The sequence below is a fragment of the Myxocyprinus asiaticus genome, chromosome 6, assembly GCF_019703515.2.
Source record: "Myxocyprinus asiaticus isolate MX2 ecotype Aquarium Trade chromosome 6, UBuf_Myxa_2, whole genome shotgun sequence".
In the NCBI taxonomy this organism is placed as follows: domain Eukaryota; kingdom Metazoa; phylum Chordata; class Actinopteri; order Cypriniformes; family Catostomidae; genus Myxocyprinus; species Myxocyprinus asiaticus.
Window position 1 is genome coordinate 9,282,471 of NC_059349.1, and position 105,948 is coordinate 9,388,418.

A 105,948-nucleotide genomic window follows, 5' to 3' on the forward strand; every position below is an offset into this window, starting at 1 on the left:
ATTATCTATTGATCCATTCTGTTCTCTTTGAGGTGAAGTGACTCATTTACGAGAAATAAAGACGTCAATTTCTCATCTTTATTTTAGCAAATCCTTGAAAAGCCTTTGGAGTTTTTTCGTTTATTCTACACTTAAAAGATACTTAGCAAAACACATTACATGATGTGATATTGTTAACATTTTGCACTAGTCCTCTTATAGCTCTACATAAACTCTTTTTTCCTGTAGGTTTTACTGCAATATATTGCACTGCAATGTCTGTGTCAAAAACAAAATGCAAGCAAAAATATGTGTTATGCCATGCATAAACACATCGATGGGTGTGCAAAGTAACTGCAGTGTATGAAAGTGTTTTCTGTTGTCAGAGATGAGGGGAGGGGTTGTTGGGTAGGTTAGAGGTTTAAGGTCTGTTACTGACTTTTCTATTCTAGTCAGCCTAGCTTTCCTTGATGTTACAATGCCTTGTTTTTCAACAGCAAATTTAGCTTACAGCACATCAACACTTTGTTTAGCCATTATATGGTATGTATGAATTTATTTTACTTTGAGTGTAAATGTATGATATTTTTTCCAGTGTTTTGGGTTCACTTTACCGTCAAGCATTGATTGTATCTGTTAGTCTATAAAATTTCAAGTTTAACATTTGCTGTTAGAGAACAATGTATTTATTTTTCTTAATGTTTTAGTTGTAAATAGTATATTTGTTGTAAATAGTAGGTTCTGAATTTGTGTTATCTATCTATCTATCTAAAAAAAAAATTTAAAAAATTTTTTTTTACTTCCGCCAGTGCTGTAATAGTTTGTAGTTCAGAAGACAGGAACACACTACAACCCTCTCTAGGCCCTGTGGACTGTTTAATGTCAGAATGGTCTTCATGGACGCGTTGTGACCCCTGCAACAAGAAGAGGGTGAGAAATGTGTCTCATGTATTATAAATCACATATTTAGCTAAACTATTTGCAGCATTAGGTAATTCATTTCCAGTGTTGGGAGTAATACATTACTAAGTAATTAATAACTGTAATTAAACTGCTTTTAAGTAAAGTAAGGGATTTCTCTTAATTTTTCAGTAATTTAATTACTGTTACTTCTGATGTAATTGCATTAAATATTGTATAGACAATAGAATAATTCTATATAAAACAACAATTTAAAATCGAAATTAAAGTCTAATGTTAAAATATATGTTTTTGAATTTAACACAGCCTCCTTAAATTCTTCGGCCAGTTCAAGAATAATTTATGTGATTTAACTGAATGATTTATTGATTTATTACCAACACAAAGAGGCACCAAAACACTTTCCCGGACTTTCAGCTTCATCACACCACGATGGTGGAATGACCTTCCCAACTCCATCCGTGAAGCTGACTCACTCTCTGTCTTCAAAAAACGACTAAAAACACATCTTTTCCATGAGCACTTAACCAGTCATAAAAAATAAAAAAAAATTATTGTTGCACTTTAATCTGTTTTGAATACTACTCTGATTCTAGTGAAACTTTGTAATATGGCACTTTTCATACCAATGTCTCCTTAAGATGATTCACTTTTGTTTTCCTCTTTTGTAAGTCGCTTTGGATAAAATCGTCTGCCAAATGAATAAATGTAAATGTAAATGTGAAAGAATTAAAAAAACCAGTTTCATGTCTATCCTTGTATTTTTCATCTGGTCGAGGTTGATTTGGGTTTTAAAAAGTAATTAATTGGTAATGCAATTACTTTTCAGACAGAGTACAGTAACTCTGGTACAGTAATTTGGTACAGTAATCTAATTACACTGTAAAATATGTAATTAATAGTTAGTAATTAATTACTTTTTTAGAGTAGCTTACCCAACACTGTTCATTACTTGTTGACACTGGGAGAGAAATCTGGTCATTACCTGCCTGTTTGGTCTTCCATTTTATGGAGTTATATTTGTGCCACAATCTGCATGTGCAGGATGATACTGAGCGCACAAAAATGTTCTGCGCATGCAAGATGATATTTTGAGATGGTTGCTGTAGCTACCTCAACTGTCCAATCGCAGAGCACTTGTAAGCGGTTCCTAATAACCAGTCCTGACGTAGGAGGCGGGACTTGTCGGAATTCGGGGCTGTGTTCCACTTCACTTTTAACATCCACTCGCTAACTCCCCTAAGCACTTCCCCTCAGGGGAATCCCCACCGCCATTTTGGAAGTCCATTCCACTTCGTTAAGTGAGTGAGGGAAGTTTCTGTTGACAGGGATGTTGCATGTCTTCCACCAGTAGTGGACACTCGCACAACGTAAGCAGTGACGTACATCTGAGTCCATGAGAGGGAGTGAAGTTTGCGAGGGAAGGGGATACAAATTTAAAATGGAACGGGTGGAAAAGCAAGCGAGCAGTCTAAAGTTCTGAGCGCACGCAGAGCACGTACGGGGAAAGACAGCCAGTGTTGGGCAAGCTACTCAAAAAATATAGCAAGCTAAGCTACAAACTACTCAACAGAAAAATGTGTTAAGCTAAGCTAAAAGCTACATTTCAGAGAAAGTAGCAAGTTTCACTACAAGCTACACGCCAAAAGTAGCTTGCTACATTTAAGCTACTTCATGTTTTTTTCAACCAGATGCACAGAGCATACTGCCATAGACAAAGCATTTCAAATACTTACTCACATAATGTTTATCAAAGCCATGGATAGTATAGTACAGTATAATATAGAGCAATACAGGTTATTTATATATTTATAAATGCTACCTATACAAACCCATGTGATCAAAATGAAAAATCACTATTTTTAAATTGTATTATTCATATTGATACTACTCCCTCTACAATACCTATTTGAACATAATTTCCTTTGCATAAAAACTCTGTACATATATTATTCATCTTATCCTGTAATTCTTTGTCTTGCTGTTGTATATTTCTGTATGTCCTGGACGCTTCTGATCAGAAGTAATTTGATATATGATTACCACATTCATTTACAATTGAATGTACATGGTGCTTCAAGGTCATTCAAAGAATACCATGGTACTACTATGGTACTTCACTATATGACTACCTTATTTGTATACCTCTGTATTAACATGGTGCTCCCAGGTAATGGTGCATGTCCAAAAAACATGGTAATGCCATGGTACTTCTTTGATGTGTTTTCGAGTAGGCTACTAAGTCTTTTGATACTGTTTTGGTGGTAAAATCTTTACCTGCATTGCCATTCAAGCTGTAAACGTGTTAAACTTAATAAAGACCTTCTTTATCACTGGCAAATAATGATAGGACGCATTTGCAGGTTTGGTTTCCATTGATTGTAGATCCACTGCAACAAGTGTTATCTTTATTTTCCATATTTAAAAATATTCCTTGAGCGTGTTGGCAAGTGAGAGCGCACACCAAATGATTCAGCAGCCTGCGCATGAGCTTTGTGAGTCATTCAGATTGAATCACAAACCGATTCAGACCGTTTTGCTAGAACGTGTGACCGATTCAATGTAAAGAACCGACTCAGATGAGTGATTCATTTGTGAGTCGGACATCTTTAGTTCTGATTCAAAACTGGCGATAGTAAACAGCGGTGTGATGTATGATGTAGTGGTTTAGCATTTGAAAAAGCTACGCGCTACCTAATCAAAAATATAGCTTTGTTACTGAAAAGCTACTGAAAAGAAATGGGATGAGGTCAGGCAGTTCCAGGACAGGGATAAGGTCATGCAGCCTCAGGATAGGGATGTAGACAGGGTTAGCGGTGGCTGCAGGGGAGGTATTGGGTTGGTGGTGGCTGCTGGGGACAGGACTGGGTCAGACTCACCAGCGTGCTATAGGGACAGGACCGGGTCAGACTCCGCAGCGGCCACTGGGAACAGGATCAGGTCAGACTCAGAGGTGACCGCTGGGGACAGGACCGGGACAGGCTTGGGCTTGGCAGACGCCTCCTGGCAGCGGTAAGGCACTGGCTCGGCAGACACCTCCTGGCAGGGGTCAGGCATGAGCTAGGTGTCGGCGGCTGGGCAGGGGTCAAGAACGGCTGCTGTCTAAGGGTCAGACCTAGCCACATGGACCGATCTCTTCCTCCTCCTGCTCCTCTTGAGGGTGGAGGAAATGACAGCAGTGGGTTTGGCTGCCTCCTGCCGGTCAGCAGCAGTTGCCTCCATGGGGGCTGCAGTGGTTCGCCTTCTTCCGTGCCACTTCACCCGTACTGTACCAGCGAGCTAGACCAATGAAGCCTGGGAGGTCGGACAATCAGAGATGGGGTCCCAAAATGGAGCTCCATCTGTCATGGCATCCGTGGTCAACCATTTCCCAGCAGGTTACATTTTTCTGATCGCCCAGCAGATCCCAATCAAAGGGCTTATTGAGTCTGGCAAGAAAAATTTGGATAAGGACGGCCTCACCAAAGCCTAGCCCCTGGACCGCTTCAAGGAGCGACTGAGCGTACACCCCAAAGGGGCGATAGCCCTGCCAGCAATATTGCAGCCTTGAGGACAGGGGTATGTCTTTGGGGGCCAACTCTTTCCGGACCCTAGTTTGAAAACCCCTGGACTTAATTTACTTGACAAATTAGGTTATAAAACCGGAAGTAATTTTAATGTGTTAGATCTAGTAGAAAATTATCCTTGAGGTAATAATTGTATGTTACTATTTTTCGCAGTGTGGTCTCCCCTATACATTTTGTATCAATTCTACTTACATTTAAGACGTCACTAACATTACATTTTTACAGAAAATATAGCATATCATATATAGGTCATGTTACTACAGGTATCTGTTCATAAACAACATATTTATGTACATGTTCAAGATCAAACAAAATAATTTGAGAGTTTTAACTTGCTTGCTTTTTGTGTCTCTGCATGTCTCCCAATGACTTTTATCTCTTCAGTATCGCTATGCCACAGTGATCCAGCCATCTGAGTTTGGCGGAGAACCGTGTCATGATCACGGCAGAGAGGAGGAGCCCTGCACTCCTCCATCTCGATACTCCTGTCGGACTCGCACTCCTTTATGCCAGGGCTTCCGCTGTACCATCACAGGTGACCCTTCATCAACACTGAACAATTCAAATAACTGCAAGATGAAGACAAATAAAACATATATGAAATATAATAATTAATTGTTTATTTAGGGTCCAAATACAGTGACCCCAAAAATATGGACACTTAAATTTCGAATTGTATGGATATACATTAGGTATGATAGACCAAGTGTTATTATTTTAAAGAAAGATAGCACAAGCACCCTTTTCAAGCCAAACATTTCACATAAATAGGTTTGTTAGGTTTTAAATGATAATACACTAGATATGAATGAAGACACAATGTATTTGGACACTTTGTGGTTGTCAAATGTTCAACATGATAATACGTGAGATTGATATGTTGCTACCAAATGTTCCGGTATTCTGACATTGATCAGATTCTGCTGAGTTACTGACAAGCACTTCTCCCATTAGGCATTTTTGTATTTATTCAAGTGAATTTATCTTTTCCTGCATATTTATGTTTTCACCACTAGCACGTTGTACTGGGGGGGGGAGTGGAATTTGCATGCCACTCCCCCGGACATATGGGTATAAAAAGAGCTGGTATGCAACCACTCATTCAGGTATTGTGCTGAGGAGCTGAGACAAGGTCCCAGCCATTTTAGCGGGTAGTTCAGCATTGTGGCAAGAGCGACACATTGTCTCGTTCCCTCCATCAGGGAACGGAGTTTACGAAAGTAACCAGGACGTTCCCTATCTGTCACTCACTCGATGTTGTGTTGATGTAGTGACACTAGGGGTCCCTATACAAAATGCCACGACTACTGAATTGTGTTACGTGGACTAGCGGTGCGAGATGGGCAGACCTCTGTGTGCCACGTAGCCAGTGCACCAGGCCATCACGTAACCTCCACCAACGCTCTTATGAGCATCGAACAGTCCTTCGGGAACAATCGACTGCCCAACAAATAGGGACAGGCTAGCCCAGCCATGGCCTCTTTTCCTCTTTTTTCTCCCCAACTGGGGGCCATAATTGTCTATGTCGGGGGGTGTCACTCCCAAGGGGAAGACACCGCGTTGACCAAACCCCACCCAGAGAAGAGGGGGGGAGGGGGGTATTTTGAGTGGAAATACATCACATGGTCTTACCGAGTCTTGTCGGAAGTATGTCATGTGGAGAAGTCACCTGGTAGGTCCTACCTGATGGGGGAGGAGTTTCTACAAGCATGGTGACCGGGGGCAGAGGGGCCTCTGCCCAAGGAAGATGCAGTTTACCAGTTTACCAGTTTTACCGGAAGATATGTCACATGGGGTCAGCTATGGGGAACCAGTGCATGTGGAGCACCTACCACAGTACAGGGCTTAGTTAGCACATGTACTGGGCTGGCAGCAAGTTTCTCCGCAAACCCCTTTGCCACAGGGCTAAGGAGGAAAATCATCCAGGGATTACAACTTGTGAACACTACTGGGAGTCAAAGGCGCATGTCTTCACCTCATGGGAAGGGAAAGGTGCTATACGCAAGCGATACACCCGGCCAGCTGTCCCAGAACTTACCTGTTCAGACCTGACAACACATGGGACGAAACCGGTTCAACCCAGAGATTATAGAACCTCGCAAAGGTGTTGGGTGTCGCCCAGCCCGCTGCTCTGCAGATGTCTGCCAAAGAGGCGCCACTGGTCAGGGCCCAGGAGGCTGCTACACTCCTAGTAGAGTGGGCTCATAGTGCCACGGGGGGCGGCACGTCCTGAGCATGATATGCCATCATGGTGGTGTCAATAACCCAGTGGGCGATCCTATGTTTGGAGACAGCGCTTCCTTTCCGCTGTCCACCAAAGCAGACAAAGAGCTGCTCGGAGACTCTAAAGCTCTGTGTGTGATCCAAATAGGTGTGTAAAGCATGCACCGGACACAGCAACGCCAAAGCTGGGTCTGCCTGCTCCTGGGGCAGCGCTTGCAGGTTCACCACCTGATCCCTAAATGGAGTCGTGGGAACCCTGGCACATAGCCGAGTCGGGGTCTCAGGATCACGTGAGAGTAGACCAGACCGAACTCCAGGCACGTTTCGCTGACGGGGAACGCTTGTAGGTCCCCTACCCTCTTGATGGAAGTGAGCGCAGTCAGGAGGGCAGTCTTCAAAGAGAGTGCCTTAAGCTCAGCTGACTCCAGGGGCTTGAAGGGGGCTCCCCGTAGACCCCGAAGGACTACAGAGTGGTCCCATGAGGGGATGAAATGCGGTCTGGAGGGAACCTCCTAGCACCTCTCAGGAACCTGATGATCAGGTCGTTCCAGATCAGATGGACCGCCTGGGGGTGGAGTCTCCACTCTCCCCTGAGCATAACCTGTCGTGACAGCGCATCTGCTGCAGTGTTGAGGTCGCCCAGGGATGTGAGTGGCTCGTATTGACTTGAGGCGCTGCTGACTCCAGAGGAGGAGACGGCGGGCGAATTGTGACATGCAACGGGAGCGTAGACTACCTTGACGGTTGATGTACGCTACTATCGCTGTGTTGTCCATCCGGACCAAAACGTGCTTGTCCTGGATCAACGGCCGGAACCTCCGCAGGGTGAGCAGTACTGCCAGCAACTCGAGGCAGTTGATGTGCCAACGCAGCCGCGGGCCAGTCCAGGAGCCAGCAGCTGTGTGCCTGTTGCATACCATGCCCCAGCCCATCTTGGAGGCGTCTGTCATAATCACGACGCGCCTGGAGACCTGCTCTAGGGGAACCCCTGCCCATAGAAATGCTAGGTCGTTCCAAGGGCTGAAGAGGCGGTGACAGATTGGTGTGACAACTACGTGATGTGTCCCGTGGCGCCATGCCCATCTCGGGACTCGAGTCTGCAGTGCTGAAACGGTCTCATATGCATCAACCCGAGCAGTGTGGCAACCGCAGAGGATGCCATATGCCCCAGGAGCCTCTTAAATGTTTCAGTGGAACCGCTGTCTTCTGTCTGAACGCCTTCAGACAGTTCAGCACCAACTGTGAGTGCTCGTTTGTGAGGTGCGCCGTCATCGAGACTGAGTCCAACTCCAAGCCGAGAAAAGAGATGCTCTGAACCGGGGAGAGCTTGCTCTTTTCCCAGTTGACCCGAAGCCCTAGACGCCTGGGCACCAGGTCCCTGTGTGCGCACAGTAACTCTCGAGAGTGAGCTTGGATCAGCCAGTCATCAAGGTAGTTGAGTATGCGGATGCCCACTTCCCTTAGCGGGGCAAGGGCTGCCTCTGTGACCTTTGTGAAGATGCGAGGGGACAAGGACAGGCCGAAGGGGAGGATCTTGTACTGGTATGCCCGGCCCTCGAAAGCAAACCGCAGGAAGGGCCTGTGTCGAGGTAAAACCAAGACGTGGAAGTACGCGTCCTTCAGGTCTACTGCCGCGAACCAATCTTGATGCCGGACGCACGCTAAAATGCGTTTTTGCATCAGCATCTTGAACAGGAGTCTGTGCAAGGCCCGGTTCAGCACTTGCAGGTCCAAGATTGGCCACAACCCACCACCTTTCTTTGGTATGATGAAGTAAGGGCTTCAGGATGTGTTGAATGGCCTCCGTCTGCTGCTTCACCGCCAAGAACTGCTGGGCAAAGTCCTCAACGGTGTATCCAAATAGGCCAACCTGGGAGATGGGGGCATCAAGGAACCGTGCCTTGTCGGCCTCTGTCATCTCAACCAGGTTGAGCCAAAGGTGGCGCTCCTGGACCATCAGGGTGGACATCGCCTGCCTGAGAGACCGCGCCCTGTGACCTTCATCGCCCGGAGAGCAAGGTCGGTCGCCGAGCGCAGTTCCTGCATCAATCCTGGATCAGAAATAACCTCGTGCAGCTCTTTTAGCACCTTGGCTTGGTGAACTTGCAGGAGAGCCATGGCGTGCAGGGCAGAGGTGGCTTGTCCAGCGGCACTGTAGGCCTTAGCCGTCAGGGATGATGTAAACCTACAGGGAGCTTCAGGCACGCACGCCAGATGGTGGTGCTCTGTGGGCACAAGTGCACCGTGAGCACCTTATCCACCTGGGGTATCACTGATTACCCCTTGGCCGCCCCACCATCGAGGGTAGTGAGAGTGGGGGAGCTGAAAGATCAGGATCGGGCAGTAAAAGGTGCCCCCCACGATCTTGTCAGCTCCTCGTGCACTTCCAGGAAGAAAGGGACCGGGGCGGGGCGCGGCCGTGAGTGGCGCTCTGGGCCCAGGAACCAATCATCGAGCCATGAGGGTTCAGGGGAGAGTGGAGGGTTCCACTCTAGCCAGACGCTCGCGGCTGCCCGGGAAAGCATGTCCGTCATCTCCGCATCAGCCTGAAACTGGGTGACCACACCTGAAGAACCCGACATCCGAGAGCCCGACCAGGGCAAGCAAGCGTGCTGGGGAATGGGAGGTCCGTGGGGGTTTACCCGGTGGAGGTGCTCCCATTGAGGTCCCCAAATCACCCCCAGTGCTAACCGGCACAGCCTCATACCTGTAGGTAGAAGGACCCAGGCGGGGAGCCGCTGGGGTGGCTTGCTTTCTTATGAATGCAAGCCACGACCGCAACATTGCCATGGTCATGTTCTCGCAATGAGGACAAGACCCATCCACAAACGATGTCTCCACGTGGACAGCGCCCAGACACATAAGACAGCGATCGTGGCCATCAGAAGCAGAGAGATAACGACCGCAACCAGGAATAACACACAAACGGAAAGGCATATTTAAAAAGACGTTCCGTGTGTGCCGCTCTTTTAGAATGAAAATATACTCTTTTTAGAATATACTCTTTTTGTTATTCTGCCAAAGCACCCAGGGGCGTTCTCTGCACTCACAGGTGCAGAGGGGGAGAAGCCGCTGAAATGCGCCGTAAAATCCAGCAGATGAGGTGAATGAACTCGCAGATGAATTCAGCTTCAATGAATAGAACCGCTCGGCTCCGAAGAGAACATCTGAATGAGTGGTTGCATACCAGCTCCTTTTATACCCGTATGTTCAGGGGAGTGGCATGCAAATTCCACTCGCCAATTCCCACTGGCATTTTTTCAAAGATCAGAGGTGTTTAGGGCTCCCAAGAGTGACCCCTAGTGTCACTACATCGACACAACGTCAAGTGAGTGACAGATAGGGAACTATTGTCAACATACAAGAATTAATTTGTTTTTTATGTTATCCCAATTTAATAATTATAATAAAAAAACATTTTAATCCATGAATTACATGATTTTATTTATTTAAAAAACATTTATTGAAAAATATAATTATGACATGAAGACATTTTCTGTGCACATGTGCATGGCAAATGATTAAGTTGCCCCCAGCCACTGATCTAGAGTCAGCCAGCTGAGCTAGGTTTTCTCTACATTTGGATTTGGGAAGAGAAAACTGATCTTAGACCAGCAGTTATGGGCAGCTTTAGCAGTAGGCGATCAGAAGCAGTAGCAGGCAGTGGATTGAGTGAGAATTCCACTGTGAATCGTCTAACGCTAAGACTAAGGCTAAGCTTTCCCCAGCCTTACACACGCTTCGCCTATGTTTTGGAGGTTGTATTTTCTCTTAGGGAATACATTTTTACTTCACTGTTGGTTAGGTGCAGGGTTGGGGTTTGGGTTAGGCCATTTGGTTGATAAAACATGCATATCTATTGACTGTATTACATCATTTACAACTAAAAAGCTTACATGTGGTGCCACTCTGGCACTCTCACATTTCACCTAGAAACTGGAGCTCACACATGCCCATACTTTCAAAACACTTCTAGCTCTGGCCACTGGGGGCAGTGGTTTCAATTTCAGTAAGCACAGACCAATTTACATTGCCATATTCACAGTGAGATCATTCTGAATTGTTAGTGGACCATGTCAATATTTAACGTGATGAACTTCACCTCTGGTTACCCTACTACGCGGGGCTAGACTTATGCACAGGCTAACCTTGGCTGTTGCCCTTGGGCTGTAGGTTGAAAAATAAAAATGCTCCAAGCAGTGTATGTGAGAGGTGCGGGAGTGGGAACGTGATTTTTCCTGGAGTGATGAGCGTATCGCTCCATCACTAGAAAAACATATGACAACCTACCTGAAAGGTTATGCATTGGATATATATTAAGACATTATAACAAATAATTTATTTGTAAAATTGTAGCTTTTTATTAAACCACTTGTGCTGAAGGGTGAGATTTTGAAATGATGCCACAGTATGCTACAGTCAAACCTGACCATAGTGTGCTGCTCCCACACCCAAGCGTAAACTTTGTCACAGTGGGGTCAGACTAAGTGTGTGTGTGTGCGTGCGTGCATGCGTGCGTTTTACATAGTGGCTGATTTATTTTTATTTGACAAAATTCTCTGTTATAGTCTCACCCTTTCATTTGTGCGTGTATGTGTGTGTGTGTGTGTGTGTGTGTGTGTGTGCGTGTATGTCTGTTTTGCATTGTGGAAGTTTTATAGTCTCACCTCTTCATGTGTGTGTGTTTTATTTTGTGTTGGATTTATTGATTTTTATTTGACAATTTAAAAAAAATTGCTTTGTGTATAGTCCTACCCATTCATTTCCTATGGCGAGTCAAATTTGACCTGAACAGGAGGATCATGGGACTGTTTAATAAAACCACCTAGACCAGGGGTCTCAAACCACTGGCCCGCGAGATTGCTTCATGCGGCCCATGTGAGTGTTAATAGTTTATCCTCAAACCCGGACCACAAATTAAGTTTTACTTTCTGCATTTTGTTTTTAATATCCCCGTTGTTCTCTTAAAACAGTGGTTCTCCACCCTGTTCTCCACCCCCCGCCACAAATGTGTAGTTTTATCCAAGTGATATCCAAAATGTGTAGTTTTGAGGGGCCTCCAGGAACAGGGTTGAGAACCACTGTCTTAAAAGTTTATTAAACAATAGCCTAATATATTCCACATGGCTTATTCACACTTAACAAAACTAGATTGCTTCCATCATAATCTACTGAACAGTCTGTACTGGAAGCATCCATTAATGTGACGTGCATTCAGGTGACGGCCGCTCCGTTTCTATTTTTAATGCGTATATTTGCTGATGTCACAGCTACTCAAGTCACTTATTTTGCCCGTCCAACTGAACTAAAATTATTTCATTTACAAACTGTGTAAACTGATTGCTATGCAAGTTATGTCCTTATATATTTAAATAACTTCTCACCATTACATCAAAGCAGCTCGTGATTTTTCCCAACTCTAAAAGGGACTGCTACTCCTGGTGGGTCTGCTGTTCTCATGAAATACAATATCAGGCATCATTACCCTACTAAACATGTAGAGCAGTCTGCTAGGTATGAGGGAGTCACTCAACTCCGAAAACATCTGTCCATGCATCAATAACTGTAACTGCAAATAACTAAAACTTTTAACTGAGCGCTATTCACTGGCACGCTCCACCTCTGCTCAGCACCATGGGAAAATAAATAATATTTTGTAGTGAAATGCAGGGTGACCAAGCGTCCTCTTTATCACAGACATGTCTTCTTGATAAAAGTGTCCGGCCACCATCTGGCTAGTGAACCCCGGGTAATTTGAGTTTGAGACCCCTGACCTAGACTCATGTAATCTAGTCCAAATTTTTATTGTGTGTTCAGGTGGCAAGTTTAGGAAAAGTCATCAAGCCTTGTAACGCTCAGATTAAGGAAACTAAAAACTAAAATGACTCGGGTCAAAAATTACCCAAACAGTAATTGTTTATTTTTCTTTCTGAAACTGTAGCACAATGTTTTATGGTGTAGGTAAACTTCAGCCCAAGGGTCACCACCCTCCTAATTTCGGCCCTGCTGCTAGAACACCTGTGTGAAATTGAGGGGAACTCACTTCACACATTTACAGTACTACAAACCAGCTTGACACTAGTAGGTTGGAAGTTATTGACAAAATGGGTTTAGAAAAGTGAAGTTAGGACTGAAAAAAGCTTTAGCAGCATTTGTTTGCCGATGTCACTTGCTTTGAAATTTTGAATCCAATGCAATGACACTGACTCTCTTCTCAAATATAAGTATAAAGACAAGATATCTTTGACATGTAGTTAATTTGGCTGTATTATTTAATCAGAGGCCATATTTTTTTAAGCTGTGTCTCTAATAACAGGTCGCTGTGTGTTGGAGGGTCTTCGCTGTAACGGTGATGATGACTGTGGTGATGGATCTGATGAAAAGGAATGTGATAAAGTGTACAAAGCATGTAATCAGCCAACTAAAGAGTATTATGGAATAGAAAATCTGGCTAAAGGGTGAGTGTGTTGATACACTTTTATAATCACATATTGCACTATTCCATAGGCCAAAGGCCTTGGGTCCAATCATACTCTACACTCTTTTGGCAAATTAATGTGAATTTTGGCAACATTATCTGTCACTTGGTAGTACCTAGCCAAATTAGACAGATGCAAACGTAGTTGTATGATATTTCTCATACTCAGCAGCCTAATATTTGTTTTATGTGTTCGACTGATAAATCACACGTGCTGTTTATACTTTTGCAAAATTGATTTTGCAATACTTTGTTTATACTTTTATAAAATTAAAGAAAAACTGTTTATAGCTTTACATGTTAATATTTGTTTTATATTGGTGGGCATATGCAGTGGGTAATATTATTAATATATTGGTGGTTATATTATGGTGCACGCAGTAATTTTTTCCTCATTAAAAAAGTTTAACTCCTAAAGACATGAATTGTAATTTTGCAATATATGTAAGAAATCATGACCACTCACATTAAAATGAAGACTGCAGTCACATCAGTAATATTTTAAAAGCTGTTTTATTCTACATGGAGAGGGTCCACACATGGGGGCTGCCATGTTTGAATCACATGACCAGCTGAATACTACTCGCTTAATCTCAGTAACCATCCTGATATTTGACACTTTCACTCATTGATTAAAGTCATCATATCTGACTGTGAATACTACATTTCTACAATGGCATCTGAAACGTCCTGGTTACTTGCGTAACGTCCGTTCCCTGATGGAGGGAACGAGATGTTTTGTCGATGTAGTGACACTAGGGGTCACTCTTGGGAGCCCGAAACACCTCTGGTCTTTGATAAAAGGCCAATGAAAATTGCCAAGTGGTATTTGTGTACCACTCCCCCGGACATACGGGTATAAAAGGAGCTGGTATGCAACCACTCATTCAGATTTTGTGCTGAGGAGCTGAGACAAGGCCCCGGCCATTTCAGCGGGTAGTTCAGCGTTGTGGCAGGAGGGACACAACGTCTCGTTCCCTCCATCAAGGAATGGAGGTTACGTAAGTAACCAGGACGTTCCCTATCTGTCACTCACTTGATGTTGTGTCGATGTAGTGACACTAGGGGTGCCTATACGAAATGCCGCAACTGGCTAAACTGTGTTATGTGAACTGGTGGTGTGTGACGGGCAGACCACTGTGTGCCTCATAGCCAGTGCACCAGGCCGACACGTAACCTCCCCCAATGCTGTTATGAGTGTCGAATGGCCCTTTGGGGACAAGTCGACTGCCCAAAAGATAGAGACAGGCTAGCCCAGTCATGGCCTCTTATCCTCTTTTTTTTCCTCTCCCCAAAAAAAAGGAATTAACCAACTGGGGCCACCAGGTCTACGTCGAATTAGCGGAAGATATACATCGCATGGGGTTACCTACGGGGAACCACCACATGCGGAGTACAGGGCCCCAGTACAGGACTTAGTTAGCACATGTACTGAGCTGGCAGCGAGTTTCTCCGCAAACTCGTCTGCCACAGGGCTCGGAGGAAATCATCCAGGGAACACAGTTTGTGAACACTACTGGGAGTCAACAGCGCACGTCTTCAGCTCAGGGGAGGTGAAAGGCGCTATGCGCAAGCGATACACCCGGCCAGCTGTCCCAGACTTACCTGCTTGTGCGTGCCCTACACGGGACGAAACCGGTTCCATCCGGAGATTGTAGAACCTCGCAAAGGTGTTTGGTGTTGCCCAGCCCGCTACTCTGCAAATGTCTTTTAGAGAGGCGCCACTGGTCAAGGCCCAGGAGGCCGCTACACCCCTGGTAGAATGGGCTCGTAGCTCTGCCGGGGTTGGCACGTCCTGGGCGTGATATGCCATTCTTATGGCATCAATGAGCCAGTGGGTGATCCCCTGCTTGGTGACAGTGCTTCCTTTCCACTGTTCACCAATGCAGACAAAGAGCTGCTCAGAGACTCTAAAGCTCTGCGTGCAATCCAAATAGATGCATAAAGCGTGCACCGGACACAACAACGTCAGGGCTGGGTCTGCCTCCTCCTGGGGCAGTGCGTGCAGGTTCACCACCTGGTCCCTAAAAGGGGTCGTGGGAACCTTGGGCACATAGCCCGGTCGTGGTCTCATAATCACGTAAGGGTAGCCCCGACCGAACTCCAGGCACGTTTTGCTGACAGAGAACGCTTGCAGTTCTCCTACCCTCTTGATGGAAGTGAGCGCAGTCAGGAGGGCAGTCTTCAAAGAGAGTGCCTTAAGCTCAGCTGACTGCAAGGGCTCAAAGGGCGCTCGCCGAAGACCTTGAAGAACTACAGAGAGGTCCCATGAGGGAACGAGGCAGGGTCTGAAGGGATTCAACCTCCTGGTGCCTCTCAGGAACCTGATGACCAGGTTGAGTCAAATCTAAGTGAAACAAGAGGTCGAACTCGCCGTGAGACAAGCCAGCAGACTCGTCCGGAAGCCTGATCAGGGCAGACAAGCATGCTGGGGAATGGGAGGTCCATGAGGGGATACCCGGCGGAGGTTGTCCCATTGGGGTCCCCAAATCACCCCCAGTGCTAGCCGCACTGGCCTCATACCCATAGGTAGAAGGACCGAGGCGAGGAGCCGCTGGGGTGGCATACTTTCTTACAAAGGCAAGCCGCAACCGCAATGTTGCCATGGTCATGTTCTCGCAATGAGTACATGATCCATCCACGAACGCTGTCTCCGCGTGGGTCGCGCCCAGACACGAAAGACAGCGATCGTGACCATCAGAAGTTGAGAGATAACGACCGCAACCAGGAATAACACACAAACGGAAAGGCATCTTTAAAAAGACGCATCTTTAAAAAGACGTTCCGTGTGTGCCGCTCTTTTAGAGAAATATACTCTTTTATTTCTGCCGAAGCGCCCAGGGGTGTTCTCTTCAGTGCACCAGTGCAGAGGAGGGAGAAGCCGCTGAAATGCACCATCAGATCCAGCAGAGGTGAATGAACAGTCAGCTCAATGAACATCGACCGTTCGGCTCCGAAGAGAAAATCTGAATGAGTGGTTGCATACCAGCTCCTTTTATACCCGTATGTCAGGGGGAGTGGTATGCAAATACCACTCTGCAATTTTCATTGGCCTTTTATCAAAGACTAGAGGTGTTTCGGGCTCACAAGAGTGACCCCTAGTGTCACTACATCGACACAACGTCGAGTGAGTGACAGATAGGGAACTGAAAACTATTGATTTTAAATGATGCTGCATCCAAGCCGCTAAGTGTCAGTGTAATCCAAGATAACATAAAGACAAGTTACCAAGTTCACCTTTAATATATTGCCAATGATTGATTTTATAGGCATTTTTTATTTCAATAGAGTGCTGGGTCACCACTTGATGTCCAGTGTACAGTTAATAACCACTGACCACTTATATTTGGATCAAATGTAAAGAGATTGTGTCTTTTACATTTGTAGAATTAACATCTTGAATGGGAATCTGGAGGCAGTGGTGCTTGACAACCGCTACTATGCTGGTGGCTGCTTGCCTAATTTTATTCAGGATGTTCGCTTCAGGAAGCCATATAATCTACAACAGTACACAATAGAGGCATGTCTCTCCTCAATTACCACACAATATTGCACATTACATGCTACAAAAACTAGTTATATTTGTTAAAAAATAAGTACTTCTTTGGTGAAAGTGTAACATCTAGCTATACTAGTTAAGAACTAGCTAATAAATAGCTATTTTGGAGTCTGTATTTAAAGTATGTGGGATATAATTCTCTTTTATTATTTCCAGACAAAAGGCTCCTATGATTTCAAGCTGGATGCCTTTGAGTCATACAGTGACTTCTCTACAAGTGAAAGCAAGGCAACTCTGTCCAAGACCAGTGTCTCTATTGGAATTGCTATTCCTAATGTTTTTGAATTCAGTGTTAATTATAATGACCACAAGTACAAGAAGTCAGTGAAGAAGATGCGCAGCTTTACAGGGACGGTAAGATGCTTTTCTACAACTACTTCATTAGTTTATTGAGATATGAAGTAGGGCATAACAGCAGATAAAATCAGAAAATGGTGACTGTGAGGACTATCTAAGTGAAACTAGATTTTTATATTTTCTGAAGAAAATTTGAATGTGTTTGCCCATACAAAACCCACAACCACAATGTTGGGGTGTTGTGGGGGGATACCAGGGCATTGCTACTGTATGTGGTTGCTATACAGTTGCTGTAGTGCTCCATATTAAGTGCCAGTCTACGGGATTTTTTGCCCAATTTATCATCATCTGGGGGAAACTCTGTTTATAGTATGAGCAATGACATTTGCCTCAGCAAACACCACAAACTAGAAATTATATAAAATATAAAGAAGAAACAGATGTCATTTTGTCTAAGAAAATATAAAACCCATGCCCAAACTGTGACATCTTACACTGTAGACATTCATGACTTTATTTGTTGTCCTCAGAAAAATAAATTTATCCGTGCCCGTGCTGAGCTTGAGGTAGCACGATATGCTTTAAAGACAGAAAATCTGATGTTACACCCTGAGTTCCTGTCCCGCCTGCACTCCCTGCCATTGGAGTACACATACGGCGAGTACCGGCAGCTGTACAGCGACTATGGGACACATTTTATAAAAGAGGCAATGCTTGGTGGAAACTTTGAGTATATTATTGTGCTCAATGAGGAGAAATTTGAAAAATCCGGTAAGAAAAAACTTGTTGGAAAGCAAAATACTGTAGGGTGTTGAACTGGTAACCTGTGAACCAAAAGCTGAATTTTACAATGATTGCACATGCATTCATATTACATTTATGCATTTGACAGATACTTTTATTTCAAATTGACTCATGTTGCTTTAAGGTATGCTGTACATTTAAATGAATTTAGGCATACCTTAGGAATAGAACCCACAACTTGGCCATTACAAGTACCATGCTCTACCAGTTGAGCTACAGGAACATGCACAGCTCATGCTGATTTTGCACAATCGTTCCAGCATTATTTATTTTAAAGCATGTTCTTTTCTTATCTAAACTAATTTCAGTCAGGAACACTTCCGTCAAATGAATACTACTTGAAAACTTGAACGAATACCTTATTCACTTATAGACAATTGAAGTTGTCTGTTGAATCTGTTGGTGTTGGCAGTATGGTTCTATTCTGGGCAAACTCTGTACAGGGAATGCAGAGAATTAACTCCCTCTCCCTAGAGGTAACAAAACAGACCCAGCAGATATACAGTGGCAAGAAAATGTATGTGAACCCTTTGGAATTAGCTGTTTTTCTGCATTCATTTGGTCATAAAATGTGATCTCATCTTCATTAAAGTCATAAGTATGGACAAACAAAATGTTCTTAAGCTAACAACACACAAACAATTATAATCTTTCGTTTCTTTATTGAACACATCCCTTTAAACATTCACAGTGTACCCTTGGATTTAATAACTGGTTGATCCTCCTTTGGCAGCAATAACCTCAACCAAGTGTTTCCGGTAGCTGCGGATTAGACCTGCACAATGTTCAGAAGGAATTTTGGACCATTCTTCCTTACAGAACTGCTTATGCTCAGCTATATTTTTAGGATTGCTGGTGTGAATGGCTCTCGAAGTCATTCCACAGCAACTCTACTGGGTTAAGGTCTGGGCTCTGACTGGGCAACTCCAAAAGGTGGATTTTCTTTTTTTGAAGCCATTCTGTAATGGATTTACTTAGATTTTTAGGGTCACTGTCCTGCTCCATCACCCAACTTCTTCTGAGCTTCAGCTGGTGCACAGCCACCCTGACATTATCCTGTAGGATATATTAATTAACTTGGGAATTAATTTTTTCCACAATGATGGCAAGCAGTCCAGGCCCCGAAGCAGCAAAGCAGCCCCAAATCATGATGCTCCCTCCACTGTACTTCACCATTGGGATGATGTTTTCATGTTGGTATGCGGTACCCTTTTTATGCCATATATTGCGCTGCATGTTCTTTCCAAACAATTCAACCTTAGTTTCATCAGTCCACAAAACATTTTACCAGTAGTGTTGTGGAGTGTCAAGGTGGGCTTTGGCAAACATCAGGCACGCAAGCAATGTTTTGTTTTGGAAAGCAGAGGTTTCCTTCATGGTGTCCTGCCATGGACACCATGCCTGTTTAATGTTTTCCATATATGAGTAGCCACAGTACAAAATCATCTTCATTTATAGACAGTTTGTCTTACTGTGAACAGATGAATATATAAGCTCTTCAAGATAAAATTGTAACCCTTTCCAGCTTTATGCAAGGGAACAATTCTTGATTGTAGGTCTTCTGAAATCTCTTTTTTGCAAGGCATGGTCCACATCAGCAGATGTTTCTTGTAAATAGCAAACTCAAAATGTTTGAGTGCTTTTTATGAGTCAAAGTAGCTCTAACCCACACCTCCAGTCTCGTTTCATTAATTGGATAACAGGTTTGCCAGCTCCTGACTCTAATTAGCTTTTGTTGACGTCATTAGCCTAGAAGTTCACATACTTTATCCAACCTACACTGTGAATGTTTGAATGATGTATTCAACGTGTACAAGAACAATACAATAATTTGTGTGTTATAAGTTAAAACAGTTTGTTCATTATTGTAACTTAGATGAAGATCAATCCAGATTTTAAACAAATGTATACATAAATGCAGGAATTCCAAAGGGTGCACATACTTTTTCTTTCCACTGTATTACAACATTGTACAATTTCTTTTTTTTTTTTTTAAACATTATGACAGTGCAACATTGTACAATCCTTTTTGCATAATAGATTAAATGGACATGTAATAGAACTTCAAATACGGTATATCAAGTTGGTAAATCAAGAACAAGGTGCAGTAACACATTGAAGATAGGAATTCCAACTGGCAATCATCTGTATTCTTAGAGCACAGATCAACAAGGCAGATATAGAGAAAACTAAAAGGCAAAGCTGCCATACAAGATGTGGAGCTGGGGATGGAGGAGGATGTTATGTGCAGCTTGCATTCATGCAATGGAAAGGCAGCTAAAGCAATAAATAAATGGAGAACATAAATAGGACCACTCTGATAAGTGTCTGGTTTGTATTGGTAGACTTCATGATCAGCTGTGCATCAGCTGATTGCAGCTTGATTAACATGACCTGTCTGAACTGATGCTATGCTTAATATTTGCCATCTACTGTACATAGAATAACTTACATATACTTTCTTCTTCTTATATACAGTATGAAAGCACAGTAGAAGTACTTTGCAATTGTGTGACAAATAAAACATTGACTTTGATTGTGTGGGTGCTGTCTTAAATTTAGGCTACACGCTCGATGATACCAAGAAATGTATTCAGCTTGGACTCAAAGTAGGGGTCAACATTGATGGAGTGTATGTGAGTGGAGGACTTTCTGGAGGTGGCTGTAAAGGTCTACTGAAAGAACTCGGAGGTGAGGAAAAGCCACAGTTCCACAGTTCAGATAAATGAACTTATGTTAAAATACTTTCTTCTATGCCAATTTAATGTTTATAGATGTAAGCCATTTGTAGGTTGACTTCCACAAAAAGTGTAAACATTGTGACTCAACAGTCAACTACTTGCTCAACGAATGGTGTGTTTAGTGCTGGAACATCTGTTTGTCCAAACATTGTCTACATGAAATCCAAATTGATCATGTTTATGTTGAAATACACATTTCTGTTCTGATGTTATTTCAAGGGAAAATAAATTTGTCTACATAATGTTCAGTTAAAATGTAATTTATTGCTCCACATTTTAAAAACTTTCCTTTTCGGCATGTGTAACATAGTGCTGCGTGGTCCGTTGGTAAGTTTTGACCAAGCCAAAGAACTATTTATGCATTTACATGCTTCTGCTGATGCAGCCTTTCCAAAATCTTGCCAAAAGTTGCTTGTTAAAAAAAAAAGACCTGGTTATAGAGTTTTGAAAGCTCGTGTCCTGGGTAAGGTTGGGTGCGTAAGGTCTCAGTTAAGTTTGGATGTAAAGTATGGGTAACTTTAATGTTGACTTTAATGTTACTAATATACTTAAATGTTATATTTAGTTTTATAAAACTCCTGTTCTGTGTATGGTGTTTCAGATTCCAGTAAAACTAATGAAATGGTTGAAGATTTAATTATTGCGGTGAGAGGAGGTGACAGTGAGACAGTTTCACGTCTAGCAGCAAAAGAACTACCAACTCCAGACATCATGCAGCTGTGGGGTGATGCTGTCTTCTACAATCCTGACTTTATCAGCAGGAAGGTAAACCTCTCATTGAACATCTGTTTCTATGAAATGCATTAAATCGTCATTTGATTCAGGGACAATTGTTTGAGATGATGTGTCACTGAATTCTGAAGCTGCAATTTTTAAGTTTCTGTATACCGTTCTGTATAAGTTCTACTACCCGACCTGAGCCCGATGGGAACGAAGCATACGAAAAGACGAGTTAAAGGCTGTTCACAGGCTGTTAAAGGCTGTCTTTGACCATTGTGTCTCACTGTAGCCTCATGCACGACCACCACATTTTTAGACACTGTGTCATGTAAAAAAAAAACTTCATTTTTTTTAAATGGATCTCGAGACACCTGCTTTTTGTTTTATTTGTTATGCTCTGTCTAGCCTTTTATTAGAGCAGGTGTAAAACTGTTTATGTTAACTTTTACATGATTACAAAGGTAGTCTGCATGTTGTTTCTGAGAGTTTCGTACTGCTTCCTATTTCAGTGTGAGATCTGTCTGGACACTATACCGTATTGAATGTTGCCTACCATGCTTAAATAAAATACAGCATCTTGCAACTACTTTACTTGCTTAGAGGATAAATTATAAACAGAGTAACTGATTTTGGGTCAAGTTCGGGCTTAAAATATAATGATACCGGTCGGGTCACACGGTCTCGAGTATGGGGGGTTCAGACTTCAATTTAATGCTTTATCAAGCATTAAAAAGCTGCTTTACCAAAGACTTTCAATTTACACTTGCAATCTAATATCTTATCCTATATTGAAAATATGCCTCTGTTATTATATGACTTAAGTTATTTTCACTTTTTAGATTGCATAGTCAAGGATATACTGTAACAGTTGAGTCAGCAAAAGTTGCATGCAAGCTGTTTTAACAGATTGAGCCACTGTATGAGTTGGTGTCATCGCGAGACATCTCTGATGCTAACATCCTAAAGAAGAACCTGAGGAGAGCTCTGGCAGAGTACCTGAAAGAAATCAGCTCCTGTCGCTGCTCTCCCTGTTTGAATAACGGAATAGCAGTCCTCAAAGGTAAGAATAACTATAAACCATTAATAACTAGCTAACAAAGCACGACACATTTTTAGGACTCTGTGTCAATTAAAAATAGTTGAACATTTTCAAATCACATCCCGAGATCCCTGTATTCTGTCGTGGTTCATCCAGCTGAATGTGTCTGTTCTCTCATTCTGTATGGCTGCACTGCTTGTGCGATTTGTTGAGGCACACTGACTGCCCCCTGCTGACACAGCTCTTAAAAACATGAAGTATGACTGAGTTCAGAATGGCATATTCATCAGGCATAGGCACATTCTATAATGAGCCTCTTTTTCAAAGGACTGCTATACCAGTGCATATATTGTATAGCCTGGTTAAGATGGACAATGGGCAGTTAGTGCATAAGACGCAGAGTTTTACACTGAAATACGACACGCTAGGCACAAAATGTTTAGTAAATTCATCCCATAAAGTTCTTGGTAGTTTTTTTCTAATGATCAAAAAATACTTGAATACAAAATTCTAAATATGTGAATAATATGAAAAGAAAAAACTCTAAATATCACAACTCCTGCTTTTGATTTATTAACTTTGTTAAATATTTTTCCAACAGATTGCTTAAAATTATCAATACATCGTATTTGACAAAAGTGGTCCTGACTGAACTGATAATATTTTGCATTCTTTTTTCTTTTCTTTTTTCTCATTAGGCTCCAGGTGTGTGTGTGTTTGTCCAGCTGGTTTCAGGGGAGTGAGCTGTGAGATAACTCAAAGAAAAGGTGCATCTGTGTGTGCCATGTTAATAATAACAGAGAGCTATAATAGAATATATTGTTCATAAGCCATTAAGTGTAGTTTTTTTATTTTTTATTATGGTAAATAGTTTTGGTTTTTCTTTTCATTTTCTTTACACATCCAGTAATGGCAGTAGATGGCAGTTGGAGCTGTTGGTCTTCATGGTCCACCTGTACAGAGAGGACCCAGAGTCGCACCCGCCAGTGTAACAATCCAGCCCCACAGAATGGTGGAGTGACGTGCCTGGGACCTCAAGAGGAATCAGCTGATTGCTTCTAACATACAATGTTACAATCAATCAATTTTGTATGGAAAAGACTTATAAAGTAGTTTAATAAAACCACATAACATACATTATTGAAAACTGCCTATTGTGGGTCATTTACACTGCTGAATATGGGTGGCAATAAATCTATTTCTTTGAGCAAAGCTGTAATAAATGCTGGAAACTTCTTCCAATGCATAGAAATCCATTGGTTAATAAGTTCTCTAACTCTTACAGTTCCAGAATTAATAGCAAAAAATATTAGCTATTATAATATTAGCTTATAATAGCGCCAACTGGTAGCCGACTCTAACAAAACTTGGTACACAGCTTCTTGAAGACACTGTGCATGTATTAACACAGTTGCATAGCCATCGGACATTCACAAATAAATTTGTTGGCTACTGAATTATAATTGGCTATTGGCCATTTTTGTTGATTTGTCTCATGGATGTTAGCACTTACCCCAAAGTAAATGCATGCCAAAATACATCAAGCGATTGCGAAGTTATAACAGGTTTAGTTGTTGTGCCCCTATGGGTGCAATTGGATAAAACTTGGAATGCTTCTTCAAAATGTTTTTCTGTCAAAGGATATCAAGGTTTTTTTGGGGGATTTTTCTTTTTTGGGATTTTGCCTTCAGAAAATGTAGGTCAGTGAGTGAATTTATTTGACGATTCAAAGCTCTTTGAACAAATTTAATAGATTATATATGCCTAATTTTGTGTGAATTGGACAAATGGCCTAGGAGGAGTTAAAAAAAGGGTTTTCAGAAAATTTAAAGATATACTGAGATATATTGATTCTAGTCCTCATGGTTCCACACAAAAACATTCCTCACAGGTAACATTTCGCCCCAAAACAACTTTTTGTTGTTGTTGTGAAAAATAAACATCAATGGCAAAATCAATATTTAAGGCAGACAGAACTTGTATTATCTTCATGTAAAGTAAGACAAGACACTTGTCAACATGAGACTAGCAGAGTTTTAACAATTCCTGTTCTGAACACTGCTTCCTTGACAAGGAAAACCACCATCTTTTGGTGGGGGGTTGTTGCATTGTCGTGTTCTTGTCTTTTTTCCAGACACACAGGGGGACCAGGAGCTCCAGCAGCTCCAGACTCCATGTGTAGGACCTATCAGAGGGAAAAACTTTAGAGTTAAAACTCTGATAAGCTCTGTGGGGCAATTCACTAAGAATGTATTGCACACACTGATAGCACTGATAGCACTGTTTATTTACATGCCTTTACTAAAAAAATGTAGCCAGGGACTAGAATTCTTTCTACAGAATATAGCTGAAAACGGCAACAAAGACCGTTTCAATTGTTCCGGAGGGAAAAATTTACATAAATGTTTGTTAAAATGCGTTAATTTTTTGTGAGATAAGTTGTTTATTTTGAGCTAGTTTTCCATACCAAGTCATGTTTTTCTCTTGCAAGGTATGGCAACACTGGAACTGGTATATCACCCATCCTTAGTGTGGTGTCATTTTTAAAAGAACATTATTAACCATTTTTAAATTTACACTGGTGGCCAAAAGTTTGGAATAATGTACAGATTCTGTTTCGGAAGGAAATGGGTACTTTAATTCATCAAAGTGGCATTCAACTGATCACAAAGTATAGTCAGGACATTACTGATGTAAAAAACAGCATCATCACTATTTGAAGAAAAAAAAAATCATTTTTGATCAAATCTAGACAGGCCCCATTTCCAACAGCCATCACTCCAACAGCTTATCCTTGAGTAATCATGCTAAATTGCTAATTTGGTACTAGAAAATCACTTGCCATTATATCAAACACAGTTGAAAGCTATTTGGTTCGTTAAATAAATCTTAACTACTTTGTGTTTGTTTTTGAGTTGCCACAGTATGCAATAGACTGGCATGTCTTAAGGTCAATATTAGGTCAAAAATGGCAAAAAAGAAACAGCTTTCTCTAGAAACTCGTCAGTCAATCATTGTTTTGAGGAATGAAGGCTATACAATGCTTGAAATTGTCAAAAAACTGAAGATTTCATACAAAGGTATACACTACAGTCTTCAAAGACAAAGGATAACTGGCTCTACCAAGAACAGAAAGAGATGTGGAAGGCCAGATGTACAACTAAATAAGAGGATAAGTACATCAGAGTCTCTAGTTTGAGAAATAGACACCTCACATGTCCTCAGCTGACAGCTTCATTTAATTCTACCCGCTAAACACCAGTTTCATGTACAACAGTAAAGAGAAGACTCAGGGGTGCAGGCCTTATGGGAAGAATTGCAAAGAAAAAGCCACTTTTGAAACAGAAAAACAAAAAGGAAAGGTTAGAGTGGGCAAAGAAACACAGACATTGGACAACAGATAATCAGAAAAGGGTGTTATGGATCTTAACCCCATTGAGATTTTGTGGGATCAGCTAGAGATTAAGGTGCGTGAGAATTGCCCGACAAGACAGCCACATCTATGGCAAGTGCTACAGGAAGTGTGGGGTGAAATGTCATCTGAGTATCTGGACAAACTGACAGCTAGAATGCCAAGGATCTGCAAAGCTGTCATTGCTGCACGTGGAGGATTGTTTGATGAGAACTCTTTGAAGTAGTTTAAGAAGTTCTGAACATTTTTTTCAAATTTTAATAGTAATTTTTCATGTTATTAATGTCCTGACTTTACATTGTGATCAGTTGAATGCCACTTTGGTGAATAAAAGTGAAAAAGAGCTAAATCTTACATTATTCCAAACTTTTGGCCACCAGTGTATATACCAGCTTATATAGTGCCTGTCCAAGTTGGACTAGTGAGTGGTATGTGAATAAGATACATTGATTCTTAAGCCCCGTTCACACCGCCAGTGTCATTGAGCAACAAAGCAACAGGATCCCATTCATTTTCAATGAGAACAGAGCGAATTTCTGTGACACAGGCTGCTGTGACCATTGGAGACAGAGATCGCTGTGGCAAATGACAAGACAAAGTTGAGAAAATGTAAACTTTATGCAAATTACGGGTGACATTCGGGAGCGACTACCAATGAGAGTGAAGACAGTGGAGCTCACGTCACCCATCTCCAGGCAGTGAGTGTATGAGTTACTAGAGTCAAGTGCATGCAAGATGGAGAAGTTAAAAGTTTCTGTGAAAGACATTTGTCTGTAACCACATACATGGATATAGCCTAATAAAAATGATGCATTGAAAACCGTTTGATTTACACATGAATGGATCGTTCATCTTGTTCATGGTATGATGAATTGAGCACTGCTGCAGGTTATATAAAAATATTCTCCCCTGAAAAATGTTAATTTTAAGAAGCAAGAGAACAGTGATTATAACGGCAGTATAATCACCAGCGACACAGAGCGACACCAAGCGACAAAGGGTGCTTCTCAGTCGGAATGTTGCAGCCTTGTTATGCTGGATATCTTGGCTGCCACGTCATGAAGCACCGTCGAAGGCTGTCTCAATTGTGAGGACCTTTAGAAGGCAGCCTCATTTCGCAGCCTTCGTTCACCATATTTTGTGGGATGCATCAAGAGCATCCTTCGCAGCCTTCGATCACACACAATCCCTTGCACATATCGCAATTTATCAATAAAAATAGAAAAACGAAAATGAATATTTCTGCATGCTATTGCATGAATGTGCACTATTCTGGTTTCTTCCTCCATATCTACAAAAACTTGTGGAGGATCAGCACCATTTCCACATCTGTAATCTTCGATGCCTCTTGTTCTCTCTTCAAAGCTTTCATGGCGTGAGCACGGAGGAGGAAACCTTTATGACGTAGACATGCACACTTACTAGACCATCTCATTCTAACGCTGAAGGCTGCAGCCTTCCGATTGAGAAGCACACAATGTCGTTTGCAGTGTTATACAAAGGAATTATATGGGGCTTTAGACCACATACATTTATGAAGAGTTCTATTTGGTCAAGAACATCACCTTGTCTCTTAGTCTCCTCACAGGCATCACCAACGTAACCACTTTTACAAATACAACTGCAAGCTGTCCTGGAGAGCACAGGAACTCCGTTATTCATGCAGGGGGCACAGTGACATGGGTTGAAGTTCTGTATATACTCCTCCCATGCCATCTTCAGGTGGGGCAGTTTTAAACGTAGCTGCTCGGCTGCCGTGCTTAAACGCACCAACTCATATATTGGTAGAATCTAGAGTAGAAACAGAGACCATTAATTACTAATAAGGACCATTAAAACCTTTCCAATAAGAAGAACACATAGACCTCATCAAATTCAAACTGGACATTTGTTTCTTTAAATCCATATCTGTTAGCTTTGAGGCAATGTATATTTTAGTGTACTCCTAAAAGTGGACACAATACACTAAGCAGATATAAGCATTTCAAATGTACGTTTTTTTTTTCTTCCAAGAAAATTGACTAAAAATATTGTCGAGTCCAAAATGTTGCGTGTCCAAATTTTTGTCAAAAACATGTTCTCTATATGAGAATTCCTCCTAATACAAATTGAAAATGGGTCAACCTCAATTTAATTTCATGAGCACTCAGTTCTGAACACAACTGTGTCCAGGAAAATTACATCCTAACAACGTTGATTAATTGATGGCACCAGGAATCAAGGTCCCAAGCCCTTCACTAGCGTCTATCCTGAGCTGTGACGTTAAAGGCAGCAGACAACAAAATTTCCATGCTTTTAAGAGCCCTTTAATACGGCTCTTTTCCCTGAGTGCAGGAAAGAAGACTACAATTTCATGGGGTCTTTAAATAAATATGATTCATATTGAATTTGGACGATACTCTCATTCAGTTACAGCACTGCTTCAGTGTTGATAATGATCCTACCAATGGTACAATACGTATGACATAAAGTATGAAACAAGTGTATTAATAATGTAAATGCACCTCAAAATCAATTAGTGCAGGGTTATATTTAAGACTCTTTCCCCAGTTCTTGTAACTTCTGGCATCCCTGATAGCCAAGTTTGCACTGCTGGTGCCTGTGTATCCACCCTTCACAAAGCCAAAGACATCCTCAATAGCACTTTTGGATTCATCACCGACTGTTTAAAAAAAAAATAGTTTAGTTTAGTTAAATGATGTGTAAAATCCAAACTCCTAATAAAAATGTGTCAGGCTCCAAGTTACATACTTTGATCCAATGTCCCATATTTTTTGCATCCTTTTATGGAACCTTTAGCGCTGACATAATCATTGAATCCCACGCTCAAAGACCCTCCAAGGCACATTCCCATCTGTTGTCCATGCATTTCTAACATTGAAAAGAATGTGTTAAAAGTACACTCACTTTTAATTTTTCTAACTGGAATTTGCCAAAAAAAAAAAAAAAAATCACATAAAATAAACATTAATATTAAAATATAGCCAAAAACAGCAATCATCCAGGTCCAGGCAGATTGGAAAAGTGCTGAAAATTACCACACTGCAATACTGTTTGGTAACATATTTTATTGATTGTTCAATAAAAGTAAAAATTATAAAAAAATAAATTAAAAAAAATCATTAAATGTAATTTATTACAAAAATCTGTTGTGAATGTGTGACTCTAACTGCATTTAACTGCATTTAAGAAACATCCGAGCTGGCTTTGATGTAATGATTAGAAGTTATTGAAATATATAAGGACATGCAGTAACTTATATAGCAATTAATTTACACATATTTGTAAATAAAATCATACTATTTCAGTCTGACAGACAAAATAAGTGACAAGTGTAATTTTGAGGATTTTCATCTAAAACGCTTTTCTTTTGTTTTTCTTTTTTCTTTTTTCCTTTTTTTTTTTTTAAATATCATGAATTTTTGAGTCAAGAATATCAAGAAGTTTTCTCAGGGTTACACCACATGACCCAATCATAAAAATGTAAAAATATTGATATTTAATGATTAAATGACGAAAATATTATTTTTAAAACTTAAATAGTAACTGTTTTTTTTTTTTTTTTTTTTTACATCATGTAACAAAAAAAAAACAGACACTATTTGTGCTGCTTATTTTTTTAAGAATAATAATAAAAGTATATTCTGCACTACTCATGCCAATATTTCTTTTTTCAAAGATTTCAGCTTTCAGTGATAATTTTTTTTTATTATTTCTTTTATTTTATTACACCACATGATATTTTTTACTTTAAGCCCCAGATAAAATATCAAAACAACTTTGAATTCAGTAATTCAAAACATGCTCATCATAGTAGAGGTGTATTCAAGTGATTGTCTTTTGCGAATTGCATTTGTAATGCATTTAAGAATAAATTAATATATCTGGACTACAAAAAAAAAAAGGGGAAAAAAAGAGTGTCTTATCCTTGACTCCAACATGGCGGGTCTATGGGGCTGGGAGGGGTCATTTGCCTACTAGATTTTCCCTGTGTTAAAAATGATAGCTTTTAAATACATGTTAAATAGCTAGAATTGGCAAAAAAGAAAAAAGAAAATGTGTCATTAATTATAGGGAAGCACCAATATGAAAGTTTTTGGCCAATACCGATTTGAACAAATAACTATTGGCCGATGCCGGTACAGATATTTTGCCACTTTCCTTATTTTTTCATCAGATTTTGTTCAGGAATTGTAGAGGTACAAAAGCTTTTGTTCAAACAGTAAGCAATTTCCATTGAACATGGATTTGATCTTTTGAACACTTGACAAGCCAAAATTTTAAAGAGAGCCACAATGAAAGATAAATATAAGATAAAAAGATAAAAAGATATTGAAAAATAACTAAATACAGTATCATAGAATGATGCTTGATGTAAAAAAAAATATATATTTTATACTTCTAAAATATTTTTGCACTCCTGTTTTTGCAGTTCAAAACAACAGAACTCACATTTTACATGTTTGTACTGTATATAATAGAACATCACAAATTCATATTATGCATACAAATTATGTTGAGCAATTCCAAGGAAACCACATTAATTAAAAATAAAAAGTTACCAAAAGAACAAAATGGCCTTTAAATTATATATTTGTGTAATGGATAATAGAAAATGCCATCCAGACCATTAGAGGGCGCCACTTGTTTACACAATGCTAATTGAAATGCTAACTGAAGAGCTGATTGCAGTCTATTTACAAATGTAGCCTTTCAAGCTTTTGTAAGACCTTGCATGAACTTATTGTGATTTCAAACTTAATCAATCGTGCAGCCTTAATGGATACCATACCAATGTCTCAGAAGTCAAAGTTTACTGTTTTGGATGGTTTTACCTCAACATGTATAGGTAAGTGCTGCTTTCACAAGTGTCACATAATGACGGTATTTGCTCATTAATACAAGAACGAGAAAGAATAAAAATGAAATATTATATTTTCTTTGGAGTGCCAACCCTTCACATTCTGTGCCCATCATTATTTCTGGACTGTGCATTTGAATTCAAAGAGTTTTTACAAAGTGTGATGATAATTAATTATAAATGAGCCATCAGTTTTTCATATCGGCGTTTTCATGCTTAAACCGATTTTCAGATGGTTTTAATTTGGTAATTAAATTCAGCGACTGTTACATTATTGCATCCTTAATTAATTATTATTTTTGTTATCAAGGCCCAGTTCTATGGGGGTGCTTGAGGTTTTTGCAGAAAGCACAGTTCTAAAAGATTTTATTACATTTAAGAGATTAAGAGAAAGCGGTTTAACACACCTAAGTTTCTCCCGGAGAACGCGGCATAATGTGGTCATGTAAATGCATAAGCAGTGTTCTTACAGGTTGTTGTAGAGTGCGCATGTGTGTGGAACAGATCGGAGAACAAACATCATAGGATGGAGCCCAACAACAAGTCAACACAGCAGAAAGAATTCAACATTTCTGGGAGTACAGTGGGAAAAGCACATACACTATAAACTATACCCATTTATACACACAATTGTAAAATATCGATGGTCCCTCACGTTCACGTATATGCTCTGGTTTAGAGAATTTCCGGAGTATTACATGAGAGGGAAACCCCACTTTTGCAGCACAGTTCCACAGCATATCGCAATGGAAAGTTAAGGAAACAAACACACCAACAACTCTGGAATATCTGGAAATAATGCGAAGCAACGGATAATAAAATAGTGAAGTCTTCCTCGGAAACCACGTTTGTTATTTACACAAGGGTTGCGGGAAATTACATTGCTGTGGAGAAAGCTGTTTACTGACCGAGCCGAATGTACAACCCCAATTCCGAAAAAGTTGGGACAGTATGAAAAATGCTAATAAAAACAAAAAGGAGTGATTTGTAAATTATATTCACCCTTTGCTATATTGAAAGCACCACGACTACACATAATATGATGTTATATCTTGTGAATTTTTATTGTTTGTTTTTTTAAATATACAGTAGTTTCAAATCAGATGATTGTGTTGGGCCTCGTGCTCAGATAGGAGACAAAGGCAGGCCTACACAAAGTCATAAATCCTGACTGGGGCCTGTAGAAACACTCAAAGCCTGATAACGCAAAAAGAGCGCCAAAATCAAACAAAGGGAGTCCAAACAGACTACAGATCCCATCAAGCCTTGCTCACTTTACACCTAGGTGTGAAATTCTGAAGGATCGAGCTGTCAACTCCTATTGGATGAAATGCATGACAGAACGGATCCCTCAACCATGATGTTATCGAGAGTATAAAACCCCAGAGATTCCTCCTAAGCCTTGCTTCCAGTGACAGTATGCGCTGCGTCTAGTTGCAGCCCTGCTGCTCCCAGGTGTAGCCTCGTTGCCCAAGGAAGTAATGTACGTACCTGAACTTTGGCCATAAAATCTCCATCTCTCTGGACGAGCCAAAATTCTCCGGTTCCACCGAGCACGCTAACGGATCTGAAGGAGACCGCCAAGCAATTCGCGTCTCACCCTTTTGCCTGCAGAAGTGAAGACGATTTCTTTTCCTTCATCAACCGAGTCAACTTCACTGATACCTCCGCCAACCCGCCGAGAATCAGCCGCCACACCGCCTGCCGACAGAGCGAGGAAATGGCCTCCAGTCATCACCTGAGCTTCGAGGAACCGAGTCGGAGTCAAACGACGGACGAACACATTCTACCCCTGTCCTCACGTGACTCAAGTAAGAGGTTTACGTCTGGGCAGAGATAGATTATTATAGTGTGTTATTCTTGTGTATCAAGGTTATTGCTTGTACAGTTTACAGACCGCCGAGTTTATCCATTATAGAACCAACGGCCACGGCAGACGGATTACGAGCTGTTCACCGTGTCGCTGAGTGATAAAACTAACGGTTGCCATCTCTCCCACAATCGGTAAACTGGCTTTGGCTGTTCTCTCTCTCTCGTACTAATCGCACACACACACGACCCCTCACAAACATACCCGAACACACATTTGGCTAACAGATAACTTGGCAATAAAGCCCAGATTTGTCCCTAAGATATCATACCAGCAGAGACACACGTTAAATGGGCAGACACATTAACCAGTCTCTCCACCCACATTCGCGGCCACATTCTCTGGACGAAAACCTCGCGCGAGGTTCCACACTCTCTACGAGAGCCACGTCTGACATTTTGTGCACTCCTCTCCTTACACACCCATTCACACACAAACCTACCCTCCTCTCATGTATTATAGGTTTATCTGTTACCATATCTAATCATGTTACTGTTTAGTTTGAAGTTGGAAGACGGAAGTGTATCGACTGTATTGTATTGATTATTAATTGATATTACTGCATCAATAAAATTGTTATATTTCAAAGAGAAGTGTTTTGGTATTGTTCTGCATGCACCTGTGCCAAGGGCTGGCAGGGGATGTCAGTGCTCAGATTCAAGCCTTCAAATGTCGATGTTCTCTGGACGTCGACTTTCCTAAGAGAACAATCCAATATTGAGACTGCTATACTGTCTGGTTATTAGTCCCTGATTCCAGGGTGGTGCCCTGGCAATATTAATCCTTATTAATATTCTATTGATTTAGATAATTGATAGTTATCTTTGATGATTGTTGATTTGAAAGATTAATAAGCTAATGTTGATTCTAATCAATGTTCTATTTATTTTAATCATTAGTAATTATCTTTGATAATTATTAATCATTGCTAATTACCAAACTTGCTCCTGAACTAAGCCCCAACAATTGCAAAACGCACCCAAAAATTTGAGATGTGCAATTTAAGACTAATAACAATTTGACTAGATGAAATTACAAGGCGATGTGAAACAGGAGATGTTAAACAGGTGAGGCAATTGTGTCATAGTACCGTATACTGTATAAGGAGCCTCCAAAAACAGCCTAGTCCTTCAAGAGCAAGGATAGTTCAAGACTTGTCAATTTGCTAACAAATGCTTCAGAAAATAATCCAGCACTTTGAGAACAATGTTCCCCAAAAACAATTTGAAGGATTTTGGGCATTTCTCCCTCTACGGTGAACAATATAGTTAAAAGATTCAAGGAATCTGGTCAAATCTCGGTCAAGACGAAAACCACTTCTGAAGGCAGAAAAGGCAGAAAAATAAGAAAATCAAAACAATACAACAGGACTGTAGCAGCTTTGTTGATTGGACCCCTAAATAAAGCTAGCACATGTATTTAACTTTTATTTATTTATTTTTTTCATGACACCTTTTTATTATCAGCAGCTCATCTTGTCCACTGTACATTTAGGACTGAAAAGTTTACTCACCATTTCTTTTCATAACATTCTTGTTCACGACTGCAACATAATCCAGTTGCCCTCCCATCGTTCCCTCCGTCACATAGTGTGTGCCATATTCATTGAAGAAATGGGAATATGCACCGAAGTCATACTCATCAGGTAGATCAGTGAGAGCCCAGAGCACGTCCTCGTCCAGCATCAGATCTTTACTCCTCATCTTAAACTGAGCTGTTTTTACTGTTGACAACAGCCTGACAAAACCCATCTCCTAAAAATGCAAAGGACATTCAACAATTCTGAAAAGCTGGAAACAGTATCCATGTAGGATACTACATGTATTCACTTATACTGAAGCTGCTTTCGAACTACACAGTTTTACCATTAATTACAAAAATTACCATTACTATTACTTAAAAGATGCACATAGAGTCACTAAACATAACTGCAAACATAATACCTGTTTTCAAACAAGTTGTCTGAAGGATTACTGGCCAATGGGGCTGTAAGAAATTTCTAAATTTACCTTTGTGTTCAGCAAAAGAAAAAAGTCATACACATCTGGGACGACATGAGGGTGAGTAAATTATTAGATCATTTTCATTTTTGGGTGAGCTATACCTTTAAATTAAAAATCAATTTTTCATCAGGGAGATGATTTTAAAAATGTCTAAAAAATCTTGATTTTTAACAGAATTAATTTTTTCCCACCCCTAGAAGGCAAATGTGGGGTATGCAGCATATGCAACACATTTAGGAGCCAGAGAAAGGGGGGCACCCAATCAACCTCAAAGGGGAGCGCTCGGACGACAAAACATTCAAGGGGGACTAAATCTTTCTGTCTTAGAGGGTGGTTCATGGCCAGAATATGCTGTAATATGGACCAGACTTTTTGCCAGTTAGTTAGCAAAACTAAAGAAAAGTAGGCTGTATTCCCTTAGTAAGATCAGGTCTTTCAACATTTGCAGAAGGCTGCTAGAGATATATGTATATGCTTTTTGTCTTTCCCACACATCAATATGCACCCAGTTGTTTCATGTACACTATACTGCCAAAAGTATTCGCTCATCTGCCTTTAGACGCATATGAACTTAAGTGACATCCCATTCTTAATCCATAGGGTTTAATATGATGTTGGCCCACCCTTTGCAGCTATAACAGCTTCAACTCTTCTGGGAAGGCTTTCCACAATGTTTAGGAGTGCGTTTATGGGAATTTTTGACCATTCTTCCAGAAGCGCATTTGTGAGGTCAGACACTGATGTTGGACGAGAATGCCTGGCTCGCAGTCTTCGCTCTAATTCATCCCAAAGGTGCTCTGTCGGGTTGAGGTCAGGACTCTGTGCAGGCCAGTCAAGTTCTTCCACACCAAACTCACTCATCCATGTCTTTATGGACCTTGCTTTGTGCACTGGTGCGCAGTCATGTTGGAACAGGAAGAGGCCATCCCCAAACTTTTCCCACAAAGTTGGGAGCATGGAATTGTCCAAAATCTCTTGGTATGCTGAAGCATTCAGAGTTCCTTTCACTGGAACTAAGGGGCCAAGCCCAGCTCCTGAAAAACAACCCCAAACCATAATCCCCCCTCCACCAAACTTCACAGTTGGCACAATGCAGTCAGACAAGTACCGTTCTCCTGGCAACCGCCAAACCCAGACTCGTCCATCAGATTGCCAGATGGAGAAGCGTGATTCGTCACTCCAGAGAACACGTCTCCACTGCTCAAGAGTCCAGTGGCGGCGTGCTTTACACCACTGCATCCGACGCTTTGCATTGCACTTGGTGATGTATGGCTTGGATGCAGCTGCTCGGCCATGGAAACCCATTCCATGAAGCTCTCTACGCACTGTTCTTGAGCTAATCTGAAGGCCACATGAACTTTGGAGGTCTGTAGCGATTGACTCTGCAGAAAGTTGGCGACCTCTGCGCACTATGCACCTCAGCATCCGCTGACCCCGCTCTGTCATTTTAAGTGGCCTACCACTTCATGGCTGAGTTGCTGTCATTCCCAATCGCTTCCACTTTGTTATAATACCACTGACAGTTGACTGTGGAATATTTAGTAGCGAGAAAATTTCATGACTGGACTTGTTGCACAGGTGGCATCCTATCACAGTACCACGCTGGAATTCACTGAGCTCCTGAAAGCGGCCCATTCTTTCACAAATGTTTGTAGAAGCAGTCTGCATGCCTAGGTGCTTCATTTTATACACCTGTGGCCATGGAAGTGATTGGAACACCTGAATTCAATTATTTGGATGGGTGAGCGAATACTTTTGGCAATATAGTGTATGTACAGTCATTAAATGTATAAGCCATAATGTATTTCTTTACCTCACTATTGTATTGTGATATGTTTGTTAGAAACTTGTTTTCAAAACTGGCTTCCCAACCAACTTCCACTATAGCGACTCCAAACGTTGTTCCAAAGTTAAAGGATCTTTCTGTCTGTTTTGCCTTGAGAAAGCTGACAACGTCCTCATAATAATCGGATGCCTCCTCAGTAGTTGCTTGTGCCTAGCAGGAACAGAACCACAGTAAATCTGGTGAAAATCAAAATATTTGATCATATTTAGAGATTAAACAATTGATACTAGTTGTTTGGGGGTCATTCTCAGCAAACTGCTATTTGGGTGCTACAGTATACACTGTTGAGCCAAAACATTATGACCACCTGCCTAATATACTGATGGTCCTCCGCGTTCCGCCAAAACAGCACGACCTGCCGAGGCATGGACTCTACAAGACCCCTGAAGGTGGTATCTGGTGGTATGGTATCTGGCATCAAGACATAGCAACAGATCCTTCTATTCCTGTAAGTTGCGAGGTGGAGCCGCCATGGATCAGACTTGCTGGTCCAGCACATACCACAGATGCTCAATCGGATTGAGATGTGGGGAATTTGGAGGCCAGGGCAACACCTTGACCTCTTCATCATGTTCCTCAAACCATTCCCATACAATGTGTGCAGTGTGGCAGGGGCCATTATCCTTCTGAAAGAGGCCACTGCCATCAAGGAATATCATTGCCATGAAGGGGTGTACCTGGTCTGCAATGATGTTGGCACATGTCAAATTGACATTGAACATTTCCCAGAGCATAACACTCCCTCCACCAGCTTGTCATCTTCCCACAGTGCATCCTGGTGCCATCACTTCCCCAGATATATGGTGCACACGTACACAGCCATCCACTTGATGTAAAAGAAAATGGGACTCATCGGACCAGGTTACCTTTTTCCACTGCTCCATGGTCCAGTTCCGATGCTCACGTGCCCATTGTAGCCGCTTTCAATGGTGGACAGGGGTCATCATGGGCACTCTGACCAGTCTGCGGCTATGCAGCCCCATATGCAGCAGGGTGCGATGCACTGTGTGTTGTGACACATTCCTGCCGTAAAACCATCATTAAAACATTTTGTGACTTGTGCCACAGTAGACTTTCTGTCGGTTCAGACCAGACGGGATAGCCTTTGTTGCCCTTGCACATCGATGAGCCTTGGGCGCCCAACACCTGTCACTGATTTGTGGTTTGTCCCTCTTTGGACCACTGTCAGTAGGTACTCACCACTGCTGACCAGGGGCACCTCACAGGCCTTGCCGTTTCAGAGATGCTTTGACCCATTCATCTGGCCATAACAATTTGGCCCTTGTCAAAGTCGCTCAGGTCTTTACTCCTGCCCATTTCTCCTGCATTCAACACGTTGACTACGAGAACTGATTGTTCGCTTATCATCTAATCTACCCAGACCTTGACATGTGGCCTTGTTAGGAGATGATCAACGTAATTTGCTTCACCTGTGAGTGGTCATAATGTTTCAGCTCATTGGTGTATGTGTGTCCCCATTACTTATTACTAATACAATTAAAAGGATACTGAACTTATTCACATTATTTGATAATTCATGCTAATTAGTTTCCTAAGAAGACCCTTAGGATGATCAAATATAGACACACGAATGGGAAACATAGCATACAATTATATTTTTTTCTGCAATATAAACGTACCACAGATATGCAAACATACCGTTAAGTGATAGGAGAGGAAGTTGTAAGGTTTCCGGTAATACATTTCCTCATCATCATAACTGAGGTGTTCACAGAAGGGATCATACGTGAGTTTTCGCCACTCTCCATTATAGATGTATTCACAAATACCTCCGGAGTATTTGGGGTCCAGAACATGATTTACAAAAGCACCAGATAAGGCATTATATCTGACGAAAACAAATCCATGCAATTGGATACATGTCAAACTTTTTTTGTATATACGTATATAATTGTTGTATATGCAGTTCTGTTCATGTTTGATGGTGAGTTTTTAAACAGTTTTTCCTTCTAAGCTGGTTGTGAAAAAAATGCACCTGGTCTAGCTCTACATTTTATTGTTGTGACGAGCAGGAGGGTGTGAGGGCGCAGAGTTGCTTAATCAGCGGGAGGGAGATAAGGGAAGAGCCGGGGACGCATCCTCACAGCCCGGCTACGCCCTACTCCTCGTCACAATTGCTCTACTGGAGCAGAGGTGCATATATACATACCCCTGAAGAGACGCTATGCAGACGGGGGATCTGATCTGATGATACTTTCTGAGTGAGTAAACTGATACAATCACATCATATCTACATATCAAATAACAGACCTTTGCTCTGAAAATAACTGGGCCATGCTTCAGACCTCAAAGCTCAAAAGGTCAGAGTTAGCTGACAGATCAATCTTCACTGTCTGTCTGGGTATTTATGAGTACAGTCAGGTTCTCAGCAGTAAATGTTCTCCTGGGTCCCATGAACTTCAGTGATGGCCCTGAGTTTAATCACGTGGAAAATGTTGCAAACGCTTTGTTTTGTTACAATAAATTTAAAGAATGTCTTCTGAAGTCTCACATTTTTCAAAGCTTTTTATTTCTTATCTTGGTTCGGAAGCAAACAGCGGTGCCATCATTCAAAAAGGGAACTGATACGTAGTATAAGTTGCGAATGTTGGATGCACAGATTGACCAGATCAAACCTTTTTTCCCCCTTTGAATAATTTGTATATCTACTTGGTTTTGACATTGGTTTTTTGCCAATTTAGAATATCTTATTTTGACCAGCAATACATCTTAGTTTTGATCAGATTATCACAATCTATGGCCAGTTTTTCAGCCCACCAATAATGTTAGAGCGACCGGTGGTAGAAACGCCCACTAATGACCAAAAGTACAGCAACTAGCAATAAAATTGTTGGCAGTGTGAATGCGGCTTTATACAGTGATTTTGTTGATAAATACTAGCCACATTTTAACGTGCAACGTCGTGACAGAGTGCAACAGTCTGGTGCCGGAAGCAAAAATCCGATAGATTTTTTTCAACAGGGGAATACATTTTTAACGATAACTAATAAACCTTTAAAGACAGACTTATCTTGAGCTCTGAGGTTGTTAACTGATGGTATATGCTTCCGCTGAAGCCATCAGTCCATGTTATTTCAACCTAATTTTTAAAAAAAAAAACTTGTTTATTTGTGGAATTTCTGGTGAAGAACTACATTAACTGTGAATCCTGAAGACAAACGCTCCACCAATCAAAGAATCGTGGCAAACATTAATATGTATTGTTTCTTCACTTATAATAATAATAAAAACAAAAATTCTATTGTTCTTAATTCGATAGCATCATTCATAATGCTTCATTGTAGGGGTAAGACAACAGGGTTCTCTAATGTTTCGTTTCGATGTACAATATGAGATTCACGATTCAATATAATCCTGATTCGATTTATTCGATTCAATGGATTTCGAGCAAAATGCATATCATAATTTCTCATAAGAATTGAATTCTCTAATACATAATATAAATATTCAAAGTTCAAATAGAGTTTTTCAAGTACCTTTTTTCTATAAGAAAATATCACAAACAAAAAACCTTCAAAAATAGTTGGCTACGATGAGGTTGTGTAGGTGCAGGTTGAACAGCTGTATTTGTTTCCATCCCTATAGCTTAGCTCAGGGACTATCTATTTTGTTCAAGGAAAATATATATAGTGTGTGAAAGTGTATTTTTTTTTTTTTTAATTTGTCTCATTATAATCACAATTTAGCTTTTTAAAAATGTAAAAATTCTAAATTTTATAATTTATTATTATGTCTTGTAATTGCAAATGAGCTGTCACTGAAATAATATGTACAATTTACAATATTTATATTGACTTTACATTCATTTGTATTTCAAGCACTAAAGTACTGTCGCTTTAAGAATTTCGGCAGTTCAACGAGCATCTCGCAGATATGTTCCGGCAATTTCTTTCACAGAAATCGCTGTTTCTTTACTGCACCCGTGCTATGTGTACTTAAAATGTATGTTAATTTTTCCTTTTTGACCAACAACTGACTGTACTGAAAGCATATTAAAAGACACATTATTCAGTGAAAGTGGAGTGTGTGGATCTCATCTTTGATGTACACACATTACATGAAAGACATTTTCCATTTGAACTTCAAGCACTTTTAAGGACTTTTCAACATGTAATGTCGATTTTCCTGGTATTCCAGTACTTACATTTCTAAAAGCTAAATTCGAGCACTTTAAACACTTCAAGGACTGCGTGCAAACCCTGTAAATAGTGTAGAAAAAAGCGACAGAGAGATTTTAATGTTTGACGGGTCATTTCATTTATGAACACATGGAGAAAAAGCAGTTTTGCTAATTTCAAAATATAGAATTTTGCAGCGATATGGTTTGTCATTTATTTTGGTTACTTCAATATTTCGAAATTCAATATACTGACTTTAAGTACTGTATACAGTCTTGTACATTTGTATTTTTGTCCGCTTTTCAAATACTAATTTTTGGCTTTAAATTAAAGTTTGTATTATTGTGATTCACCTCGGAGTTGGTTGATTTAGTTCATGGCTTAACTTTTATGAATGATTTTAGAAAATCCATATGAAAAAATGTATGGACTTGGGTGAAAAAGTGGGTGGGCACTGTGGTGCTCCAATCTGGCTCCAAATGGCATACTACCCATACTATTCTTGCTACTTCTGCCATATCTATCTATTGCAGAAATAGAAAGAGTAGTATATAGTATGCAGTTTCGTATTCAACCTCTGTCTTCATCCCGCAAGACTACAAGTAATACTCACAATACGCCTACTACAAGTAGCATCCCCATTGGATCAAAAAGTGATTCCATTGGCTAAAAGTACTTTTCAAATTCTATGCAATCGCTGTATTATTCATGTTGTCTTAACCATGTAAATATGCCAAAGTATAACTTTTAAATTATGTCACATTTCATATTATTAAACCGAAGCTATAAATAGCGAATTGAATCATTTATCATTCTGTTTTCACCAGTTAGCTCACAACTGGTTAGCCAACTAGCTTAGCATACTGCTAAACAATTAGCCTGCTTGCTAGCTACAGAGGGTGCTTCTCATTTCTGAAACTGTGCATCCTCGTTTCCTTTCTTTGCGTCCTTTCCTCACTTCCTAGATCTTCCGTCTTAGGAAATGTGGAAAGGATGCGAAGAAAGGAAACGAGGATGGAGGAATCGAAGCAATATTGATTTGTAAAATGAAATGTCATGCTCGCCCACACATCACTTCAAAGTGCCGTCTCTGCGCAGATACATTACCTCGGAGCGCTTGCTGTTATGTTGCTGAAACATGACTAATTTATATTTTTATAATAAAACCTAATAATTCAAGATGTTTAGTTACAGTTTGTGACAATTATGGTTTATTTAAACCACAAAGGTGAAACATGTATCAAAACTGTTGTGTCAGATGTGAAGGGGGAGAAGTAATACAATCATCAGGTGCTTCAGCCAAAACGTCTTCTGCATAGGATGCACCTTTGCTTCCTCGCTCAAGTGTCCTCGGGAAGCTTCCTCCGTCCTTGATCCTCACCTCCTCAATGTGCATTTAAAGAATTTATACATTCTTCATGATGGCGGACTTTGATCAGTTTCTGGATCATGGGCTTGAGGATGGAGGAGTGAGGAAACGAGGATGCACAATTTAAGAAATGAAAAAGCACCCACAGTGGTACACATTCTTCTTCATTTTCATTGCTTTTCTCTTCTCTGTGGACTATTAGCAATAAAGCGGTGTGATTCTATTCACAATAACTTTTAAGTTGCTGTATATTTAATAATTTTACAAACTTTTCATTTTTAAATCTTTGTGGCTATGGTTAGGTAGGTTAAGGTTAGGGGTAGAGATAGGTGTAGGTGTATGGTTGCTGTGGAAATCCAACAAACAAAGTGTATGAATGTGGCAACCGACCTGCGCAACTTCAGCATATTGCCTGTCAGGGCCGGTGCTGGCCAAATTGATGCCCTACACAGAGCTCCGCTATTGTCCATGTTCTGCGACTGCTACTGGTTCCTTGAATAACGTATAACCTGCAAGGAAAGGCGGTACGATGGTATGATGGTGCCCCCCTAGAGAATTGGTGCACTGCGCAGGCTGGGAAATATGCACATATGCAGCGGCAGTACTCTCGCCAGTTATTTAAAGGGGGCGTAACTTGTAGTGGGTGTGACTTGTAGTAGTCTTGCAGGATGAAGACAGACCCTTCTCCTCTATTGTGTCACAGGTAAATGAGTCATCAGTGTCCCAGTGGATAGTGGATCAATGTGTTCATTACATATACTGATTCATGACACATAGGGAACTAGGGAACGGAATGAGCTCAGTCGATGTGTCATGTTCCCATTAACTTCACACATGTGCCCTAGCAAAGTAAAATCTTGTTCACTCCGCTTGAAGCCAGTCGCTGTAGTGGTCTGTTTGTTCTTGATATAAGATATATGACAAAGTTGAGAAAAGTTTATGGCTGAGTTTGAAATCGCATGCTACACTTGAGAACAATGAACTCTCGAGTGGTATGGAAGTTTGCCATTCCAAATTGCTAGTGTCACTGGAAGTTGCCAGCCATCACTGAAAATGTATGTGATCAGGTCGCTTTGTTGCTGCGGTGTGAACTGAACCTTTTCATAGGTGTAGTTCACATGTAGACATGTTCCACTACCTTTTGACATCCAGAAAGTGTCCAGATACTTTTTGTCTTCATTTTGAACAATGTATAGACCTACATTGTGTTAAACATTTAAAACTTAACAAATGTATTCTTGTGAAATGTTTTACTTAAGTACTCTATGCTTGTCCTTTTTAATAAATGCCCCCTGTTGCACTAATTTGTTATGGAAATAAATTACATTTATAGAGTTTAAAGTGTGCATTAAGTCAAATACTTTTTGTGTTACTGACTGTATATATGCAGTATTGACTAGTGCTCATTATTCCACTATTAAAAGGCAAAATATTTTAAAAGCAATAGCCAAGAAATAAATCATGTGCACATTTCAATGTACATCATACCCTTGAGTGGCTTTCTCAGCTCCTGGTATTATCAGCATGTGAGTACATTTGGTTTCTCTTTTATTTGTCACTTCACAGTCAGTCTCATCATTCTGTGTTAGACAGTCCATCTCATCATTACAACGGAGCTCCTGTCCGATACAACGTCCTGTGAAGAACACATAGCATTTAAAAGATTCATAAGCCAGTGTAATAAATAAAATAATAAATAAAAAAACTGTAAACTAATTGGAATCATTTTAGTTAACCCTTTAAGCTCTAAGGGTGTTTTTAAAGATTTCCTGTTTCAGTGGCATACCCAAAATGAAAGGCTTATAACTAAAAAAAAAAAAACAAAAAAAAAAAAAATAAGGTGGGTCAAGTGTTTGGTATCATTGTAAAGAAAACTTTTCGATTTTTTAATGATATAGTAGATTCTGATACATTTTGAGACTCTCAGCCAAAGAAACTGCTGATAACTTATAAATAACTTTTATTCTTATTTTTCTGATTTGACAGATGTATAATTTGTCAACATTATTAAAATGTTTGGACAGAAGACTATAATGTGACGAATGTAAGCAAAGTGATGTTAGGCTCATGGGTGGGGAGACATGAGTTTAAACACTATATATATTTCAGGGTGTAACTTATTTTTGTGTTGTTCCCAGTCATGTTACCTGTAACTTTCACAAAAATTTGTGTTGATACAACAAAGCAATCAAAAGTTATAGCATTACAAAAATAATTTATCCTAGTGTCCAAAAATGTCTCCAAGTGTCCAAAAGCCTCTCTAAACAAACAAAACATATTAATTGTACATAAGAACTAATTACACATGCAAACACAATGACTAAAGGTATGCACTCTCTCTCTTGAAAGCATGCAGAAATGAGTAACAAGATCTCATTCAGTTCCATTCTGTGTCATTTGAGCTATCATTGAGTCTGTGTCATGTACTTGGCACCATCTCCCTGTGGCCATATGTAATTAGAGTAAATGATCCTCTCTGCCCATATTTGGATGACATCCACCTCTGGTTGCAGCGATCTGAAACCTAACATGATTGCTTTAGCATTCCATGACGCTTGACAACGTACTACATCATTTCTGATCAAGTCATCTGCTCCAGGGAAGCTAATGTGTTTTTAGCCACATTGTGCATTGTGTGGATTATCTAATGATCTATGCATCCGATTAAATTGTGTGTGGGCTTGTTTGAAAGATTATCACCTCCTCTAAGTAATGGTGTGTGCTATTTTATGTTCCATTTAATTTTCGTGAAGTTATAAGCTATAAAATGTGAAACTTTTACAATCTGCCTTCATAAATGCCACAGATATAAATTACACTGAGAAATGTATCATCGTTAAATGTATTGTGGCAGCCCTGTATACAACAACACAAGTACAATAAAAATACAACTACAATAAAAATTAAACATAGTAGAAAAACAGAAAAATACTGACAAATATGTTTGAAAACACTAATGAAAATGCCCATTGGAAAAAAATAAAAACTAAATTATAAAAGGTGAAATATATATATATATATATATATATATATATATATATATATATATATATATATATATATAAAGAAAATAGAAAACCTGGAACAATCAAACATAATGACAGAAATGCAGGCAGAAATATTTACCATTGGGCCCACATGCAAACATGTCCCCACAGTGGTCTTGAGGCTCACACTTGCCCTCTTGTGGACACAGTCTCTCATCCCACTGACTGTGCACACACTGCTGACCCTGAAACTGAGAGGGCCGTTCCAGATACTGGAAGCGAAACTGCAAAACAGCCCCTAAATTACTTACAATAGAGATCATTTTTCAATGCTTAATAGCTTATACTGGTGTCAACAGAGCAATAGAGCATGCCTTCAAATTAACTACTGGACAGTTGAGATCACAGTTTTCTGATAACGTTAAAACAGGACTCAACAATCATGGCCGGACCAGAGCTAGTGTGAGAGTGTTTCAGGCCAGATGATGGAAATCACATTATTTACTGTTCAAATTAAGTGTAAAAAAACTTTTTTTTAAATGAATGTAGTATTAGACATTTGGTGGGCAAAAAAACAACTGCAAATGTAAACAACATCCAATTTTAGGAGTCACATAAGAACCATTTGATTCTATGGTTCTTATGTAACTCCAAAAATGACAGTTTTCAAGAGTTTTTACCGTCCTCTCTCTGCATGAGTTACAAGGTGACCACTGCGACCAACTCTTGAGTTTACAGTCAATAGGATTGGGGGTGTTCACTCCTCTAGTCCGTCTTGAAGATGCATTAGACCTTAAGAGACAAAATATATTGTGCTAACAGGAATGACACGACATGAAAAGACCATGAAAGTAAAGTGTCTCTTACCTGTTGTGTTGTAAATCATCAGTAAATCTGGCAGAAACACTGTGACAAAAGAGAAAAATCCCAAAAATACAAAGAGAAAACATGAATCTGCTCATAACTGAAATGGTTGGTTGGGGGTTTGAGATTGATTTGAGTCTTAGGTCCAGTCAACAAACTGTGTGTCAGGGTTGTAAATGATTGACAGGGTTTGGGAAATTAAAATAAAATACTTTTTTTCAGCACAATGATCATTTTCCCAGAACGCTCCACCTCCAGGCCAATAGACTACTATAAGAACCTTTATCACAGACATCTAGGTTGATAAGACTGTTATTGATTCAAAAGAAAGAAAAAATACCAATTGTTACCACCTATATTAGATTTTTTTTTATTTTCACCTATTGTAATTATTTTGCCATTTGCACTCTTCACCTGGCACTCCAATACACCCTGTATGTGTACTTTATTGTACACTGTATAGTACATTGTGTGTATTTATTCAATAGCTTACCATATAGTGTCCTATTTTATGCAATGCTATATTATGATTGAAACTGCATGTTAACTGTGATTTTTTTTAAGCAACTCACCAAGTCAAATTGTCAAAAGTGTTTGATTTTGATTGTAAAAGGTAATATATTGCACATTTGTAGGCCAGGAAAGCTAATTTGTCATGGGTTCCCACGAATGGGGTTTTAAAATTGCGGTTTTCAGATAAGGTCTGTGTTTAAAGTTACTTGAAGAGACTGTCACGTCTTGTTTTACAGCATAAATTACATACAGTCATAGCTCAATAGGGACTTTTGAAGCAGCTGTGTTTTTTTAACACAAGTTGCAATCAACGATAAAAAAATTTAAAAAAAGACCACAAAATGTTTTACGAAATCTAATTAATATTCATAAGCCACAGCGTTCACTTTCCGACGCTGGGCGAACCAGCGCGAACCTCACGAAACCAAATTAATATTCATGAGGCAAGCCTCGTTAATTCACCAGCTGACTATCACCAAAGTTACTCTAGCAAGTCAGTCCACTGTCGGCCATTTTTGGAACGCTCTCGGGATGTTATTTCCAGTCATGCCCGTGCAGCTTTTATCTACTTGAATAGGGAAACACCGAAATCTCGAAAACGGTTGGTCAAGCTTACGATCAAAGAACATATTTCAAATCAGCCGTAAAATCTGACAAGGCTGGTATCATAAATTATACTACTTTACCTCTAATTACGCTAAAAAAATCGCAATTTTCCCGGCGCGTACACCTAAAGCGCATGCGCGTTCTTGAGACTATTGACAGACTGTATCTGTATCTAAAAGGTGATTGGCTCTTTTACTTGTAAGGCGGGACTTCCTTTCTACATCCGTTGACAGTTGTGTGCTAGAGCGTCTTGATTGGGCGTTCCAATTTCTCCCATTCATTTTAATAGAAGTGACTCATCTCTGCAAAATAATCTCTGCCAGCACTCGCTTGCCAACGTCTGCGATTCAGCCAATCAGGTAGAACAATTTAGGGAAGACACACGACATATTCATGAGTGACTACACTGCCTGAACGCGTTGTGTGAGTTACTCGAATAACTTCGTATTATGTAATATTTAAGGTAAAAAAAAAGAAAAAAAAAAAAAAAGCAATGGAGAAGGTAAGGAGATTTTTTTGGGATAATCAACTTACAAACTTATTTTAAAAATGCCTTTGTTGGCCTCATGCCAAATGGATGGAAGAATTGTTGTTCAGATGTTGTTTAGATGAAGCCCACGATAAGTTTCTCCACAAACACTTGCATTGTTTAAGTTTATATTGTTATATTTATGTATTTTTATTATTATTATTATTTATATTTATTCTACAATTTTTATTATGTAGAAGTTTAAAGGTATTTGGGTTGTCATTTGTTTGATTAAGCTGTTGTTATTTACCTTTTACATTTGGGGTTTATATGATTATAGGAAGTCTCCAACAATTTCAGATCCATAAGGGCAAAGTTCCAGGAGGAGATCCAGGCGAGAAACAGACCACTGTTTCCTGAGAACCCCAAACGCCTCCCAACATCAGGTGTAGGACGCTCTGGTCCATTGACCATCATGAGCTCCAGCTCAGCTGTGGCCAACAAGAACCCTAGTCTACCCTGGGTCATTTTAAAAAATGGAGAAGACCAGAAAGCACCCACAGGAAAACACCCTGTTTCATTTCCAAGCTTTCCTCACACAACAGCTGAAGTCCATCGATCTGGAGATGGTGGGAACCGGCAGTCGCTTAAAGTCCGGCATCTACACCTCGTGTTGCCATTGACAAATGAGCCAAAGCACGATTCTGCTACTTCTTCATCAAAGGGATTCACATCACCTTTCAAATGCATCAAGAAACCAATGCCCGCACCATTCAAGCCAACCAAAATTTCAATGTTTGGCAAAGAGATTGGAATAAATGGTGGAGAGCATTTGAAAAAGGGCAATGTTCAGGCAGGGGAATCCACCACAAGGGCTGTGAATACAGAAGCTGGAGAGATCCACCAGGCTAGGGTGTCAGATCCTGGATCGTTGAGTCACAGTCCAGATATTACATCTTCATCTTCTCCAAGCGAATCATTGACAGATTCATCTTCTGGTAGTGTTTCCCAGTTCTTTGATCAGCACGTCCTGAGCACGCTCGAGAAAGCCAGGAGGAAGTTCTCTCACAAGAACCTGCTGGTGTGTGGTCGACCAAAGGGCTTCTACTCTAGTAAAGTTGTTGTACCCTCAGAGAGTCCTCCGTCCTCTACTGAATCTGAGAACTGTCGCCCAGAGACAGTGTTACCTTACCAGCCAGGGTATTCCTCCAATGGTGTACCCGTCTATGCCTCCAATCCTCCAGTGAAGATCAGTGGAGCTTCATGCAGTAAGTTTGAAAGAACTTGAAGGTCTTGTTTACTCTTAATCATATGCATATATGGTATTTTTTTCATATTTTTCCATGATTTGAGGGCCAAATGTTTGGACACATACTTATTCTCAGTGATTACATTGTTCCAGATTTTAAAATGATAGTAAAGTCATTGAAGCTATGAAATGACATAAATGGAAGTATGGTAATTATGTAGTGACCAAAGATGTTAAGCAAATTAAAACTCTTATATTTTAGCCTCTTCAAAGTAGTATTTGTCTAAATAACAGCTGTGCACATTGTGGTCATTCTCTTAACCTCTTATGATCTGCAGGATTTTTGGGCTGCCGCCTGAAATGTTTTCACACTCATATTTAAAAGCTCCCTGTTCACACATACAGTGTACTAATTTCATAAACATGGTTTGAGAATCACAGCTTTACCATGATGTGTAACCTTATCAGACTTAATATTTTGTTCTAAAAACTTTTGACACAACATTGGATTATTACCCAAGCAAGCTAACAAACAAGTAATTTATTTTACTCATTCTAAAGATAACAACGCAAGGTAAGATTTGATATAAAGTTTGAGGCTATTTGGGGCTTACAGATCAGTGGTCAGCACAGAAAAGAGACGTTTGCATTTTATGCCTTACCAAAATATAATTTCACTTTGTGATATTTTTGAAAATAATTCAAACTGTCGTATTATGGCAACAAAATAAACTGTACAGTCACCTTCCTGAGAATGATTTGTCATTTGATATATGACTTGTCTATTTAAGTACTATGTGTAGGACTGTTATATTAATGTTAACAATTTCTGCAACATAACCTCTAGGTGGGGCCAATTTGTGACACAAATGTTTTCATGCCTTATTGTTTTATTTTATGTAACTAAATGCAAAAGTTCAAGTTCAGATTCTAAGCTTTCAAATGATACCACATACAGTGGTGGCCAACAATATTGGCGCCCTTGGTAAATATGAGCAAAGAAGGCTGTGAAAAAGAAATCTACATTGTTTATCTTTTTGATCTTTCATTCCAAAAAATTACAAAAATCTCTTCTTTAATTGAAGGAAAACAATTGAAATGGTTAAATATCTAATTATTAAATAAATAGTTTTCTCCAAAATGCATTGGCCATAATTATTGGCACCCTTTTAATCAATATTTTTTGCAAACTCCCTTTTTTATTTGTTGGTATTTGATAGAGTCCATAATGCCATGTATCCGAACAAGATGTCCAGGACCTCTGGCAGAAAAACAACCCCACAACATTCGAGATGCAGCACCACATATAACTGTGGGCATTGGGTGCTTCTTCATATCCATGTACACCAAACCCATCTCTGGTGTTTGTTGCCAAAAAGCTCTTTTTTTTTTCTTTTTTTTTTTTTTGTCTCATCTGACCATAGAACCTGGTCGCATTTGAAGTTCCATTAGTGTCTGGCAAACTGAAGACGCTTGAGTTTGTTGTTGGATGAGAGCAGAGGCTTTTTTCTTGAAACCCTCCCAAACAACTTGTGATGTCTTGAGATTTTTTTTTTACTTTCTGACCCCGAGACCCAACTAATCTTCCCTTGGAGATTCTTTGGCCACTTGAACCATCCTCCTCACTGTGTGTGGAGACAATATAGACACACGTCCTTTTCCAGGCTGATTCTTAACATCTCTAGTTGATTGGAACTTCTTAATTATTGCTCTGACGGTGGAAATGGGCATTTTCAATGCTTTGGCTATTTTCTTTTAGCCACTTCCCATTTTGTGAAGCTCAACATCCTTTTGCCGTACATCAGAACTATATTCTTTAGTCTAACCCACTATGATTGATGATTAAGGGAATTTGGCCTGTGTGTTACCTCATATTTATACCCCTGTGAAATAGGAAGTCATGGCTGAACAATTTCATGTTCCTAGTCACCCAGGTGCTCTAAAAAATGTAAAATATGAATGGGAATACATTTCAGATATATTTTACTCATAAGAATTTCTAAGGGTGCCAATAATTGTGGCCAACATGTTTTGGAGAAAAATATTTATTTAATAATGAGATATTTTACTTGCTTTCAGGTGCTATCATTGCTATGGAGCTAAATGCAGTCGCACAGCCTGAAAGAAAATGTTCTCGAGCATGCAAACCTCTTCCTGATCTCGCACCCCTGGGGCCTTTGCCCGTAAAAAGCCCCATCGACCCCCACATGTGAATCTCAGCAGATATAAAACTGGAGCTTTTTTTGAAGGAAAGATCAAAAGGATAAATAATGCAGATTTTTTTCACAGCCTTCTTTGTTCATATTTACCAAGGGTGCCAATATTTTGGCCACCATTGTATGCCTAACTTATGCATCCAGGGGACTTCATTCTTTTTAGTGATAAAATGGCTTGCCATATAGCGCCTCCCACAAGTTAAAGAGGAGGTGCACACTGAGATGCTTTTAAACAGTATTGAAGGAGTTCACAAGTATGATGGTCACTTGTTGGCTGTTTTTCCTTCACTATCCACTCCTAATCCATAAAATATTGTATTTGATTACAGAACAAACTTAAATAATTTAAGCATAAGCCTTTAGATCAAAAGCTTGAGATCATGAGAAACATTAATTCAGTCAAGTGTGTCCAAACTTTTGAATGGTTGTGTATTTCTACTTGCTTTCAGGTGCTATCATTGCTATGGAGCTAAATGCAGTCGCACAGCCGAAATGTTCTCGAGCACGCAAACCTCTTCCTGATCTCGCATTCCTGGGGCCTTTGCCCGTAAAGCCCCCTCGACCCCCACATGTGGATCTCAGCAGATATAAAACTGGAGCCCATGTTATTGATTCAAGTCAAACTGTCTCTATTGGTTGGTAGAAGTTCATTCACCTGCCTCTTTTACATTTTTCTGATTTGTTACTTGTGCACACAATACCAGTTTACTTCAGAACTTGAATTCAGAATTGGTACATATACACTATTAAGTGCTTTGGCTGAATGCTGCAACTGTGAGGTTATTAGGTTACTCTATGGCAAACCGCAAGATCATGTTACAGCAACAAGCCATGAGAGGCCATGCCTTACTTGGATGTTACAATCGGTAGGGGTTGTTTATAGGCAAGACAAGAAGTTGAATGTGTAAAAACCTCCACAAACGTGGCAAAATTACTGTAATTCACAGCTTTGTAGTTTATTGCTTTTATAAAATGGTGGCAACAACAATATTATAGGGCTGTAAATGAAACTAGTTACATTATGTTCTGAGTAATTAATCAAATTTATTGCAATTAATCGCATATCAATATTTACAGAGAAAACCCCCAAATAAAGATAATTATTATTTTAATTTAATATAATATTAAAATTCCGATGATTAAAATGCATTACATCATATAAATATATTGTGGCAGCAGACAAATTAAGGGGTGATCGATCACATTACATTTCGTGATGTGAGGACCCATAACCAATGAAGATTGAAACGTCACACCCTGACCTCTTGGCTCAATTCAAAGGAAACATACATCAAAGCTGCACATTTTATTGTTGCAGGAAAGTCAGTAGACAGTACATTTAAAAAAAATTTGATATAATAGTGTAAGGAAGTGGACTCTCTGAAGGAGGCGGGAGCAGGTCAAACATCCAACATAAGACACTTTATTGTCAGCACTTTTCAATGTAACAGAGACATTCAACACCACTGCTTTGCAGCAGCATGAACACACATTAACAAGGTGCTTCTCAGCTCCACCTAGACACACACAGCTTCGTTGCTTCTCTCTCTCTCTCTCTCTCTCTCGACTGCAGCTCTCATTGCGGCTTTATCCCCCGCCCACCAACACCGTAGTTGACAACAGCTGGGTGGGATAATTTGCTCCAGGTGTCCATCCCGGCCTAGCTCTGCACAATCGTCGCTCGGCCCGCCCCGCACTCCACATACCCCCATCGCCCGACTCAGGCCGGGGAGCTCTCTGGCCTGTGCCTTAATCCCCCCACCATTTCTGGAGAGGAGCCACTGCACTTTCGGCCGACCCAGCGCTGGATGGTTTTCCCTGCCTCCTTGAAACAGGAACAGCTCTAGGGGAAGATGTCCACACAATCGTCGCTCGGCCCGCCCCGCTCTCCACAGATATTATTTGTTATTTGTAATGTATTATTTCCTCACACCAGAAGCCCCCCTGCGTGACATCACATCCTGGTTTGTTGTGTTGTCCAAAAAAAATAGTGTGCTCAAAGCCTAGTGTGTTCGCCCCTTAAAGCTTTCAGACAATGCGAAAAGTGGCTTAAAAATCAAAATATTGTTTATTTTATTTCCATATCATTGATCATAACACTATTACTGGTCTACTTCCCTCTGTGCTATTTGTAATTGTTGTCTTATGTACCCATGTCTCAGACAGACGCTTTTGGAGTGTCTAACTCTGGTTGCATTGCATCTCAGTGGTTTTCAGCATGTCTAGTCATAAGCGCTGTGTTTTTAGCATGCTGTGTCAGGTTAAATGTAGTTTGAAACATATTAAATAAATCCCATTTTCCCAACCTACTAAAAATCGCCTCCTCCAATGCTGCCACCCTGCCCATCACCCTGCACCACTCTTGAAACGAGGGTGCCCCAACTGTCTTCCACCCCTACAAGAATAATTTGCCATCCAACCATAACCCCGGCTCGGACCCAACTTTTTAAGTGGCTATCCCCAAAATGAATAGCTGCTCCATCACCTAAGATGCATAGTCTCGGGCAAAATGAAAATTGAGTGCCCAATACGTCACACATAAATCTCTGTACCCTCAACCAAAATTCTTGTATCTTAATACAGCCCCAAAAAACATGGGTTGTGTCCCCATCTTCTGAATTGCATCACCAGCAGGTTGGTGTGTCTTTAAGACCAAGTCTATACAATCTAGAGGGGGTCCAGTATAATCTATGAAAAATCTTAAATTGTATCAGATACACCCTTGAATCTCTAGATGTAGACTTGACATTTTTTAGAATCCTAGCCCACACTCCCTCCTCCAATACCAAGTTTAAATCTCTCTCCCATAATCTCTTGAGAGAAGTTGAAGCTCCGTCCCCCAGACTCTGAATTAACAGGGAGTAATACACTGATGCCTCATGACCCTTTCCAAAAGCAGTAATAACCACTTCTAGAGTATCTGCCACTTTAGGGGGGTGTATGCTACTCCCAAAAATAGTACAGTGCAGGTGGCGCAGCTGTAAATACTTAAAGAACTGAGATCTGGGAATCCTGAAATGTTGGACCAAATTTTCAAATGATCTCAACACTCCACTGTCATATAACTCACCGAGTGTATTAACCTCCCTCACAATCCACTCTGACCAGCAGAAAGGGGACTTATTAAAACATAATTTAGGGTTCAGCCATATGCTCGAGGCAACATTTAAATAAATGTCTGAATTAAACACTCTGGACACTTTTGTCCATACCTCGTGCAAATGTGAAAAGATGGGGTGTAACTTAACTTCTCCGATTAGTTTAATAGAAAGGCTTTGCAGTGGCAAAATAGGGGCAAGAACTTTGTTCAATACAAAACCAGGGAGGGGCTCTCTCTCAGGTGGAAGCGACCAATGAGCCAAATGTCTGAGACCGAATGCATAATAATAAAACAAAATCTTGGGTAGGCCTAGCCCACCTTTGTCAATCGGCCTATGTAATTTATTAAAATGTAATCTGGGACACTTACCGTTCCAGATGAAGGACTTCGCTATGCTATCAAATTGCATTTGAAATAAGAGAGGGGCACATCTGCAGGGAGAGATTGTAGCAGGTAGTTGAATTTTGGAATACAATTCATTTTAATAACATTAACCTTTCCAATCATAGATAAATGTCATGAAGCCCACCTGCCCACATCGCTTAAACCTTTTTATTAAGGGGTCAAAATTAACTCTAACTAAATCAGACAGATTTGCTGGGAATAAAATGCCCAAATATTTAATGCCCTGTTTTGCCCACTGGAAATCGCCTGGCTGAAAAGCTGTTACTGGGTAGTGCGGCGTCAGAGCCAAAGCTTTGGATTTAGACCAACTGACTTGAAAAAGGAATTAATAATTCTGTGGAGGCAAGGCATAGATCTAGTGGGGTCAGAGACGAATTATAAAATATCATCTGCGTAAAGCAAAATCTTATGTGCCATGCCTTCCGCCATCACCCCTGGAAAATCATCTTCCCTTCTTATCATGGCAGCTAATGGTTCCAGGGCAAGACAGAACAATAATGGGGAAAGTGGACAACCCTGCCGGGTGCCCCTATCCAGAGTAAAATAATCTGAAATTAATCCATTTGTTTGTACAGCTGCTACCGGGTGTTTATAAAGTAACTTAATCCAACCAATAAATGGCTTCCCGAAACCGTATATTTCCAGAATCTTAAAAAGATAATCCCATTCTACCATATCAAAAGCTTTTTCAGCTTCAAGTGAGATGGCAGCGACCGGAGTGTGCTCATTCGCCACTGACCACATGATATTAATTAGCCGCCTGATGTTATCAGATGAGCTGCGGCCCCAAATAAACCCCACCAGATCTATATGTATAAGAGATGTCATAACTTAATCATTTAGCCAAAATTTTAACGTCTAGCTAGTCAGGGAAATTAGACTGTAACTCTTACACTCGCTTGCATCTTTGTCCTTTTTAAGAATCAGACTGATCCGGGCTTGTGTCATGGTTGTCGGAAGCTTTCCATTCTTTAGTGATTCCATATAAGCTTCTAACAAAAGTGGAGCCAGTTCTGTAGCATAAGATCTAAAAAACTCAGCAGCAAAGCCATCTGGCCCCGGAGCTTTGCCTGTAGGCAAGGCCTTTACTACCTCGGCAAGCTCCTCCAAGGTTATCTCAGAATGAAGATTCTGTCGTCAGTTTAGGGAGATTTAATGGTTCCACAAAGTTTCTAATGTCTTCATCAGTAGATGAAGATGTGGAACTATAGAGATCAAGATAGAATTCTTTAAAAGCATTATTAATATCAGTGCCCAGGGTAAATATTTAATCACCAGCAGATTTCACTGAGGGAATGGTAGAAAAAGGCTCTCTCTGCTTTATGTATCTAGCCAAAAGCTTCCCTGCTTTGTCCCCAGACTCAAAATATGACAGTCTTGCCCTGAATAGCCAAAACTCCACATTCTGCAATAAAATAGTATTATATCTGTATTTCAGTCAGGTCAATTCTCTGAGGCCATCAGACGACATTTGACACTTCAGCTCTGCCTTGGCACTTTTAATATTCCCTTCTAACTCCACGAGTTATCGTGCTTTGGATTTTTTGATGAATGAGGCATACTGTATGATCCGACCCCTAAGAACTGCCTTAAGTGCCTCCCAAGCCATGCCCACAGAGGATACTGAGGACCAGTTGGTCTCCATATAAACATTGATTTCAGCCTTTAACATTTGTTGGAAATCAGGATTTTGCAAAAGGGATACATTAAAGCACCAACTATGTGATTTCTTTTTCTCCATATGTGGCAACACCTCTAAACTCAGCAGGGCATGATCCGGGACTGAAATGTTTCCAATTGAGCAATCAACAACAGATGAAATGAAGGACTTCTATATATATATATATATATATATATATATATATATATATATTTCTAGAATAAATCTTATGGACTGATATATAATTATGATATATAAGTATATAATTATATTAAAAAAAATGTATAGTCCCTCACAGATGGGTTCAAAAGTCTCCAAATTATCTGTAAGACCAAGATTTTTACAGATCTTGTGGAGCATCAGTGGTGCTGTAGGGGGTTTACACACTTTTGCTTCACTATGATCAAGGACTGAAACCATCAATAGATTGAAGTCTCCTCCCAATATTATATCATGAGTGGTGCCAGCGGCTTGCAGCATCCCTACAAGATCTATAAAAAAGCCCTGATCATCAGCGTTAGGTGCGTAAATATTAGCCAAAATCAACCTTTGCCCCTTAATTTTCTACTAAAACAATCATGACTCTTCCTAATTTATCTTTAATCTGTTTGAGAGATTTTAATTGTAGATGCTTACTTATTAATGTAATGACTCCCCTGCTCTTACTTGAGCCAGCACTAAAGAAAACATGTCCACCCCATATCTTCCCAAATTTTTCAGCTTCCTGAGGGGAAAGATGCATTTCTTGAAGAAACACTATATCATATTTCTTACGTTTAAGAAAAGAAATCACCTTCCTTCTTTTTATGGGATGCCCAAGCCCATTCACATTCCATGTGGAGAGAGATAATCCACTCAGATTAACATTTGACATTTTGACATATCAGAAAAAATATATTGAATGTGAAAAATAAAATTATAAAGACCACATTCTAACATTAGTGCAGCTGTCAAACCCCGAACATCCCCCAGAACAAAAAAAAAGAAAAAAGAAAAACGTGAGTATTAACCCCACGCACTTCCATCCCTCTAAACTCAAACAGTCCATGTACGCCTACAAGAGTCCCTGTGACAACTTTGCCGTCGGATTGCTCAAGTCTGGTGCTTCTATTCAAATTTTGTGAGACAGAATTACATAACAGAAAATAATCTATAAAACAAACTCCAGCCAATAGGCAGAATAAACCCAAAGAACGTAGATTCATTCACAAAACTGTCTCGAAGGTGTGTTCCTCCACAAAACAGATTTCAGCCACTAGCGGAACCAGCACAAAAAATAAATTAAAATAAAATCAGCTCAGTTTCCTCGGGCAGTCAAACAAATGTTCAATGAGCTGGCTGTTTCACAAGTGCAGCAGATGACTTAATCATTCCAATGTCCTGCATAAAATACTCCACAAAACAAACTTCAGCCAAAAGGAGACACAAGCACAAAGAATGAGCAGATTCATCCACAGCTATCCCGAAGGTGTGTTATTCCACAAAACAAACTCCAGCCGCCAGGCTGAACCAGCACAAAAAGAAACATAACAGGCGCCCAGTTTCCTCGGATGATCAATTGTATGTTCAGTGAGTCAGTTCCCTTGGAGGCCATGTGAGAGACACACTATGACTTCCTCAGTCCATCGATTTTATGAAAAACATTGCTTGCTTTGGGCACGTAAATATTTTGTGGCCATCCTTAGTATCTATTCTCAGTTTGGCCGGAAACATCAGTGCAAAAGTGATCTTCCATTGATGTAAGAGTTTTTTGCATTCCTTGAATCGATCACGTTTCTCTCTTGTCGAATTTGCAAAGTCTGGGTACAAGAAAATGCTGTGATTCTTCCAAGAAAGCTTTCCTTTGCTCCTCGCCTCACGCAACATGAGATCTTTATTGGATGATCTCAGAAATTTGGCCAGAATTGATCGAGGCCTGCTTCCCTCAGCTGATCCCCGAGCCGGGACACTGTGAGCTAGCTCAATTTCCAGCTTATGGCCTGTTATGTCAAGCAGACTCGGGAAGAGCTCGTCTAGGAATTTCACCATATCTCTGCCTTCTTCATGCTCAGGAATTCCAACAATTCGGATGTTATTTCACCAGCTACTATTCTCGAGGTCTACCAGTTTTTCCAAAATGCGTTCCAAGTCTGTCTTGGTCGCTAGCGGATTAGCAGCTAATTCCCTCTCCGATGACTCGAGATAATCGATCCGTTTCTCGACCTCCGACAATCTTGTAACCAACTCAGAGAATTTGCCTCCATCACCGTAATCGATCGACATATTACATCAAGATCCTCCAAGTCAGCCACATCTTTCGTCAGCATCGCAGACATGCTCGCCAGTTGCTGCTGGATTTCTCCCGCCGCACCGTCCAAACCGAGTCCCTGGTCTGTGGGCCTGTCTGAGGTTTCAGCTTGAGCACGTATGTGTCTTTTAATATCTCCAGAGCCCAGGGATTTTGAATTCTTTGCCATGTTGACTTCAAAGAACCGATATGTAGCAGGGTATATTGAATCTCACCGGTTTATGACTCGCCGTTTACACATCTGCTCCTCGCATGGCTTCCATTAAAACTCCATTATTGATGAAATATTAAGAAATTACATTAAAATTATGTAGCCTTTAAGTGTTTCTCCTAAACATGACAAGTTTTTAAAGTAAATATTTAAGAGCTGGTAATAAAATAGAGAACAGAGTACAGTGCTTTATGTTTTTTAGGAACGGTAGCAATTCATAATTAAAAAATTGTGATATAAAAACATTTAAAAAAAAAAAAGTAAATAAATGAAAAATAGAACAACTTCAATTTACTGTGATTCAATACAAATTCTATACAGTCAAAAAGCAGATCTGTTATTAAAATGTATTGGGCTTAAAGCATTTGAAGTTATTCAGCCAAGGACAGTGAGTGCCTTTCTCTCTTTTTTTTTTTTTTTTTATTTATTTATTTATTTATTTAATTTTTTATTTTTTGGTCAATATTATTGTTTTATTCTTAACGATAGGCTTATAACAGCAGCAGCAGGTCTATTAGTCTGCATTTACACATCACCCAGATCAGATATTCAGGGTTAGGGTGGGTTATATATATAGTATATACTATATCTTATTTACAGTATATACGATTTTTGTCCTGTCTCCATCACGTAATACATTAACGGCTTACATTAATATCGCATCAAGACGGCGCAGATTTTTGTCCCGTCTGTTAACACACTCATAAAACATTAACGTCTGTGTTTACATATTACACATTGCAACAAGAAGCGCATTTTAATGTTAACACGTGCAGCTGTATTCACCTCGTGAAACATGCTCTATAAAGAGCAAGCGCACATACGCATGTTAGACTTTAAAAAGCTGCCGGCTGTAGACAAACAGCCCGCGGGTACAGAATTGAGTCAGTACTTGGTACCGCCGGTATTTTCAACTGGTGGCTATTTAAATATTAAACTGAGCAGAGATTTCGTGGCACCCATAGCCAGTCCTGGTAGCACCCCAGGGTGGAAACCACTGGTGTTGAAGGTAACCCCCCCGGTAGCCTAAGTCTCACAAGAGTCTCATTCGCTGTTGCTAAGGTTAGGTTTAAGGTTAGATTTAGTGGTAGGGTTAGGTTTAGGGGTAGGGTTTCTGTAGGACTCTAAATAAACACAAAAAACAGTATGTGAACATTCAATATGGCTCTCGCGAGACTATAGGTAACTGGGGAGGGGGGTTACCTTGTAGAGATGACCTCTGTGGAAGGCTGTCCTGCCTGCTCATTGGTCCAACGAGGCATTGCCTGTACAGCTGGAGTTGTGCTGACTGCCCCCTACTGCTGCAAACTCAAAGACATCAAGGTGCTACATCAAGCTTGAAATATTCAGATGGTACGAACATTCCTTATGACAGAACTTATGTATGAATCGGGGGAATTATTAATTTGCTTTATTTTTCATATAATTAATCGCTCTAAATTAACGTGTTAAATTGACAGCCCTATTTAAAAGACAACTGTGCTTAAAAAAAATTATAATAATAATCAGAAGAGGAAAAAAATAAAAATTATTCCACTAAGTAATGGTTCATTAACCAGAACTGTAAGTAGGTTTTTTACAGTTATTAAGCAAAAAAAGCAACTTGCCGTATTAATATAAAATTCAATTGATTTGCAATCACAAGTCTTTTACGGCTTCAAAGTTGGCTCATAGTTTTATAATGATCCTTTTATAACTGCTTGGTTACAAAGAACACAGTGCTTAATAATAAGTTAAAGAAAAATGAAACGTTCGTAATTCAAATGAAATGAAGGCCCAGAGCCGCAAACATGAGTCTAACTATTTTATAATCTCATCTGAAGTGTGATTTTAGGGACATAACCATAATATCTGACGTTTGAATTAATTTTGGAGTCGTTGTATTACATGCTGACTGATCTAACAATCTGCTTGCTTACGGGTAGTAAAACCCAAATAACCATTGGTGGATATTGTAGTCCATTCAACATCCAATAATTCTTATTTATGTAAAGAAACCAAATGTAATCGTGTTCATATTTAAATATTTGTTGTTTAATACTTGATTTGACTGTATTGTTTCAGAATATGCACCAAAGTCTCTCAGTAATGCAACAGTTGAGAATGCAACCATGCCACCCCCTGAATTTCCAGATTTTGACATTCCTGCACCAGAAGACACAGACAGTAGCGCCATAAATCTAGCAGCACTGGAATCAGAGGCGACTGAATTTCCCGAGTGTGATTCCTTGCTTTCGCCTCCCGTGCCAGATGAAGACAGTGGTTTGGACTTTCATGCTATGGTCATGCAGTCTGGAGAGGGTCTCGCTGGATTTGTAGAGCAACCGAGAAGATTAGAGATCTTGACGTCTCAACAGTCAGTCTTTCCTCCTGAACCAGAACCAGCCACCTCTGACCTCCAAATAAATGGATCACACACTGCTTTCTACTTGAGCACTGAACACCAACTTCCATCAGAACCAATGTAAATGATGTTTTCATTTGTCTCGCTATGTTGAGTTAAATCAGTATCACAAGAAACTGTAATTAAATTTGTATTCGCTTTATAGTTGCATTCATCATGCATGCATTTTGAATACAATGTTTTTTCTGCATGTGTCATTTTCATGGAAGCTGTGACAATGTCTATGAGGATGTGGAGACCGCCCCCAAATTCACTTTTTCCCAAAACTCCAAGAAACGCAAAGGACCTCCAAAAAGTGAGTAGTACACTAGTAATGCAGTTACAGTTGCAGAATGTTTTTAATTAATTAGTGTATACTGTGCTTTTATGTATGTGTTTTTCAGATCCATATGCTGAAAATAGCCATGTGGTGAGTAACAGTTCTTTTACTTATTGGAGTTTGTAGATCCAGCTATCAAATCCCATATCATGTCTAACTGGTATAATTCTAATTCTTGATCAGTCGTAATTATATTTCTAAAATTCCAGCATTATGATACAATAATATGTTCATTTTTGATACAGAATTACACTTTTCATATTTATTCCATTTTCCATATTGCTCATTGGCTTTGGTCAAGTTTAAACTCCCTGCAGTGTCTGATGGCTATATGAACAATACTCGAATTTATTTTAAAATAATGTTGTTGTTTTTTTTTTTATTTGTTTGTTTTACAGAAAGAGGAAACAAAGAGGCACGTATGGCACATCACTCAATGGTTAGTTTGCATTTGTGTTTTATTGGGAATTTATTATTAGTTTCTGAAGTAACTATAATGATTTCATATGCATTGCAGTTTTAGAAAATAGTAAATATTTCTTTATAGTTTTTATACTTAACATTTGCTTAAAGATCCATTTCCCCTATTTCGATTTAAAGGTCTAGTGTGACTGAAGATCAAAATGGGCAGACACAACATGACAGGTATCAATCTACCGGTTTTGTTTTGAGACTGAATTCACTTAGGCCAACTTTACTGTACTGTAGCGTGAAAAAAGGCTAATTTTCATTACCATAATGCGAAGGAAATAAATGATGGTAGTATTTCAATTGAAAATCTTTGTGTCGTGACAGGATGATTTTTCATGTATTAGAATAATGAGAATCACCATTGAGAAGAATGATAATTACAAACAAACTCTAAAGTGAAATGTCCGAGCATATCGTAGGAATGAGAACTGAGGGGAAAATGTGCTTATTTTTTATGTCACAATAAAACATTTTTAAAAAGTATTAAGATATGCTTCATTTTATTATGCAAAATCTAATTTATTTCTCTTAAATTTGGTATGAAATATGCTGTTTTGGTGAGAGTCACCCTTATATCTTTCAGTAAATACAGTGCACTGGCTTTGATAAATCACATTTAAATGTAATTTTCTGTGGAGAATCTCCAAAACGGACCTGCAATCTCTCTCAATGTTTTTTGTTTTTCAGAAAAGAGCAGCAGAGCCCTGACCACCACGAAGTGAGAGAGCGGAAAAAGAAAGAGAAACAGCGTCTGGAGAGAGAAAAAAAAGAACAGAAAGAAAAGGAGAAAAAGAAAAATGAGATGCACAAGAAATTTAAGGTGAAATCACATACAGTACATTTAAAGGGAAAGTTCACCCAAAAATGAAAATTCTCTCATCTTTTACTCACCCTCATGCCATCCCAGATGTGTATGACTTTCTTTCTTCTGCTGAACACAAATGAAGATTTTTAGAAGAATATTTCAGCTCTGTAGTCCATACAATACAAGTGAATGGTGACCAAAACTTTGAAGCACCAAAAATCACATTAAGGCAGCATAAAAGTAATCCACAAGACTCCAGTGGTTAAATCTATATCTAATATTTAAGTAATTTTTTACTTTAAATCTCTACTTTTACATTTAAAATCACATGTGGTGCCTGTTTAGATTCACTTTCACATCTGAAAGTGAAAGCAAAGTGGAAATTTAGAGTAAAAAAGGACTTAAATATTGATCTGTTCCTCACACACACATCATATCGCTTCTGAAGATATTGATTAACCACTGGAGTCTTATGGATTGCTTTTTTGTTTCCTTTGTGCTTTTTGGAGCTTCAGCATTTTGGTACCTGTTCACTTGCATTGTATGGAACTACAGAGCTGAAATATTCTTCCAAAAATCTTTGTTTGTGTTCATCAGAAGAAAGAAAGTCATGCACATCTGGGATGGCATGAGGGTGAGTAAATGATGAAAGAATTTTCATTTTTGGGTGAACTATCCCTTTAAGACCCACTTAAGTCATGTAGGCCCTGGTCATGGATCTCTGACATGTTTTTCACTAGATCACTGGAATGGAGGAACCCATGTATCACGCCAGAGTTCTGGTGGCCAGCAAACTCTGCAAACACCACCTGCCCGTCAAGAGCGGAGATGTCATCAGCATCATACGAACTATCAACTGTCCCAAAGGCAAATGGCTTGCCAGGGACGGCAACAACAAATGTGAGAAATTTCTGCTTTAAACTTGGAGGACCTAACCACCTGTTCTGTGTTTACTTTTAATTACACATTGTGTCATGTATACTTGTACAGACAGATGAAGGGAGTGCTATGCACAAACCCGCTGTAGCTTGATTATAACTGTTCATGTGAACATTCTAAGCATCCACTGAATACTGCACAATGCTGCACTGTTTAGTTTGTATAATTCCTATTCACTGCTCATGCTTTTCTCACTGGTGTACATAATGATGGCTATGTAGATGGCTACGTATCTGTGATGAATGTGGAGTTGAACATTAAGGAGATGCTGGAGCTAGGGAAGAGAGCATCGCAGGCTGCCGGACAAGGTCAAACTGATGGAGATAACATCAGCTTCAGCAGCAGGTGTGGAGCAAGATGGAACAACAAACCATAATGACCTACTCATTTAATAATTAACTAAGACTTTTCAGGTCAAGTACCACCTTCAGTCAAATCAGAACATCAAATATCACCAATGTTTGTTTTTTGTTTTTTTGAGTAAATTGTAATCTCTTCAAGTGCAATCATAGGACATACACATCAATATACACAACTTAAGAATCAATATTCCTGTAGTAAACCCTAAAACACATAGCTAACTTTACTTCCCTAGAATGCACATGAATGGTCATGTGATGAAGAAACAATTTGTGAGTTTGACATTAGCTCTGATCAGATTTGTGTTTGTTTGGATGATTTTGAAACACTTTATTTTAACTACCCAATATTTCACAAAAACCGATATTGAATTAGTGCTGATATTTGCACATATATTGTACATAAACACAATTAGATGTATATTCTTCATAAACTACTTGTTTTGTCAATGGAAATACTTCATCTTTACACTAATACTATAATAGTAACATTTAGAAGTTTAGTCATCCCATTAAACAATAATTTTACAAGCCAGTTCAAGCATTCTTATATTAGAGAAAGGTTTTGGAATTTAGAGCAATGTAGCCTTAAAACGTATCAAACATTTCCCTACTGTCTTGAATTGTCTTTTTAGGTCTTCCCATCAGAATCCCATGTTCACAAGCAGCTGTAAGTTTTTTTTATTTATTGTAGATGACCTGTTGTATCGCAGTATATTACCAGTAAGGTAATGATATACAGTATATATATTTTTCCTTTCCATGTGTCTTGTTCTTTTGGCTTTCAGTCACAGATGACAGTGAGGAATGGACATGTGATGAAGAAACGTTGTCTCCATCTGCTGACAGTTTGTGAGTTTGACATTAGCTCTGATCAGATTTGTGTTTGTTTAGATGATTTTGAAACATTTTATTTTAACCACCCAATATTTCACAAAGATTAGGCAGAAACCGGTATTGAATTAGTGCTGATATTTGCAAAACCCTGTAATTTTACACCTGGTAGTACTGTAACCTGTGAAGGCTCAGATACTGCTGCAGCAGTTTGGCAGGTTGATGTTGAAGTCTGGATAACGGGATGTTTTATAAAAGCAATAAGCCACGAGAGTCTGTGCATTACAGTGACTTTACAACAATTCATTAAGGGCTGATGTTAGGTGCGATGCAACGTCTTGTGTGGCTGATTGTTTTATGAAACAGCAGCAAAAGCAATAAAGACAACAATATTCAAAAAATTACATTTTATTAAAGCTGATGTAATTTTTGCAATGTTAAATACTTTCTCCTATCACAGCTTAATATGCAGAGACAACTGTCTATAAGTAACATAGGTTGATTTTCCAAAAAAACAAAACAAAAAAAAAACTGCTGTGGCACAATTAAAGCATTCCTCTGTTTATTTGAGCATCCCAACTGGCCCCACACAGCAACATTGGCTCAACCAGTGGTGTATGTTTAGGGCAGGACTGGTTGTTGGGTTGACTTGGGAGACTTGGGAGTCTGGTTTCGGAAGTAAAAAAAAAATATTTTCTACAGAGGGGAATTGATTATTACTGATAACTTATAAATAGGGCTGTTGATTTATTGTGTTAATTCAGTGCAATTAATTATATAAAAAATAACACGTTAAAAAAATTAAAGCTATTAATTATGTCCCTGGACCATAATAAGGAATATTCCTTCCTTATAAGCAATTCAAGCTTGGAGTACAACCTGTTTTCTCTAGGGGGCAGTAAGCGAACCTCGCTGTATAGGCAATGCGCAGCTCAAACAGACAGAGAACAAACCACACTACAGAGAGCAGACAACAGCAAGATGAGAACACATTCTTGCATTCAAAACACAGCTTGATGGAGCGCAAATCGATCCTGAACAGAGAGATCCACCAATCAGAGAAAGCGGCAAACAAAGTGCACCAAATGAGCTTTGCAGCGACCGCTTACTCCCATAATGCAGTGTGAATGACGTGATCGAGTGTCTTCCTACACTCTCAAACTATTTGTATATACCTGAATATTTGGTAATGAATTTAAAATATATTGTTTATATTCTTATAATCAACAACTTAAAATTAATATTTGTTTGGAATGTAGTTCATTCCTCCATTAAAGACGTCAAGTACACAGTCTTGAATTTTGTCCAATTTTTAAATGGTTGTTTTTTGTTTCAAATCAAAGTTTGTAATGTTGATTCATCTCAGAACTGGTTGGTTTGGTTTATTGCTTACAACTCTTCTATGAAGGGTTTTATGAAATCTCTATGGAAGAATTTAATAGGAAAATACTTCTGGAAAAGTGGACAGGCACTGTTGCACTATTCCGTTTGCTGTAACTAATGCCACAGAAATTGCACTTAAGCTTTAATAACTACTAGATTATTACATTTGCTATTTTCTACTTTAGATTTTAAAGTTGGAACAAGTACATTTTTGACCTGTTGATCTATAATGTACACTGATCTAGACTTTTTTGAATTTCTCTTCATTTGTCTCTATACAGGAGTCAAAACAGAGCTGTGTCTATGCCTGACATGTGTAAGTATGCACTTTCCCTTTCTCAGGAGTAAATTTTGATGATGAATCATTAATTCGGTCTCTATTTACTCCATCAGTTTTCAGTAACTCCTCTGCTCAATATACTGTCAGTGATGGCAGTATGGAGGATATCCACACACAGTGAGTTGAAAGGGATCGTTCATCCCAAAATGACAATTCTGTCATCCTTTATTCACAGTCATGTTTTTCCAAAACCATATGACTGACTGACATATATGGGGCACAAAAGGAGATGTTAGCAGAATTTACAGCCTCAGTCACCATTCACTTCCAATACATTTTTTTCTTCATTGCTGTAAAAGTACAACATTAGGGTGGGTAAATGATGACAGAATTTTTTGGGTGAATTATCTCTTTAACACCACACAGTTTTTTTTAACACCAATATTGAACACCAATACATCTGTACAAGTTTCGAAGTGGTCAATAATGTCGAGAATATTCTTGCTTATGCCAGACATGAAGCTCTGCAGAAGTTAGCTGTCTTTTTCCAGAACACCAATGATCACAACATCACTGCCACTGAAAATGAATCGTCTCTCCCGAAGTACAAAACTTTCGTAACTATATTTTTAAATTAATTTTATTATCCTTTTATTTTTCATTTCATTATAAACATAACTTGTCATGTTTAATGTTTAACTCGTGTTAAGTTAAATGTGTGCTTAATTTTGTTTCTTTCATTTGTTCACATTTGGAAAAAAAAATGCCAAAAAAATTCCCAAAAAACACAAGTAAGTGATCTAACAGTCCACTCATGAAAAGCTTGACAGAATCATTTTAATGTCTACTGTGCATGGAGTGCATTGTTTTATGAGCTGGTTGTCATTAGTTTGTCTGTTTAATAGGCTTTCTGAGTACTGTGGATGAGCCCCCATACTTGTAAGTAAATGAGAGAGAAATTGAAATTATATTTACTAACCTATACAGTGTATGTAGCCTTGAACTACTAAGCAAATGCCATTGTACACACTCTGTCTATTGTTTGGGTTACACCTTTTAAAGAAACAAAATAAATAATTTTACTGGATGTGTGATCATGTCCCATCTTCATTATCCCTTTGTGTTCATTACAGAGAGGCAGAAGACTTCCAGTTTGCAGACATTGATCTGCTGCCACCGCCTGAGCTGTACGCTGACTCTGTGAGTCTCTGGTATGTGTGTTACTGCTTCATTATCTCATTCTGATTGATCAAGGTCATTAGTGTATGATTTTAACCCACTGTAGGCAAATCTTTTAGGGTGTAAGTCTTTTTCCTTTTAGAAATCTGTAAGTGTCACAAGAACAGCCAATGACTGTCAAACAAAAAACAAAACAAAAAAACATCTGAATTGTATTGTTTCTTTCCTCTACAGTGAAATCGATTGCAGATCGCTGTCTTTACTGAGAAATTCTCAGCATACAGTTCTTCAGTAGGTGGTTACTGAAAAGCACCTTATTGTAGCACTTGGTTTTTGTCATTGGAAGTCAAATCAGACTTTATTCACAAATACAGGGGACATAATTCTCCTTGAGATCTTGCGAAGTTTATCCACTATACCTAAGGTAGAAAAAACTATTAAAACACTGATTGTATTGTGACATTTTGATTGAGATGAATTTTCAAGTTTGAAACCTCAGATTTGCATTGAGGAAGGAGGGGTAGATTGAGTATGAATGACAGACAATGTCAACTATGGGTAATGAATTAAATTGAAATGGGGAAAAGGCAATTTTTCTATGAATTATTAAATGACTTAAATAATAAATCTGTATTGTATTAGTTATTGACCTTGGATGAATTTATTTTGCTTTGATGCATTGTGTTTGTCAATTTGTAAGATGGTGGTTTGATTTGCATGTGTGTTTATTCATTAAAACTTGACTGGTGAATGTTAATATGCAATAAATTGATCAGTAAATAGCAGTGATTCTGATTTGATTTTGTTTGAGACTTTCTAGTGTCTAAGCACATTTTTTCCATGTTATTAAGACCGTGGCATTACTACTGCATGTGCAGCCACATTGGGGCACAGGGTGAAAGGTGGACCCACGAAGGCTGGCTGAAAGGGTACAATTGAAAAAAACCACATGACTGATGGGCAATGAAAACGACCAGCCACCACCACCACACCGACCATGATTTGTCACCAACTTAATCCTTGCTTCTCTCCCTCTCTCCATTTCAAGTGGCTTCACCTGATTCATATGCCCATGGCGATTTGCTGGCACTTGTTAAATGCTCAGCACCATGATTTTGGCACTCCGGCCACCAAGATCTCTGCCCGGGAAATCAGCAGGTTTATGGGTGGGCCAGTGTCCGTGGAGTGACACCTCTGGCTGAATTTTTCAGCGATTTGCTTCTTGCTTTCCCAGCCATTGTGAACTGGGAATGAGAGTGCGACATCTCCCCTGTAACACAGGATGTGCTGATTTTATGCTCGGATGTACAGTCTCTCCTTTGCAAAGATGTGATTGAGAGCGTACCAGCATGTGAATCACAGAAATGCTTCTACAGCCGTTATTATCTGGTTGAGAAGAAGGATGGTGGTTTTAGGTCTAAATACAACTCATTTTTTAACGGCATACTCTACAGTCACGTTTGACAGAATAAATTTAATGTCTACTGTGCATGGATTGCATTGTTTTATGAGCTGGTTGTCATTAGTTTGTCTGTTTAATAGGCTTTCTGAGTACTGTGGTTGAGCCCCCATACTTGTAAGTAAATGAGAGAGAAATTTAAATTATATTGACTAACCTTATATTTAAATTATTTTTAAAACACATAATTAGGACTTTCAGACATTATGGCTTCATTTTCTGTTATACCATACATTTTTGTAAAGCTGCTTTGAAACAATGTGTGTTGTGAAAAGCACTATACAAATAAAAATTAGGGGTGTATATTGGCAGTTTCATCATGATACAATCTTATATCGATTCTCTTAGCCAGCAATCCGTTTGCCGATACCTCAAAGCCTGCCATGATGCGATTTCAATTCAAATATGTTCCTATTTCACATAATCGATTATACTGTATTAATTATCTCACAAATGCAATCAAAATATTATTTGAATATTTTAATGAGCTCCCTGACTTCAGTCTTCAGTTCTTGAAAGTACTTTCTGTACTTCAGTTATTGAAAAAATATATACAGAAAAAAAATTCACATACATGTGATCCTAGATCGTTTGACAGCTCATTGCCTTATGGAATGAGGTAAACATTACAGTGACAGTTTGTCATCTCTACAGTCAAGCAAGTCTTTCAATACAAAGTACTTATACAGTGCCTTGCAAAAGTATTCAGACCCCTGACCAATTATCTCATATTACTGAATTACAGATGGTGCAATGAAATTTCATTCTGTTTGATATTTTATTTTAAAACACTGGAACTCAAAATCAATTAGTGACATTGGTTTTATGTTGGGAAATAAAAAAAACTGAAATATCTTGCATAAGTATTCAACCCCTGTGCTGTGGAAGCTGCAATGTTACAACGATGAAAGAAAATGCCCTAACAAGGACGCAATTACTTTAACATTGGCATCCACCTGTGAATCATTAAAGTTGCAATCACATTTTCTGGATTAAAAAACCCATTGTTGAAGGATCATTGGTCAGGCTGTGAATCTGAAGGAAAATGGAGACCAAAGAGCATTCCACAGCAGTTAGAGATAAAGTAATAAAAATGCATAGATTAGGGAAAGGGTACAAAATAATACCCAGATGTTTGGATATCCCAGTGAGCACAGTTGCATCAATAATCAAGAAGTGGAAGCTGCACCACACCACCCAGGCACTGCCAAGAAAAGGCCATCCCTCAAAACTCAGTGCTCTACCAATAAGGATACTTGTGAGAGAAGCCACAGAGAGGCCAACAATCACTTTGAAAGGAGCTACAGAGTTCAGTGGCTGGGAGTGGAGTAATGGTGCACCAGTCAACCATATCAAGAGCACTGCATAACACTGGCCTGTATGGGAGGGTGGCAAGAAAGAAGCCGTTTGGAGTTTGCCAGAAAGCATGTGAGTGAACCAGCTGCAATGTGGAAGAAGGTTTTTTGGCAGACGAGACCAAGATAGAGCTTTTTGGCCAAAACTCAAAGCGCTATGTGTGGTGCAAACCTAACACTTCCTACGCCTCAAGACACACCATCCCTACAGTGAAGTATGGTGGTGGCATCATCATGCTGTGGGGATGCTTCTCAGGGTCTGGTCATTTTGTTAGAATTGAAGGAAGAATGGATTGAGCAAAATATAGGGAAATACTGCAAGAGAACCTGCTTCAGTCTGCTAAAAAACTGAAGCTTGGGAGGAAATTCACCTTTCAGCATGACAATGATCCCAAGCACAAGGCCAAAGCAACATTGGAGTGGCTCAAGAACAAAAAGATAAATGTCCTACAGTGGCCCAGTCAAAGTCCTGATCTCAATCCTATTGAGAATCTGTAGCACTATTTGAAAGTTGCAGTCCACAAGCGTCACCAAACCAACCTGAACAACCTGGAGCAAATCTGCTGAGAAGAATGGGCCAAAAATCACTTCATCACTGTGCAAAGCTGGTACATATGCACCCCAAAAGACTTAAAGCAGTTATTGCAGCAAAAGGTAGCTCAACCAAATATTAATGTTTGGGGGTTGAATACTTATGCAAGATATTTCCATTTTTTATTTTTCATAAAAATATTTCCCAACAAAAAAAAACAATGTCACCTTACAATAATTGATTTTTGAGTTTCAGTGTTTTAAAATAAAATATAAATCAGAATGAAATTTCAGTGTACCATTTGTAATTCAGTAATATGAGAGAATTGGTCAGGGGTCTGAATACTTTTGCAAGGCACTGTATTTCCATGACTTGTTTCTGACAGGAGAGAATGTGCGATCCATGTTTTTTCTTGACTACATCTTCCACAGTTGTATTGAAAAAATATTGTTACAGTTTACTGTGATAAATGTAAGTAAGGGTGTTTATGTGTAATTGTGAAAAATCTTGTAATTGATGTTGGTGCAGGCAGGTGTTATCTCTTTCCCTCGTCAGTGCTGTTCATAATGTCAGTGCTGTCGAGCCATTTGACGTGGTTGTATTGCTTCATCGCACTTTAAAATAGAAAGACCACATATAGAATTCAAATGTTCGCATGTGCCATGATATCGAGGGAAGCCGATTTGCATGTGAGCGGCTCTACACTATCCATTCTCCCCTCCTCCAGTTGAGTTGGAGGAGGAAAAGAGGCTGCACATTCTTTGTCCAGTAAGGACATTGCCCATGTATGTTAACTGGATGAGTCAATGCAGGTTGTCAGAACAGCTCTTTGATGCTTTGAAGGCTGCACAAATGGTTTGGCCGTCTCTAAACAGAGACTTTCTCATTGGGTTGTTGAGGCCATTACGCTTCCCTTACAATTTGCAAGGTGTGCAATGCCTTGTGGATGATAAAGCTCATTCTGCTAGGAGCATGGCTTCCTCTTGGGTTTGGGTGAAAGGAGTGTCTCTAGAGGACATTTGTCTGGTTGCAGGTGCACTTACAGTGCATTCAGTGTGTTCCATGATAATTGAAACCATGACCTTTGTGGTGTTAGCACAAAGTTCTAACAGCTGAGATGTAGCAACACTACCGGAGACCTCCAAACAAATGACTTAGAAATAGTTTAGTGGCTGTTGTGGCTTAATTGTTAAAAAATCTCACCCAATGATTGTAGGTTCAAACTCCACAAGGGGTATTTTATGAGCTACAATTATTTGTGCCTGAGCAAGGCAACTTAGAATAAAATCATGATGACAATCACTAGTCTGGACAGGTGTGAGTGTACTGCATATTTTTGCCAAAATGCTGGTATAACGAATGTCATTATGAACTCGGATGGGCTAGTGTGTGAAATAATGACTAAATATTGTGTATTTGCACACGATGCATAACTTCAGATGTGCTATGCTGAGCCTGACTTGGAAGTTTTCAGGGTCACAACCCCCTGTTCTCTGTTGACCTCTCTCATCAACAAGGCATTTCCGTCCACAGAACTGCCGCCCACTGGATGTTTTTTGTTTTTGGCACCATTCTGAGTAAATTCTAGAGACTGTTGAGCGTGAAAATCCCAGGAGATCAGCAGTTACAGAAATACTCAAACCAGCCCATCTGGCACCAACACTCTTGCCACGGTCTAAATCACTGAGAAAAAAAAAAAAAAAATCCCCATTTTGATGGTTGATGTGAACATTAACTGTAGCTCCTGACCTGTATCTGCCTGATTTTATGCACTGCACTGCTGCCACACGATTGGCTGATTAGATAATTGCTTGATGATTGTTGGTGCCAGACGGGCTGGTTTGAGTATAACTGTAACTGCTGATCTCCTGGGATTTTCACTCACAACAGTCTTTAGAAATTACTCCGAATGGTGCCAGAAACAAAAAAACACCCAGTGAGCGGCAGTTCTGTGGATGAAAACACCTTGTTGATGAGAGAGGTCAACAGAGAATGGCCAGACTTGTTCGAACTGACAAAGTCTACGGTAACTCAGATACCCACTCTGTACAATTGTGGTGAGAATAATATCATCACAGAATGCTATTCTGAGATGCGGGTTGGTGCTGTTTTGGCGGCACGAGGGGGACCTACACAATATTAGGCAGGTGGTTTTAATGTTGTGGCTGATCGGTGTATATGTAGGTGAGTCTGTAATAAAAATATTAAAATGTAATGTTTTTCAAAAATGTGTTTGAGTAAAAGTGTATCCATATCATAAAATAGCACGTTCTGAGTAAATGTCATGATTTGAGTGAAAGTGAATAAAACACACAGTTGTAGCCCCTCTAGTGTTCATTTCTCCTGGAAACTGCAGGGAATTGTACCTGGAGACACGTACAAGTTTTGCAAAAATGTATTTAGAGTCACGTTTTCAGTGTGAGACCAGGTTGTTTTTGTCATTTTATAAAAATGAGGCAGTCACAGAATGAGAGATTGTGAAGTAGTGCTGCAGACTAGTGTTAAGGTCAGTTAGAATTGAATGCAAGAGTTTGAGTTGACAAAGGTTTTCCCGTGAACAAAGTGCTGTTTCTCATCTGCACAACCCGCCATAAATATTTTGTAGTCTTTAGAGAAAAGATCACGCTAAACAGTTACTGGTGGCGAAAGTCATGACTGTGGACAGCAGAAACGGACTGAACAACAACAGTGACTGCAAAGATTACAGACGAAATAAACTACTGGTTGGGCTGGACCTATTCTGCCTATTTTTCAGTGTTATATTTTTTATTAGCTTAAGTTATAAATGGTTACGTCATATTTGTTTTCTCTGCCCTGAACAGTTATTATTGTCATCATGTGGTTTTTGCTTTTTTGTTTCTTTGTTTTTACACAGTGGGGCAGTGAAAGCATTTGAAAAGACAAGATATAAAGAAAACAAATACTTTATTACATCAAGATTTGAGGTTAAAATTCATGCGTATGTGTAATGTATATCTTGGTAAAGTGTATATTTTAGGTGCTATAACTGGTCACCATTTCTTGTAAGTTTCACCATTTGGAATCCAACTAAAGTTTTGACAAATTATTAAAGCCAAATGATGTTACTGCTGCTTAAAACAAAAACTTGCCAAACAATGTTTATACCTGTACAGTTGCCTTAAGATCAAGGTCACCATTTCAGCTAATAGCATATTATTGTATTTTTTCTCCTTTCTTTTGGTAACATTTTGAGCCTTATTCACATTTCAGGACTACAGCTGAAACTTCATTTTATTCTTTTTCAAAAATGGGTGTGAAAAAAGTCTGTTAAAATTGTCCAAAACCGAACAAACCTGAAAAAGTAGAAATTGCTCAATACCACATTTGGCTTTCAAAAGTAAAGCCTGTGACACTTACCAAAACCCAAATCTGCCCACTACTGCTGTACATTTGAAGTAGATATTGACATTTTATGAAGACAATATAATTGGTGCTTGTCTGTTAAAAACTTGCTGCCATGAAGCTATAGGGCAGGGGTCAGGAACCTATGGCTCGTGAGCCACAAGTGGCTCTTTGTTAATAATCAACTGGCTCGCCGTTTAAAAATTTCTAGAGATCATTTTCTTGCAGAAAGTGTGGGTGTGATTGCAAAGCTTGAAGTCAATGACACTGTTTTGATTTTCTTTCTCCCGAATTTGTCGTACAGCCTACTCCTGGTGAACAAGGTTTGAAATTAACACCTGCCAAATGCGGATTTTTCATGTGCAGTGGTGGGTAATTTTGCTGTTGCACCAGCCACTGTGGAAGGTGACCTGTAAGACTTCTCAGAGTAATATAGAACAAGAAATTAGACACAAAGATGCGCGTTTGACGAAACACGTGATTATATTTGAAGAACAGATGAAAGAAAGGCCACCGATGCGCGTCTGATTTGATATGTGTGCGCAGTGAGCTCTGCTGTTCACGAGTGCAATGAAAGCACTTCTCCAAGACACGCACATACATAGAGTTCTGGGCCTCGTTTCCCAATAACTATTGATCTTAGCGGTTAAGAGCATTTTCTACGAGCGATTTTATGCTACCCTCCAAATGCAATGAGGCTCAACCCAGTTCGCAAGCTCCTCGTTCAAATGCAGGTATTACATGCGCAAGTAATGAACTGTAAGATGTCTCGGTGTGATACATGACAAGAAATGCTGTTAGTCACAAAGACACGTGCTTGAAGGAACACACTTTATTATATTTTTAAGAACAGGCAGAAGAAAAGCCGTCAAAGCTCGTGTCTGATTCGCTGTTTGTTCAGAGGCAGGCAGCGGGACCCTGTCTTGTGGAACAAGTGCATGTAAAGAGTTTTCACTCCTTTTTCTCTGTTTCATTTGTCTGAAAACTGTTTGCAAGAATAATGTCGTCTATGAGAATGCTGCAAATTATCTCCGATCATCTAAGGAGGTGCTGTGAGTTTAATGTGCTTTATTTCCATTGAGCAGTTCGCTCTTACGCATTGTGAATGCAACTCTGCAGATTTAGTAACATACAGTTTATATATATTTTGGGAACACAAGTGTATTTAGTAGGCTTATTTTTTATGATTATTATTGTTGTTACAGTCTCCCAGCCACTGGGGGTTGCGTCACGAATGGCATCTGGTGAAAACCTGTGCCAAGTCAAACATGCTGATCACGGATGGTCCGCTGTGGCGACTCCTAACGGGAGCAGCCGAAAGAAGAAGAAGATGATTATTATTATTATCTTTACATTTATAATTATCTTTAGTTCTGAATCTGTAGGCTATTAGTGATTTTCCACCTGTTGTTGTTGATGGATGCTTGTGTGATCGCAAATGGAGCCATTGGAGATGGTAAATGTTTGGATTTGGGGAGGTGGTTAAATAAGATTTTTTTTATCACTTTATTTTATTGCTTTTTTTGTTTCGTTTAAAGTGCAGTTTGAATTTAGAAATGTCTTCTAAGATTTTTGTGTTTCAATAAATTAATTAAATTTTTAAAGCAAAATCAATAAAGCAAAAATATTCACTGATCCTCGGCTGGGGTGTTTTTAGGAAAAAAACGTGCTGGGGCACGATATTTTTTAAGGCAGTTATCATTAAAATATTTTTGTACATGTTGCCCAGCCCAATAGGGAAGTTAACTTTTTCATGAACAATTGTAAAATAAAATAATTTTATGGAGACCCGCACAAACACGTGTACTCAATTCCATATTGCAACATGATACCTATTAATTTTTGCATATTTGTTTGCTTTTGTGTTTTTGAGTAGTCTATGTGCATAATAAAATTTTTATTGAACATTTTTTTTTTTTACTTTTTGCTATGGCTCTTTTGTAAAAATGCATCAACTAAAAATAAAAAAATTGGCTCCTTAGTGAAAAAAGGTGAGTGGTTGACAGAGTGGTTGACAGGACATTTATATGTTGTTGCTGTGGTGTTATGGTACAGTATGTAAACCCTCCTACATGCATTAATTAGCATGCATTTCATATCAGGATAGTATATGCTGGATTGCATTTACACCTTGCAGTCAAATGCTCCATAGTAATCGGATAGAGATTTCATAACCTAACCCCTAGCCACCTCTGAATGTGGTTTCAGTGATCTAATCTTAATCTGTTCACAATGCGTTTTGGGTGCATTTACACCTGGCAATGAATGTGGCTAAGTTCCGATCACCGAAAATGCATGTTAATGCCAGGTATAAATGGAGTCTAAAGTAGTGTTTGCTTCTGGCCCAAATTAAAAGAGCCCATCCCCAAATCTCTGTGACATTCTGGTCCTGTTATTTGACTCGAGTGTCTCCAGTGCTGGTCTGTGGGATTTTTTTTTTTTTTTAGTTTATCCTTCGTCAACCAGAAATCCTAAGTCCAATTGCTTTTGAAAAGTAATAACATGTCTCAACCCAACCAGCCAAACAATTTGAGTTATCATTCATGTCAGCTGCACAAATTTTAATGGGTCAAAGTTTGATACTCAAGGCTATGGCTTTGTTCAAATCCCTAACCTTCAGTATGATCAATATTCATAGTGATGCTTATTGTCTAGGCTTATTATGCTTTAGGGCTTTTAAAAACCACCTGTGCTCCTTCCCATTAATATTCTCAATTCACATTTCTTAGCAAACCTATCTTGTTTTATTCAACTCTGTAGCTGCCTTGCCATTTCTGGTCATCGAGTGTGGTGCAGTGAAGCCTTACAGATGAGGTTTCTACTGCTCTGACGAGTCCATTAAATATCCTGCCAAACACAGAGACACTATCAGTGATGGAGTTCTCTCAGCGGTCGGCATGCTCATCGTCATTCTGTCTGTAAGTGTGCTTTATGGTGTTCATATGGAAATACTTTTGGGGCATTTTTTCCTATCAGCTATACACATTTAAGCCACACTTTAAATGTATGAATGCCATTGCTTTAGATAACAAAATATTAAAGCAAGTGGCATTTTATTAATGTAAGATAGCACAAGCACACTTTAGTTAGTTAAAAACAACAATGGATACACCCCTGGAGTCGCGAGTTCGAATCCAGGGTGTGCTGAGTGAGTCCAGCCAGGTCTTCTAAGCAACCAAATTGGCCCGGCTGCTAGAGAGGGTAGAGTCACATGGGGTAACCTCCTCGTGGTCACGATTAGGGGTTCTCGCTCTCAATGGGGCATGTGGTAAGTTGTGCGTGGATCGCACAGAGTAGCATGAGCCTCCACGTGCGGAGTCTCCGCGGTGTTATGCACAGTGAGCCACATGATAAGATGCACAGATTGACTGTCTCAGAAGCGGAGGCAACTGAGACTTGTCCTCCGCCACCCGGATTGAGGTGAGTAACTGTGCCACCCAGTAAGCAGTGGGAATTGGGCATTCTAAATTGGGGAGAAAAGGGGATACTAAAAAACAACAATGGATATATGTAAATGTAGACAAAAGCATTTGGACTCCAGGTTGTACATTACATTGTCTTTCCTCACTGTAAATCTCACGTTTGAGAAGGGCCCACAAGTTCTCAGTTGGATTTAAGTCAGGTGAGGAAGAGGGCCAAGTCATTATTTGGGCATATTTGAGGCCCTTGCTGGCTAGCCAAGCAGTGGAGTACTTGGATGCATGTGATGGAGCATTGTCCTACATAAAGATCATGGCCACCTTGAATGCTGAGGACTTCTTCCTGTACCACTGCTTGAAGAAAGTACTTTCCAGAAACTGGCAGTAGGTTTGAGATTTGAGTTTCAGTCCATCTTCAGCTCAAAAAGGTCCAACTACCTCATCCTTAATGATAGCAGCCCATACCAGTACCCCTCCTCCACCTTGCTGGCACCTGACTCGAAGTGGTGCCCTGTGTCCATTAGTGATCCAGCCATGGGCCCATCCATCTGGTCCATCAAGAGTCACTCTCATTTCATCTGTCCATTAAACCTTTGAAAAATCTGTCTTCATATATTTCTTTGCCCAAACTTGACGCTTCAACTTGTGAATATATTCAGTGGTGTCGGGGTTTAGCCTTCTTGACCTTGGCCATGTCTCTGAGCACTTGACACCTTGTACTTCTGGACACTCCAGGTAGGTTGCAGTTCTGGAATATGGTAGCATTGTAGGATAATGGGTTCCTGGTAGCTTCACGTTTAATTCTCCTCAAGTCTTTTGCAGTTAATTTGCACCTTTTCTTCTCCATGCGTTTTTTGCGCCCCAGTTGACTATTCACAACAAAACGTTTGATTGTCCGGTGGTCACGCCTCAATAGTTTAGCTATTTTAAGAGTGTTGCATCCATCTGAGAGGCATTTTAAAATGTTTGACTTTTCAGTGTCAGTTAAATCTCTTGGCGCATTTGACCTGAGGTAATGAAGCTGCCTAATAATTATGAACACCTTGATATAAGGTGTTAGTCACTTTCACCACACCCTCCCTCATTACACAAATACATACCACCTGAAAATGATTGAATCCAATAAGCATTCAAGTTTATATGGTTTGGATATTTAATATGAAATAATTTCTATATTTTTTCTCAAATTAAAACTGTTCCACAGTTGTGCCATCATTTCCACCACACCAAACAATTTTGCCCCAAATAAAGTGATGTTTGAAACAGACAAATGAAATTCAAGATACATATCCCTTGTGAGCAGAGTATTTTTATTGGCTGTCATTTCCAATCAAGCAGTTATTTCGCCAAATTACACAAAAAGTGTGAAAATATTAGTTGTGTATATTAAGGACATATAAAATGTAAGCTATGAATTAGCCTTAACAATACAAAGCAGTCTGCCATTTTATTTAAAAATGTTAACAATTGTATTTCCATTAGTGTCATTTCCACCACAGAATTCTATTAAACACAATACAGAATTTGAGATGTGCTGATGACAATGACGTGACAAATCTCCTGTGATGCATGTACACGCATGTGTACCGTTGGACATTGTTAGTAGACAAATTAAATAAACGAGTGTGTGATTTTTTTTTTATTTTTTAAATGGATTTTACTTAATAGAAATTCACAGTGCTCAAAATGTAAAACACAAATAATGGGGGGGGGGGGTTGGGGGGTTAAAGAAGGGATTTCATACTTCTGTATGCAAGCATGATTTCATTGGCAGCCTATTAACAGGAACAATAATTGGGTGACAAAAAAGCAGCCAGAGATTTGCTCAAACCTGTTGACTATGATAATTTTGTACACAGATACTTACAGTGAGTTTAAAGTTTGTAACCAACAAAAGAAACCAAACCTGTGCTTACTTAAGCAAACAGTTTACTCTGAAGACACATGAAAAATGTGACTTACATTCAGAAATACATTTTACCCAACTTTATTAAATTTGTTGTGCAACAAGAATCCCATGAGTTTTTCAATTTACTGAAAGTTCTAAGTAATTTTTACCTTCTCAGCCTGAAGAAATATCCATGTCCAATAGTTTTTTATGTTCAAACAGTACCTGCATGTCTTTACATGTCATAATTGAACTGCTGTCAGTTTGTGATGTTTAAGTTATTGTCTTCAATCTGACATGGGGTTTAACACCCTCATCTGCTGGAAATCCTCCATTTTGTTCTCCACACCCAGACAGAAAGCTGGATACACTGGACCTTGGAGGTTACAATAAAATGTATAAAGATGCTTCATTCTAATGGCATCATAGAAAGACAGGAAACCAATATCCACGTCCAGAAAAACACCTACTCGGGTGGGGAGGCCAGTGACAGAATCTGAGAAGCTGAACTGAAGCCAGTCATGCTGGGCACAGAACTGCCTGCGGTTCCTGTTGTAGTGTAAGCTCCAGGACAGATCATTCCTGCCAAGAGCATAACCGAGACCTGAGCCCTGCTGACAACTGTATGACACTCCAACTGCCCAAGAGTAGACAGAAGAAACATCAACCTCCCAATGGTGGACACCACAGGAGAATGAAGCTTCACCCATCACACAGTAAAGTTCTCCAGAACAAGGCCCACCATCTTCTGTCAGCCACACAGTGTTGCGTGCCGGGTTCAACTTGAGTCTGTGGTGTGCCGATACGGAATTCAACACAATATCATCTCCTGGATGTTAAACAAGGACACACTTCATGAAAAACTACATAGAAACAGCATAAATACAGAAAACGTTCTTGTTACGACTGTAACCTTGGTTCCCTGAAAGGAGGAACGAGACACTGCATCAGTAGATGATCTCTGAAGGCCTTAGAATCACACTAATCTATTGTCAGATGGCGCTCTACGCTCCACCCTTGATGTGCACGTCATTGCGGCATTTCAACCTGAGCACAGCGACATTTCATATGGATTTTTCAACTGAAGGGAAGAGAGTGCATTCCTCAGTCCTTTAACTGTGAGAAATCAGTAGTGTCGCAAACATATGCAGCATCTCATTACTTACTTTCAGGGAACTAAGGTTACAGTGGTAACCAGAACATTCCCTTTCAAGTCAGTCACTTCGACACTGCGTCAGTAACTGATGCTATGGGAATTGTTTACCATCAGGCCATGCTATTGATTCATACAGACGAAGGAATTGCCTACTAGCCAATAGGGTATTGAAAAATAGGAAAGAAGAGAGAAAGACCCCGTTTACACCTAGTATTAAGATGCATTTCCGATCACATGTGGTCAGCCCTAAATACATATCTAAACAGGGTCTTAAACGTATTGTGATTGGATCACAAAAACCACATACCAATGTGGTCAAAAACACGTCTCCACATTGCATGAGGTGCAAATGTTAATCCGTCCTGAATACATCCCAGAAGCAGTGAAGTGTCACCCCTTACTTGTCAATCAACTGCTCCACTAAAACAAGAGTTTAAACTTTGCCGGTTACGGGCGGCTTTAAAAGGAAATAACCATTCGATTCGAAAATTAAAGAAAGCGGATACATACACAATCATGAGAACTTCACAGATCTTCTTCAGTGTGTCTGATGTCAACACAGATGAGAAGCACAAACACCTGAAGCTCCTTTAATACAGGTAATCCACTAAAATAACAAATAATTCTGCTTGACATGTTGCATTTGTGCTTAGATTAAATTTTAACTGCATCTGGGAGAAACAGCACGCCGTGTTTTCGCGCCTTGTCTTTTCTGACTTTTTGCGGTTTAATATCATGCAGTAACACAGTAACATAGTGACTGATGTATGTCATCATGAAACCCTCCCCTTCAAATCCGAACACAAGTGGTCAAAGGAGACGCATTTAAGAAACCAGGTGTAAACAGCGATGTCTCTCACCTGACGTCATGTGATTGGATCACCCGAGACACATCTTAATAAGTGTAAAAGGGGTCAAAAACTCAAAACCATTTATATTTGAAAGTACAACAATAACACTAGCCATTCCGGGTAGTGAAACATTGTACATAAAATCTTATTTACACCACAGCTTTGCCTCGCAAATTAAAAGCGAGTGAAAAGCCATCAACAACCCAGTGAGAAAGACTTTGCTTGGAGATTGCCAAACCCTTTAAACCTCCTCCAAAGCAAACAAAGAGCTGATCTGACAGCCTGAATTGACTTGTAAGATCAATATAGATGTGTAGTGCCCTTACACAGCAGAGCGTCTGCTGTCTCTGTGCCTCGTCTGACTCAAACGGAGGAGAGAAAACTTGCAAGGTGACAACCTGAGCCCTGAAAGGAGTGGTCAAAAACTTTGGCCAATAACCTACTCAAGGGTTGAGAATGGCTTTCGACAAGCCCGGTCTGAACTCTAAGCAAGAATCTTTGAATGATAAGGCCTTAAGGTCCCCGACACATTTGACTGAAGTCAAACAAGTAGCAGCACAGTCTTCAGAGAGAGTATGCACCAGCTTACTGCCTCTAGTGGCTCGAATGGGGAAACCACATTTAATACCAGTGCTAAGTCCCAGACTGTGATGGTAGTAGAGCGAGAGGACCTTAGCCATCTCGTTTCTCACCGGAACTTACTGACCAAAGGGTGTTAACCCACTGAAAATTCACCCAAAGGGTCATGGATCTCTGCTACGGCAGCAACATACACTTTAAGCGTGGATGAAGAGAGACCTGCATCCAAATGCTCTTGTAAAAAGTGGAGCATTGTCTGCACAGGGCAACACGCTGGGTCCTCGCTGTCGGAGGAACACCAGTCAGTGAAAACTCACCATTTTAGGGCATATAGCTGCCTCATTGAGTGGGCTCTGGCCTATTGTAAGGTGTCAAGCACTGGATGTGACATCCCATGAATATCAGGTGGGTCAAACATTACGTTTCCACAACTCCAACCAGGGATGCCAGATCGTGCCTCAAGCCTGCAAGAGAGCAAATCCCTCCTCAGTGGAATTATCCACGGGAGAGCATCCAACAGCTCTACCAGCTCCAGGAACCAAGGGCAGTTGGGCCACTCCGGTGCAAACAACAGCACAGTTTCCCTGTTTTCCTGAACCTTGCACAGCACCTGGTGTATCAAGCAGAAAGCAGGGAATGCATATTTGCATTTTGCTGGCCATTTGTGAGCTTGGGCATCCAAGCCCTGCAGAGTCTGTTTGGCCAAATGACTTCGAGGCCCAAAGCTCCAGGTGCATAAGCAACAGATCCCTGTGCTCGCATACCAAGTAGCCAGAAGTTGATGTACATCACAGATGCGGCTCAGCCTTAGTTGAGCGAGTGCCACAACAACACATTTAGTAAATGTGTAAGGAGCCAGGGACAAGATGAAGGGAAGGACTTTGAACAGTTACACTGCCCCACTTGAAGGCGAATCTCAAGAACAGCCTGTGGCAAGGGGCTACTTTTCACATGAAGTACGAGCCCACTGATACAAATTAGTAAAACAGACAGAATGGGATAAAACGGGTCTGAGTAACCACCTTTAACGGAGGCTTGTGAGTGCCGAGCTTAAGCACCTCAAGTCTAATATCGGCCACAGCCTACCAACCTTCTTGGCATCCAGAAAACAACGGCTGTAGAAGTATGCTGGTACGCCCTCACATCACATCAAAACGATCAAATCTACACGTCCCGCACCGTGATGGAGGTCAAATTGCCGTTGAAGCGAGGTGGTCGCCTTGTGAACTTAAGTATATAACTGTGCATTACCATACTCGGTACCCAGCTGGAGACCCCCGTCAAGCAGGCCCAGTGACTGTTTTGTCAGCATATGGCCCACCCTTGGGAACCGGTTGTTCCATGCGACTGAGTCAATAGTGGTGGTGGGCCTCGTGCAGCTGTTACGAGGTCTGTCAGTCGTGCTGGGGCATGATAAGCACCTTGCAACCCGCCAATGGCAATATAACAGTCGCAAAACTGGAATAGTGTTCTCGTTCCCGGCATACAACAGTGGGGTAAGCGAGAGGTCTGTCCTGGAAAAGCAGTTTGTTTTTTTTAGAAACTGCTCCACATACAAAACATGGTCCTTTGTTCATGTTGTGACATTCTGGCCACAGTCAAAACAGGCATCGAAGTGACCTGTGATATGCCACAAATTGTTCCCGTCCCGCAACGATAGGGAAGTGAAAGGGCCACCAATGGAACCACAGAGGCGCTTACCAGGCCATCTTGAGGCTGGAGTAAAGCATTACGTACACCTTAAATTCTAAGATTGCGACATAGCAGTGTTCCAACATGTCGCCAACAACAGTAAAATGAGCACCGAAGTGACCTGCGTCACTCCAAATCGTTCCCGGGTTCACGATGGTGGGGAATGTGAGAGGGCTGCATTGAGGACACAGAGATATGCGTCTTGAGGGTCAGGGACACAACACTGCATAAGTCTTAATTCATTGCGTTGCAACACGGCAGTCTTCTGGCACATCGCTACCAAAAACTCATTCCTGGATGCGACAGCGGGGAAAGTAAGAGGGCTGTTAGACGACATTGAAGCACCTTAAATCATTGTGTTGCAACATGGCAGTCTTCTGACCTGCAGTCAACACCAGCAACAACAGGGCAAAATGGCCACAGGAGTATAGTGGGAGGATAATGGAGCAGCTTTAGCTTTCAGAAAGCTGTTCAGGTGTGCAAATCCAAACGACGAAGCAATGAGTCGGGCATTCAGAGCACGAGACATGTTATCACGACCCTAAAGAGAAAAAAATTACATGGCACTGTGCTCCAGTTTATATGATATGCGCATCAGGGGTGGAGTATCAAGCACCATCTGCCAATCGAGATCAGAGATTGTAACTCCTGGAAAATGTTTCCCAGCTACTGACGCAGTGTCAAAGTGACCGAAGGAACCAGTCTTAAACTAAGTGGTGACTATCAGTATTATAAAAAGAAAAAAATAAAGAGGATTCCTACCAGCAAATATCTTGTGGATGGACTGGAACAATGGGGAGATTTTTGATGCAGCTGTAGGTTTCACATTATTCCAATCAACTGCCTCTGAGATCTGATTTGCACAATCTTGTTTATCAAACAAATCAGTCCTTAAAGAAAAAACAAAACAGGAACTATCAATCTGAACATACAAAGTGTAAACAATAAAAATACGCAAGTAATTTATACAAATTTAACAGTAGCTTACCAGTCTGTGTTTTTTATAGTCTGTTAAAGGAAAAAAGACATTTATGTTTACAACAATAATTAACCAGTAACAAAATGCAGCATTGAATGTTAAATGTAAAAAAAAATCATATATATATATTATACTCAGTGTTTGCCATAATACAATTTTTTTTATATATATATATATATGTATATAAATGTGTATATATATATATGTATATAAATGTGTGTATATATATATATATATATATATATATATATATCAAATGTAAAAAATTGTATTATGGCAAACACTCCCCATATTCTGGCACTTTGGTATTATTAAAGAAGTCCAAAATAAAAACATTTTATAAAAAGATTTATAATAACAACATGTTCAGTTTAAAATTAGTCTAATTAGTCTGTTATCACTCTTTTCCTCCCACTGCATTACTACTTTTGAGTCTTTGTCTTGGTATTCATTGCAAAAACAAAACACAAAAGCCAGCATTATCCAGCATTAGTAGCTCACCTGCAGCACCATCAAAGGGTCATGAAAGCTTTTGGCCTGAATCAGAGCTTCTTGTGCCTGCAGTAATCTACTTCTCAACCTGTTCAGTCTCTCTGCTCTCTGTCTCACGCACCGGTCCTCTTGCTGCAAGTCCACCGAGAAACGCTTCTGCTGGGCTTTCTCTTCAAAGTCCAAGAACATTCTGATCCTGCTCAAGACCACCGCACACTCTCGCTGCTTATTCTCAAGACCCTCCTGTGTGAAAATAACCATTAAAACATTCAAAAAAAGAACAATCCATATTTTACTTGAAATATATCTTACCTTAGTGGTGGATGACATTTCCTCAAGTTTAGAAAGTCCAGCTTGAACTTCAGACAAATGAGCTTTGACATTGTCCAGTTTAACTCGGCAGTCCTCCTGTGTAAATGAGAGTTTTAACAGGTGATCAGTAAATCAACTTAGAATCAACTTTCCAAGTTGAATTCCATGGAATAACAATAAATAAAATGCTAAATTAAAATGCCTGTCATTTCGTTCAAGTCTTTTATGTCTTGGTGTACAGTATGCTGTTTATGAAGTGTATACGGTGTTCATTTGATGTACATTCACCATCTTTGTCTTAGTTCTTATATTGTAGCTTGTAGTGGAAAAATATATTTCACAGGCATCCCAATTTAGCTTGAACTTGTCTTGAAATCCCTGAAGAGCTTCATTATCAACAACTGCTCAACATGAGGAAATCGGTGAATATGACTTCATGATATACTGTCAATGAGAATGTTTTAGAGCAGTGGTTCCCAACCCTGTTCCTGGAGGCCCCGAAAGTAACACTACACATTTTGGATATTTCCCTAATCAAACACACTCGTCAGCTCGTTAGTGGAGACTCCAAGACCTGAATTGGGTGTGTCAAAAAAGGGAGATATACAAAATGTTCAGTGTTGGGGGGCCTCCAGGAACAGGGTTGAGAACCACTGTTTTAAAGGAACATTTGAGTGACCTTAAAAGAGTCCAGTGAATCCGAGAGTTTGACCACACTGTGTCCCTGCAGATGTTTGGCCTCTGATGGTAACATACAGTACACACACAGAGCTGTGCCATCAGTACTGCAGAATAACTCCAGCTCTTTCCCATGTTCCTTACACAATCTACTGGAGTTGGCCACTGGATTCACCAGCACATGCTGTCGTAGTGTGTTATTCTCCAGATGTGGCATCACATGTAAAGTGCAGTAATACTCTTCACAGTTCACACACATTTTCTCCGCAGTCAGTTTCTGTTCACCTTTACACACACTGCACATAATGTCTCTTTTACTCTGGTATTTCTCAATGATGTTGTTGAGCACCGTGTTTTTCTTCAGCTCCACTCTAGAGTCACACGGAGACAAACACAGAGGGCATGTGTAACAGCGAGTCAGGACGTGCTCTTCATCTTCATCATCTTCACTCTCTCTCAAAGATCTCTTCAGCTCATTCACACACTGCTCACAGTAATTATGACCGCAGGGTAAAGTCACCGGTTCAACAAATATATCACGACACACTGCACAAATCAGCTCTTCGTCCAGACTAAAAGAGCTCATCATAACTGAATAAAATGATCAACTCAAATGAGTCACAACAGAAGACGACTGGTTTCTCAAACACATTAAACTGTTTCCTAAAGTTCAGCTGTTCTGGGCGGGGTTAACGGACCTTTTAATAGATCACTTAAGAAGTCTCGATAATTAAGCTTCTATTTTGTTTTCTCATTGTGTGTTTACTGTAAATTCAGAGTCTGCCACAGCTTCTCAGTGTCAGTATTCAGCTGTAAATTATTATTCAGGCCACAGCTGAAACGTCTTTATCACGTGGTCACTGTTACTTTTCTCAGCGCTGGTGAGCATGCACCAATCACAGCCGTTTGTGATTATTGGATAATGATATTTATAACCATTTCTGCCCAATGGTTGAATATTCCTAAATAAAAGTCACATTGGCTGTATTAATCTACAAGTTTCTTTTCTTCCCGAGCCATTAAACCTCTCAGCTTTTGACACACTCAACCACGTTGGTTTACGTTTTGACAGTTCCGCATGCCAGGCGACGTCATACTCCTCTGCTTGCTCCATCCAATAGTAGCTTCGCGACTTTGTGACGTCATACTCTGCTACAGCCAATGGCAGCCGTTATTTAAAATACACCAATGAAATCCCTCGAGTTTCACTGTGGTGGCCAAATTGGCTAGTTTTAATTCCAAAAGATCACCTTTATTGTTCGTCGTTTAGATAATAAACAAGTCTTTGTTAACTCAAATTCATCGAATTATGAAATTATGTGTTTTTCATACTGTTTCTTAGCAGTATTCAAGTCTTTCTAAGTGCACAGCATTGAAATATGATGTGAATATGTGAGTTATATCTGGCAACCCTGGATTAGTTGTAAACACACTCTTAGCAACAGATTAGGCAGCTCAACTCTGTTTTGAGAGGAACTGAGATATTCAGGATTTTAAGGATTTTAAGATGTGTAAATACAGATACTGTATGTATAATCCTGCGAGCATGACGACAAACTCCAGCTATGAATTATAATCAATGTGACAGCAGCAGCAGGTTTGTTTTCTTTCTTTCATTATTGACTTTCTGAGACTAATACCTAAATCTGAACAGCAACCTCAGTCTTTCAAGAGATGGGTGGATGGATGGATGGATGGTGGGATTTAATCCAAACCAGAGAAAGCTGTGTAGGATTTCACATGGAATATTTTAGCCATAAATGTATGTTTTGTCTTTAGTAATCGTGAGTTTGTTTCCTTGAACAGACAGAAACTGCTACTGAAGACACTCAGTGCTGCTGAATCAGCTGCTGTTCAGCTGCTTTCATTCAGAGATAGTCTGCACAATGAGATCACTGTATGTCATCTTACTATTTATTTTACTCTTTGTATGCAAGTAAATAACACATCAGTTTCATACAAATACGTATCTTCTATTATGGTGGAGACAAAATTGGTTGACATGATCTTTACCTCTGAAATTTCCAGCTTTGTGTTTGTCAGAATGTCATTTTGTTCATTTTGCAGGAGTCCAGCTCGTCCAGTGATCAGCGGTTTTCACGACAGAAGAGCTTGTTGCTGGAGAAGCTGGAGGTTTTCAGACGTCTGATCTCATCTGTCCAACAGCAGCTGAAAGAACTCCAGGATGAAGAGGTTCATCAGCCCTTCATCACTTCTGATTCGTTTATTACAAGACAAATGACGTGAAGAAAATACAGAGCAATATACACTGATGAGCCAAAACATTATGACCACTCACAGGTAAATAACGTTGATCATCTCCTAACAAGGCCACATGTCAAGATCTGGATAGATTAGATGGTAAGCAAACAATCAGTTCTCGTAGTCAACGTGTTGAATGCAGGAGAAATGGGCAGGAGTAAAGACCTGAGCGACTTTGACAAGGGCCAAATTGTTATGGCCAGATGAATTGGTCAAAGCATCTCTGAAACGGCAAGGCTTGTGGGGTGCTCTCGGTCAGCAGCGGTGAGTACCTACAGACAGTGGTCCGAGGAGGCACAAACTGGCAACAGGGTGTTGGACGCCCAAGGATCATCGATGCGCGAGGACAACGAAGGCTATCCTGTCTGGTCCGAACCAACAGAAGTTTTACTGTGGCGCAAGTCACAGAAAATGTAAATGATGGTTACGGGAGAAATGTGTTACAACACAGTGCATCGCACCCTGCTGCGTATGGGCTGTGTAGCTGCAGACCGGTCACAGTGCCTATGATGACCCCTGACAACCATCGAAAGTGCCTAAAATTGGCACGCTAGCATCAGAACTGGACCTTGGAGCGGTGGAAGAAGGTTGCCTGGTCCGATGATTCCAATTTTTCTTTTATATCATGTGGACGGCCATGTACGTGTGCGCCATTTACCTGGGGAAGTGATGGCACCAGGATGCACTGTGGGAAGATGTTAAGCCTTTGTAGGGAGTGTGATGCTCAGGGCAATGTTCTGCTGGGAAACCCTGGGTCCGGCCATTCATGTGGACATCAATTTGACACGTGCCATCTACCTAAACATCGTTGCAGACCAGGTACACCCCTTCATGGCAATGGTATTCCCTGATGGCAGTGGCCTCTTTCAGCAGGATAATGCGCCCTGCCACACTGCACACGTTGTTCGGGAATGGTTTGAGGAACATGATGAAGAGTTCATTGTGTTGCCCTTGCCTCCAAATTCCCCAGATCTCAATCTGATTGTGCATCTGTGGCATGTCCTGGACCAACAAGTCCAATCCACAGTGGTTCCACCTCGCACCTTACTTTCAGACTTGAAGGATCTGCTGCTAATGTATTTGTGCCAGATACCATAGGACACCTTCAGAGGTCTTGTAGACTCCATTCCTCGGTGAGCTGGTGCTGTTCTGGTGGCACGCGGAGGACACACAGCATATTAGGCAGGTGGTGATAATGTTTTGGCTCATCAGCGTATAAAAGATGTACATCTGATAGCAGAGCCCAATACAATTCAGTTTAACATACATTATAATATCATCTATACTACACAATAAACAGCAGCATATAGTCGTATACACAGCTGTAAAGTAACACACAGTCCAAAAGCAAAGTGTAGTGCATAAATACTCTGTTAATGGACATGTGGAGCAGGTTTGATGAGATTTGCCAACTTTATTTGTGCATGTTTGTTAAAAAAACCCCAAAAAAACCAATGTAAAGTTGTCTGGGGTGTATTACAAAAATATTTGGGGGTGTGACTTTGTTGTGTGTTTTGCAGGTACGATTGATAGACACAGAAAAACAGATCAAAATGTTGCATGAAAAGATAAAACAGACTGAGAGTGATAATCAGGTAAGATTATTATAATGGTGACCCAATAAAGATGCATTGTGTTAGATAAAACTATTCCACATAATCAGTGCTTAAATAAAGACTGTTTTCTTGTTGATTTTCTCACTAATTGACTGTAAAGTTGTAATGATATTTTGTTATTTTTCTATTGCACTATATTATTTGAATGTCATGAACATGTCTGTGTCATTAGAAGTTAATTTGATGAGTATATATAAATGCTGGTGAATTGTCTTTCTAAGAATTTAAGGTCATCTTTGATTGAAAAAGAGAAACAGGTCGAGGAATTGATGACTGTACAAAAAAGAGAAACGGTAAGTCTATAACTTGCATACTTGTAGAGTTTTTTTTACGTATTCTGATTAAAACAGAAGGCACATATCCATGAAAACATGGCAGATTCTTATTTTAGTATGTGAATTTAGTGTATTTTAGTTTACTTTAGAGGTTGTTATTCTCCATACATTGACATTTAAGCATTTGTCAGACGCAAATACACAATTTCTGCTATTTAAACCAGTCCTAAACTGACAAAAGAACAGTTCATTCATAATAACATCACAAATGAAGCTGTGTCGTTTTTCTACCTCCATCCAGGAGCACACAGAGTCAGTGATTCAGCTGTCTAAGTCAATTGAAGCTACGCGGGCTCATCTACAGACTCAGCTCCACAGCAAAGAGGGACAGAATAACCGTCTGACTGTCCAGTTAAGGGTGAGACCTACAAAACTATCTTTAACTACATCACAAAAACACACAATGAACACTCAAATGAATCTGAAATCAACAGTCTACAAGCTCTTCCTCAGTCACTCTGTGTTCTTATAAAGAGTAAATATGTGTGTGTTGTCTCTTGTAAAGCAGTGTAGTGATTGATGGGTGTGTTTGTGTGAAGGCTCTGGAGAGAACTATTGCACATCAGAGACTGGAGCTGGACGAGCTGAGGCTTCAGATCGCTTTCGTGTCTGAGAGTTCGTGTCAGGAGAAGGAGGCACTGAAGAAAGCTACACGAGCTCAGAAACACAGAGCTGAGAAGTTTGAGGCGGCTGTGGAGAGATGCTACAAGCAGCTGAGAGAGAAGGTGTGTTTTCTCAGGATCATGTGATCAGCTTCCAATTACCTTGTGTCTCATAGTATTTTAACTATATTGTTTTTTTTTTAACTGTATTAAGTTTTTTTACTGCTTATACACACTGTGTGTTTGGTGGATTGGTGTAAAAGCTGTTGTGAATTGTGTGATGTAGGATGTTCAGTTGACTCAGAGAAGAGCAGAGAGAAACATGTGGCAGAAACAACAGGAGAAGATTACAGAGGAGAAACTTCAGCTGGACGAACAGATACACACGCTTCAAAAGTATCATCATCTCACATACATTTGTGTGCCAAATAATATCATCTGTGGAACAATCATTTGCATCATAAATGTGTGAATCTCACAAAACCTGTCAGGAACACGTCACAGGTCATTTTTCACACCAAAAACAACAGAGAGAAATAAGAAATACAGTTGTGCTCAAAAGTTTGCATACCCTTGCAGAAATTCTGAAATTGTGGCATTGATTTTGAAAATAGTACTGATCATGCAAAAAAAACTGTCTTTTAGGATAGTGTTCATATGATGCCATTTATTATCACATAGTTGTCTGGCTCCTTTTTAAATCATAATGATAACAGAAATCACCCAAATGGCCCTGATCAAAAGTTTACATATCCTTGAATGTTTGGCCTTGTTACAGACACACAAGGTGACACACACAGGTTTAAATGGCAATTAAAGGTTAATTTCCCATACCTGTGGCTTTTTAAATTGCAATTAGTGTCTGTGTATATATAGCCAATGAATTTGTTAGCTCTCACATGCATGCACTGAGCAGGCTAGATACTGAGCCATGGGGAGCAGAAAAGAACTGTCAAAAGACCTGCGTAACAAGGTAATGGAACTTTATAAAGATGGAAAAGGATATAAAAAGATATCCAAAGCCTTGAAAATGCTAGTCAGTACTGTTCAATCACTTATTAAGAAGTGGAAAATTCGTGGAACTCTTGATACCAAGTCAAGGTCAAGTAGACCAAGAAAGATTTCAGCCACAACTGCCAGAAGAATTGTTTGGGATACAAAGAAAAACCCACAGGTAACCTCAGGAGAAATACAGGCTGCTCTGGAAAAAGATGGTGTGGTTGTTTCAAGGAGCACAATACGACGATACTTGAACAAAAATGAGATGCATGGTCAAGTTGCCAGAAAGGAGCCAATGCCACAAAAAAGCCCGGTTACAATATGCCCGACAACACCTTGACACGCTTCACAGCTTCTGGCACACTGTAATTTGGAGTGACGACACCAAAATAGAGCTTTATGGTAACAACCATAAGCGCTATGTTTGGAGAGGGGTCAACAAGTATTGTGCTCCTTCATGGTGGAATTCATGGTAAACAATTACATTACCCATGGTACACCAGAGAAAGATCCACCAATCAGAGAACTGCATCCAACGAAACCCACGAAACTTGCCTCTGAGCGAATGCGCGCTCACATGAAGCACTGTGAATGATGTAATCGAGTCAGTCTCCTTTCACCCTTTAACTGCTTATATATTTGTACATATCGGGATATTTTGCAATAAACGTAACATATACTGTTTTTATACTTATAATAAACAACCTAAAATCAATAGTTTTATATATTCCCATCGTTTTTTATTCAATGACATTATTCGTAATGCTTTATGGGATTGTAGTTTGTGCCCTCATGAAAGACCTTTGTCTTTATGTCAGATTTTCAAATACTTTTTTACCTCAAAACAAAGTTTGTGATGTTGTGATTCACCTCGGAGTTGGTTGGTTTGGTTCATGGCTTACAACTCTTTATGAAGGATTTCATTAAAAGTCTATGGAAGAAATTAATGGGGAAAATACTTCCGGAACCCAGATGGCTGAAAAAGTGGGCGGTCACTGTTGCGATCTATTACGACAGCGCTGCCCATTGAATGTCAATGGGACTGCCACGTTATGCTAAGCTTGTAGGCTCAACGTGGTAGAAGGGCTCTGGTGCTGTGGTGTGTGCGTCAGTGTAATGACTCCGGGCAGACACATTACAAAGTTTCCATCCTTCAAACCAGTGTTTATGCTGTATTATTTCATGACAATGAAGCCCATTCCCAAACAATTATTTGCCGTACTGCAAAAGATCTCATTATCATTAATATTATGTGAAAATAATAATGATGTATTATATAATATTATATAAATTGTGAAGTATTTATTGATGTCGGTTACAGTGAAATGGCAGTGCTCACTACAGAGCTGCAGAGAGAGAGAGACACAGCAAACTCAGCCAGTGCAAACTTACTGAACACGCTGCAGAAAGTTACTTTAGAAAATGAAGAACTCGGACGAGAAAACGCTTCCCTCAAGGTAAGAAGCTCAAGGGATAATTCACCCAAAAATGAAAATTCAGTCATTGTTTACTCACCCCTATGTTGTTATAACCCTATATGACCTATAACACAAAGGGATAAATGAAAAAAAAATGTGATATCATACAGTTCATGGTGACCACCTCTTCAAGCTTCAAAAGGACACAAAAGTATAATTCAGAAGTCTAATAAATTATTGTATGCTACTCATGTCTTTTTCAAAACTAATGCAATAAGGGTTTGGTGAGAAACAAACCGAAATCTAATGTATTATTAATTGAAACTCTTGACAGAGCGTTGATCTCCTGCACGTTCATGAGACTGCATGCAAGCTTTAGAGCTCCTTGCACGAGAGCAGTGCGCTGCAGCTTCTCACGAGATAGGACGTTCAAGCGAAAACTTGTTTTGTTTTGCTTCAACAGGACCACCAGCGATATTAACAACAGAAAAACACAACACAGCTGCACACAAACCAGAGAACAGAACTTATAAAATGTCTGAATAGTTTGTAGTGGAAGAATAGATGCATTTCAATGTCCAGCCTTATTTGTTTGAACCAGAGTCCCAATCATACCGAGAGATGGGGCTGAAGGTAGCTACAGTCACACCATGTCCAAACCAGATGCCAAACGACATGCAATAAAAGTTATAATTTCTATTTTAATAAGAGTTTTTGTCCAAAGCAGCTGCAACAAGCAATGGCATATGATCGCTTGGTTTCTATATTTGGCATCGCGTCAGTTAACCCCATCCAATTTGAACTGACACTGGTCCAAAATCATTCTGATAACATTATATTGAAGCCAGCATCTCACTTGCTGGTTAAAACTACCATTACACCTACCGACTGTTTTCGCTGAGGTCTCTTCAGACGGAAGTCTGTCACACACACACACATATACACACACCATTTCAGAATAGAGGTGACAGACATTACCGCTCCCTCTGCCTTTTCCTTCGGTTCTTCCACTTCACTTTTGGTTAGCAAAACCTCCAAAGAACTGCGGTCTCCTCTCTGTCTGACTGTAGCATCTGGGTGTGTAAGTGTACTGTGGCAGCGGGGGCGTGGTCAAGCATCTCTCCGGAGAGAGAGAAAGTGGTAAGGGCACTTACACCTGAGCTAAATTATGTCTAACACCTGTCTCTAATTTCAGTAAGCATGGGGAGAGCGGATAAATAGAGCCACACCGCAAGTAGAAAGGAGAGAGAGCCTGGGCACCACAGACCAGAACAAGAAGCAAGAGTTTTGTTATTACAAATGATGAGAGTTTTATTTTGGTGAAGCGGTGTGTGATTATAGTTCAACTTAGTGAATAATGCAAAGACGCTGAGACTGCAATTGTGCTGCAAAGAGAAAAATAAATCCTTACCTGAACCAGGAAAGCTGCTTCTCGCCTCCTCTTTACACTGGTGCCGAAACCCAGGACATTGAAGTTTGGGTTGAAAATGGATGGAAGTCGTCCCGTAGAGTCCTCCCAGTTGGCGGAGATCCTCCAAGCCCTCGCTGGCCTACATCAGAGCCACCAGCAGACATTGCTTGAGCTCCGACAAGACCAAGATCGCCGGTTTGTCGAGCTCCTGCACGCTCAAGCCGAGGACCGGCAGGCGATCCGGAGCCTCCTCAGCCAGGAGGCGTCCTCAGCCGTGACCCCGGACACTCCCACGCCGTTACCCCTGCCCACATTACAGAAAATGGGGGCAGCGGACGACCCCGAGGCCTTCCTGGATTTGTTTGAGCAGACCGCCGAGATCTGGGGCTGGCCGCTCGGCCAACTGATCCCACTATTGTCCGGGGAAGCCCAGCTCGCGGCTCAACAACTGCCAGCGACGAGCCTCCTGGCCTATGGAGATTTAAAGAGAGCCATCTTGCAACGGGTTGGTCGCACTCCGGAGGAAAGTTGTCAACTCTTCCGGAGCTTAAAGTTGGAGAGCTCCGACCGCCCGTTTGCCTTTGCCCAGCGGCTCCGTGACGCCTGCCGAAGATGGCTGCTAGCGGGGGACCGCGACGTCGATGGAGTTATCGACCAGGTGGTACTGGAGCAATTCACACATCGACTGCCAAAAGGGATGGCGGAGTGGGTCCAGTGCCACCACTCGGCGTCGTTGGAGGAAGCTGTCCGGCTTGCGGAGGACCACATGGCGGCGATCCCGAGGGCGGAAGAGCCCTCCTACATTTTTTCTCCTCCCTCTGTCTCTTCCCCCTCCCCTCTCTCCTCTCGTTCTGCTCTCTCTCCAGGTCCCGTTCCTGCCCCACGCAGACGAGGAGGACTTCAGCCCCTGAGACCAGTTCCCCGGGTGTGGGAGGTGACACCTACCCCTATCCCAATGCCCCGTCACTCTCCCCCTCAGGGGGGGGGCGCCCGCCGACGCAAGTGCGGGCGTTGCACCTGGGCCGGCCTGCTGGAGGTGCGGAGACCCGAGCCACTTCCGAGATCAGTGCCCTCTGATGGAGCTGGGGACGGTGGTGCAGGTCTCTGACCTCCCACAAGCTGTCCCCGACCGGGCCTGAGCATACCGGATACCGGTAAGTGTCAAGGGGGGTACTCGCCAAGCGTTGGTGGACACCGGGTGTAATCAAACCACTATCCACCAACGCCTGGTTCATCCCGAGGCATTGGTCACAACTAAAACAGTGAAGGTGAAATGTGTGCATGGGGATATTCACAAGTATCCGGTAGTGACCCTGACGATTAAATTCCAGGGGGAAAAGCATAAAGTGGAGGCCGCGGTTAGTTCCCGCCTCACCCATCCGCTGATTTTGGGGACTGATTGGCCTAATTTTAGAGTTTTATTAAAGGGAATTTGCGTGGATGGGTCCTGTACGAAGTTAGGGAGATGTGTAATGTGCGATGCTCTGGCAGGGGAGGCGGAGCCGGGGCCGTCCTCGACAGCTCCACGTCATAATGACGAGAGAGGGGGAGAGGCTGCAACCCTTCCCCTTCTCAGGGAATTCCCTGAGGGGGATTTCCCTTTGGAGCAGTCGCGAGACGAAACCCTCAAACACGCTTTCGACAAAGTGAGAGTCATCGATGGTCAACGACTCCAGCCGGACATTGCCCTTTCATATCCCTATTTTGCGATTATAAATGAGCGGTTGTATAGAGTGACACAGGATACTCAAACTAAAGAGGATACAACACAACTTTTGATTCCAAGGAGCCGTCGGGAAATGGTATTCCAGGTGACTCATTATAATCCCATGGCGGGTCATCTAGGAGAAAGGAAAACACTGAACTGTCTAATAGCCCGTTTCTATTGGCCGGGCATTGGCGGTGACGTCCGCAGGTGGTGTGCGGCATGCCGCGAATGCCAACTGGTTAACTCACCGGCCACCCCAAAAGCACCATTGCGCCCTCTCTCTTTGATTGAGGTCCCCTTTGAGAGAATTGGAATGGACCTTGTCGGGCCATTAGAACGGTCAGCACGCGGACATCGCTTTGTATTGGTCCTAGTGGACTATGCAACGCGATATCCGGAAGCAGTGCCTCTTCGCAACATATCAGCACGCAGTGTTGCGGAGGCGCTCTTCAAAATAATCTCCCGGGTGGGGATTCCGAAAGAAATCCTCACCGATCAGGGCACAACATTTATGTCACGGACACTACGCGAACTATACGAGTTGTTAAATATTAAATCGATTCGCACCAGTGTATACCATCCTCAAACGGATGGCCTGGTGGAACGATTTAATAAAACCTTCAAAAACATGATTCGTAAGTTCGTACACGACGATGCTAGAAATTGGGATAAATGGCTCGACCCCCTGTTATTTGCAGTACGAGAGGTCCCACAAGCCTCCACTGGCTTCTCCCCATTCGAGCTGTATGGGCGACGCCCACGCGGCGTGCTTGATGTATTGCGAGAGGCCTGGGAGGAGGGACCTTCAAACAGCAAAAATGAAATTCAGTACATTCTTGATCTTAGAGCAAAACTCCACACTTTGGGACAGCTAACACAGGAGAATTTGCTCCAAGCTCAAGAACGACAGCGCCGACTGTATGACAGGGGAGCTCAGCTAAGGGAATTTGCACCGGGAGATAAAGTGCTTGTATTGCTTCCCACATTGAGCTCTAAATTACTCGCCAAGTGGCAAGGACCCTTTGAGGTCACACGACGAGTGGGATATCTCGATTATGAGGTTAACGAACCGATAGAGGGGACGCACATCAAATATACCATCTCAGTCTCCTGAAATTGTGGAGGGAGGCGGTTCCCGTGACGTTGACTATGGTAGTTCCCGAGAAGGTGAGTTCAAAGCATAAACAGTTTACCCCGGTCACTTGCGGAGACCACCTCTCACCGAGTCAACTTGCGGAGGTTGCTAGGCTGCAACAGGAGTTTGTGGACGTGTTCTCCCCTCTACCGGGGCGTACAAACCTCATTCATCACCACCTCGAGACCGAGCTGGGGGTCGTGGTACGTAGCCGCCCCTATCGATTACCTGAACACAAGAAAAAAATCGTTCGGGAAGAATTAGATGCAATGCTCGATATGGGGGTAATAGAAGAATCCCACAGTGATTGGTCCAGCCCAGTTGTTCTAGTGCCTAAGAGCGACGGGTCTGTACGATCCTGTGTGGATTATAGAAAAGTCAACGCGGTGTCTAAATTTGATGCATATCCAATGCCTCGCGTTGATGAGTTGCTCGATCGGTTGGGCACTGCTCGATTTTACTCGACATTGGATTTGACGAAGGGTTATTGGCAGATCCCCTTGACACCAATTTCCCATGAGAAAACCGCCTTCTCTACACCGTTTGGATTACACCAATTTGTGACACTTCCGTTCGGTTTGTTTGGGGCCCCGGCTACGTTTCAGCGTCTCATGGACCGAATCCTCAGACCGCATTCAGCCTACGCCACTGCCTAATTAGATGACATCATCATTTATAGCAGTGATTGGCAGCGGCACATGCAACATCTGAGGTCAGTTCTGAGATCGCTGCGCCAAGCGGGACTCACAGCGAACCCAAAGAAGTGTGCGATTGGACGGGTGGAGGTACGGTATCTGGGGTTCCACTTGGGCCACGGGCAGGTGCGTCCCCAAATTGACAAGACAGCGGCGATTGCAACCTGCCCGAGACCCAAGACCAAAAAGGGGGTGAGACAGTTCCTGGGGCTGGCTGGCTATTATAGAAGGTTCGTGCCTAATTATTCGGACGTCACCAGCCCGCTGACTGATCTCACTAAAAACGGAGCTCCAGATCTGGTCCAGTGGACAGAGCAGTGTCAGCGGGCGTTCACGCAAGTTAAAGCTGCACTTTGCGGGGGGCCGCTTTTACATTCACCTGACTTCTCTCTCCCTTTTGTTTTACAGACAGATGCTTCAGACAGGGGGCTGGGGGCCGTACTCTCGCAGGTGGCGGAGGGGGAGGAGCGCCCAGTGTTGTACATTAGTCGTAAGCTCTCCTTGAGGGAAACTAAGTACAGCACCGTAGAAAAGGAGTGTCTTGCCATCAAGTGGGCGGTCCTCACTCTCCGATACTACCTGTTGGGGCGGGCCTTCACCCTCTGTTCCGATCACGCCCCACTCCAGTGGCTCCACCGCATGAAAGATACCAATGCCCGGATCACCCATTGGTATCTGGCTCTTCAGCCGTTTAAGTTCAAGGTGGTCCATAGACCGGGGGCGCAGATGGCTGTCGCCGACTTCCTTTCCAGGAATGGGGGGGGAGTGGTAGGCAGGCCGGATGCCGCCCCGGCCTGAGTCGGGCGGTGGGGATATGTGGCAGCGGGGGCATGGTCAAGCATCTCTCCGGAGAGAGAGAAAGCGGTAAGGGCACTTACACCTGAGCTAAATTATGTCTAACACCTGTCTCTAATTTCAGTAAGCATGGGGAGAGCGGATAAATAGAGCCACACCGCAAGTAGAAAGGAGAGAGAGCCTGGGCACCACAGACCCGAACAAGAAGCAAGAGTTTTGTTATTACAAATGATGAGAGTTTTATTTTGGTGAAGCGGTGTGTGATTATAGTTCAACTTAGTGAATAATGCAAAGACGCTGAGACTGCAATTGTGCTGCAAAGAGAAAAATAAATCCTTACCTGAAAGCTGCTTCTCGCCTCCTCTTTACATGTACCTTCAGCCACCTCCATCACTCTATTTGATTGAGGACATCAGTTCAAAAAATAAGGCTGGTCATAGAAATGCATCTATTTTTCGACTACAAACTCTTCAGGCATGTTTGAAAGATCTGGTCCTTTTGAAGCGAAACAAAATAAGTTTTAGCTTGAATGCCCCACCTTGCATGTAACAACGGCAGCGTGTAACTACTGCTCTCGTGCAAGGAGCTCTAAAGCTCGTGTGCAGACTCATGAATGCGCACGGGAAATCAATGGTCGGTCGAGAGTTTCACTTAATAATACATTCGATTTCAGTTCGTTTCTCACCAAACCTAATCTTATTCCATCCAAACAACATGAGTCGCATACAATAATTTATTAGACTTCTGAATTATACTTTTGTGATCTTTTGAAGCTTGAAGAGGTGGTCGCCATAAACTGCCATTGTATGACATCTCTGAGCACAAACATTTTTCACAATTTCTCCCTTTGCGTTAAAAAAATAAAAAAGTAATATAAGGTTATAACATCACAGGTGAGTAAACAATGACTGAATTGTTATTTTTGGGTGAACTAATCCTTTCACATGTGTGTACTTCACATCTGCTCAGAGTCGAGGTTAATTTCTAACAGGCTTAGAAAAAAAGATTTAAAGGAATATTCCAGGTTAAATACAAGTTTAGCTCAATCGACAGCATTTGTGGTATAATGTTGATTACCTCAAAAATGTATTTCGACTCGTCCCTCCTTTTAATAAAAAAAAAAAAAAGCAAAAACGGAGGTTACAGTGAGGCACTTACAATGGAAGTGAATGGCGGCCAATTGTTGGAGGGTTTAAAGGCAGAAATGTGAAGCTTATAATTTTATAAAAGCATTTGCATGAATTCTTCTGTTAAAACTCATGTATTATTTGAGCTGTAAAGTTGTTTAAATTGTCATTTTTTTACAGCCGTTTTAGGGTTTAAGGATTTGTTGAAATTACATCGTCATGGTAACGAAGTTGTAAATTTGGCTATATCTTTACACAGATAAGGTTTGTAAGTGATTTTATCACACTAAAATCATGTTTACACACATATGCTTTATGTCTTGTGGTTATGCTTTTAAAAAAGTGAGTATTTTAACATAAACAAATTGGCCCCATTCACTTCCATTGCAAATGCCTCATTGTAACCCATGTTTTTGTTTTTAAAGAAAAGGAGGAACAAGTCAAAATAATTTTTTGTGTTAATCAGTATGTGGCATGGGGGCCGTGGTCATGTGTCGGTCTGCGGGAGAGGGAGAGCGGTAAGACTCGTCACCTGGTTCATAATTATCTCTAACACCTGTCTCTCATTATAGTGATGACGGAGGGAGACTTAAAAAGGCATGCCAGAGCATCAGAGAGGGAGAGAGAGTTACAGACAGCTGTCCGAAACCTGTGTGTGTTTGTCTTTTTTGTTCAGTTTATTATTAAAATATTATTTATATTGTTAAGCTGGTTCTCGCCGCCTGCTTTCCATTGAACTGTGTTACACAATATTATGCCACAAATGCTGTAGATTGAGCTTAACTTGAACCCGGAACATTTCTTTAAGACGTCTGCGAAGCCATCACTTATAAAGTTATATGACTTGAGATTTACAATTTTCTTTAATAAACACCTATGTTTACATTGTAAAAACGTATTTATTTATGTAGGGATATTGCAGACAAAAATGACTAAATATATCATGAAATTTTAAAATACAGTGAAATGTGAGCATAAGTCTCAAAATGCATTAATGTAAAAAAATGACATGAAATTATTTATTTGATTTAAATATTATTAATGTATTAATTTGCATATATATTTTTAAAATAGTTTTTTTTTTTTTTTTTTTTTTTTGCTATATCCTAACATGAATGAATGCTATTTATATTACATGCTGAAAAAAAAGTCCCCTGAAATCCAAATGTGTTTTAGTCCTGCTCTATTTTGTGATCCATTACATTTTTACTGTGGACATTAGGTGCTCTCATATCATTTATTTTCCTCACTCAGAGCTCCATTGCTGATATTGAGCAAAAGTTGCAGATCTCCCAAGCTGCTCTTCAGGAACAAAATGAGCTTGCAGAGGAGAGCAAACATCAAACTGAACAGTACCAGCATCAGGTGATTGCATATAAACGGCATCTTTAGCCAGAAACTTTGAAGATTACTTAATATATTTTTATTACTTGATCAACTTGGCAAACGTCTTGTGTTAGTTTCAGTAATCAGATGTATTTGACAGGTAGCAGAACTCAAAGCTGAGATCACAGAGCTGAAAATCAAGCTGGAGAGCCTCATTCAACAAACTCATGACACAAGAGAGGGACGAGATGTTGAGATCATTCTGGTAATACAATTTAATACTGTATAATTATTTACTTCCTTCAGCATGTATTAACCACAAAGAGCTGTGCATTACGCTGATGGACATATTGTACTTACGGCACTGGACTCAGTGTATCTTATGGAAATACTTCATTGAAATGCACTGGCTGCTTTTTTTAAAGGAATAGTTCACCCAAAAATGAAATGATATCATCATTTACTCACCCTCATGTCACTCCAAACCTGTAACACTTTCTTTTGTTCAGTGGAACATAAAAAAAAAAAAAAAAAAAAAAACTGCTCACTCTTTTTTTGCACAAATGGCAATGGACAGTGATTCTGCTTTCAAGCTTTAAAGAGTCCATGCGACTCGTGCATCATATTCCAAATCTTCTGAAGGTATACAGTATTCACTTTTGGGTTAACTGTTCTTTTAATATCTTAGTCATGCTAGGCAGCACAGGTTGGACCAAAAATCTCGACCTGTCTATCCTGACCTCTCTGATCATCCTCTCTCAGGCGCGTGAGGATCTGGAGCAGCGCTTGCAGGAGCTGCAGGTGTATCCAGAGTTACTGGTTGTCACAGAGCAGAACCTGCAGCACTACCAGGAAGACCTGCGACGCTCTGAGCAGAAATGCACACAAAAGACTGAGTCCATAAGACAGCTGCAGGATACGGTGTGTGTTTGTGCACCTTTGATCATTGACTAACAGCAAACATGAGGTGATAGTTTAATTGTGTGCTGTTCAGATTCACTCAATAATGCTGCTGTTTATTCTGCAGTAATATGAGTGTTTAGCATGGTGAATACATTTTCCTTGTGACTGCTAAAGATCAAATAGCTTATTTAGATTACTAAAACTCTTCTTGACTTACAGCTGAACATGCAGAAGGAGAATGTCAAGACTTCACTGGAGATGAAAGAGTCAGTTGATGAAAACAACTCTCAACTGCAACAGAAACTGAATCACCTTCAGAAGTGAGTTTCTATCAGAAAAGACTCTGGATGATCAGAATAAATACGAATGTAGCGATATTTAGATCATTTGGTGTAAGTCCCGTCCTACGGTTCAGCGCTCAGATACTTGCCCAAACAGTCAGATCCTGTCAGAAGGCGATCACGGCAGGGAAGTGGAGCTTACACCTACCTAGGACAGGATCTAAACTCGTGGTGGTGGGGGGTGAAAACAATGAGGCATTACGAGCAATGAAAGGCAGCTGCGTGAGCTTATAAAGCAAAGGCTGGATTTTGATTGGATGAGATGCCTGATTGAATGAAAGCAGAAAGATCCCAAATCTTCCTGCTAGAACTTCCGCTTCCGCTTTCCTGTCTGGAAGAGCTTGAGCATTTGGAGTGATGCGTATACGTAGTTGCAAGCAGGAAACAAATCTGTAGGAGTAGCACAACAACAGTTGTCAGAAAGGCATGGCAAACCTTGAATAATAACTAATCATAGTGTTCTGCATGACAAAAGGAGTCTTTGGAGAAATCAAGCATTCGTGAGGGCACACGCATCAGCAAATGTGAGGGAACTAACACACGATCAACCGGCATTAAACATCAGTGGATAAAGAATCAGAATAAATTAAAAGACAATGAGTGAAAACTCTACATTATGGAAAGTGATTAGCAAGTTGTTCACATAAACATGCAAACATTCACACTTTTGCCTTGTGTGAGACAAAATGTATCCCCATGAACATATACTGTATTCCTCATCCCGTAAAATGAATCAGAAAACACAGGAAATACAAATGCGGTACTCTATGCAAATCTGCAAATAATGAAATAATACTGAAATAATTCAACATTTCCCCAGCACTCTAATCTCCGTTTATAATCCACTGAATTTTGACAATGCCTCAGGATTTTGTCCTGAGACTACCAGAGCAGTTTAATGACCTTCTGATAAAACGATATAATTTAGAGTTCAAACTGATAAAAATGTTAGAATTGATTGGCCAAATATTGGCTGCAACAATTCTGGTATCCTTTAATTCTCTGAATCGAGCTCAGCGTGCATCATGATATGCTTGACCCCATAATTGCCGCTTGCAGCTTTATGTATTTAATGTTATTCTTTAAAGTGAATTCATACTGTACTGTATAAACATGCAAACTGAACTGCTGTTGAATATGTGTTTGAATGAAAGGAGACTAGAGGAGGTCCTGTGTGAGAACAGAGAGCTCATCCACAGACTGACGGCTCAAGAGGATGAGCTGCACTACAGCAGCAGACGACTGCAACAGCGCTCCGATGAGTGTCAGACTCTCAACCGGCAGCTGGAGGAGACTCTCACAGATCTTAAACGGCAGGTACAGCTTCATGCTCATCCACTGACTCTTTCACTTACCTTTAAAAGATATTTTTGTATTCTTAGATGATTTTGAGATGAAATATGTGTCATGGACAACCCGATCTGATGAAAATTCCTGCATATTTTACGAGTTGGCTATTTCGTATGATTTCATACAATTTCATCACTTGCAAATTCCCGGATGTCTAATGCAGAAGTAAGCGCGAGTTCCATGCACGAGGCGTTAAGGACATACTTAAGAATATTATGCCCTTACCCAAACCCTTATGTAAACCTAACCGATCAGTAGTGTGTAAACATGATAGGAAGCTGTTGTGTGTGACAGAAGCAAGTAATTGTCGCATATTAGATGGAAAAGATGTTCAGTGACATAATTGGCTGCAAAGTCGTATGAATTCAAACGAGTGCAGTCGTACGATATCATACGAATTAGCCGAATTAGAAAAGTTGTACGAATCCTTAAGATTTCACCATGAGAGTGTGTAGGTCTTGGAAGTTCACCTTTGTAGACTATGAATTACATTTACTGTTGTTTTTGTCCTGTGCAGGTGTGTAAAGTGAAGGAGAAGGCCTGTGCCAGAGAGAATGTCCTGCAGAACAAGCTCATGCAACTAGAGGCTGAAAAGACAAGAAGAGAGAAAGAACTTCAACAGCTCAGACAGAGCAAGCTTTCTGTTAGTGTCCATCTCTTCATCTGTTCAGTCTACCTGTCCTTTTGTCTGATTTCATCCACACTTAATATCCCTCTACTGCTGTTGAAGTCAATATGAAACATCATTTGTAGCCCATTTAACTTGCATGCTGTGATATTAAACAAGAAAATGGGACATTTTGTTTTTCATTGGGAAGTGATTGGACCATGAAAAGTAGTTGTTGCATCCTAGAATAGTCAGGTTGTTGAAGAGGATGAGTTGAAAAATAAGACTTGGAGAAGTCAGTCGAAAAAGAAAGTAATTTCAAGTGAAGCAAGTTATTACATTTTAATTACAGATTACTGAGACAAACATTTCTTTCTTTGGAATAACGTGTGCTGATGAATCATTCACAATCAGACTAAGAATGTGTATTTAGAAAGTAAATAGGGTCCATTTTAATTCATGTTGATGTTAAATAGTCCACTTATCTTCCCATTATACAACAATCCTGTTTATCTTTTCATCATTCAGTGTTTTATTGATGAGATTGTAGTGAACTAAATTTGGCTGTTTTCACAGAATGATTCTTGTCTCTTGTTCTTCAGAGCGAAAATCAATATGAAGTCCGTCTGAGAGATTTACAACTGAGTCTGGACCAATCAGAGAGCCACAAACAGAGCATTCAAAACTATGTGGATTTCCTCAAAAATTCCTACGCCACAATGTTTGAGGAAGTGCTGACATCAGCTTACGTGTCATAATACTACTCAAAATGATAAATGTTTTTATTCATTGTGTCCTTATTGTGTGTATATTTTGACAGAAAAAAGCATTTTGAAGAATAAGAAGGACCAGACTGTTTAGCATTACTTCATTTGTAATAAGGTATATGTGTGGCATTAATGTACAAATAATTCTTCATATGAATTCTTCATACTAAATTAAAATCTGTTTCTAAATTGAAGCAGTTTATTTTATACGTCATTAGTTGTATTTAAAAGTAAACTGTAAGCTTATGTCATAACAAAGTTGATATATTTCTTTATGCAAGAATAAGAAGATATATCTACTCTTTTTTTTTTAATCATTTTTATGGTAAGTTGATGATCATATCAGATAATGCTTTGAGGTGGTAACCGGTAACTGTAGTGCCATATATCCACATATGTTTCACTCACAATGTTATATACAGCTGAAGT

The 105,948-nt window shown here is 40.3% G+C and overlaps 4 protein-coding genes and 1 pseudogene across 5 annotated transcripts; 3 read left to right on the top strand and 2 right to left on the bottom strand.

The window, feature by feature from the left end:
- The first annotated feature begins 375 nt into the window (after positions 1-375).
- c8b (complement component 8, beta polypeptide) lies at positions 376-23,474 on the top strand. The gene is made up of 12 exons (XM_051699536.1): positions 376-522; positions 789-909; positions 4,851-5,001; positions 13,006-13,147; positions 16,555-16,687; positions 16,883-17,080; positions 17,554-17,794; positions 20,390-20,518; positions 21,170-21,333; positions 22,195-22,348; positions 23,026-23,094; positions 23,235-23,474. The coding sequence occupies exons 1-12, from the start codon at positions 458-460 to the stop codon at positions 23,387-23,389; spliced, it is 1,722 nt and encodes a 573-aa protein (XP_051555496.1). The 5' UTR covers positions 376-457; the 3' UTR covers positions 23,390-23,474.
- An 813-nt stretch (positions 23,475-24,287) lies between these two features.
- c8a (complement component 8, alpha polypeptide) lies at positions 24,288-45,827 on the bottom strand. Its single transcript, XM_051699533.1, has 11 exons — positions 45,682-45,827; positions 45,495-45,606; positions 44,954-45,098; positions 43,316-43,463; positions 37,979-38,168; positions 36,287-36,469; positions 33,984-34,224; positions 28,491-28,610; positions 28,244-28,401; positions 27,305-27,530; positions 24,288-24,512 (listed from the first exon to the last, which is right to left on the bottom strand). The coding sequence occupies exons 1-11, from the start codon at positions 45,774-45,776 to the stop codon at positions 24,364-24,366; spliced, it is 1,767 nt and encodes a 588-aa protein (XP_051555493.1). The 5' UTR covers positions 45,777-45,827; the 3' UTR covers positions 24,288-24,363.
- Positions 45,828-47,290: 1,463 nt separating this feature from the next.
- LOC127442185 (uncharacterized) lies at positions 47,291-68,100 on the top strand (annotated as a pseudogene).
- A 10,691-nt stretch (positions 68,101-78,791) lies between these two features.
- On the bottom strand, positions 78,792-87,132 carry LOC127441946 (E3 ubiquitin-protein ligase TRIM41-like). 2 transcript variants are annotated; one of them, XM_051699541.1, is made up of 6 exons: positions 86,124-87,132; positions 85,445-85,540; positions 85,142-85,375; positions 84,650-84,669; positions 84,424-84,551; positions 78,792-80,212 (listed from the first exon to the last, which is right to left on the bottom strand). In XM_051699541.1, exons 1-6 carry the CDS (start codon positions 86,709-86,711, stop codon positions 79,671-79,673), a joined length of 1,608 nt encoding a protein of 535 aa, XP_051555501.1. In that variant the 5' UTR covers positions 86,712-87,132; the 3' UTR covers positions 78,792-79,670. The 2 variants fall into 2 exon arrangements, with proteins under 2 accessions (XP_051555501.1, XP_051555500.1); XM_051699540.1 differs by having other exon boundaries at positions 85,142-85,540.
- Positions 87,133-87,380: 248 nt separating this feature from the next.
- LOC127441940 (outer dense fiber protein 2-like) lies at positions 87,381-105,713 on the top strand. Its single transcript, XM_051699531.1, has 16 exons — positions 87,381-87,719; positions 87,929-88,019; positions 88,190-88,315; positions 89,905-89,979; positions 90,222-90,293; positions 90,577-90,693; positions 90,875-91,060; positions 91,224-91,333; positions 93,258-93,393; positions 101,480-101,590; positions 101,712-101,816; positions 102,314-102,472; positions 102,674-102,774; positions 103,950-104,112; positions 104,663-104,788; positions 105,355-105,713. The coding sequence occupies exons 1-16, from the start codon at positions 87,688-87,690 to the stop codon at positions 105,508-105,510; spliced, it is 1,866 nt and encodes a 621-aa protein (XP_051555491.1). The 5' UTR covers positions 87,381-87,687; the 3' UTR covers positions 105,511-105,713.
- Positions 105,714-105,948: the final 235 nt, after the last annotated feature.

Bases quoted from the DNA above. Each gene is read 5' to 3' on its own strand.
- LOC127441946 (XM_051699540.1), bottom strand. From the start codon at position 86,711: ATGATGAGCTCTTTTAGTCTGGACGAAGAGCTGATTTGTGCAGTGTGT. The intron at 85,541-86,123 runs GTCACTCAAATG...TCATTTACACAG, and splicing joins ATTCACTGGACTCTTTTAAG to GAGGACTGCCGAGTTAAACT. The intron at 84,552-84,649 runs GTAAGCTACTGT...TTTTTCTTTAAG, and splicing joins ACTATAAAAAACACAGACTG to GACTGATTTGTTTGATAAAC.
- c8a (XM_051699533.1), bottom strand. From the start codon at position 45,776: ATGAGCAGATTCATGTTTTCTCTTTGTATTTTTGGGATTTTTCTCTTT. The intron at 27,531-28,243 runs GTGCATTTACAT...TTTCTACTCTAG, and splicing joins CTGCACTAATTGATTTTGAG to ATTCTACCAATATATGAGTT. The intron at 24,513-27,304 runs GTGATGTTCTTG...TCCCTCTGATAG, and splicing joins TGAGGAGACTAAGAGACAAG to GTCCTACACATGGAGTCTGG.
- c8b (XM_051699536.1), top strand. From the start codon at position 458: ATGCCTTGTTTTTCAACAGCAAATTTAGCTTACAGCACATCAACACTT. The intron at 910-4,850 runs GTGAGAAATGTG...TTATCTCTTCAG, and splicing joins ACCCCTGCAACAAGAAGAGG to TATCGCTATGCCACAGTGAT. The intron at 23,095-23,234 runs GTGCATCTGTGT...TTACACATCCAG, and splicing joins TGAGATAACTCAAAGAAAAG to TAATGGCAGTAGATGGCAGT.
- LOC127441940 (XM_051699531.1), top strand. From the start codon at position 87,688: ATGAATTATAATCAATGTGACAGCAGCAGCAG. The intron at 88,020-88,189 runs GTATGTCATCTT...TTCATTTTGCAG, and splicing joins GTCTGCACAATGAGATCACT to GAGTCCAGCTCGTCCAGTGA. The intron at 102,473-102,673 runs GTGTGTGTTTGT...CTTGACTTACAG, and splicing joins TAAGACAGCTGCAGGATACG to CTGAACATGCAGAAGGAGAA.